Source organism: Canis lupus, chromosome 10 (assembly GCF_011100685.1).
Source record: "Canis lupus familiaris isolate Mischka breed German Shepherd chromosome 10, alternate assembly UU_Cfam_GSD_1.0, whole genome shotgun sequence".
Taxonomy (NCBI): Eukaryota; Metazoa; Chordata; class Mammalia; order Carnivora; family Canidae; genus Canis; species Canis lupus.
In genome coordinates this window covers 7,778,688-7,916,405 of record NC_049231.1, presented here as the reverse complement: position 1 = coordinate 7,916,405, position 137,718 = coordinate 7,778,688, and the positions used below count along the sequence as shown (strand labels likewise).

Here is a 137,718-nt window from a genome sequence, read left to right as displayed (position 1 = left end):
TTCTTTAAAGGGGGGGGGCAGTGTTGAGCATCAGACTTTGGCTCAGGTTGTGATCTCGGGCTCCCGGGATGGAGTCCCACATCGGGCTCCCCACATGGAGCCTGCTTCTCTCTCTGCCTCTCTCTCTGTGTCTCTCACAAATAAATTTTTTAAAGTTTTTAAAAATTTCTTTAAAAAAGTTTTTCTCCACCCTGTTCCCATCCACACACACAAACCTAACACAAAAACTAAGGCATACACGTACACACACCTTAATAACTTATCTTGATAAAGCAAAGGGCTCTGATATGTAGTTTCTATCAGCCATCTTTCTACTCCAGCAGCTAACAGGATTCCAAATATAGAACAACAGTCCAATCAATGTCTGTTGAATTAAACTGGCAACATATTCCACCCGTGTAAGAGTTATCAGAAAAAAACAATGAAGCAGAGAACTTTATATCTGCTCACTTTTCTCAATAAAAGATCATTGGACATATCACGATGTGTTTTGCTTCCAAATATGTCTTAGGAATTAAAGCCATGGTACAATTTGACAGACTCTCCAAGCAAATAGTTCATAAGAAATCAATTGCCTCTAAAAAAATTTAAAAATTAAAAAAAAGTTTTTAAATTAAAAAAATTAAAAAAAAGAAATCAATTGCCTCATATATGTGAGTCCAAGACTTAGACATAAATGTAGATGTTGGAAGTGCCATTCTCTTCTTTGTATTCTTGAAAAAATGAGTGTGTTTATTTTTTTATTTACATGGTTCTGATTTCCATTGTTTATTCAGTTCTATTAAAAAAGAGAAGTGGTATCTTACTTTACTTGTTTCAGGTCATGTAAACTGTCCCTATGGTAATTGCTGGCATAGTGCATGGGGCATGGAACTAGCTTTACAGCGATGGTCAAGAAAGCAGTGCATGAACACAACGGGCAAGTGCCTGGGTGGGCCTGGACTGGATTCCTCTCCTCCCAGGGTCTGCTGATCTGATTCTGTTCCACGTAAAATCAATCTGTGCTAAAAGTGACCTTGAGTCAAGGCTCTTTCAATTATTTTCAGATATTCTTAGTCTCTTCATATGCAATGCAACTGATTGAATTTCAACTTAAGAATCATCTTTGCCAACTGATTTCTATTGAAAATGACTCTTCTCTAATATGCCCCATAAAATGCTGGCTGCCTGCCTTGCATCTTAGCCAGGGAAAGGATTCTCTCTCTAAACTGAGTGCTCTGGGTCTACCTTCTTTGCTCTGCTGCCTGTGACCTTGAAGTAGGAGAAAAGAACTGGGGGAGCATGCAGAGCAGGAAGAGTTTTGATTGTACTCTGAGCTAAAACCAGATTTTCCTTTTGCACCTCTCATGGCCTGTGTCACACCACGGGACATTTTCTGAGTCTAGTAGCTGAAGTACAATCACCATGCGACCCATTGTCACCAGCCCAATATCAAACAAAAATACAGTGTTGGCATAATTTCCAGAAATCATGCCATGTCATCACCCCGCTGGTCTTGCAAAATGTAGAAATAAGAATTGCTTTAGTGGTTTCTATTACAGTTATCTGTGGTAACTTCTATGACAATTTGTGTGATATTCAAAACCTTTAACAACAGGTAAGCTACAGGAGCTGACCATTTAGAACTGACAACTCGCAGTCATGAACTGCATACGGGAAATTGTTTCTAGTTAGAAAAACATTTTCATTATTTTCCCAAATATCTGTGGCCCAACTAAAACTTATCCTTAGAACACTTGTGTTGACAAAAGAGTGAGACTGAGTCTGCTCCAAGGCAGGAAGCAGTGACCTACGGTGCATATGATAAAAATAGCATGAAGACCACCACCTCTTCAGACCACTACCCACAGGCCCCCGCTACATCCCTGACTGCTATTTGCAGACATCTCCGTGGGGAAGTCACCACTGCCCTCAGGAATGCCAACTAGCAGGAGTCGGCAATTTGCCACGCATCTTTGGATGACTGCCATTCCGCAGCCCTGCCCTAAGCCTCTGTTTGCAGCCATGCCACCCTGGTAGTCCATCCCTGTGGCCTTCCTTGTTCAGAGCAATTTTCTATCCTGATTTGTTGGAGGTTTTTATGGAAGAAGCAAGGGATTGTGGAGTAAGTGACTAAAAAAAAAAAAAAAAAAGTTTGAGAACTCTCTCTCTCTCTAGGGCACAAGATTTAAGTATCAAAGGATTCAGGTAAACTTAGCAGAGTAGAACTGAAACTTTACCTGTCAGTATTCAAATCGGGTCCTGCCATGGCAGTGGTAGTGGATTTGCTGTTTCAAATTATTCTGGTAAATCAAACCATGAGCACAAATTATCCAGGGAAGGGAAGTTAGTAACAACCGCTTATCATGCTCATCAAAGGCTCCAGATCCAGGACCTAAGAGAAGATTCAATTGTTTGGGTATCAGCATCAATTGGCTATGTATGACTGAGCCACACTGATCATTATTTAAGGAGGAAGCCCGGTAATTTTTCAGGCAGGTGAGGTTGCCACTCGATCTGAGCCTTTAATTCATTCGCTAATTCCACAAACATTTGCTGAGCTTCTCCATGCACAATGGTGGGATGAATAAGATAGGGTCTGGCTTAAAAGGTACGCAAAAAAATCCTACCCCTTTCACTCACGTTCTCAGGATAATTGCTCAATTCTCTCAGGTATGTTACCTATATAGATAGCTGCACCTTGTGGGTGAGTAATTAGGACCTAATAATCTTGGCAACCTCTGCCCATAGAGAATCGTGGGAACCACTCTAACCCAGAAGTCAAGAGGCTGGTGTGGAGGAGGCTGGTGTGAGTTTGTATGCAAGCTACTTATTCTCATTTGTTAAAGGTAAATATTTCCAGTGTTATACATAATGTAAAAATCATCACACACTGTGCCGTTCACATCGTAAATGTTTAGTCATAGTGAAGTTCTCAGGATATATAAATACCTGGTATTGTGAAATTAATATAGCAGAAACCCAGCTCACGCGGACCTAAATCCACAGACACAAAAAGAGTTAGAGCAGAAGGTCTCAATCATCGGAGTAGACCGGCCACCTTACTCTCTTGGTTTTATTTTGTCCTCACTACAGGCCTGTGCAGTGGATATTGTCACCATTTTGCAAATGAGGAAACTGAGGCTAAGCAAAGTTGACCTGACTTTGGGTCACACAGCAAGTAAGACAGGAGTCTAGCTTCATCTGGCTTCAATGTGAGGGCTTTTTTCTCTAAGCCATTGGCTCTCCAAGTTTGATCTCGGGAGAATGGTATCAGCATCACCTGGGAACTTGTCCAAAATGCACATTCTCGGGGATCCCTGGGTGGCTCAGCAGTTTGGCGCCTGCCTTTGGCCCAGGGCACGATCCTGGAGACCTGGGATCGAGTCCCACATCGGGGTCCCGGCATGGAGCCTGCTTCTCCCTCTGCCTATGTCTCTGCCTCTCTATCATAAATAAATCTTTTTTAAAAAGTATAAAAAATATGTACTTTAAAAAAAATGCGCATTCTCGGCCTCTCCCCAAATGTACTGAGTCAGAAAACTCCAGAAGCAGGGCCCAGCCATCTATGTTTCAACAAGCCCTCCAGGTGACGCCAGATGCATGCTCAAGTTCAAGAACCCCTGCTCTAAGCCATGCATCTCCTCTCCGGTTAAGATCCTACTCCTTATTCTGTATTTAACAAAGAGCATAGATAGAAGAAAGCCCTTGGGCTCTGGAATTGAGTTTACGCCAACTCTTCAACAATGATGAGCCAAGTAACTCAAGTAACAAGCTACCTCTTGCCCCCTTCCAGCCCATAGTATACATGGGTAAGAAAGTCAAAAGTAATGGTGGGAACCATTTTTCATTTCTTAAGCATTTCTTAAGATGCCTGAGCATCTCTCCTCATAGAAAACTAATGCTTTCTTTCTTGCTGTTGTCAAAACTGGTGGTTTCGCTCCCCACTATGCCCCCTGGTCTCAGGCAACGTGATATTCTTAGTAAGATCCTACTGTGTGCCAGACACTGCGAGAACAGTGGAGAACAGAACCAGCAAAGTCTTCCCTCAAGGAGTATACACGCTGATTTCTCCCAACATTGGACACCATTGACCTTTCCTAGAGTCCCTGAACTCCCAAGGCAAATGGACACGTTAGGGGTTCCCTGCTTCTCCTCCATCAACCCACCACCAACACCCGGCTGTATTCAGAATAGGAATGACTATATAAGTCCTAAGCAAAGATGTTACTCAGAGAGACAAGACAATTTACCCAAACTCTCCTAGACCTTAAGCAAGGGAGTGTAGCTAAACGAATGAACAAGGATCAAAAAAGCCACACAAGTCCAGTGAAGCCATTTTCCAAACAATCACTGTACCAGCAGGAATCACTGTTTCAGGACTTTGGAATTATTCTGGCCATTAGGCTGTGCACCTATGGACCTCAGTATGGGTCTGAAGAATCAGGTCTGCCAAAGCCAGGACCCACATCTTTCAGTATTTCAGTCCAGTGTTTTCTGAGCTCCATGGGTGATAGTCTGATGCTGGAGTCATCACAAATCATCAGCCACTCTGGCTAAAGGGCAAACACCCTGAATTTGCTCTTTATTGACTATATAAGAACCATATTGTCTCCCACTGAAAATAAGTACTATTTGAAGAATAAAAGGACCCTAATGCTTATTCCACCTGCTGCTAGCCAGGTCTTTAAAAGGCATTGCCTTCCCTGAATGGTTCCAGCTGGTGCTCTCCTTTGTGCTAGCTTTTATGGGCTGTAAGGACAGATACATAAGGTGTAGGTCAATTTTTTAGAGAATATAGAAGTCCCCTCAATCCGACACATGCTCGTCTTTTCTCCCCCCAACCCTGGAATTAATAGGGATAAAGTTTGCTAAAGCAGCTAATTATGTGCTTTTTAGATAATTTTAGCCTGTATACAGACTGCCTAGAAAACTAGAAATGACCTCATCTGAAAGAGGAGAACCAATATACAGGGGGGGCGGGGAAGGAGGGGAGTGATGTGTTTATAATACTTATGTTTTCCTGCCCCTTGTCTAACTCACAGGCAATTTCCAGAATAAAATCCTGACATGTTTTTTCCATCAATTGGAGATCTTGAATCAATATTATAGGCAGGGATTTTCCTTGTTTAAATTTCCCTCCCACCTCACTGTGTGCCTGCTACAAGTTTGTGTCATAAATCCCAGCATAAAATTCCCTGTTGTTTAACTTGCCCATAAATGTGGAGCAGGGAGTCATGTTATACGATTCCTGACCTGAACATAAGTTTCCTGTGGTCTAGTGGTGCCTTAAGGAGGACCTAATATGTTCACCTGCTTGTTTTCCAGGCAATAAACCCAGAACAGGTGAAATGAGGAGGAAATTTAAATAAGATCAAAAGGTAGGTTCAAAAGAATAGACAAAGCCATCTGGAATGCCTCAGTGCTGCCAATCTCAAATACAAGACCCAGTGGAATTTTAAGTGGAATTCCCAGTTTTTCTTTCTCTCTAACCTCACCTCTTCTTTGGGAGAAAGCTCCTTGTCCCAGAGGTTGGGTCAGACCCTGGCAAGTCAAAAAATATTCATTTCTTCTGAGTCCACTGCTGACAGCCTCTTTCTCCTCTGCATTCCCCCGGCCCCCAATCTTGTTGCTGCAATAAGAGTGCAGCTGTCCCAGCATTTTACCTTGCAGAATGAGCTTGGGGAGTTTGGAAGTTATTTGCTGAGAGAGGAAGGAAGAGTTTCACTTTAGATTTTAAATTACTGTTGAAAAGAATTTGCTGAACAGGAAACAACTGGGCTGGTAGGAGTACAAACTGATACAGGCTTCAATACAATCTGCCAATATGTAGCAAAATCCTTAAAATCATGAAGACTATTTGACCCAATTCTACTTCTATGAATTTATCTTAAGGAAATAATTGTAGACAAGAGGATATTCATTACAGCATAGGAAAAATTGAAAACAATCTGAATGTCCAAGTGAGATTGGGTAAGTAAATTCTGATATATGAATAATTCGGAATATTATGCATTCATTAAAATAATAATGACTGTGGCTGGGTGGCTCAGTCAGTTAAGTGTCTGCCTTCAGCTCGGGTCATGATCCCAGGGTCCTGGGATGGCAGAGAGCCTGCTTCTCCCTCTCCATCTCCTGTTCCCCGGCTTGTGCTCTTTCTCTCTCTCTCTGTCAAATAAATGAATAAAATCTTTAAAAATAAATTAATTAAATAAAATAATAATGGGAAATCAAAGATTCTGACAAGAATGTCTACTTACATTAAGTTAAAATGCACGTTACAAAATAATGTGTATAAAAAAACAAAATAATTTGTATAGTTATCTCCCTAGAATTATACATATACATATGATTTATGACATTTTTTCTATGAAATTATTTTTAACAGACCACACATACTGAAGTTCAATAAGTACACATTAAGAAATTATCATGCTAAGATGCCATCATATTTTTTCCTCCAATTATAGTGAAGTAAAATCAACAAGTATTTCTCATGAAGATTTGAGACTTTAAAGCCTCTTCCATGTTGGGCTCATTATGCTCATGCTATTTTGGGTCAACATGACATACATCCTTCTTCCATTTTGAAATGTTTTTCATTGAAAAAAAAAACAGGTTTTATTTGTGGGATTTGTTAGGAACCCTGACATAAATAAAGACACACACATCAAGGACAGCTATTTCCACATAGTGTCAGAAAATATTTCATTGTAGTGGCTTCTCTTGAATGAAAGCCAAAGCCTGAATTGGAACCGAGTGAAAAGAAAAAAAAAAGTCTTACAAGTAAGTTTCTCTAAAACAGATTTAGTATGCATTGCTATGAAAGAGCTTTACACACATTTCCATTCTAATTAAAAACATAATTGGTAACATACGTCTTTATGCTATGAATATTCTGGTAAAGGAAACTCAAAGACTAGTAATCACCTACATCTCTAAGAAGCCTAATTCTTCACTTTGAGGAGAAAAACAAGTTTTAAAACAAACAACAACAAAAGCAATCTGTGATATTATCTTTTGACATCTAATTCTCCTTTGGAGGCCATAGCTGGAAATGACAGACAAGACCCTCAGTCCCAGCTGCCCCATAACACCACTACCTTGCCAGTGATTCTGATTTTATTTTTTTAAAAAAACTATTTATTCATGAAAGACACACACAGAGAGAGAGGCAGTAACACAGGCAGAGGGAGAAGCAGGCTCCCTGCAGGGAGCCCGATGTAGGACTCGATCCCGGGAAAGGCAGATGCTCAACCGCTGAGCCCCCCAGGTGCCCCTGATTCATATTTTACATGTCTGTATGGGACCTGGACATCAGGAGTCATTCAAAGCTTCCCAGGGTCTCGAATATACAACCATCGTTTAGAAGACCTGAACCTTTATAATTATGAAAGTATTACTACATATTATTAGTGTTATTGTTATTTTCATGCAATTATTCTGGAAACTGAAATGAATGAAGTGTTATGGTTTGAAAGAGATTTATATTTATCATCTTCGTCCGACCCTTATTTTGCAGAGGCGGCCCGGTAACTTTCTTGTAACAGCCTCATTTTTTTTTTCTTATTTAGCAGATTTCCTTCATTCCTTCTCACATTTACTCAGTTCTCAACCATTTTTTTTCCATACAGGCACCAAGTTCTATGGCCACCATCTCCCTCTTTGGTGATTGGGATTTTAGGTTATAATGTGAATTAAGACAAAGGCGACCATTTGTTGAATGCTTCTGCTACACCAAGCATTACCTCACATCCCCACAACTCTACGATGTCGATATTTTTCCATTCCCTTTTACAGAGAAGGAAGCTGAGACTCAAAGGGCTTCCATAATTTGCCCAGTGTCACCCAGCCGGAAATGACAGAACCGGAATATGGACCTGGCTCCCCCCAACTTCAAATGATCAGAAAAGAAAATGATAAAGAGGAGCTCTCCCGTCGGTACACCCACAATCCGGGATCCTGATTTTCATGAACTTTGGGATCAGCTCTGAGAAGAGCCTCCTCAGATATCTCCATTTCCTTATGTGCCGCCAAGATAACAGGAAGGGGAAGAAGAGGGATTCAATGGAAAAATGAGAAAAATAAAGCTCTTGATGATACCAGGGGTAAAGGCCTCACTGAACCAATGCCACAAGCAAGCCACATGGATAAAAGTCCACGGAGAGGCACTGAGCACTCAAGGAAGAGCCCCTGCCACAACCCCCCGCAGGCCACGCTTGCACAACCTGGACTGATCTTCTTTGAACTGCACTTCAGGTCCCACTCCATCCATTCGCACACACTCCTCAATCTACTTGGAACTCCTTTACCTGGCTGACTCCTGCTCATCTTTCAAGATTTGTTCATCATTCCATCTACCTGGTCCAGCCTGATCTCCGAAGACCCATCCTCTTTCATGTATCCACAACATCCAATGACATGACGTCAAAGCCCATGAGGCCGACTTGCCTGGTCACTTTTCTTCCTGTCACCAAAATGCTAGTTCCTTGAGGTAAGGGCTGCATGTTCCGGTGCTTATCCACCCCTAGCACAGGGCAGGCACTCAGGACACAAATACATGATAAACGGGGACTCCTTCCACATTAGAAGGTGGAATAAAGCATACAAACATATTAGAACAGAGAAAATAACATCCTAATGTTCATAGCTGACATGAGAATGTCTTAGAAAAGGATATAATTTGATCTGAAAAAGAATGTTAACTAAGACTGGAGGGTGCTGTGAGGCTGGCTTCTCTCTCCCCATCCTACCTCTCTCTCCTGGAGCAATGGACTGAATGTTTATGTTCCCCCAAAATCCATGTGTTGAAATCCCATCCCCTCAATGCAATGCTATTTGGAGGTGAGGCATTAGGTCATGAGGGTGGAACCATCGTGACCAGGATTAGAGTCCTTTTAAAAGAGACCCACAAGAGGTCCCTCAACCCTTCTGCCAAATGTGGTTATAGCAAAAAGAGTTCTCTCTGAACCAGGAAGTGGATTCTCAAACACGGAATCTGCTGGCACTTGATCTTGGACTTCCCAGCTTCCAGGACTATGAGAAATAACTGTTTGGGTCTTTTTTTTTTTTTTAAGACTTATTTATTTGAGAGAGAGAGAGCACAAGCAAGGGGGGGGGGGGATTGCTGAGGGCAAAGCACACTCCCCCTGAGTGGGGAACCAGGACAAGACTCAATCCCAGGACCCTGAGATCATGACCTGAGCCCTGAGATCATGACCTGAGCCAAAGGCAGATGCTTAAGCGACTGAGCCACCCAGTAAATGTTTGTTGTTTATAAGCCACCTGGTCTAGGATAGTTACAGCAGCTCAAGCTAGCTGGTTAGGTCCTCCACATTGCCCAGGACCTAAGTTTCAGAAATGAAAATTAAAGTATCCTGCATCAAAAAAGAATACAGTATTGAGGGGCACCTAGGTGGCTCAGCCGGTTAAGCATCTGCCTTCAGCTCAGGTCCTGGTCCCGGGGTCCTGGGATTGAGTCCCCTGTGGGACTCCCCACTCAGTGGGGAGTGTGCTTCTCCCTCTGCCCCTCCCTCTTGCTGTGTTCTCTCTCTCTCTCTCAAATAAATAAATAAAATCTTTAAAAAAGAATGCAGTTTGAAGGTTCCACAGGCAACCTAGGAAGGAAAAGTAGATCAGAGAGAAATAAGTCAGGGACATGGTGAAAGTCTCCATGCTGCCAATGTGGTCATTCTGAGCAACACTTGAAACTTTCAAAACTCCCGAATTCTTAATGTAAGTGGTTTTAAGATTCTGTAGATTTAAATACAAGACGGAGTTTCACATTGGAGCTGATGTGGAGTGAGATGGAGGTAGCCCATTAGGAATAAAAGAGCAAAGTCTAACGGTTCCAACGGCTCCCGTGCCTCCCATAGAGGCCTCATCTGCAAGCAGAGCACTGCACAAAGTGCTGACTTGTGGTACTGGTGACATCAACACTTGGAAGGTGATAGAAGCAACTGGGAGCCTGCTACAATGAAACGGCACAGGAGATGGAGCTGCACTCCACAGCCCTAGGAGAACTGTTAGGTTTATGGCTTATTGTATGGGTCACATACAGTCAAATCTGGCCATTCGGATGCTTCAATGTGCTGTGATGCCCGGAGGGGGGGCCCGGCACTCATAACCAGGTCTTATTTTCTAAGTCACTATGACATCAAGATGGCCTTGGCTGCCACACAGAACACAACGGTCTAAGTCATTCTACAGGGTGGCTGCGAATGCCCCCTGGCTGAGGGTGAGGAGAGGAAGGGCACGTTCAGACACATCCTGCTATGGAGGATGGCTGTAGGAGCAGGGTGGGGCCCAGACACAGGAAAATGAGGACAGAGGCAGGGCTCCTGAAGGAGGTGGTTGGCAGGGCAGGTAGGTCAGGAATGGTTGAGGGAACTGGAGATGCTTGGCCAGAGATGACCTACCCAGGAGAAGAGTAGATGCTGAGGGAGGGGAGAGAAAGAAACCCTTCCTACTGTTTAGAAGCTGTCCCATGAAGGCAACATCGAATGTGATGTGTGGAACTACAGGGCAGAGCTAAGACAGGTGAGAGGAAAGTTGGAGGAAGCAACACAGGATTCGTATGAATCAGAAGCCTCAGGCAATGTGGCTTTCAATGGTGCCCATCCTGCCCCCGAGGGAACATTCTGGAAATGTACAACGGCTTTTTCGACCTCTAATACAGTCATAGCTGAACATTTACGTGCTCAAATGCACATTTTTATCATGCTTCCTTCCTGTTTTCTCCCCTATGTATTACACTTAAGGCAAAATATTCACTTTCTCAAATCACGCTTGTGAGTTATGCCACCTGCAGATTTCACTTTTTAATAGAAAAGAAGTTGATGTCAAATGTATGCTATGAAAATGGGGTGTTGAGGTTACTCTTGATGTCAAGCACTGCTCTGCCAGAAAGGTGACAAACCAAAGAATATGGCCAAACCTGTCCTTGCAAGCATTTTTATGGGGCTTCTTCAATATCCTTCAAAATGTTGAATTAGCTGCTGACATTTAAATATATAAAGATCTAGGGGTGCCTGGCTGGCTCAGTCAGTAGAGCATGTGACTGTTGACCTTGGAGTCAGGAAATCGAGCCCCACGTTGGGCATAGATAGTACTTCACACACACACACACACACACACACACACACACACACACACACGTATCCAGCAGCACTGAGCCACATGCATGGTGGCCCCACCAAAGCTTACTCTGGAGACGGTGAAAGGACCCCCTCTCCAAAGGGGGTGTGCCTCCCTGGTCACCACCAGGCCCTCCACCCCACCTCCTACTCCAGGTCCTGCTTTACTCACCTCCACCCACCCTGTGGGATCCAAGTGTGGCTCCAAGGAGCTCTCCTCACTCCAGCTCTCAGTAAATCAGAGCAGTTCTCATAGGGGCTGGTGTTCCCCTGTGGCAAGGACGCTACGTGGGAGGCTGTAGGGGTCAGTCCACAGCGCAGGAGCCTGAGCAAGCCATCAGGAAAGAGTCCTCAGCCTTTCAGGGTGTGGCTCTTTGGGGGAAATCTCATAAAACCTATTCTCTCTCCCTCCAGGAAAATGCACAGCCATACACACTTACAATTTTAACACATATAGGACCCTTGCATCTTATCATTCTTCTCAAAATTTAGACTCCAATTCCAATGATGTCAACCCAGCTGGCTAGACAAATCCCACTTCCTACCAACTCCATCTTGAAGATTTTTCCACGAGTGCCTGGCTAGGTTTTTTTGATGAACTCCCCATAAGGGATAATGGCATTCAGTGTGCTACCCTTGCGGACAGTCGGGCAGCTTCCAAGCTCTGGTTAAGTACCCGGTCCTTTGAATAGGGCAACTAAGTAACATCTAAAATCTACTATTCTTGGAAACTTCCTGTTTCCCAGAGGTCTCCAACCTGACCACAACCAATAAATAAAACAACTGCAAGACCAAATGGTGTCTCTCTCCAATGACTCCTTAGGCTCATAATTAAATAACAAAGACAGACATATCAACTATGTGAGGCAACAGACTTAAGGAATGAAATGTGGCAGTTCTTTTCTAGAAAACAAACGTCTTAAAGCAAGCGTCTGAACGTATTCATCTTTCATTTTTATGTTTCTTTTGCCAACAATTCCCCAACCCCATCTTACACAGCAGCACTGCCCTCAGAAGTCATGCATCAAAAAATATTTTTAAATACACATTCTTAGAAAAATCTATTTCCCCTTGGTAAGAGAGGAGGGTTAAAAATACCCAGCATCAAAAAAAAAAAAAAAAATTTACCAACAAGCCTTTAATTTGGCACTTGTCCTTCCTATGATTTAAACTCATCAAACCACAGCCGTCTCTGGATAAATTTAGAATCAGACAAAACAAAAACAAGATATATAGAAAACTACTGGGGACAATCTTTAAAGACGATAAAAAATGATATAATAATAAACGTATATAGAAACCATGCTTAAAAACCATGAAATTCCAGATATACCTACAGCAATATTAATGCAAGAACCGGGAAAAGACATAGCATAAAAGTTGAATAATATTTTCTTAAAACAAGGCAGTTTTTCACAAAGCACCTTTCATCAAGCCATCACATAACTTCAGAAAGCCCTGGATAGAAAACGGGAAATATTCCCCAAATCCAGTAAAGCTCCATTGTGCCACTGAAAATCACTGATAAAAAATGGGACATTCTGGGATGGAATTTTGGATCAAACTACTATGGCATTTATTATATCACTATTTAGAAATGGGAAACTCAAATCATGCCACTGAATGGCCTGCCTGTTTGTGAATTATGGCAAGGTTTTGAAAGAAGAGATGAACACTTTTCCTCCCGGACTCACTCACGAGAGGATGTGGTGCTCTCCCCACTTGGCACTCGGATCCGTGCCCTTCAGATGCAAATCGTGCTGCCCAGAAATGTCCCTGGCTCTCGGCAAGGCACAGAAATGCAGCTTTTACTTTCAGCTTAGCACAAGAGTGATTTTTGTACAGTGATAAGAACCCCCAGAAATGGGCCTTCATATTTTTGTTGTTGCTGACTTAAATTGCACAGGCTTTGTGTTTTCCTAAAGCCAAACTGTCATTCACCTGTATTGATAGCAGAAGTAAGGTGACATTTCAGTGAAATCACACCCCACCTCCTGCTGGATACCAACCAGTGTACACTCTGAACGGATCCCATAAAGAGAGAAGCTTGGACTGAGCAAATGAAGTGGTAGGAGATATGGGGGTGCAAGATATGGGGGCTATGGGAAGGCCCAAGACCCAAAACTATCTCTGACCCCCAGTAAGATTTTGAGAAGACAATGTTCACCTCCGTTCTGGAATTAAAAACTGGAAAACTCTCTTTGGGCCTGTAGGTTTCTATTCAACAGAGTTACGCATTTAGCCACGATCTGGTTCCCATCTGGGTGTACTGCTTCCAGGATCATGTTCTTCTATGTCGGGAAAAGCACATAAATGTCTGCAGCAAAACCACCCAAGCAGGTGGGAACCAGAAGGCACCCACCACCTGAACCCTACCGACATCTTCCTGTGTAGGCTTATCCCTCGGTTAGGACAATTTGGATAGATGTGGGTAGGCAGGAAGCCCTAGGGTACTGCAACGTATCCTCTTTGGAGCACCATTAATATCCATTTAGAATCTGCTGTCCCAAGTAGGCTTTGAAAACTCTGAACGAGCAGATTCCTCTCAAGTGAGATACCTACACCAGACCCCACATAGGTTTTGTTACCTCGGTCCCAGAACCCTCCTCCAATGTATGACCCTGCTTCAATCTACCCTCCAGTGGTGGCCTCCTCCAAAGTCCTGAGAACCTGGAAGGTCATTGTGGGAGGCCCTGCGGTACTGGGTGGGATCTTTGCATATCTAGGAATGAGGCCTTCTAGGAGTCCTCAAGAAGGAGGGAAACTCTAGAAAGGCACAGGATATAGGTATTTTGTCTTTCCTGTGAAGCAATTTTAATATGACCTCAGAGATTTTATTTAGAGTCAGAGTTAGAATATATTTCTAAATCTCACATCAAACTTGACACTTCAAGCCACCCTTTGGGTTGGTTACTACTCGGCTTTATTTTGTTAAGGGAGTCGCTTACCTTTCAGTAGAATTCACTGGTGCCTGCAATCAACTAAATATAAATCCTGGGGTGAGAATGTCCAAGAAAAATCTCTTCTGTGCCTTCCTCCTCCTCCCTTAGCTATAGGCTCACTAAAACTGAGCTTCTTTTATTATTACTATATTATTATTAGTAGTAGTAGTAGTAGTAGTAGTAGTATTTGAGAGAGAGAGAGCACAAACAGGAGGAGTGGCAGGTAAAGGGAGAGGGAGAATCAAGCTCCCCACGGAGCAGGGGGCCTGGTGTGGGACCGTGTCCCAGGACCCTGGAATCATGACCTAAGCTGAAGGCAGACACTTAACTGACTGAACCACCCAAGCACCCTAAAGCTGACCTTCTATACTGCAGCATGCTACTTTTGATATTTCTTTTGAAAAGCAGGCAAATTAAAAATTTTGAGCGCTGAGGTGCTTGAGTGGCTCCATCTGTTAAGCATCTGCCTTTGGGCCCAGGTCATGATCCTGGGGTCCTGGGATCGAGCCCCACATTGGGCTCCCTGCTCAGTGGGGAGTCTGTTTCTCCCTCTGCCTCTGCTGTTCCCCCTGGTATGCTCTCTCTCCCTGTCAAATTAATCAAATCTTAAAAAAAAAAAACATGTTTTGAGTGCCAGTGGAACTTCCTGAGACAGAATCGCAGTGGTGCCCAGAAGGCTCAGGGCCACACACACCTCCAGGTCACTACGGGCCAGGAGCTAAAAGAAGTCCTAAGACTTCATCTCTCCTCATCTTTAAAGTCTGTTACAAGCCTAAGTCATTCATCCTTAACACGCTCCTGTAATCACGTGATTTGCCACAAGCAAAAGTCCTTTCACCTGGGATCTCAAAGCACTCTGTAAATGCCTATCAATCCTTGCACCTGCCCCACAAGGTGACCGAGTATCAGCTGGCCTACTCGGTAAACAGAAAAGGTAGGCGACTGATTCTAACCACACAGCAAACTGGTAGCAGAAGTTGAGAACTCGGTCTGGGGGTTCTATTCCCAGGCTTGGACATCTAGGGCTGAAAGCCAAACCTGCATTTCAAGCACCCACGTAGTAGCTGGCACAGAATAGGTGCTCAGGTAATAATTCTTGAATGAATCAACAAGTTGGGTATCCGTATTTCCAATTGCCTGCCAAAAGTGTCTGAGTTCTGCTAACCTCCCCACTCAGGTTCACATCTCTCCTCCCAACTGGCTTCGACTCTTGGGTTCCATTCATTCATTCTCCAACCAGAGCATCCACTCTGGCAGAGGCCGTCTTCTAAGCCCTGGAGATGGAGCAGTGAATAAGACGGGCAGTGTCCTTCTTTCAAGGAATTTACGTCCAGAGAAAATGAGGTAGGTAACAATCAAGGAGAAAAAATAACTAGTAAGAAGGGTGATCCACACAGTAAATAAAAGCCAATCACCAGAACCAAAGTTGCCGCTGTAGGTGCAAGGCAAGAGCTAGATGCCAGAGCCCAGGGCACTAAGGATTTTGTAATATTCTAGCAACTTCTAGAAAGAAATTCTCATTTGCTTCCATTCCCCTACAACTGACAGCAGAAACTCTTAAATTAAAAAGAAGTCGATCATTTGCCTTCAGGGATGATGAGAAAGAGGCAAACCGGTGATATTGTGTTTTAAGGAGTCTGGGAATGGAGTGGATGATGGCAGTTTCTGTGGGGGGGGGACAAGTCTGGTCCCCACAGGCGGCCTGCACCCAAGCGTTGCCCCAGGGCATAACATGAAAAAGACTCCAGTTCCCAGCAAAAGCTAGTTACCTCATTTACTCACTTCCCCACCCATGCATTTTATACATATTGAAATATCTATTATGTGTCACGTTTCAAGCTCCTCTATGCTCTTGGTGACCCCAGTACGACCCGGGCCAGCAACAACCCATCCCTTTACTCTTTTGTTCATACAAGTTATTTTTTATTAATATTATGAAGTGATTTTCTACTCAGTAGCAACAACAAAAAAAAAAGGGAGCAAATACAGATAAGTGATTGGTAGTTGTTAAAATGAACTAATCAGTACCAACTTCAGTTTTTCATTTGCTTTAATAGATTTTTTTTTTTTTTAGGGAAGTTTCAGGTTTACAGACAAATGGAAAGTACAGAGTTCCCACATACTCACTCCCCTCCCCTGTCCCTGTACTGTTCGTCCTTCCTGGAAATGTGCCCGCCTGCTTACTTACGGGAGCTGGTAAGAGCACTGAGCGCATTAGCTTCCTGTTTTTCCGATCCTTCAAACTGTACAAAAACACTTAAAAGTTAGAAGAACTCAGGTTACAGAAAATCTAGCCTGCTTCTCTGCCTCACACTCTAGAACCAGCTATGTCCAGATAAAAATTCCATTCATGCTTCCTGGACCTACAGTGATATTATTTTAGGAGTGCACTTCAGAATCCCTCTTGGGACTCTTGATTTCATCATAAACCTCTTCTTCCCTCTCCTGAGTCTGACAGAGTGGGATTGAAGAAGAGGAGAGGAGGCCTGGCGATCAGAGCTGGCCATCCTGGCATCAGTCACAGCAATACCTTGAGGCCTGCAGTGCTGGGGAGCTCCCCTGTGGAAGTGTTTCCATTTTTCTCCAGGCACTTAAGATCACTCCAGGGCCCTTGAGCCTTGGTCTGGGGAGGCAGCTCTGTAAAGAGGAATTCCTTAGTCCCATGTTCTCTATCCTCCTCCTGCTTCTCCAGGCCACTGTAGTCCCTCCTCTGAATGTTCCCAGGACGGCTTAAATGCGGACAAACTCATCGTTCACTGTAACTGTAATGTACCCAAAGGCAGCAGAGATTTTCCTTACCACTGTAGACAGGGCGCTCACTTTCTTTCATTCCCACTGTATCGTGGTAATGCCCATGTAGAGTAGACCCCAAGGAAGAGAGTAAAAGGGAAAAAGGTGACTTTAAAGGCTGAGATGATCTTCAAATTAACACTTGCTCCCTGTAAGTGAAGCTTCACACAACAGATTCTCTCAAACCTACCTTCCTAAGACTATGATGCTCGGCTCCAAGACCTTTAAGAACATCAGAAACAACCCAGGCACCCCAAGTAATGGGTCAACTGAAAATGCTGAGGAGTTTGTTGATGAAGAAGGTAATGACCCAAACCCTGGAGGGACTAGGGCCGTGTCATAGCCAGGATGAGCTAGACCTTGGATGCTCCAACTCTTCGCAAGGTGATGACCCACATCCATGATACACGCTATTGGTCCCCATACACGTATTTAATACCTACTACCTCCAGAGTTTAAGTTCACCTTAACCAGCTAAAGATGGAAAATGAAAAGGGATCCTTTGGTCAGACAGATACGTTGATGTGCAAAGCCCCAGAAGTGAGCTGGAGAGGAGAAGTCGGCGCAGCCAATCCCAAGAAACTGAGTGGGACCCTTTTTCCCCAACACTTTGATGCCCTGCAAGCGAAATCTTCGGTCGCATACGTGTGGTTGATGTAAGAGGCAGTTATCTAAATAGGTAAGTAGGTGTCTAATAGACAGACAATTAGCTAAATAGAGGAGCTAGAGATCCTCAGGGCAGCAGTTGAGGTAAAAAGGCTCCAATAGCAGAGCAACTATGTTTTCTTCTATGTTCTCTGGGCTGAAAGCGGGGCTCTCTCCACCCCCTTCTATCCACTGAATTTAAATTACGACCATAGCTATCACTTGTTGGGTGGTAGAAACTGGATTAGGTGGTTTACCTATAGTCTCACAATTATTCCTATTTTTCTGATGAGAAAATTGAGACTCAACGAGGCTACTTCATTGGTCTCCCTCCAAAGTCTGCTGCTGCCCTCCAGGCCGTGCTTCAGTGAGCTACGAGTGGGAGCTTCTGTGTGTTCTTTCCAAGAGCAGAGGAGAATCTCCTAGGACCCCACAGGACAGTAGGTGCATGAAGCTGAGCCTGGTGCATCTGGAGCATTTTCTGCCCCAGGGGTTGGAGGAGAGGTGAATAAGCTCGTGGAACCAAGACGCATACTACAGTCCCCCAGGACAGCCCGTCACAGCAGAAACATTGCAGTGAGCTATCCCAGATCCACAAAGCTCCAGCTCCAATCCCAATATTAGATATTTTATGCAATTGGTATCACCCCTCCCTACGACAGGTGCAGAGGGAGCATTGTCCTATCGCTTTCTCTGCAAAACTTCCTTTGGCCACTGCCATTCCCTGGTGAGTAACTGGCCCCCTGTTGATTCTGTGTTCATTACATGGAAGTCCTCTTCACAGTCTCTCCTTCATAGTGGCAGTGGGGGGTGACATCTTCGTGGCTCTGGCCATATAGACGTTCTGCTGCCCCAGTTCCTACATTGGCTAGAACTTTCCACAGGGACTATAGACCCACTCCTTCTGCACACGTGCTGTGCTCTATGAGTGAGGGGTGTTGGCGTTCCAGTTGCATGTGTGTTGACAGGTGGACAGAACAAGGGATTTCACATAAATGATTCTCTAAATCCCACATTTCAGGGGCACCTGGGTGGCTCTGGTTAAGCATCCGATTCTTAATTTCGGCTCAGGTCATGATCTCAGGGTTGTGAGATGGAGCCCCGTGTCGGTTGGTCTGCTTAAGATTCTCTCTCGCCCTCTGCCCCTCCTCACACCCTAGTCACACTCACTCTCCCTCACTCTCTCTCTCTAAAAATTAATTAATTTAAAAAATTAAAAATAAAATAAAATAAATCCCACACCTCCATGTTGGCCTCCAGGCTCCAGGGTCACAGCCAGGTGGCCTGTGAACCCAAATCAGCCTTGTTCACACCTCACACCGAACTACCTGAACCTGTCTCCTGTTTCTCCCTTCATCAGGAATTCCTGTGACTCTCCCACATATGCCCTCCCATCTTCCCCACCCCTACCTGCATGGTGTGCGGTGGAGTTCAGTGTTTCTCAAACTTGGGAAACATACAGAAAAAATTGGGGGGCGGGAAGGCAGATCCATTCCCCACTTTAAGAGAAAGTGTAAAGCTGTCCCTTCCTGTGACCACTAGTTAGGAACCTAGATGCACATGTGGGCACTAAAACTAAATGACAGCGCTTGGTTCTAAGGTGATTATGACATGATCCAAAATCAGATTAAATTGGTTTTTTTTAATATTGAGACATTAAATATATTCACCATTAAAATACTGACATTAAAACATCAACATTAAAAAAAAAATCAACATTTAGGGGTTCCTGGTTGGCTCAGTCAGAAGAGCATGTGACTCTTGATCTCAGGGTTGTGAGTTAGAGCTCCACATGGGGTGTAGAGATTACTTAAATAAAAATTAAACTCAAGTAAATAAACACTAAAAATTTTTAAAAATACATATTTAAATTTCTCACTGAACTCATGGATCTCCTGGGAAGTCGTAGCGGGCAGCTTAAGAAATGTCTTTAGAGGGGCTCCTGGCTGGCTCAGTCAGTAGAGCATGTGCCTCTGATCACAGGATTGCAAGTTCAAGCCCCAGGTTGGGCGAAGAGGCTACTTAAAAATGAAATCTTTGAAAAAATATTTAGAGGTGAAGATCACGTTCTCTTTTTCGCAGGTGGGCACAAAGACCCCCACAGATTTTGAATTGGGAGTTGCTGCGTGAATGTTCAGGAAGAAGGAGGGGGCACCATTAACAGTTACCGAGAGCTTGCATTGACCAAGCCTGGGTAAGCCTGTTGTGTGCTTTATCTACTTATCTGGAGCAATCGAGACCCGGGTTAAGCCATTTGACCACGGTCACCCTATTAGCAAGCACAGGAGCCCTGGTCTCTACAGCTAATGCTACAAAGACTGGCTCTGTCTTGTGAGTGTGCACACACACACACACACACGCACACCTAATGAGACATGGCAGCAGCATCTGCTTTTGTCCTTCCCCCTTTCTGTTCTCACCTCTAGTTGCCTCTGCACTGATTCCGGACATTATACAAAAAGCCTGCTTCAGCATCACTCACAGCTCCAATGCCAGCATCGAGCGTCTGATAAGTGCTTATTAATACCGTTGGCTTGTCATGGAGGGACGAAATGCCTTAAACAGTGTGTGTGTGTGTGTATGTGTGTGTGTGTGTGCACGTGTGTGACTGTTCGTTTCAATGAAATCCTTATTGTTCTGTTCCCTGTTTTATGGTAATTGAGTACTGACTGGAGCACATCCAAGCAAATTAACTTTCTATTACTGACAGCAGAACAAGGAGACCAAAATCAGGACCATATCCCCTAAATAGGCCCTCACATGCTTTCTCCACCTCCCCCTGAGACCTGCTGCTGGTGTGCGTGAATTCTTGAGGACACAAAGCCCCCTACATGTCTGGACGGGGGTGAGCTTTTGGACAAAGATGATGAGGCCTAACGGCTGAGAGACAGCCTCTGGGGTTTGGGGCGGGTGGGCTCCGTGCCTGACCGGCTCTTTCCTCCATCCTCCTTCGCGATTTCAAACAGGCACCGAAGGACACCGGGGATCTGTCCATTGTCTCCCAGAACAATAGCCCTCGCAGCCCCCCAACCCCCCGCATCATGCAGACGCATGTGGAGAGACTTGATTGAAGAAGCATGTGTTCAGACATGATTAAACTTGCTAACTTAAAGAGGTATTAAAGGCAGGAAATAAAAAAGAGATGAGCCGTATTACTTTACCTTCGGGACCCCAGAGAGTATGTTTATACAATCACCATGAGGTAACAGCGTGGAAAGGCTCCAAAGTTTGGCATGATCGAAACCGCGAGGCTTTTTTCTTGCTTTCCGGTCTAGAATCCTCTCCTTGGGGGGCTGAGTGTTGTCTGGTGCGAAACATTTCCAGTCAGAGACCTTCTCACCTCTCTCTGGAGACAGTCCTCCTCTCTTTCATTTCAACTCACCATCTTGGCTCATGTTTTTTGGGACCAGGCTCGATACATCGTCGCTTTGGTGGTTTACACCTTTCAAATATTTGTTGTCTGTTATCATGTTCCCCGAAGTCCCCACTGGGTCCCCACTCCATGTGTTTGGCTTCTTTAATCTCTCCTCATAAATCGCTCCATTCTTCCATTCCCTTCATTCCCTTCATTGTTTTTACCACTTTTCTCTGAACTCCCCCCAATTTGTCTACATATTTCTAGTGCCAAGTGTCTACAAATAATCTGCTGGATTAAAAGCCAAATTTGGAGGGACCTCATCGATTCATCTCCTGCCCTGCATCCTTTCAAGGGGCCTTAGGTATAGTTCTAAATACCACTGACCCTTTTATCCCATTAATGCCTAATAAATATCCTCTAGAACAACATGATCATGTTGTGAGGCTGCACATCACAAGACTTCCTTAAAGGAGATGTTATTTTTCTTTGGGGTCTTTTAGTTCACAGCATCTAAACCGACATGGAGGGACCCAGTTCACAACCTGGTACGCTTTCTAATGAATGATGTTAAAGAAAAACTTGAGGCAACCTGCCACTTATGGAGGAAGGCTATTTCCCACTTGGCCATTTAGGTAAGATACACTTCCCTAGAGAAATTGTGCTGTTTGCAGTTAAAGCCTGACACCAGTCCCCAAAATACACCTAATCAAGCTTTCGAATACTTCATAAACCCCAGCATGGGCAAGAGAGGTGTGAACGAGGTCACTGGTCATACACCAGTAGTGGTTGTACAAATTGGCACAACTTATCTGTTCAGCAATCTGGCAATATGTATCCACAATCTTTACAACATACATGCCCTTCAACCAATGGGTAACCAATGAGGTTACTTCGAGGAAGCTATCCTGAAAAAAATAATTGGAAAGGGGACAGAGATGTATGTACAAAGATGTTTGTTCAAGTATTATTTATAGTCATAGAAAAACATTGGAAATAAGCAAAAATTTTCTTTAAAGAGTATTTGGGTAAATATATCTGAAAAGGGGCACAAAGATGTATACACAAGGATATTTAGCTCAGCGTCATTTATAGTAGTGGGTGAAATTGGAAATAACCTAAAAATCCAATGTGGGATGGTTGGTTAAAAACTGATGGTTCAGGGGCACCTGGTTGTTTCAGCTGATTGAGTGTCTGACTCTTGGTTTTGGCTCAGGTCATGATCTTAGGGTCGTTGAGTTCAAGCCCTGTATCGGGCTCTACACTCAGTATGGAGTCTGCTTGAGATTCTTTCCCCCCACCCTCTCTCCCTCTGCCCCTTCTGTCACTTGCACACACACACTCTCTCTCTCTCAAATAAATAGATTAAAAAAAATTTTTTTAAGTGATGATTCAGCTGCATATTTGTTCACACAGAAAGATCCCTATGGCACCCTGAGTCAACAGAGCATCTTACAAAGAAGTCATAGTGTGGTCCCATTTTTATTTAGAAAAAAATCTCTACCTTTATTTTCATATATATGGGAAAAGGTCTGGAGATAAATACCGTGAAATAGTCATAATGGTTGTCTCTGAGTGCTGGGCTTTGGTGTGATTTCACTTTTGACATTATTGTCTGATTCCCATCCCAATGAGCCTAGTTACTTGTAAGAGACATCTCTTCAGAACTAGAATCAACTTGGTAGCTGAACAGACTCTGAAGCCTGACTGTCTTTGGACAGCTCCAATGTCTTGGTTCTGGCTGTACAATCTTGGGCAAGTTACTTAACCTCTCTCTCTGCCTTAGTTTCTTCATCTGAAAAAGATATGTGGGTAATAATAGTATTCACCTTAAGAGAATGTCATGAAAATTAAGCTACTAAATATATTGCAGTGCTTATAGAATTGTGCCTAGTACCTAAGAAGAGTCCATGCTTTATTAAACTTTAGCCCTGTGGTGCCTGGATGACTCAGTTGGTTAAGTGTCCGACTCCTGATTTTGGCTCAGGTCATGATCTCAGGGTTCTAGGACCGAGCCCCACCTCAGGCTCCATACTCACCATGAAGTCTGCTTGAGAGTTCTCTCTCTACCTTTCCCTCTACCCCCCTCAACACCTTCTAAAATTAATAAATAAATATTTAAGCTCTGGCATTATTCAATAATAGCGAACATATATCAAGGACCTATTCTATGCCCAGTACTGAGCTCCGTGCTTTACATACATTCTCTCTACCCTCAGGGGCAAGTGGTTTAAACCCTGTTTTCTCTAATAGATAAGGAAACAGACTTGGAGATGTATGTGATGTGACCAAGGCCACAGAGCTCTCCACCTCTGCAAGACAGTGGGACCTCCCCCAGGCTAACAAGAGTCCAAACCTGGTTCTTTCCTCTCTTCCCCAGATGTGAGGAAGGGAGACAACTCAAAGATGGCTCCATGCTTTCTAGTTAGGGACCTGCGTAGATGGTGATACCACAGACTATGGTGAAGAAAAATAAAAGAAGCCTTTCCAAATTTTTCAAGAAAGAAGGACTCTGTCAAATTAATCTAGTTTAACCCACATTATAATTTCAAAATGTCTAAATCCAGAACTTTATCTGTCTCCTCAAAACATGCTGCCTCCAGAGTATCAAATGTACTCTTCATTTAAAACAAATGCTTCCTTCCCAACATTTTGTTGGGCTTGAACTAAAATAAAAAAAAAGTAGTAGTACCAAGAAAAGCCATACATAAAGTTAGATCCTGATTATATAGAATAGTTAATATATGTAATTCATCTGAACATGCATAGAAAACACACTGGAAAAATATTCCAATATGAATAGGTCTTTAGTATAAATATTGTAGCAATAACTTAATATCTCTGGAACACACAGGTATTTAATGTTTGTGCTTTTATTGTCAATGAAGTGGTTAGTCTATGTATCTGACTAGAATTCAGTTGATTTCACTAACAACCTATTAAAACTAAAACAATTAGAAAACCATGACACACAGTTAAAGTCGGGTTCAATCAGACTCTCAGTAAGGAAATGTCCAACGTGGAGTTAAGCAAATAGCATGCGCCTAGCTCTGAATGAGGCACTGAAACCACCTCCTAAAATTCCCAACCCCAGCTTCTTCCTCCCTCACATCCTCACACGTGTCCAACCTTCATCATCACCCTCAGTAAGCTGCTGTGTGTTAACTGAGTGTTGATAAGTTCTTCTCAGTGCCATGGTGAAAAGCTGAATCACAGCTGATGTTTCCACCCACTTTCCAGATTCTTGGCTCTAAGACAGAGAACAGTCCACTGAATTCCAGATGCCCAGATGAATGCATCATCCAACACAGGAATGATTTCCTGTTGAGAGATGATTCCTCTCATTCTGTAGATGACCTAGGAAACCAAGGATATTCCTGCATGTGGGCATTCCCTCACACCACACAGGGCTCTGGCTCTTCGGGAAGACTACCGAAAGTCCTTTGCATACTAAGAACTAAGGCTGTGGTTTACCTACCAAGCATTTTGCTGACCTGTCTCCAAAATAATGGTCTTCACCTTGATCAAAGCAAACATTGAAATTCTGAAGCAGCCCAAGAGGGTAAAAACGGAGAAACCACTAGAACTCAAATTGTTACACTCTTCTCCAAATTGTACATGCAAGTTTGGTTAAAACACATGCACTGAAAGGAATCAAAGAAATAATCAACATATGCTAGAAAAAGGATTCTCTTGAATTAAAGGAGAATCAATGTCTACAGTTAGAATGAGCTCAAGAAGTACCAGGAAAGCACGACAATGTGAATGTACTTAATGTCACAGAATTATATATGTTTAAATGGTTAAAATTATAAGTTTTGTTATGTATATTTAACCCAACTAAAAAAAAAGGTAGTAGTACCAGGAAAAGCCATACGTAAAGTTAGATCCTGATTATATAGAATAGTTAATATATGTAATTCATCTGAACATGCATAGAAAACACGTTGGAAAAATACTCCACAATATGAATAGGTCTTATCACTAGATGTTGGTATTTCTGTTAATTTTTTAATGATTTCCAAATATTTTCCAAATTTTATGACAAGTATGTATTTCTATTATAATCAGAGGGATGCTGTAAAATATATACATACTTCTTAAATATGTCCCTTCTTCATCATTGCCTGTAGCAAGACCCCTGTAATCATGTCTCATACAGACTATTTCCTTAACTCTTGACTAATGAATCAGACCCTCTCCACTTTCTCCTCCATACCACCACCAGAACGAGAAAGAGTTCTTCTGAAGTATAAAGCAGAGGACACATCCCCCATAATACCCCACCCCATTCCTGGTCCTTACCCCAAAGCCTCATCCCACCCCTGAGTCCTGAGCCTTGTCCTTCAACTTCCCACATCCCTCTTCCTTCTCTTTGGTTGAGCCCCAGGATGATTGACTTGTCAGTATCCAGGGATGAGAATGAGTTTAAGGGGTGGTTGTGGTGAGGGATGTGGGGTAATGACACCTTCATAAGTGTCTTTAGGAGGAGATTCAGGTAGACATCTACCTGAAATTGCAAAAGTTGTGTTATATATTAGTGTGAGGTAACTTGAGACAGGGGGTGATGGAGATGAAGGGAGTTGGAATCAAGCAGTGTTTGCCTACCAGCATATTGTCTTTACTCTGTTTATTCACTTGGGGTGGTATGAATTAAGATGGATGGAAATCTGGGGCATTCTATTCTCATCGAGCCACCCCTCGTTTACCCTCACTTTTTTTTCTGGTTTACCCCGATTTTAGCTTCCTGCTAACTCCTAGGTCTCTCTCATCACTTAGATCAGGCGTCATTTTCTCAAGATCCTGCCCAGACATCCTGGTCTTGACTACATGTTCTTCTGGACTCTTATAACATTTCAGCTATGCTTTGGTATAAGCACTTCCTCCGCCCCACTCTGTCCCTTTCCTTGCCCACCCTGACGCTAGACCGCAGTTCCACCAGCACAAGGAACATCTTTCATTCTGAATCCTGAGCACCAAGCATTATGGTTAAAATACATAGTGCAAGTGACAAATGTTCAGTAATTACTTTTTAATAAATAGTGAGCAGAGAAGAATTAAGGATACGGGTAATTCATCTGAAGAACATAAGAGTTTATGGAGGGCTAAGTGGCTTACTACTTTACACCCCCACAATTCTGATGAATAAGCCAGAAGAAAGGGGCTTTTCATATATAAGTTACAGTGAACTCACATGTGAATCAGTCATTGATGAATTAATGGACTAATGAATCCATCTAAGACAAGGCTCAGGACAAACTTTTAAACAAAAATGTAGGATTATTTGATCCCCTAAAACTGAAGGCAGGTAACAGACAGCAACAGTACCAGAGCCTCAGAATCTAAGAAAGACCAGGATAGGACTTGCCCGTCCCAGTTAGGCCATAGTTATTCTAAGAACAGATTGTGGGAGCATGGATGTTCCTCTCCATGGACCTCTAAATAGCCCCGTCTTCCTCATGTTCCCACTCCAGAACAGCAGCAAAGCCACTGTTATTTTTAGTCACTTGCCAAATATAATTCTAATTTATACAGCTTCCCAAAAGAAATAAGTCTTGAACAATGAGCATGTGTGGGCCAAGCACAGAAAAGCAGACAGGATGATTAGAAAGGTAAAGAACATGAGCACAGGTATGGAGGTGTGAAACTAAATTCTGTGTGTGTGCGCACGTGTGTGTACACGTGGTGCAGCAGATATCAAGAAGGCCAGGACACACTGCAAGGCAGAAAAAAAAAAAAAAAGCAGGATGTGCATAGGTAGGAACTAAGGCCAGGATAATGGTGTATGCTATGCAGGGAGCCTAAATTCTTGTCTTGACTACGACAGGAAGCTATGAAGTTTTCAGGCAGGGGAATGATACAGTCCTTTTAGCGTTTGGAAAGATCCTGGAAGTAGAAAAGGCAGTGAAGGGGAGCAAGCTGGAGTCAGATAAATGGCTGCTGCAATAGTCCAAACGTTCAATGCCCCAAAATTTACCTGCACATTCAAAGTGACACAAAAATAAGTCTGCCCCTAAAACTTAGAGATGAGAGGAAATCTTAGAGAACATAATTGTGAACAATTCATGTAGCCAATTCCAGTTCGTTCTTTCTTTATTCTTTCTTTCTTTCTTTCTTTCTTTCTTTCTTTCTTTCTTTCTTTCTTTCTTTCTTTCTTTCTTTTTCTTTTTCTTTTTCTTTCTCTCTCTCTCTCTTTCTTTCTTTTCTTTCTTTCTTTCTTCCTTTCTTTCTTCCTTTCTTTCCTTTTCTTTTCTTTTCTTTTTAAATATTTTATTTATTTATTCATGAGAGACACAAAGAGAGAGGCAGAGACACAGGCAGAGGGAGAAGCAGGATCCCTGTGGGACTCAATCCCAGGACCCTGGGATCACACCCTGAGCCTATTTAAAAGGATATAAAGAATAGAATGTCTTAGAACAGGCTAGTTCAGCTTGGCCCTGGCCATTAGGCCTGCCTGTAACCCATAAAGCCAACACCCAAAATGACGGATTCCCTAGACCTTTGCCTCATTCTTGAGCTGTGTCCTGAATCATTACAATCGGAATCCACCTTGGTCTTGGTTCTGGGGCCCTTGCCTCATTTGCTGGTTGTGGTCCTACAGTTGGTACCCAAACCTACAGTTGGTACTCAGACTCTTACCTCTAGCTGGCCATTGCCCCATTTCTTTGCTGTCTTTACAGCAAAACCTCTCCAAAGACTTTCGAGTACTAATTGTCTCCAATACCCTGCCTTCTATTCTACCTCAAATCCACCCACCACATACACCAAATTATTTTTGTTAAGATCACCAAAGACGTGCCTGTTCCTAAATATAATGATTAATATCCAATTCTCATCTTACTTGACTAATCAGAACCATCGGACACATCTTCTTGATAAACTTGTTTCACTTGGCTTCTAAGATCCACATCTTTAGGTTCTGTCCTACTTGGCTGATTGCCCCTTTTCTGTCTCCTTTGCTGGCTCCTCCTCTTCAACTTTACTTGTTACATGCTGCTGGATAGCCCAGGCTGGGTCCTTGACCTTCTCTTCTCCATCCACACAATGGTTTCTCAACTTTGGCACTATTGACATTTGGAGCCACACAACTCATTGATATTAAGGGGCTATTCTACACATTATAGGATATACAGAAGCATCTTTGACCTCTACCCACTAAATGCTAGTAGCAACCCTTCCCCCTAGTTACAACAATCAAAAATGTTTCTAGACATTGCCAAATATCTCCTGGGTAAAATGGGGAATCATCTCTGGTTGGGAACCACTTCCAGGTCTACAGGGAATGTTCCTTTAAATATTTTAGACTTTAGTGATCTCTCCTAGGCTTTAGGTTTTAAATACTATCTATATGCCAATGGCTCCCAAATTTATATATTCAGTCTAGACCTCACTCATGAACTTTTTTTTTAATTTTTATTTATTTTTTTAAATTTATTTATGATAGTCACAGAGAGAGAGAGAGAGAGGCAGAGACATAGGCAGAGGGAGAAGCAGGCTCCATGCACCGGGAGCCCGATGTGGGATTCGATCCCGGGTCTCCAGGATCGCGCCCTGGACCAAAGGCAGGCACTAAACCGCTGCGCCACCCAGGGATCCCATGAACTCTTAACTAGAATAGTCCATTTCCCAGTCAAATATTTCACTTTAATATCTAACAGATGCCCCAAACTCAAAATGCATTCCTCCCCATCTCAGTTGAAGTTAATTCCATCATTCCAGTTGCTCAGAGTAACAGTCTTGGCATCATCCTTAACTTTTTCACAGTCTGCCAAGAAATCTTACTAACTCTACCTTCAAAATACATCCAGAATTTAAGCACTTTGCTCCATCTCTACCACTTGATCCAAGTCACTACGATCTCACACCTGGTTATATCCTTGTGCCCCTACTACCTATTCTCAGCATTGCTGTCAGATGAGGCTTCTTTTTTAGGGGTAAGGGGAGGTGCAGAGGGAGGAGAGTGAGAATCTTAAGCAGGCTCCATACCCAGCTTGGAGCCCAACATGGTGCTCCATCTCATGACCCGGAGATCATGACCTGAGCCAAAATCAAGAGTTGCACACTCAACCGACTGAGCCACCCAGATAGCTCTTAATAGTTATTTATTTAAGTAAACTCTACACCCAATGTATGGCTCAAACTCATGACCCTAAGATCAAGAGTCACACGTTCCACTGACTAAGCCACCCAGGCACCCCAGATGAGCCTTTTAAAATATAAATCTGATCATTTCATTCCTGAATGAAACTCCTCCAGTGTCTATGCATCTTACTCAGAGGCAAGTCAAAGTCCTTACTAGTCTAATCCCTTTTTACCTCGCTGATCTTATAAAGCACGGCTTTCAGTTATCATCTGAGATGAGAAAGCTGAGGGGAGCAGGTTTGGAAGGTATGACCAGGAGCTCATGTTTGGATGTTCTTATATATCCAGTGGAGATGTTGTATTGCAGTTGACTCTGTAACAGTGAGGGAACTCAGAGGGATTTTGGACTGGAAGTATACTTTGGGAGTTGTTGGTATAATGTTGGGACCTGTTTAAATACAGAGACGGTATTGGAAGACATAAGCCTGGAGCAGGTCACCAAGGGAGTAAAGACAAAGAGGACCAGGGGCTGAGCCTCAGGGCACCCCAATGTTAAGTGAATGGAAAGAAAAGGAGGAACCAACCAGCAAAGGAGACTGAAGCGCAGCAATCAGTGAGGCAGAGGGAAACCAAGAGTGACTTATCCTACAAACTGTCTGAAAACAATCCATCAGTGAACTAAAGTCTGTGAATTGAAGGTTCCTCACTAAACCTAGATTCATCTTAGGGATTTCTCTAGCAAATGTACAATCTACTTGCACAGGGAAATGGAGAGCGTAATGTAAATATTTCTTTCATCACTGTACTTAATTATCCACTAATTCAAAATGTATAGTTCTTGAAGTTCATGGTCTCATCTCCATTTACCGTCCATCTGCTTTCCTATTTATGATGCTATCACAGTTTAATTAAATAAGCCGAAAGCCGAGGTGTTACATGGATAGGGCACGTGGAGGTAGAAATACCAAATCAACACAAATGACTAACATCTTAAGTGTATTGTGACATTATCTAATTATTAATCTTGTCATTTACCAAAATGAGTACCTAAAAACCAAAACCAGGGTTTCTGAACTCTAAACTTCATCGTAACAAAACCTACTAAACACAAAATGCCTAATATTTAATAATCATTCTGCTATTATTCAGACAATATATTAATTGGTCAGTTAATTTCAAGGGTGTAAGCCCAACACTTCCTTCACATCTGGCACCACTTCACTTGGCTATTTCTTCCAGTGATAGAGATGAGGATTTATCAGGTGTGTACGACATTCATGAGTTACCATAGCGAGCAAGGCACAAACAGAACCAAAATTGGAACTCAGATCACTGTCTTTGTAAAAAGAAAGGTGCCTAATGTATTTCTAGGTGGCTTCTTAGAAACACTTACTCCCCCATTAAGCAGAGGCTGCCCAATCTTTGCTTCTTTTTTTTTTTTAAAGTCTTGAATGTTGCAGATATCTTTTTACACATTTTTTAAAAATTTTTATTTATTTATGATAGTCACACAGAGAGAGAGAGAGGCACAGAGACACAGGCAGAGGGAGAAGCAGGCTCCATGCACCGGGAGCCCGATGTGGGATTCAATCCTGGGTCTCCAGGATCGCGCCCTGGGCCTAAGGCAGGCGCCAAACCGCTGCGCCACCCAGGGATCCCCCATTCTTTGCTTCTGATCAGCCTTCTAAATCAGAAGCTCAGAGCAAGTGTAGTTATAAAAAGAAAAAAAGGTCTTCAAGGTCATATTTCCTCCAAATAATAATTGAGTTCCAGAAACTAAATATCAATCAGCAATGCTTCACACATGTAAGAAGGCATATGCCTCCGTATGATTTTTGACATATACACTATTGTTCTGTGAGCTCCTTGAACATAATCATGTATCTCTATGCACTAAACTTTACCAAAAAAAAAAAAATGCTGAATTAAGTAACCATTTCAAAAACTTTCAAAACACCAGTTTTAGAACACAATGATAAACAGGGTGCCAAACCCAAGAGAAGTTTCATTCATGTTCCTTGTGGAATCAGATTCCGTAAAAATTAGATCTTTTAAAGTTCCTATAGAACAAATAGGCACATGCAGGCCTGCTTTAGCAATTAGGATGAAGTCAGATCGGGTGTCCGTTTCGAATCTGTGAATGATGCAGCCCTGGGAGGGTCTGTTTCGCTAGATGAAAAAAAAAGGTAGAATAATTGTCGTATCTCTTACCTAAGTGGTATGCAGGACTGTGAGGTGCTCAGTATCCACTAATTGAATGAATGGATGCATAGGGATGAAAACGGGGTTTATAGTGAAAATTTATGTTAAAAAAGCCCAGATGGAAAGAACTGGCTTGACACAGATCCTGAGAAAAGAGCCCTGGGAACTGAAATTCAACTCAAATGCAGATGACCTGGCATTGTTACAATACATAAAAAGTTATATATATATATATATATATATATATATATATATATACATATATATATATATATAAAGGTTTTAATATATAAAAATTTTATTGCATGGAAGCTTCCGGATCAAGGGCAGTAATTGTCCCTATACTTGGCATGAATTAGACCTCACCTGGAACAATCTGTTTTGTTCCAGGAAAGACATAACAAGAAGGACCTCAGCAATCCCAATTTTCTCCAGAGGATACCAACCCCCCGCCCCCAATTGCTTAGCACAGGGCCTTGGACCTAAAGCTGTTCAATCAATAAGTGCTGAATTACCCTGAACTGATATAGAAGCGTCTGGAAATCATACGAGAAGTGATTAAAGGAAGCTGAAAGGAGGTGGATTTTAGGTGAGCCCAGAATGCACTGTCTAGCGGAGCAGCCCTGCAATGAAATGAGATGGCCAACGACGTAGGAATCAGGGGAATGCGCATCCACCATGGATGTCACCAAAGAACTGCTTATGCTAAGTGGAAATTGGAATAGATGGCCTCCAGAAACTCTTCCAGTCTGAACCACCTGGACAGGCAGGTGTCAGGGCCGACAGAGGGTCCGTCCCTAAGAACACAGTCCAGCTAGCACTGCCCCCCACCCCCAGGTGAGCCCCTGCCTGCATCCTACCCTTCCAGAGGGCGATGCTGTTGGGCTCCAGGCTGCAACCTTCCATGTGCACAGCCATGGCCAGCCGGCCCGTGGGTCACCTAGTTGTGACAGGGTGACCTCCACCGGACCCTGGGTGGTTCCTGAAGCCCTAAACCAGCCATAGCACTTGCCTTCCCTTACCATGCTTCCCACTCGAACTGTTTCGAAAGAAGGCTGTTTTTGAAGAAATTCTTCAAGAAATAGAGATCTTTGGCTGGGAACGTTGTACCTACTTGCTCCTTACCCAAGAGCCAAGTCTACATACTTTCCAAACGATAAGATGAGAGCACCGGGGAGGGGAGGCGCAACTTCTTGCTCCCTTTCCACACACAAGCATCCTTAACACAGTGGAGTGTAACTGCCAGCATGTTCTAGAACCCGGCGGGCTGGTGATGTTTGCACGAAGCAACAGTGGCATCTAGTGGTGACACAGTTACCTACGTGCTTCCTCCGTTCATGTGCGGAAAAACTAAGAAAAACCTAATCCTACTTCCCAACCTCCCTTTGTTCTTATCCAACCAGACCTGAGAGAAGTTGGCTGGGAAATACGAAAAGTCGATAAAACAGGGAATCATGAAAATGATGTGTGCGGAGCTTACTAAATACTTAATATATCTAACCTGGCATTCATTCAACCAATGATGTACAAGCCATAATTTCTTTCTAGAATGCCAACCCACTGGTTTGGTGCTAGTCTATGTAGCATAAACCAAACATCACACATCATCTACAGTAGCCAGTTTTTGTTTGTTTAAATAGGCGAGAACTTTAAGACACCTGTGAAGTAAGATTTACTTCACTGGTTTTTATAGAGTTTTGAGGATTTTTTTCTTACAGTTGTCTCTTACTGCTTTTTAGTAATCCCGGCCTTTCAGCTCCAAGCCTAATTTAAAAGGGAAAAGACACCAGTGTGGGTTTTGGTAGTTGGGGATCTCGAAGGCATCCACAGCACCCCTCTCCAGCTACCTCCCAGCTCTGCCCCTCCTTATATCAAATTTTTTACTGGGAGGAGGGAGCTGCACAAGGGCAGGTGGGAGCACAGGCTTCTAGAAGCACTGCCACTGGGTGGTTTAGGGCGTGAGAGCTGGAGCCACACTCCCTGGCTTCAATTCTACCCCTGCCACTTTGACCTCTACCAACTCTATGGTCTTGAGAAAGTTATTTATCCTATCTACGCCCAGGTTCCTGATTGGGAATGTAAGAAAGAACACTAGCCCCTACCCTGAGGGTGGTTATGAGAATTATGTGACGTAATCCATGTATGGCCCTTGGCACAGGGCCTGGTAAACAGGAACCACTCAACCAATCATTAATTACTGGTATTTGTGTTTCTCTTCTTTCGCTATCCCACAGACCTGCAGTTCTCAACCCTTTTCAACTTAGGACCCCTCCACCTAAAATCTTTAAAATTATTTAAAGGTCCCTAAGTTTTTAAATTTACCATTTTTTTGAGTGGGAAATATCAGGGAGAGAGACAGAACATGAGAGACTCCTAACTCTGGGAAACAAACTAGGGGTGGTGGAAGGGGAGGTGGGAGGGGGTTGGGGGTGAATGGGTGACAGGCACTGAGGGGGGCACCTGATGGGATGAGCACTGGGTGTTATTCTGTATGTTGGCAAATTGAACACCAATAAAAAATAAATGTATAAAAAATAAATAATTTACCATATTTTAAAGATAGATTTATTTATTTATTTATTTATTTATTTATTTATTTATTTATTTATTTGAGACAGAGAGCACAAGGAGGATGGGGGAGGGGCAGAGGGAGAAGCAGACTCCTTGCAGAGCAGAGAGCCTGACGCAGGGCTCGAGCTCAGGACCCTGGGATCATGACCTGAGCCGAAGGCAGACACTTAACCGACTGAGCCACCCAGGTGCCCTGTGATATTTACCATTTTACACATCATTTTAATTCTTTTTAAAAAAGACAATAACAGGGGGATCCCTGGGTGGCTCAGCGGTTTAGCACCTGCCTTTAGCCCAGGGCCTGATCCTGGAGACCCGGGATCCAGTCCCACGTCGGGCTCCCTGCATGGAGCCTGCTTCTCTCTCCTCCTGTGTCTCTGCCTCTCTCTCTCTCTATGTCTATCATAAATAAATAAATAAATAAATCTTTAAAAAAAAAGACAATAACATAAATAACATTTTACAAAAAATAACTACATTCCCTGAAACAAGAATACTTGGTAAGAGAGTGGCATTGCTTTACACTTTTGTAAATCTCTTTCGTGTCAGGTTATTAAGAAGATAGTCTGTTTCTCCCATCTGCTTCTGCATTCAGTCTGTTCTAATGTCACACATCACGTAGTCTCTGAAAAATTCCTTTTACACTCATGAGAAAAGGGGAGTGGAAGAGGCAAATAATGTCTTAGTGTTATTCTGGAAAGAGTCTTGGCCTCCTGGGCTCTACAAGAGGACCTCAGGGACACACTGCGGTGCCCAGGCCACACTTGGCAGTTTGCACCTGTGGCCCATAGCTCTCCCGGAGAGCACAGTGACCCCAAGTCAGCTCACTGGCAAAACTGGGAGGATTTGCACAAAGTAGGAGGCCAATGGAACTAGACATAAAAATACACCTGCTGGTGAAAGCTCCAGGCAAACCCTTTACCCCGAGCCTACCATACGCCCTCTGGTTCAGAAACTCCAATTTGGGCCACACAGGTCAGAGTCCTGCCACTCTGCTGTGTGGATGACGCTTGTTTATGATTAATAATACCATTCCTGGAATCCATCCCTTTGTCTGATTGATGGGATATAATTGTTTTCTGTTATTGTTTTTCTTGGTTTCGTTTTTTTAAATTTGCTTTGGAAGAGAGCCAATCCAAGGAAACTAAAACATTCCCTTACAACAAAAAAAATAAAAAATAAATAAAACATTCCCTTAATGTAATTCCTTTCTCAAAAAAAAATTTCTGGTCGGGGGAGCACCTGGGTGGCTCAATTGTTTAAGCATCAGACTCTATTCTCAGCTCATGTCGTGATCTCAGGGTCATGAGATCAAACCCCGTGTGGGTTCTGTGCCCAGCCTAAAGTCTGCTTGAGATTCTCTCCCTCTCTCTCTGCCCCTTACCCTGCTTGCTCGCTCTCGCTCTCGCTCTCTTGCTGTCTCTAAAATAAACAAAATCTTTTTTAAAAACTTTTTAAATTCCAGTTAGTTAACATATGGTGCCATATGAGCTTCAGGAGCAGAATTTAGTGATTCGTCACTTACATGTAACACTCAGTGCTCCTCTCAACGTGTGCTCTCCTTAATGCCCATCACCCAGTTAGCCCATCATCCCCCCACATCTCCCCTCCAGCACCCCTCAGTTTGTTCTCTACAATTAAGAGTCTATTACAGTTTGCATCCCTGTTTGTTTTTTTAATTCTGGAAATCCAAAAGTTGTATGTGACTGAATCATTACTTATTTCTACATCATTATAGGTTGGATTGGTGGTGGTGTGGGTGACCTCAGGCAACAAGAAGGGAATAAATGGGGAGGGCTTTAGCCCCTCCACCCCAATCTCAACTAGAGCAGCTCTGATATTCCCCAGATTTGGTTTGAAGAGAGGGTTCTTTTGTGGATCTGAAAGTCCAGAAATAAACCCTAAAACACACAGGCATTGAGTGCAGGATAAATAAAGAGAAGATGGATTATTAAATAAATCATGTTTGGACCACTGGGAAACCATTCAGAAAATCGTTAAGATGGAGTCTTAGTGCACATCTTATGCAAAAGTAAATTCCAGATGGATTAAAGATTTAGGCATGGAAAGTGAAACCCACAAAAAGAAAAAAAGAGAATTTTCAAATAATTCCAAAGATATGGGAAAGGTCTTTCTAAATATCATATGAGACCCAAAAGCCATAAAAGGCTGATAAATTTGAATAGATGTTTTTAAATCTATATACATGTCAACAAATTAGCATAAAGTCAGAAGATAACCAGAAAAATGAGAATATTGCAATATTATAGACATTTTTCTTAATGCATAGAGAATTTGTATCAGTAAGAAAAAAGACCAAAAATGAGCAAAGGCTATGAACAAAGGACCTATAAATGATTAAACATATGTTAGCCTCATGCATGTTTTTATTTTTTTAAGATTCTATTTATTCATGAGAGAGAGAGGCAGAGACACAGGCAGAGGGAGAAGCAGGCTCCATGCAGGGAGCCCAATGTGGGACTCGATCCCTGGACTCCAGGATCACGCCCTAGGCTGAAGGCAGTGCTAAACTGCTGAGCCATCCGGGCTGCCCTCTTGCATGTTTTTAAATGGACAATAATACCTGTCCAATCAGAAAAGATCAAAAAGTTTGATAAGATATTGAATCATGCGAGGGTGGGAAGTATTTACATAATATCTGTGGAGAGAAACTTAGCAACATTTTTCAAAATCTAAAATACAGAGGTAGCTGAGTGAAGTAAGTCAGTCGGAGAAGGACAAACATTATATGTTCTCATTCATTTGGGGAATATAAATAATAGTGAAAGGGAATAGAAGGGAAGGGAGAAGAAATGTGTGGGAAATATCAGAAAGGGAGACAGAACGTAAAGACTGCTAACTCTGGGAAACGAACTAGGGGTGGTAGAAGGGGAGGAGGGCGGGGGGTGGGGGTGAATGGGTGACGGGCACTGGGGGTTATTCTGTATGTTGGTAAATTGAACACCAATAAAAAATAAATAAAAATAATAATAAAAATAAAAAAATAAAATACAGAGGTAAAATAATAAAAAAATAATAAAATAATAAAATAAAATAAAATAAAATAAAATAAAATAAAATAAAATAAAATAATAAAACAAAACAATACAGAGGTACTTGGGTGGCTCAGTGAGTTAAGCATCTGCCTTCGGCTCAGGTCATGATCCCGGGATCCTGGGATCTGGTCCCTGCTTCTCTCTCTTCACTCCCTCTGCTCTTGTGTGCTCTCCCTTTCTCTTACCCTCTCTAATAAATAAAATCTTTTTTAAAAATCTAAGGTGTACATTGTCGACAAGTAATCCCATATCTAAGATACTATCCTGTAGCTAAACTTGCCCATTTGCAACATAACAACATGTGTGCAAGGACATGCTCATTCCACAGGTATGGAATCGGAAGCCAAAAACTTCTCCAATAATGGACAAGAGGAGGATTTCATTGTGTACGGACCTAGGATGGGAACGAATGCAGCAGTAAAAGAAATGAGGTCTACCCGCACTGTTACGGAAGTCTCCCTGATATATTAAGTGAAAAAAGAGTCAGAAGCTTAGCATGCTATTATTCATGAAAATGTGTGTATGTAGACATGAATATGCAGAAGATACTTCTGGAAGGATCTGCATGACAGTGCTAACGGTGCTTTCCTGTAGGCAGGGAAATGGGATGGCTCACGGACGAGCTGCAGAGACAGATCTAGTTTTTGCTACACGCTTTTGGGGTACACTTTGAATTTTCACCCTGTGCAAACACTACCTTGTTTAGAGGAGACGTTTAATAAATTCCGTTGCTTAAAAAACATTGAAAACTACTGAGCTACATGATCTCTCCATCTGACATTCTGTGATTTCATTATTCCAATGCGCTTTTATTAAATAATTCCATGCTCTGCAGTTTGTTTCCCACTTGAAGAATGCACTAGAAATTCTGGTCCATGGGTCCACACACAAAGAAAATCTTCAAGCTTTTCACCATTTGTTAGGTCTGGCTGCATATACGTTTGTGGAATTTATCATGTAGCAGTTAGATACGACCTGATTTTTCCCAGACATCAGCACCTTTCTGGTCCAAATGGGGTCCCCAGAACATCAGTGACTCAAATTCTATTCTCACAGATAAATTTTGAAACAGTGTCTATAAAGTCTTTCCTTCCCCTTAACACTGGGCAAGGCTTTCTTAACATCCTCAGGGGGTGCCTCTTATGTGTTCCCAAATAGGCATGGTCCCAGCACGTGCCCCCTTGGCTCTGCTAAACACTGTAGGTCCCCATGAGGACCATGCTCACGTCCAGCCCTGCAGCTTCCCTAGGACATGCTGGAGCCTTCTCTGTGAGAAAGCTGCACAGCCACCTGATGAAGGGGGAGGGAACGTGCCTTCTGTTTCTATTATACTCTAGGAGGGGAGTTCCACAACTATGCTGTTTGGGCTCCCACAGCGTGTGTTTTGCTTACAGTCACCCTGCTATCCACAGGACTCAGCCATGAACGCAGATGGGGCTGGGACTGTAGGCAAAACTAGCCAAAGATGGTTTTCTAGTCAGAATCACCTCTCCTGGGGCATCTGGGCGGCTCAGTGGTTGAGCATCTGCCTTGGCTCAGGGCATGATCCCGGGGTCCTGGGATCGAGTCCCACATCAGGCTCCCTGCAGGGAGTTTGCTTCTCCCTCTGCCTGTGTCCCTGCCTCTCTCTCTCTCTCTCTCTCTCGAATAAGAGTCACCTCTCCCTCTGTGACAAGGAGATATAAGGCCAAAGAAGACTCAAGGACTTGGGGAAAGAACCCTCTTCATAAAATAAGAATTATGCTCCCTGACCGTGTCCCCTCTTTCCACTATTATTATGCTGAAGAGGACAAAGCCAAAAATAACAGAGAGCAGCTCTGGGGAGGCTTGAAGCACTAGACGGTTAAAAATATTAACAATTTTTCACTGATGATACAGCCACTGGCTTGCCTTTATAACCTGCAACCTTCATAGCATCCCCACCCCTGTGCCAAATGAGAATTGTTTCATAGGAATGATGGAAAACCTGCTCCAACTGGGCCAAAAGCAAACACTGGAATGTTTGCTGATGTGCTAAAAGGCTGTAGGGAGACAGATTTCAGGTATGACCTGATCACTTGATATGAAAAGGGCCTGGTTTCTGTTCCTCAGCTCTGCTGGCTCAGTGCTGCCTGTTCTCCTCCCGCCCTGGTGGTTACAAGACCATTCCCAGAAGCCACCATGGGCTCCTCCCTCCAGGTGCAAACCCATTAGAAATGAGCGAGTCAGCTGCCACAAGACTTCAAAGCAAGAGCCCAGGAACTGAGTTTCTTTACCCATGAGCTTGTCCGGAGGTCAGACACCATAGCCGGGGGGAAGGAGAATGCCGAGTGGCTTAGCTCAGGCCCTGTGCTCCCGGGGCAGCCACCTCACCAGAACTCAGATGCAAGTGGAGGGAAGGGCAGCTCGCCCAGCAAAATCAGGGTTTTGCTGCAAAGGAAGATAGTTAATTATGGGCAGCAAAAATAGCAGCGTCCGCAACAAATCTTGTGAGGTTGGAATTACTGTTCTCACCGTATACATGAGAAAATCAAAGGCCCCAGCTGTTAAGTGATTTGCACAAAACTCATAGAACTGGGAAGTGGCATGGATTGGATTTAACCTCAGTTAGGTGTGGGCTAAGGATGAGTGGGTGCTTCTCGGGTAGACTGGAGCAAGGGGGGTGCTCTAGGCAGAGGTTTGGGAAGACACAGTTGCAGGGATGCTTGGAGGGCAAGCAGCTTTCTTTTTTTTTTTTTTTTTTTTTTTGAACCATCCAGGAAAATATTTTTATACAACTTAATCCTGAAGATGCATCATGTTTGGGAATTGGTCAAGAGAAAATCTGAATCTTCAAACCATTTCAGAATGGCTTTACATAGCCCCCACCCCCACCAACACTTTGGTCCCCATCATTTATCTGGGAAACGGCCCAAAAGAGATCATTTCCCTTCTGGGGCAGTAGCACCTAGTAGTCAAACTTCCTCACTCCAAGCTGCTTATATTCGGGGGGGGGGTGGTGGTGAGGGAAGTGGGGTTAGGCTCGTGGTCCACTGTTGTAAACTGCAGCTGATCTGAAATGCCAACAACAGCAATGAGACCCTCCTGAGACAGAAGGGGCTTTGGAAGGGAAGGGCAAGCAGCTTTCAAGGAACTTCAAGTCGTTTGCAAAATTGTCAGATGGTGCAGCAAAGAGCTCAGTCTGGTGTCAGAGGGATCGGGACTCTTATTTACCAGCTAGGTGACGGTGGCCAAGGACATAATTGCTTACACCTCACATTCATCATCTGTAATACATGCTTCATGGGGTTCTTGGGAGGAATAAGCCAGAGAACATAATAAAGGGGTGGGGACAGCACCTAGCACACAGTATTGTGCTGATGATAGGTTGGAGAAGGTGATGAATGGGAAAGATGGTAGGAAAATAGGCTCAAAAAATAACCATGGGCCAATCATGCCAAGATACGGATTTTAGATTTTATCCTCCAGAAAATGGGGAATGATGGAAGGATTTTGACCAGAGGGATGGCCTTCTTAGTTTTTCATTTTAGAAGGATCACTCTGGTAGCAATATGTAATTACAGCAGTGGGGGTCTAGGGAAGACTATTAAAATACTTAGATTGACCGGTGGTTGCCGAATCTAGCTCAGTGTTGAAATTACTAGGATTTTTGTTTTAATGCAGATTTCTGGACTCCTCAGGGATGGGGAGACATCTGGGCTGAGGGATCAGCAAGTTTCCACTCAGCCCTGTTGGTCTCTTAAGGAAACTGATCCACCTTCCCAAGAATCAGCATTGCCTAAAGGAGAACTAGGATTACAGCAGGAATGCAAATATTAAGAATAGTCAACTCTCTAGTTTTACCTCCAAGATTCTTGAGACCCCAGGGGGCAGAGTGGGGCCATGGATAAGGAGTGGGGGTGCCGAAAGAGGTGAAGAGGACAGGATGGAGCATGACTTTTTGGGTCATGAGTCTGACCAGAGCTGAGCACCAGGAAAGATGTACTCAGGTTTAGGAGATGCCCCACTGGGAACCTCCTGGAAGCTGATCCAACCCAACATTTGCCCAGTCCCCTATTTGTTTGGCCACAGGTCGCCTTTGTGAAAGAGCTACTGCCTGGCTCTGTCTGCCTACTTTTAGCCTCCATCCAGAAGGGCTTCCCATCCACAGCTGTATCCCAGGGCTCTATGACTCTAGACTTTGCTGACTTCAAACTGCTTTGTGTGGGCAATAGATAATAGTCATGTCAACGGGCCAAACACTCATGGGCCACTGCATTTCCATCTTATGGATGAGCCATAATTCACCCATTTCCCTTATTCTCAGATGTTTACATTCTTTCCAAATTTCTATTAATAAATTTACTGCAGTGAAAATTTGCCCACAAAACTTTTACTGCTATCACTTCCAACTCTAAAGTATCTAATACTTTTCGAAGAAACCTGGTAATGGTTATTTTTCTCAAGTTTGAGTTCAAATCTCAAACACTACTTTCTTCTCAAAGGTTGCAATTCGAGATCATCTGATAACGTTTGATACAGTTCACCATTGAGCAACTCCAGGGTTAGGGGCACAGTCAAAAATCCACGTATAACTTCTGATTCCCCCAAAACTTAACTCTAATAGCCTGTTGACCAGAAGCTTTGCTAATAGCACAACTAACACATATTTTGTATGTTATATGCATCATATACTGTATTCTTATAATAGAGAAAAGAAAATCTTGGGGGAATCGTAAGAAAAATGTATTTACAGTACTACACTGTATTCATCAAGTGAGTCCACATAAAAGTGGACCTGCAGAGTTCAAATCTCTGTTGTTCAAGGGTCAACTATACCTGTTGATGATTTTTTAAAAAACTCTTAGCGAGCAAAGAATGAAAAGTAAGGGGGATCCCTGGGTGGCTCAGCGGTTGAGCATCTGCCTTTGGCTCAGGGCATGATCTTGGAGACCCAGGGTCGAGTCCCGCATCAGGCTCCCTGCCTGGAGCCTGCCTCTCTCTCTCTCTCTCTCTCTCTCTCTCTGTGTGTGTGTCTCATGAATAAATATTTTTTAAAAAAGAATGAAAAGTAATTTCTTTAACCTGATAAATGATACCTACCAGAAACCTCAGCAAACTTAATGGTTCCCTTAAAAGTCAGGAATGAGCTATAAATGCCATCACTGCTCTAAGGGTGGCAATTTGACAACATACAGGACCGAGAAGTGTTCATCCTTTCTGACCCCGTACCACCATCTGGATGAACATACCCCAAGGAAACACGTAAGGCTCTTGGTGAAGACAGAGGTATTAAGACGCGCCCCAAGAACTGCCTGCACACAGGAACCACCTGTTTGACAACAAGGCTCTGGTTCTGTGAATTCTGGCATGAACAGGTGATGGCACCCAAGGCACTGAAAGTGATGCTGTTGTGAGAGCACTGACTAGAAAGACAGCTTAGTCTACCTCCGTGTGTGTGTACACGTGTGCACAGACAAGAGCATACTGGAAAAGCCCATACCAGAATACTGATGATTCCTTATGCTCTCTTCTGCAAATTTTCTTAAAATACATGCTACTTGGGCAGCCCTGGTAGCTCAGCGGTTTAGCCCCACCTTCAGCCCAGGGCCTGATCCTGGAGTCCTAGGATCGAGTCCCACGTCGGGCTCCCTGCATGGAGCCTGCTTCTCCCTCTGCCTGTGTCTCTGCCTCTCTCTTTCTGTGTCTTTCATGAATAAATAAATAAAATCTTTTTAAAAATACATGCTACTTTTTCAATTAGAAAAAAACACATATTTTAAATGCTGCCTCAAAGGATGGCTGTAGGCAGCAAAGAAAGTGGCTCAAAAAGGGTAAAGGGAGACTTTATGAGGGGAGCAGACTGCAGCTGTGCACATGACCCCAACTCCCTGTTCATCCAAAATCCATAAGACCAGGGAGCTAGGCTACATTCTTACTGTTCCACTTTATTAAAACAAGGGTAAATGACTAATCTAAAAGGGGGATCCCTAGGTGCTCAGCGGCTTAGCACCTGCCTTTGGCCCTGGTCATGATCCTGGGGTCCGGGGATCGAGTCCCACGTTGGGCTCCCTGCATGGAGCCTGCTTCTCCCTCTGCCTGGGTCTCTGCCTCTCTGTGTCTCTCATGAATAAAATCTTTTTAAAAATCAAAAGGTGAATTTTACACACACGTTCTTCAAGAAACTCTCCGTTTATTCATACTCACGAACCTGCTATTCTGCAAAGTTCCTCAAAGGTCATGAGCCATCCAGTCATCAGGTCGGAGGAGATGGAGCTTATTGGGCTGGTTCCCTGGGTCATGTGACCAAGGTGGGGGTGGGGGGAGTCGAAGGGGAAGGGGAAGGCCAATGTCACAACAGTATCCCCTGCACGCGCTCAGAGAGAAAACGGCACACCAGCTACAACAATGAGAATCTTTATGCACAGGTCTGTAATCAGTACAATTCCTCGGAACAACAATAGAGATCCGGAAAAAAAGGAATACACGGTTTCAAACAGTGACAGCCCAGAGGTCAGCATTACCAACTAGGTGTAAATCATCTGGAGGCTTTTGTAAGAGAATGGAGGTGCAGGAGGTGCAGGAGGTGCAGAAGCGTCGAAGGAGTCCACTCCGTGCACAAGGCCCGACCAGGGACAGGGCTAAAAATAAAGAAACGGCCACTGGCAAGTGCTTCTGGTGCTTGCACCCAGTGTCCAGGGCATGGCGAGGATGATGAGTCCAGGCTGGTCTTCACACATGCTGCGTGCTAGCGGCTACTGCACACGTCCCCGTTTTCTAAAGTAGGCAAGGTTCCAAAATTAACCGATTCACGCTGCGATTACATGGTAGGATGCATGCACGTTATTGGTACATAGAGTGCTTCGATGGAAATCCGTCGGTTTTTAAAATCCTGACAAGGCCATGGTGCCCCCTCAAAGGGCTAGCATCCTTTCATTTCCTCATTCTTTCATTTGGGATCCATACTTACTCCAAAGCATGTGCCATCTCCTTTATCCCTCCTCCAGAAAGACCAACCCCAGGGAATGGGGCAGAGGGGACACGTGCTGCTGAGGCTAAGACACCCCGCAGACAGCAACAGCACCATCCTAAGGACGGTGGCAAGGGGCCTCCACCTCCCTCCCCACCTCCCTGAACCCAGATCCTTGGGGGAGCAGAGAGCTGACTCAAGAGAAGAAGGAACAATAGTCTATTCGAGGCGGACAACCCCCAAAGGGATGAATCTATTCTGACTCACGTGGACGGGGGAGGAGGAAAGAATAGAAGGTGGCATCATTGTTATCTGTAAAGTTTTAGCAGATGGAAGAAAATCATGTCATGTGCTTAACTTTGGAAACTCAGCAGAGGGTCCCACTCCCTGGGGGTGGAATGCAAAGCAAGCCCAACATTCCACCTACGCCCTTCCCAAGACAGAGGTGGTGGGCACGGCTGCTTTTTAAGCAGCGGCATGCTAACTTCAGATGGCACAGAATTCCAGACCGAAACCGCAATGACTTTTTAGTCATATTTTCCATCTTCAGTTCCTTTGGGGGTATAAATACCACAGAAGGGATTAAATGGCTTTTCTCACTGTATGTCATTCTTGTGTTTTCTGTTCAAGAGAGCCCACACAACTGCATTCTCCATTATAAAAATTAATACGTCTCGTAGTAAAAGCCCTCTCTAAAATTATAGCTTTGGTTTCAGGATTGGCAATCCAATTAGCTCAAATTCGCATCGACTACATCAACAATATGCCTGCAAGCGTGGCCACGGTCTTTCAGAGATGAGGATAAAGACGCTGAGTCTATGCTTCCAATGATAGTAAGAGAAGGGGACTGAGGAGTGAGACTTTGTTCGAACAAATGACAGCTGCACAAAGCATCTTTAAAATGAACTACCTTTTTGGGTCGAAAGGTTAGAGCTGGTTTTGTGAAATGCCATCTCAGGCCTCTATGACATCTGGAGAAAGGTCCTCTGAGTCTGGAGGGAGCGTAGTGAATGGCTTTCCGGGCTTGGTTTTTAGAACCTATGTAGCCAATGCATCTGTGCACAAAGAGCATTCAATCCGCCTATTGCGCCGGGGGACACGTGACTTAAGTCACGCTGAACAACCAGGAGTATTTACCTTGAGTGTCTGAAGTGCTGCTTCACCTCCGTTGTGACTCAGAGCTCCCATCTGCATAGTGGAAAGAACAGGTGCTGTCTCTGACCCGCTGGGACCGGGGGAGAGGTGGGTAAGAGAGAGCTAGAAAGCACTAACGCCTTCTCCAAAGAAAGGCAGTGTTCAAGTAACAAAGTACTCCACAAAGTACTCCAATCAAAGAAGCACAAAATTCAAGTAACAGAGTGGCAGGTGCTGTGTTCTGGCTTTTGAGCAGCAGAGGCCTCACCGCATCTGCCGTGAAGAGCTGGTGGGTAAATGAGCCGCGTGGACCAGCTCCGTGGAGAGGCCACCAAGTCATCCTACCACGGAGGACCATGACTCTTCTGAAGAGGAGAGAATGAACCTTGGGAAAAGCTTAGTGGAATCAGCAAGCTGCTCAGGGCGATTGTTTAATGCATATCCAGTGTGTGTTCTCTGCATAAGATCTTCAAGTTGGTGGGCCAACCTAAATTTCAACAGATAGAGGTTTTCTTCATTTTGCAGGTAGAAATACAAAGAAAGGCTATCTACATTTTTCTCTTGCACTTCAGCATAAGAATTAAAAAAAAAAAAAATCTTGAAACTGGCTGAAGGGAACTATTAAAAGACAAACTCACACACACAAACATTCCCCCAGTGGGGCAGGAAGAGGAAAACTGGGAAGTTTTTTGTTTTTGCAACTAAGACACTTACTTCCTTTTCACAGTTTCTGTTCTAGCAAGCTAGTGTGTGCATGCTTGAGGATCGGTTAACACCCAGAGAACCAGAAGGTTTGGGGGAGCGGTGTCCCAGGGACCGCGAAGGTTCTCAGAATGGGAAGGAGGAAGAGGAGGGGTCGATAGCCTAGAGACACGGTTGTCTAAACAACTCACAATGAAAAATTGGGAAAACTTCACACTTTAAAACTACGGTATTTATTCTGGCCACAAGAATTTGCTGGATCAGTTATGGGTGGGCGGGGAAAACACACCCCGTTCTGGCTCCCCTTAGGAAAGGCCCATTTCCCATGTTTACAGATTGGTGTTCATCTCTGAACCGATCTACTCGTTTCCATTGGACAGCTACGACTGTCTCGGAGCCATTCAGCCGGAACCCCTCCACCACCAGGAGAAGGTGCATCTACGTGGAGCTTGAGGCCCGTCACCGTTTCTTAGTGCTGCTGTTGCCGCCACCAGACTTGCTGAAGCTCCTGCTCATGTGGGGAAAGTGCACGGTTGGGGTTCTTTCCGTAGGACCATATAACCCCAAATTCCTGGCAGTGGCTGACTTGCGCAGTGGTTTGACGCTGGGGAAAGGGCTAAAGAGGGGCGCTTTCGGGTGGCCGCCCTGGGGGGGTCTGCTTGCGGCTTTGTGCTCACCAGGGGCATCGGGCTCTGGGAAGTGCTGCGGGCAGGGCGGGCGTGCCTTGGGCTCGGGGTCTGCAGCAGCATCCCTCTGCTTCAGCTCCAAGGCCTCTAACTTCACCTGGACCGCAGACACGTCGGCGTCGGCCTCCCCAAAGGCTGGCTCCGGAGACTGTCCTTCGATCGTCCTCCCGGCGCTGCCTTCAGAGCAGCCGCCGTCTCCTCCTCCAGCTGTGGCTGCACAACTGGACGGACCCTCTGCTGCCCCCGGGCCGCTCGTCTTGCCACCCTCGCTCTGCTCCTCTATCAGCCCGACGGTGTCCCCGCAGCCCAGCTGACTCTTGGTCCTCGTCATGTTCTTTTTGTGGACTCGGATGTGGGTCCTCCAGGGCGAATTGAGCTTTGTCTTGAGGTCTTCATAGGGGACAGGAGACGTCTTGCCTCCCGTGTGACCGGGGATGTGGATGACCGCGTTCTTGGCCGGCCTGTTGGACATTTTCATCTTCTTTCCTAGAAGAAGGTGGTTGATAACTGGAGAGTTGTTTACCTGAGACGGGAGAATGCTGGTCACTGGCCCTTTGTCTGGAAGAAATGGTGAAAGGTTGTGTGAAACGCACCGCAGAGGACCCGGCCGTCGGGGCGCAGGAGTCACGCGGGGCTTGGCCCCCCCAAGCCCACCCAGGTCTTGCCCCAGTTTGGACAGAGTCACGTGACTGAAGGCAACAAACACTGAATTCAATTGTGGAGCCTGGACTACCTAAGTCCCTCCTCTTCAAAGAGGAGGACAAAGAGGCCAAGGATACGGAAGGGGCAGGCTCACTGAAGTACGGACACCCTACTGTTCCTTAGCACGAGTTTTGGTCTCCGAGAAACCACCTCAGAGGTCTTGTTTCTAGAAATGCTTAGAAGGCTTTTTTAAAAATAAGTCAAACTCCATGACCATATGGATTATCAGCTGTTAGCTTCGGAGAGGTAGGAAAAGAACACCCGGTGCATTATGGAGTGAGAGACAGCAGGATGGGAGAAGTGAGAAGAAGGTGGTAAAAACGCAGTGAAATCACTGCTCCCTGGCACCTGGTCCTAAGAGGGGAAAAGCGCTCCGCGTCCTCAATGGACTTTGAAGGCTCAAGCACACATGGCCCCAGAGATGACAGCGGCGGGCAGACGGCCCCACCAGCTCTGTGTGAACGAGCTTCCTCCAGACGTCCGCGTCACCCGGATGAACTCCCTTCTACAGCTTCTCGACTGCTGTCACCTACCTCTGGTCACACTCCAATCCTTGTTGAAAATATTGGCAAGTGTCCCCTCTTCACCCCGTATCTTACTAGTCCCCCCCCAGTTACTTTACTGTTTCTCTGACTGACCCAACTCCATCCTAAACCTCGGCACTCGGACCTACTTTTCCTGAATAATCTTTAACTCTCCTATCCTTCTCTTTGACTCTTCTAGCTCTCAGGCTCTCAATATCGCTACCTGTGGTACTAAATCAAAGAGACTTTGGTTCTTCGATCTTTCAAACTTCCCACACGTAAGCCCTCGTCTATCTCTGGGTCACCGACGCTCCTACCAAGCTACATGCGTGGCTGGCCACGGGGACTCCTGTCTCAGCAATAACCACACATTCTCAACATCCCTACGCCTTTAGACATAGCAAAATCCCACAACAAATCGTGTTATCTTTCCCCAAAGGGGGGGGTGGTGGAAATCACACAGACATGTGAACAGAAAGCTCTCCAGATTCATTAACTCCTATTTCGTTGGGTCCTCAAAGCCACTGAACAATCGTCTTCTTTCCTTCTTCCATCCAATAACTTGCTCAAATCTGTATTATTGTTTCCCCTCTCCCACCTTAGTCCCTTAACTTACTCCCAAGCAAACCACTTTTCCTCCAATAGCTCCATAAAAACAGAAGCTATCAGGTTCAAAAGGCCCGGACTGGGACACTTGGGTGGCTCAGCGGTTGAGCATCTGCCTTCGGCCCAGGGCATGATCCTGCAGTCCTGGGATCAAGTCCCACATCGGGCTCCTTGCATGGAGCCTGTTTCTCTGTCTGCCTGTGTGTGTGTGTGTGTGTGTCTCTCATGAATAAATAAATAAAATCTTTAAAAAAAAAAAAAAAAGAAAAAAGGCCAGGACTTCCTGTCCTCCCTACCCTGGGAAGCTGGTCCCTCAACCGCCATCCTCACCACCTTCCTTTACTTCTCAGAAGCTGAGGTCAAGTGCAACCTCTCCCACCAGCACTGCTAATCCTATCATCTACCATCACCTCTAAAAGCTTGCTGCTCAAAGTGTGATCCCCACCCAGCAGCACTGGCATCACCTGGGAGCTTGCTGGAAATGCATAATCTCAGCCCCACCCCAAACCTGCTGACACAGATTCTTCATTTTAACAGATCCCCCAAGTGATTTACATGTGCACTGAAGTTCAGAAGCAATGCTTTAGAACTTTGCCATTGAGCAAGCAATCTCTCCCTAAAAAGAACCAAATAAACTGTGATCTAGACAAGAGTCAGGAAACTTTTCCTATAAAGGACCTGACTGGGGGACGCCTGGGTGGCTCAGAGGTTGAACATCTGCCTTCAGCTCACAGCGTGGACCCCGGGGTCCCGAGTTCCACATCGGGGTCCCTGCATGGAGCCTGCTTCTCCCTCTCCCTATGTCTCTGCCTCTCTCTCTGTGTCTCTCATGAATAAATAAATTTTAAAAATCTTTAAAGTAAAAATAAGTAAATAAAAAAATAAAATACCTGACTATAAATATTTTAGATATTGTAGTGCAAAAGCAGTCAGACAATATGTAAATAAATGGGCATGCCTGGATTCCAATAAAACTTTCTTTACAAAAACAGGCAGCTAGAAGGATTTGGCCTGTGGCACACAGTTTGCTGACCCCTGACTAGAGCACAAGGTATTGAGCTCATTTAATACCCACTGGCAATACCCCTGTTCACCATCCCACCCACAGATGTGTATGATGCAGCTAAAAAAAGGGACTATGCAAAGAATCAGAACACAGGGGTCTAGCCCTGGCCTAGCCACCCACCACAGCCACATGACCCTGCTAATAAGCCTTCCTGAGTCACCATTTCCTCATCTTTTAAAAGGATATAAAAAAAAAATCCATCCTTACCCTCCTTACAGATTTGCTTTAAGGACAAAATGAGGATACATAGGAGCCAACACTTTGAGTGCTATAGTTGTTTCTTTTGTGTTTTCCTTTTTAGTGATTCAGGTTGAAGTACGAATCTTTGGAAGTTGCCAACTCCTCCCTTCTAAGTGGAAGGTAAGTTCAGTTTTTGTGCAAGATCAGTCACATGCTCACAAGCCTCTTAAAAACAGGTCAACTTTCATATTTTGATTAATACCGGGCAGGCATCATTTGCATTAGGATTTCACTTAGCACAAGCCAAACCACTCCCCAAATCAGCATGTATTAAATAATAAAAGCAGACTGTTCACTGGGATTTTCGGAATTTAAAGAGAAAAAGAAAAAGGTGGTTTGACAGTCCTTGGAAAAGAGCATTTCCAACTGTGTTGCAATTACGCTCTTCTCAGCAGACCCCCAAGACGCTTCTAAACCATCAGCGAGGCAGGAATGGGTTTTTCCTTCTTCTCTGACCACAACTATCAGTTGTATTACTACCTACATGACTGGTGGACAGCTTACTTGACTGGCACACAGATGAATATGTGCAGGAGGTAATAGCTCCAAAAATGTCTCAAGTCCAAGGACTGCATGGCTTTTGCAACATTTTAATCATCTGCCAACCCCTCTCCACAAGCACACATAATGAAAATGTGTTTAATACCATCGATTGCCTGGTTCTTGGTACCTGAAAGGAACCCATGGTCTTTTTCTTCTGTAGAGCCTGATAAAATAGAAAATGAGATGCTAAAGACGCTATGAGCTCATGCCAGCTGTGTCTGTGGATGCTGAGCTACAGAGAGCTGCGATTCTGAGGCTATCCTAGGAATACGCATTCTTTTTTTCACAAGGTGACAGAGTTAAAACTGTTTCAAAAAATCACATTACCTAGAAAAAAAAAAAATCACATTACCTGCCCTGATATACACCTGATGCACCTGCTGCTGCTGCTTCTTCTTAATCCGAGAATACTGCCGCTTTAGTGCGTTGATATCCGTGGTCATGCGTTCCATCATCATGCTGTTAAAAGCTGCGTGGTATTCACTTCGGCAGGAATTGATTGCTCCTGGACTCAGCTCCGCGATGTTATTAGCCCGTAGGCTCTGCTCTTCATTCGGTTCTGCACTCAAGGGGAGAGACATAAGGACACAGTGTCATGGAGGAGAAAGGCACTAAATGAGAACTGATGACACCAGGCCCTGTGGTAGTATCTTAATTTCCTTGGAATTCTAACCACAAAAAAAAAAAAAAAAAAAAAAAAAAGCTACAATTTGTCTTGTACATGTTTTTCTTCGGCCCTGAAAAAAATTTCTGCATTTTCTTACTAGCCTAACTGTGGGTCTGAAATGAGCTAGGTGGGTTCCCTGTTTGATTTTGTTACCACTTTGTTCATTATAGACACCGAAGATCAACTCTTTCCACATAAAAGTCCCTGCCACTTTCTAAAATTCCCTTAGGAAAACAGAACTCCAAAAGTCTAAAGTCAGTTTAGAGGTTTGCATATAACGGCATGAGGATTTTAGTCTGTGATTAAAAGTGAGTTTTTCTTAAGTTAAAAATAGCAACACATTCTATAAAATTATCAGAACTTGGGATCCCTGCATCTCTAACAATGAATTTTTTTTTCATCCAACAAACATTTCCCACGTCTACTACATGTGTTTTTGTCTGCTGTAGTTTCTGCTTCTGACACCTACAGCTAGGAGATTCGTCCCTTAAATAAAATCGAGCTTACATCTAAGAACCAGAAATAAGCCACTGTGTGAGAGCATACACACATACTGCACAGGCTTTTCTAGCACAGTGTATAATAGTGGCCTGGGAACAAGCTTTTTAAAAATGTTTAATGGGGGATTTTAACTATCCTAACATCTACTAAAAGTGTTATTCAGATAAAGCCTAAACATCAGATAAATTTACTTCCTTTTCTACTGAACACCTTTTTCAAGGAGAAAAAAATTTCAAACGTGACCTGCTAATCTTTATTTACTCTAAACTGACAAAAAAGACTAGCTCTAAAACTTAGGAAAAAGTGATCCTATCATCCTGAAGCACGTTACTACACAGACAGAAAACAGAAGGAAAAAAAGGAGGGGGCATATACCTAGACTCCAGAAATGCAGGCGGAAAAATTTTAGAGTTAAAATATGTATTGATTTCATGGCTACACACCAAAAGCTGAAATTCTGGCAACAAAGAGAAGGGGTGGAGGGCATTACAAAATCAACAGGACTCTTGCTGAGTTTAGATCTTTTAAGTCATTTAAAAAGATGAGAGGAGAGTACATAGCAAGGACATACACACAAAACCACGTTTGAACCAAAACCATTTAAACAAGCTGAGGTTTGAGGAAAAGACTACCAAAAACTACTCACAACTGAGCGGGGGTGGGGAGGGGTGGGGGAGGGAAACAGCCAAACAAGCAAAAATAAACCTTCTAAACATAACAAAACTGAGAAGATAGCCCCACGACTCTGAGAAGGTGGTATGAACTTAGTGGAGGGCAGAGAGAACAAAGAAGGACCTGATATCTTCTGTCCTTGTCCTCTTTCACCAAGGAGAATGGTCTTCAAACTAGAAGAAGCAAAGCAGATGTCCTAGAGGAGGAACCGCCACCCCAGATAGGAAAGAACATAGTGGGAGAACCATGAACTGCTTCAAAAGAGTTCATTACATCGATGGTGCCCAGACCACAGGAAGTCCATTCTCCACAAGAAAAGAACAAATGTAGCATAGCATCCAGTTCAAAGCACACACCTTAAGAAGGACACTACCAAACGACAAGGCATTAAAAGGTGAATATACAGGATATTCAAAGTTCTGGAAGTCACATCTTTTGAAAAATCCTCAACTTGGACCACAGAGAAGGATTTGGGGGGACATGATGGCTGTTCTCAAAGATGGGAAGAGACTTCCAATAGAAGAGGGAGTAGATTTGTTCTACTTTGTTCAAATGGACCACTAAAAGAACTGGTAGGTGGAGATTATCTCTTCACAACTAGAAACCATGGGCTACGCAGAAGGACCCAGCCGAATGTCTTATGAGATAATGAGTTTTTAATCACTCAAATACAAGTCAAGGCTATCATAATATTTCAGAGGACATTTCCATAGTGGAAAAGAAGCAAGTCCATATCAATTCAACTCCAACAGAATGTAGGAAGCATCCACTGCATGCCAGGTTCTGAGCTAAAGAACTGAACATACAAAATGGAATCAGATAAACTGGGGCAAAAGATAGCAGAATGAAAAAGAAATACGTATGATGTATGCAGCACCTAACAGAGAGATCCTACTAAATGATAAAGGAGGGGCACCTGGGTGGCTCAGTTGGTTAAGTGACTGACTTTTGATTTCGGCTCAGGTCATGATCTCAGGGTCATGAGATCAAGCCCCACCTTGGGCTCCACATTCAGCAAGGAGTCTGCTTGGTTTTCTCTCTCCTTCTGCCCCCATATGCGTGCACTTTCTATCTCTCTCTCAATAATAAATTAAATAAATTGTTTTTTAAAAAAGGGTGCCTGGGTGACTCAGTCAGTTAGGCATCTGCCTTCAGCTCAGGTCATGATCCCAATGTCCGGGATCAAGGCCCACATCAGGCTCCCTGCTCAGTGAGGAACCTACTTCTCCCTCTCCTCCTTGCTTGTGCTCTCTCGGTCGCTATCTCCATATCTCTCTCTCTCTCTCTCTCTCTCTCTCTCTCTCTCAAATAAATAAATAAAATCTTTTCTAAAAATAATGAATTTAATTAAGTTTTTTAAAAAGCTAAAGTAACAGAGAAGACACTTTTAATAAAGACGTTTAATACCGGTAATCAGGTCGGGAAATAATAGGCATTTATGGGACAAAATAATAACACCTTTGCCAGAGTGAATCAATGCACAGAGATCACCTAAATAGAAAGCCACCTCTTTACCTTTAACTTGCTTTTGGTACTTCTGCAGTTCAGGTGCCAGGAGCCCACTGAAAGGTCCAAGACACCCCACTGCATTAGCGACAGTGTCTTCATCGTCTGGGTCATTCTCCTCATCACTGTCTCTGACCCTACCATGTCGTCTTGGAAAACATAAAAGAAGAAAAGGAAATATTCAAAGAAAATAGTAGTGGTTTTTAAACACATAAATGATAGTCACATGGTTTAAATGACATAAACTTACTTTTTACGTATAACTGTAAACATAACATATATAGAAAGCCTCTCTCCTATCCCTGTCCAACTTCTGCCCTTGACCCATCTAATTCCCAAAGCTGACCACTGTTACTAATTTCTGATGTGTTCTTCAATTTCTTTATGCATAGGTAAGCAAATATAACTATACAGTCTTATTTTTCTTTTATTGGATAAATAGTAGCATACTGTATACACTCTTCTGCGCTGCGCATCTATTTACCTAAAAATCTCCACATTCACACAGAGAGCTGCTTCATCCTGTTTTTATCGCTGTGCTACACTGTATGCATATAACCCATGTTGGAAACCAGGCTGCTAATGATGTACACCTGAGTGGTTTCCACTCATCTGCTATTATAAGCAATGCTGCAATAAATAACCTTATAGATACTGTGTTTTGCAAGTGTACAAATATATTTGTGGGATAAGCCATAAAGGTAAAATGCTGGGTCAAAGGATATATGGACTAGTAATCTGAGGAAATACTGCCAAATTGCCTGCCACAAATATTGTAATAATTAACCTCCAACCAGCAACGTGCAAGAGTGTTTCCCTCTAACTTCATCAACAGAGTGCATGTCAACCTTTTGAACTTTTATCAATCTGACAGATAAAAAAAAAGTCTCATCTAGTTTTAAGCTACATTTCTCTTGAAATAAGTGATGCTGCCTCTTATGTAAACTATCCATTGCCATTCTTTCATCATTTTTTCAGTTGGGTGGCCATTTTCTTACTGATTTCTAGGAACTTTATGTATGAGAGATTATCAATTACAAATATTTTTTCACGAATATTTTTGTGCCTGCTTGTGGAGGTTTTGTTTTGTTCTGTTCTTAGTCATGCAGAAAATTATTTTTTAAAGTACTTAACTTTTTCCGTAGTGTTTTTGAGTCAGTTATTAAGGCCTTCCCGGTTCCAAAGAACTAAAAATATTCTTCTACATTTTCTTCTGCTAATTTTATTATTTCTTTTTTTTCCACTTAAATACATTTTTCACTATTGATTTGATATTTTGGTACTTCTGCAGTTCAGGTCCCTGGAGCCCAGAACTTGATAAGTTTTCAAACACTAAATTCCTATATATACATATAGGTATATGTGTGTGTGTGTGTGTGTGTGTGTGTGTGTGTATATACACAAATATATATATATATTATATATACCAATATATATAAAATGTTTATATATTTACATATATTAAATATATATGTATTTGTCAACTTCCATCTTTACATTTTAAAGTAGCTCGTCTGTCTCTTCATGCACCTGTCCTACACTATTTTAATTATTAAAATGTTTAGTATTTGGTATTTTTAAATAAGTTGTAGGGTTCCTAAATATTCCTTCAGTTTATGTCCCAATCTGCTTTGGAAAGAACAGTTTTAAAAATCTCTATCTTGAATCTTAATCAAAATTTGGGGGAAAAGAGACATTCAGATTTTAAGTGCCAAAATACTTCGACTATATAGATCTGGGGCTTAACAAATATGAAGTTACAATAACACATTAAAATACTAAGTCTTCTATCATGAAAACAAGAAAGGGGGCGAGGAGGAAAGACCTTACCCAGAAACTGAGGTGGGTTTAACTGTGGCTGGGAATGGTGTAATGTTGTAGGTGTATTTTTCCCTCAACTCTGCCAATTGTGGGAAAGGGAATGGAGCCATAGAATAAACAGTCTGAAAAACAAAAGCAAAAATTCCAAGTCTGAAATGGTGGCTTTAAGCAGCTTTTATCAATCCTGAAAAAACATTAAAGTTTTATGATTTGGATTTGAAGAGGTAGATTCTGCTCCTCACACAGCAGGTGGAGATTCTACTTCAATACCTGCTTTAGACAAAGACAAAAGAATATTGATAAACACAATGCTGAGTCCTCAAATCAATCCAGCTGTGCTGGGCATTCCAGGTGGTGAACATGGGTGGCAGGTGGGGGCAGTCTGACTTCCACCCAGCCCAAGTGACAGGTGGGTTAATTCAGAAATTCACAGTTCCTATTACTTGTTTTGTTTTGTTTTTGTTTTTGTTTTTGTTTTTGTTTTTGTTTTGTAAGCTGGGCATGGAGCCCAATACAGGGCCTGAACTCACAACCCCAAGATCAAGACCTGAGCTGGGATCAAGAGTCAGATGCCTTGATCTGAGATCTAACCATCTGAGCCACTCAGGCGCCCCCTCCCTATTACTTCTTTAACAAAGTACGCATCCATGATCTTCATATGTAGGGCTTATTTGTTTCAAAGCTTTGATGATTTTTATAGACATTTAATGTCAGCCTCTGGACAAAATTAAGTCTAGTGGATGATCTTATGATCACCTGCATGCTTTCTCCAAAGATACCACCTTTTCAAATGTCTGTGAATGAGTTCTAGGTGAAAATTGTTAGCTGTTATTTTTAAAGAAAAAAAAAGTGACAGGGTGTAAAGCATAGGCTGTTAAAAATCTATAAATAAAAATGGGAAAAGCACCTGTGCTTCCTCCAGAATTTCAAAATTATATATCACTTATCAGCAGGAGGAAAGTAATTCAGTGCGTTCTCTTAATTTTACTAACATGTAACTGCTCCGAACATACATCTTCAATGCTTCAACTACTCATTCACCAGAAAATGTATATTAATCAGACTTTATTTCATGTCTCCCAGGAAGCCATTAACCTAAAACTAACAATGTTATAGGTCAACTATACCGTGATAATTTTAAAAAAGAAACCCCTACCATTTGGATCAAGCTTAAAAGAGGAAATTAGTAATGCTAGGAATTGCAAAATTCCTTATAAATGAAGTAAGACGTCTCACTGAAGACAATTAGTAGGATAGCCAGCTAAAGAGTCATTTGTGTTTTATTTTTGCCAGTTTTTATAAAAAGTTACCAAAATATTTCCTTGTCCAGCCTCATGAAGGGTGTGAAGGAATGGGAAGAACATCCTGCGCCTACTTCATCCCATCCTGCCCCAGAGTAATTGGTCCCAGCTCTGCAAGCTCCTTCAAGCTTCCACTCAGCTTCAGACACCTGACCGAAAAGAAAACTGGCCCCATTGGTGCTTTTTTGGTCTTTCTTCCTTTATCCTTTACTTTCAGTTAGTCCTTCAAAGAAGAAATCAGTGCTCCTGAAACCAATGTGTTTATACTACTTTTTCACATATATTCACTCACTTATTCGAAGGTCTTACATCTGAAGGCAAGTTAATGCCAAAGATGTGCATCACACATCACCGCAGTCCTCAGAGCACCTGAGAAGCTCTACTCTAGGTTTCCAACTTCATAAATCAGAGATTTACAACAGATTCCCAGAAAGGTACATTATGAATCACCTGACAGCACTAATTCATCAAACACTATCCTTCTTTTGGACAAGCATCCACATCCTTGTCATTTCCACGCCATCACTGGTGGAAAAAAGTAAAAACGGTCCAAGGGTGCCTGAGTGGCTCAGTCAGTGGAGTGTCCAACTCTTGGTTTCAGCTAGGTCAGGACCTCAGGGGTCCTGGGATCGAGCCCCGTGCCAGGCTCTGTGCTCAGCAAGCAGTTTGCTTGGGATTCTCTCTCTCCCTCTCCCTCTGCCCCTCCCCACCACCACATACCCTCTCTCTCTCAAATAAATAAATAAATACATCTTTAAATTAAAAAAAAAAAAAAAGGTGAGTAGTCCAAGGGCAGATCCTACATCATGGCACAGGAGCGCTCTCCCCCCACCCCCACCCAGGTAACAATCATTACTGACGAGCACTTCAGGGTAGGTTTCCCCAGCACCTACAAACCCTTCTAATAGCAGCACCCCAGTTTTCTATTGCCCTCAAGGAAGTCATGAGAGACTGTCAAACGTCTTACTGAAATCTCTATACATGATTTCACCCGCAACCTCCCAAACTCTTCCAGACCATTTCAATTTTTTTAAAGCAGCCACTGCTAATTTAAAAAAAAAGAGGGGGGGGATGTGATTTACAGAAGGAAAAAACCCAGCAGATTATTTTGTGTGTGGCACAGAACTGAAAGAACTGGGGAAGACCACCAGGAAGACAGACTCCTTCCACGTCTTCAGGCTCAAAGATGAAGACCTTACGTGCAGCCCACATTTTTCATCTGGAGCCATTTCACGTTTGCTGACAGATTTATGGCCCACCATAATTGGATCCCAGCCACTGAATTAATTTTTTTTTTTAAAGTGAATACAGGAAAGAGAGTGCCTTGAAATGACATTCACCATTTCTCTCCATAACATTCTATGATGCCAAGGAAAACCGGCAAGTCAATTTACGATCCAAACTACCAACGTACGCTTAGACAGACATTTATATTTAGGTACTGCTGGGAAAAAAAAAATTCCATTTCTCTTTTCATTAGTGACACGCTTTACAAAAAAAAACATAAGCTGAACAAAATTAGGCTTAGTTCATCTCCACCCAGATGTTTCCCTCAGTAGAAGAAAAGCCACTGAAATGGCATCTAATCAATCAAACCGCAGCCTGCGTTTTCCCCTCTAGGATTCTCTTACAGCAGGGAAACAAGGTGGTTCTCTTTTCTCCTAATACCCAAGACTGGAAATGTCTATAGGACAAAGATGGTGTGTGTCAACATCTCTCATTTGTTCTGGCAACGTTTAAGTGAAATAAAATGTTGCTTTATTTTTCTGAAGGGGATTTCAGCTTTGAGAGAGGCATGTTTTGAGTAAGGTAGACGCTGTGTATGGGGCGGTAGGGGAGTAGCGGACTGGCTCCCAGTCCTGGGTCTGCTCCTAGACAATCGAAGAAACGCCACACACTCACCCTCTGTCAAGTGATAGAATTGGGTTGATCTTTAAGCTTCTTTTATTTTTTTAAAAAGATCTTATTTATTTATTTGAGAGAGAGAGAGAGAACGAGCAGGGGAGGGGCAGAGGGAGAGGGAGAAGCAGACTCCCCACTGAGCAGGGAGCCCGAGGCAGGGCTCAACCTAGGACCCTGACATCATGACCTGAGCCTCAGGCAGACACCTTACCTGAGCCCCCCCAGGTGCCCCTTTAAGCTTCTTTTAAGCCAGTGTTTCCCTAAGTGTTGTTTAAAAAACCACCTGCATCTGAACCACCCCTGGGCTAAATGTCTGCATTCTACCACACTCCTGGGAGGTTTCCTCAGGTTTGAAAACCACTGCCTTGAGTTCTCCTATTCTATGAGTCCGTGTATTCACTGAGCAAAGGTGTGTTCTTCATAGCACTCTAGGTGTTATGAGGATGCTGAGTAGAATGAGGCCCCTGTCATTAGGGAACTTACCACTTCATTAGACAATTAAGATTAACATACTTGAAAAAATACCAAATAATGTAAAACTGTCTACAATTAGCATTGTGTCGGTTGTTGAAACTCTGGATCGCAGAAGGAACACAGAGGAGGCCTCGCTGAGGGCTGAGACGAAGGAGGTTGCGGGGGGGATGGGGGAGGGAAGGGACAGCCCATGGGTGACCCATGCTGGAGGTTCCAGCTGTGTGGTGGTGGGGAACATCTTGGAGAGGTGACACACAGGGCGGCCAGAATGTATCTCCAATGCAACCTGTCTCCATACGAACCCATCTCCCTCCCCGCCGTGAACTCAGCTCTCCTTCCTAAGCCAGAGACTTGTCGGTTGCCTTTGTCTCCCCATTTCTTTCTCCTTTCTTCTTCCCCCGTATCTATTCCCATGCCCACGTCCTATTGATTTCACCTTCTAAATATCGTCTCTGTTCCAACCTTTCTACCCTTCACGGCCTCTCCCGGGCTCCTGCTGTCAGACTTGCCCCCTTCACAGAGCTGCCCCTGCCTGTATCTGACAGCAGCCACAACTCAGATCATCTTCCCTCTCTTCTTAGGACCATTCGGGTCTTCTTTTCCCCTTTCCACAGGCTCCACAGCCTCCACAGCCTCCCTAGAATTCCAGCAAGCACGATTTCCCAACCACTAACCTGAAAGGTCAAGTACGATCCTTACCATGGGTTGTGGTCTTCCCCACCCACCCCAGATACCAAGCTCCTTGTAGGTTCCTTCACACACCCCAAAGTTTTCCACTGCTGGGCCTTTGCTCATGGACTCCCTCAACCACGAACCCCTTCCTGCTCTGCACCACTGCCTCCAACATACACAATCTCACATGTGCATGTATCCACACACATCACACACACCCACACAGAGCCCGACCAATGCCACCCTTAAAGGTAAAACCAGATGTTATTTTCCTCAAGGAAGCCTTCTGACAGATAGAAATGCTCAAGAATATTTGGAGAAGTTAATATAAGGCTTAGAAAACTAGGATGAAGCATTTTAGTTAGTGCAGTTATTAACAAGGAAGCACTGAAGGCGTGCCGAGGAACAAGGAGATGACCCACCCAGTGTGGACCATCACTCTGACAGCAAAATGCCGATCACATTAGCCCAGAGGGAATCTAGAAGGAGGGCCACCATCTGTGAGTGTCATTTAATTCAGCAAACATTTATTGAAAAAGAGAAATAGGGAACTAATTGCAGACTCCCAACAAGTGTTTGCTTAATAAAGTAATAAATTTATTGAGCAGCTCTAGCAAAAGGCAAAGTGCTAAGTATGTATGAGCAAAGCACAGTCCCTGTCCTCAAGGAGCTTAAAAATATCACTATGGAAATAAGATGGTCTTCAGTCAAGTAGAATGTGATGAAGGCTCACGAGAGATGTACAAAGACAATGCCCCGGTGATTCAGAGAAATGGGAGATGACTTTAGTTGAGACTCTCAGATTATGTTCCACAAAGATGACATCTGAACTGGAACTTTCCAGGAGGTGGCAGGCTGTAAACATGTGAAGGAAGAAGGAAAAGACTGAGCAAAGGGGACACAGGTGTGGAGGGGGCACAGGTGTGAAGGGGGCACTGGTGTGGAGGAGGCACAGGGACAGAAGGGGCACAGGTGCAGCGGAGGCACAGGTGCAGAGGGGGGCACTGGTGTGGAGGAGGCACAGGGACAGAAGGGGCACAGGTGCAGCAGAGGCACAGGTGCGGAGGAGGCATAGGTGCAGAGAAGGCATATGCCTAGGGATTTCTGGGAGCCCTGAAGACAGCTTGAGTTGACTAGAATTAAGTCAAGGGTACAAAAGGAAGCAACCATGGCTGAAAAGATAGGTTAGCACCAGACAGTCAAGAGCACTGGATGCTAAACTGAGGAATCCATGCTTTGTTTTGTAGACAGTGGGTAGCCATTGAAGTTTCGTGAGGGAGGGAGAAGAGTCAATACCTAGACCCTGAGTCCTGCCTTGGGCATATGAATCTGCCAGTTCTGCGGGATGTAAAGGATCTCATACGTGGAATATGCCAAGCATGGACATCGCTCACAGAGCCATGTTCAATTAAAGATACTTCCCTCCGAACCCTTCCTCCTCTCAGACAGGAAAGAAGGAAGAAGAGATGAGAATGTAAAGAAAAGTTAAAAATTACAAATGTTCAGGGAAGTTCTATCAGGTGGTCAGCATTCTCAGTAAGTCAGGCAGCTGTCTGCTAAAAAATAAGGGATTCTGAGAAGGAGCTGGAGGCTCCAGGAAATGAGCAAAGGACTAGAGGGTCCCGGCTTCTCAAGCCCTATGTCAGGGTCTGAGTTCTCATTTTCCAATCTGTTGACTGGACCCAAGCATGACCTCATGCATGGAACCCAATATAAGGGTAAAAGCTGAAACTGGCAAAAGGGGAGAGAAATCACACAGAAAGACATATGGCCCAAAGCCAACCTTAGACAAGACCTACAGCTAGTTGGTGGGCAAGAGGAGCAACCAGGAAGGGAAGCAGTAGTGAGAAGCATCAGAGGGAAATAAGGGTAAAATCATATTACAGAACCTCATGGGAGAAAGAATGTTTACAAATTTGCTATCTTTCCTATACTCACTATCAATTTTAATGCCTCTGTGAATATGAAATTGAGATACAATAACCAGCCAGAAAATGACAAAACCCTTCAAGTCTTTCATATTGAAACTTATGATTAATACACAATAACATGAGTAGGAAATATGGGTAAAACAAATAAACCAAATGCTGATTGAAATAACTTCCTTTAATCCTCAATAATTTCTCCCTCAAAATAATGATGTTACCTCACAAATATCCCTTGACAAAGGTTAAAAATCAAATTCAGTGGTGCCTGAGTGGCTCAGTTGGTTGAAGGTCCAACTCTGGATTTCAGCTCAAGTTCTATCTCAGGGTCCTGGGATGAAGACCTGAGTCGGGCTCCCTGCTCAGCGGGGAATCTACTTGAGGATTCTCACCCTCTGTCCCTCCTCTGCCTCCTCATTCATTCTCTCTCCTCTTTCTCTCTCTCAAATAAATAAATCTTTTTTTTTTTCAAATAAATAAATCTTAAAAAAAAATCAGATTCAGAAGAAGTACCTGGTAACATGGGGTGGGGGGTGGGGAGTTTGGAGGTTGGACTTTAAAGCAACACAGCTTGAATGGAAGCATAACAAACATCCATTACCCATTTATTTTTTCTTTCCTCCTGTGATATAGTGAGATTCTGATCAAATTATACATAGGTTCTTGGTCAAGTGAAAAACTAAATCTGAGAGCTGGCCAAACATACTTCCCTGGGTTCCCTGAAGTGAGGCCAAGCTGCCCACTAACCTGCATGAGTTCATGGCTTTCCAGAAGGTCATTCTCTAGCATCTCCTGGGTAAGGCGCCCCATGGTGCTGTAGAATTCATCTGCTGTCTCACAGCATTCTATCTGCCTAGACAAAGAAAGGACAGAAGAAAATGTTTACAACCTCCATGCTGTTTATCAGGTATAGACCGCAGGGGCAACAGATGTGTTGCCTCTTGCCATCCTATCGATTGAGTTAGCAATCAACAAAAATCACAATCCTAGGACTTGCCCATGGCTTTGTCATAGTTTGCATGTCCTGGCTTACAATTCTCTCTCTACTATTCCCAAATAAACCCATCTTGCTAACTTTTTTTTTTTTAAACCACAATCCTGGTACACAGTCTGGAAAAAAAAAAAAAAAAACACCAAAGTCAACTTAGAGGTACTTATTACAGGATGTGTTCTCGTCTTTCCCATCTGCCCCCCAGCTTCATAGCTCCACCTGCAGCATCTTTATTATTTTCATGTGACACAGTCTACACATCAGAATGCCCACCACTGATCAGAACTAATAACCACAAAATTGGGTACTGAAGAACAATTACCCCCTGTAGGGAATCTGGGGCTCTTAATCTGCAAATGGTGATCTTATTGGTAGACTGGGACCAAATCACAGGAGAAGTGAAAGATGAAAAATACAAGAACAAGAACTTTTCTGCATATTTCATCATCCACAGGATGTTTTCACAGGCAGAAAATTTTCAGTTCTTCTCGGGGCACTGCAGCCAGCTGGAGATAACGCCCTGCTTCTTGCATTTGGTTCTGCATGTAAATAAAGAATCTGTCACCTGGCAACCTATAAGGCAGGTTAGACTTTCATCCTTCTTCTAGAGGGGGGAAAAAGGGGAATAATCTAAAGCAAAGAGGACCGTGGGCAGCTCTTTCTGCCCACAGGTCCTGCCCCTGTGTTTTAATAAAACGTTTTTTGCACGGAAAAATGAAAAAAGAGAAGAGAAGAGAAGAGAAGAGAAGAGAAGAGAAGAGAAGAGAAGAGAAGAAAGAAAGAAAGAAAGAAAGAAAGAAAGAAAGAAAGAAAGAAAGAAAGAAAAGCGCTGTGTATTGGTTTTACCTATTACAACAGTCTTTGTAAAGTGGGATAATTGTATTTGCCTCCCCAACCATAAGACCAACATTTTGACATACACTAATGTTGGGGAATTTCCAAAGGGCCATCCAAAACAAATACGATGATGGAAAAACTTCAGGTTCTGGAGTGCTCTTCAGTCCCAGTGCCATTAAATGAAATAGACTGCTGAAGTGTTATTACAAAATTACGGAGTAGCACGCGGGCATAATTGAAAAAGTGGTTAAGTTTACCCTGGAGGGCGAGGAGGGGAAATAATGCTTCAGAGGAGTTCTGAAAAATATTCTCCGGGTTGACAAGGAAGAAAAAGCTTTCCAAAGACATGGATGCAGGAGACGGCAGGCCCTTCCCAGGCCCTGCAAGGAGCTCCACACAACCAAAGCTGCCCAGGAGGCCTGCATGGCCAAGGGCAACAGCGAGCACTGAGGGTGCTGAGCTGCAGACAGATGCCAACGGGTCCTGTGCCACCTGAGCCTCTTCCGGGCAAGAGTCACCGAAAGGCACTTAACAAGGAGCGTGGGAACAGATGTGCCCTCGGCAAGGCTGGCCAGGGGTAGCGTGGGGAGCGCAGGGTATGATGGGGAGACCAGGGAAGAAATACTGCATGAGACCAGGATGAGGAACAAGGGAGCAAGCCAAAGGCCAGCACCAGAGAGGAACGGAAACCTAAGAGACGCCAGTGAAGCTGAGCTGAGAGTCCACGGCTCACGTACTCCCAAAGCACCCTGGGTGAGTGAGAAGAAGAAATGCCAGGTTGCAGGAGTTAAGGGTGAACGGAGAGGTCCCATGGAGCTGTGGTTTATGATTTTTCCAGTGGAAAGTTTGTGGGGAAGCATACAGGCACTGGAGTCCCAAAGTTCAGGATTAAGTCCCAGCTCTGCAACTAATGAGCTATGTGACCATGAACTAGTTAATTAACTCTCCTGGGGGAGCTTTCTCACTTGAAAAGGCAGGGAGAATAATCCTACCTACTTCCCAGGCTTATGCAGAGACCTGAATGAGACCATGTGTTTAAGCTGCCTGACATAATGACGGCACTGTAGGCACCTGCCTTTCGCTTAACAAGTGGCATGCCCCCAAAATGTACAAGTACACTGAGCAAGGACTCGGAAACATTTAAAATCCTACCAAGTGTGACTCCTATATCCCCTGAACTTCATAAATACATACTTAGTACCAGGAGATTCACATTATTAAAAGTGCAGATTCTAGGGGCGCCTGGCTGGCTCAGACTGTAGAGCACGTGGCTCTGAATCTCGGGATTGTGAGTTCAAGCCTCATGTTAGTTGTGGAGATTACTTAAAAATCTTAAATTAAAAAAAAAAAAAGGGACGCCTGGGTGGCTCAGCAGTTGAGCATCTGCCTTCAGCTCAGGGTGTGATCCTGGGATCTGTATCCAGCTCCCTTTGAGGAGCCTGCTTCTCCCTCTGCCTCTGTCTGTGCCTCTTTCTGTGTGTCTCTCATGAATAAATAACTAAATCTTTTTTGAAAAATAAAAATAAATAAAATTAAAAGTACAGATTCCAGAGCTAGGATTCCTGGGTTCAAAATCAGGCCCCTCCACATACTTACTGAGTGACATTGGGCAATTCACTTAACTTCTCTGTGGCTCAGTTCCCACATCTGTAAAATGGGGATGAGAACAGTACCGACATAACATGATGCCGGATAAGGACTAAATGAATTAGTTTCACATCTCGAGTGCTGAGAGCTACGCTGGTTCACAGTGCGGAATCTCGGAAAAGACCAGACGGATAAATCCTGATCCTACACATACTGGATAGGTGGGAGTAAAACCAGAATCTCTTCTGTTCCTCCTGCCCCGTAACTAAGCACTAACACAAAGGTGACTATAACTAACTCAGCCCACAGTAAAGTGCTACACTTAAATCCCATGAACTAGTTATACCGGTAACTGGACTCTCCCACCCAGAGAAACTATCAAAGTTCAAAGAGCGTCAGGCATAGAATAGGTTGGAAATACAGGGCTGCAGAAAGATATAGATATTGGGGAGAAATGAAAAGATAAGTAAACGGTGCACCAAATCCCCAGCGGACTCACTTATTTGCCCAGCTGAAAAGCAGTGTACCATAAAACAAAAGCAAAGGAGACAGCTATGTGATGTTTAAAAACACTTATACACAATAATGATCTTTCTAAATCCCTAAATCGAGAGTTGGTGGATCTTGGAAAAAAAAAAAAAAAGTATGAAATGTGGCAAATCTCCCAGGAAACAACTTATCATAAATAAAAAGGCTACTTAAAAGGTTTTTGAAACAAAACACTGGCAGAGATTTATTGGTTTTCTGACATGTTGTCTATGAGTACCCACTCAAGTCATTTATAGCTCTAGGAAAGAAACGTTAAAAACTTCTCTGCGTCTCAACTCTAACAATTTCATCCTAATATTCCTTCCATTACCCAGAACGTAGAATTTTAACATAACAGTCATAATAAATTAGAGATGGGTGAAAATACGCTCCTTTTCACAGTCCTGCTACCAGTAACAAACGTAAGGAACATCTATACGGTAATACGTTTGGGGGTAACAGATTTCATCACAGAATTAATTCTTGGTGAAAGGAAAGAAGTTCCATGTGTTCTTTTTTTTTTTTTTTTTTTTTTAAGTAGGCTCCACATCCAAAGAGGGGCTTGAACTCACGACCCTGACCTCAAAAGTCGCAGGTTCCAGGGACTGAGCCAGTCGGGTGCCCCCTATGTGTTCTGCTATTGACTATGTACTAAGTACCACAGAGATACCTTATACATATTATCTCATTTCATTTTATCATGACCCTGAAGAGTAGAACTAAATAAATACTAAGGATTCAGAAATCATCCGAATTGTGAATGTTAACCAACAAACCCAACTACCCCTCTCCCAATCTTCCTCTTCTAAGTTTCTCTCCCTGCCCCTCTTCCCAATTAGAGTCCAGGGAGAGGCTGCAAAGAGTAAACCAGCCAGGACACTAGCACGGGGGAGGAGATCTACAGCCATGGAAAAGCCGGCCCCCTTCCCCAACAGAGATTCTATTGCCCCCTCCCCCAGCCATCAAGAATCAGCCAACTGAGATTTCAGGAAGCTAGAGCAATTCAACAAAGTTCCCAACTTTCTCTTTTGCTCATGCTTAAATATAGATGCTTTCCACATTAGAGCACAACATGGCTTAAGGCCCCCCATACCTCAAAACAGAAAAAAATGGGGAAATCACTTACTCTCCCAATTTTGCCCAGATGGCCAGCGACACTCTTAAGATGATTTCCGAACCTTCAAAAAAGACTGAATCCCAGATCTTTAAGACTGTATGGTTAGGGAGGCAGGTGGCAAAGAGAGTCAGAAACCACTGCATCGTGAAGACGTTCGTAAGTGGGGGCTCGTATCCACCTGAAATAAAACAAACACTCTGTGCTTTGCAATATATAAAAATACCCTTGGGATCCCTGGGTGGCGCAGCGGTTTGGCGCCTGCCTTTGGCCCAGGGCGCGATCTTGGAGACCCAGGATCAAATCCCACGTCGGGCTCTCAGTGCATGGAGCCTGCTTCTCCCTCTGCCTATGTTTCTGCCTCTCTTTCTCTCTCTCTCTCTCTCTCTCTCTCTCTCTCTGTGACTATCATAAGTAAATAAAAATTTAAAAAAATCATTTAAAAAAAAATACCCTTGTTCAATTTTCCATGTCCACCAAATACACTTCCTGACTTATTTCTTTATATCTTTAAAGTCTGGTTCTTCCCCCTACCCCCCACCCCTTTGCTCCTTCCTCTTTTTGGAAGGACAAAGGTATGTTTGATAAGATCTCAATAAGATGACCTTCACAAATTCTTTATGGTTATTTCAGGAATTTTTTTGAAGATTCTATTTATTTGACACACAGAGAGACAAAGAGAGCACAAGCAGCAGACATGGCAGAGAGAGAGGGAGAAGCAGGCTCCATTCCAGGAGTCCCTGGGATCATGACCTGACCCAAAAGCAGACGCTTAACTGACTGAGCCACCCAGGTGCCCTGATATTTCAGAAATCTTATCCTAGAACTTAATTAGGCTCTACCTATTGTGGAGTATTGAAAATTAAGGAGAATGTTCTCACCAAAAAAGGGAGAAAAAGAAAGGATTTTAGCCTCTTAAAAGCAGAATTCAATTTTCAAAACCTCGGAAAGCCTACTTCATTCAAATGCCGCTGATAAAAACATTGCTCATTAAGAGATTACTTGTCTGCTTCTTAAATTATGCACAGCTCTCAGACCACAGTGGAATTAAACTAGACATCAGTAACAGAAAGAGAGCTGGAAAATCCCAAAGTATGTGGAGACTAAGCAACATGAAATTTTAAAATATTTTGAAATAAACTATATATACAGCTCACACTGAGGTTTCCGAATTCACGGTAAACACGGAGCTCTCTCCTTCTTCCTATGATGGCATTAAGTATGTATTCTATGAAACATAAAAATGGAGATATTTAAACTGATCCTTCCTCCAAGTTTGTCAGGCTATGCATTTACCCATGGATAAGCAAAAAGAGATCTATTATTCTCCTGCACTCGTTCTCTCTTCTTACCCGAGAACAAAGGAGCATCTTTGCTCAGAGACTTAGAATCTGTGGGCAGTGCTGATAGGCAAGTGCAGGACGTTTGGAGGAAAACATGGAGCCCAGGAAAGGATGTCTGACATGGGACAGGCAAGGCAGTCTATCTGGAAGCATTATGAAATCCACGCAGGTGCATAATTATACTCTGCAGCCAAATTACATGAGATTATTCAAATGGCTCAGAAGGAAATGCTGAGAGACTCCCAGGTGTCACTAGAATTTCCAGTGTACCATAATCACAGATTAGGTCCTCAAATCCTTTCATATTTTCCCAGATTGAAATGCATGGGTGGGGAGCTGGCAACCGTTTTACAAGAAACACAACAAACTTCTAATTATTCTTCCTGGGAAGTGCAGACAGTGGGTATAATCACAGCCGCTAGCTCGGCGCTTCGGCAAGCTGGGTGATGCCCAGCAGACAGCAGCGACTCAGAGCTGCTTGCAGAGCAGAGTCTCCAACCCCAACCTCAACCCAGTGCCTTCCCTCAGCATTCAGATTCTACCTGGGGGTCCCGGGAAGCCCTTCTCCAGAAAGAGCTGGCCCATTCACTGAAATACCCTTATGATGGATAGATAAAAGAAGCATTAAACATTTCAATCCAAAAAGACTTGATTTAGCGCCTAAAACTTAATGAAAATACATGTTCCTCTCTACGTAGCCTCCATGGTTCAGGTAAAACTACAGTCTGTGAAACTGTACTGGAATTCAGTTTTTAAAAACTCCTATGGATGGATGCCAGCATAGAGCAGTTTAACTAGATGGTAAGGCATGGACACCAGTGTTCTTCTAGAGGCAATATATCATTTTAGGTGTTGATCTGATACTAGTAAAGTATTAGGTTCTTGACTGACTTGGCCATTTGACCATGGCCCTATGATTTTTTTCAGCTGTTTCTGTTCTCTACCAATCTATTTCATTGTACCAAACGCTCACTAACAGAAATACCTGAAAACAAGTATTTCTGCTCAAGGTTTAGGCTCAGATGTACAGTGGAATCAAGGAAGTAAAATATTTTCAAAGGTATAATGGCACTGAGTCATCACTACCTCCACTTTCCTTGTTTGCAGTTCTCTGAAGAGTATCCAGGTGCTGAGATAATTCAGGGAGCTTCAGTCTCAAGAGATCTCTGAAGACCGCCATATCCACAGACAAAGCCCGGAGATTATTAACAAAATAGCTTTCAGGAAGTACCTTATCAATAAGGTAAATCATGATCTGAAGAAAAAGATAAAAAATAAGATTGCTTCCTAAAGACTGGGATCCCAACATGCTCTAAATAGAAGGGACATATTCAAAAATGCAGTTAGCCAAGCACACCATCCTTCAAAACATGTCAATATCAAATGTTCTGGATTTTCAAGGCTCATCTCCAGGCTGGGCAAGGAGCGAGTGGCATAATTATTAAAGTATTATTAAAGTAACTCAGACCCACAGGCCACTGCTTTCGAAAGTTTCTAGATAAGCCACTAGACCTGAGTTCACCCCATAAGTAGCTGTGCTTGCACAACCCTCAGCCTTACTCAGAAGTCATGGAGCACATGCTCCACCAGCGGCCAGCAGGAATCTCAATACTAGCTCCCTGATGTGAGCACAGTTTCACAACCTTTATATGAAAACCAAGAGCTGAACCATCATAAAACACCCCCAACTAAAGCCAGTCTAAAGATTCACTTAGCCTCAACCTGGTTATTAAAACTAAGAGTGGCTTTGGGTCCACTTTCCTCTCCCAGGAGAATACAACAAGGCTTTGTTTGAACAAATGGTACTTTGAAAATCTGGCTTTCTTTCATAAGATGGTCTCATAAATTCTTCAAATTACTATTTTCACTCTTACTTTTCTATTTGTGTTACCTTTGCAAAGATGTCAAGAACCACTAGAATGATCCAGCAAAACACAAGAGTTCTATATGTCAATCTCTGACCCTTTCCCTGTCAGCCTGTATACCCTGCTATGCTGTCCTCCCTAGAAGGCCACTCACTCCCCAGAGCACAGGGAACAAAATTAAGAATCAAGTCAGAGCCAGCCCCATAGGGTAGTCTCATAGTTTAATTTTCAATCTAACACAAAACTCTATACTCTAAGAAAATTATCTCCCAGACCAGACAAAGGCCCATTTCTCCCTCATCCCTGGCTTGCAATTTCTACTTTTTTAGGGTCAGAGTTTTGACTAAGTTGATAAGGGTTGTGCCATACTCTTGAGAAGGTCCCTCTGAGACCTTTAATACAAGAGCGGGCAGGTGGAGCTTAGCAATGAAGGGAGTATAGAATATTCCATCTGTGGAGGGAAGAAGGACCTAGAGAGATTGATGCCAGTTGATGGGGAGTGCAGATCTCCAGCAGAGCAGGGTGCCCTAGTGGGGACCTTGTACTTTATGAGTAAGGAGAAGAGGGATTTACAGGATGACACAGGCACAATTTAAAGGTAATAGTCTATTATTGCACTTTTTATCTAAGGATTTAATACTGAGAGAGATACTTAAGCTTCTCTGAAGAAATCATGATCTCCCAAAATTACACAAATTTTCAATTATCATAGTAATTCTTGTGACACAATGAAATTCTCTGTCCAAAGGCATCGCAAAGTCTGACAGGACATCAGAGACAGCTGGGTGGAATGTTAGGTATGTAACTCCACCCACTAATATATTTCAAAAGCCCCACATTAGATCTTAAAAAAAAAAAAAAAAAAAAAAAAAAGGATAAATAATGGCAATAGAGCAAAAACAGTCTCTTCAATAAATGGTGCTGGAACAAATGGATATCCACATGGCAAAAAATAAATCTAGACACAAACCTTATACCTTTCACAACAAATTGACTCAAAATCGATGGCAGACCTAAATGCAAAATGCAAAACTATAAATCTCTTAGGAGGTAGCATAGCCCAGAGCCCTTGGGTATGGTGATGATGACCTTTCAGGTACAACAGCAAGGACACGATCCATGAAAGAAATCATTGGCAAGCTAGATTTCTTTAAAATTAAAAACTTTGGTTTTGGGAAAGACAATGTCAAGAGAATAAGAGGACAAGCCACAGCCTGGGAGAAAATATTTGCGAAAGACATATCTGATTAAAGACTGTTATCCAAAATATACAAAGAACTCTTAAGACTCAAAATAATGACTAAAAATGAACCAAAAACTTTAAGAGATGCCTTGCCAAAGATGTATTCAGTGGCAAATAAGCATATGAAAAGATGCTTCACATCATCCATCATCAAAGCAACCCAAATTCAAACGAGGTAACACCGCACACCTATTAGAACCGTCAAAATCTGGAATGCTCACAGCACCAAATGCTGACAAGGATGTGGGGCAATAGGAATTCTTATACATTGCTGGAAGGAATGCAAAACTGGATAGTCACTTTGGAAGACAGATTGGCGGCTTCTTACAAAACTAAATATACTCTTATCATACGATCCGGCAATCACACCCATTGGTATTTACCCAAAGGAGCTGAAAACTCATGTCCACACAAAAACCTGCACACAGATGCTTACAGCAGCTATATTCATATTTGCCAAAACTTGGAAGCAACAGAGATGTCCTTCAACAGGTGAATGGATAAACAAACTATGAACATGCAGACAATGGAACATTATTCAGCACTAAAAATAAATGAACCACCAAGCCATGAAAAGACATGAAGGAAGCTAAATGCATCTTATTAAGTGAAAGAAACCAATCTGAAAAGGCTACATATTGTATGATTCCAACTATATGACATTCTGGAAAAGGCAAGACTGTAGAGACAGTAAAAATATCAGTGGTTGCCAGGGGTAAGGGCAGGGAAGAGGAATAAGCAGAGCACAGGGGATTATTAGGGCAGTGAACACACTCTCTATGAATATTATAATGATGAATACATGGCATTAAACATTTGTCTAACCCACAGAACGTACAACACTAAGGGTGAATCGTAAACTATGCACTTTAGGTGATTACAACATGTCGATATAGGTTCATGGGCTGTAACAAATGTACCTCTGGTGGGGGATGTGTGGGGGCAGGGGGCATACGGAAAATCTCTGTATGTTCCTCTCAATTTTGCTATGAACCTCAAACTGCTCTAAAAAATTATGTATTTTTTAAAAAGTAAATAATGAAGGAGCTTCAAAGTTTTACGTAGTTAAAAAGTTACCAAGACAAAAACAGTAAGTGCTGAAAAGCATGCAAAATGGTTTACCTACTTCTCAAATAAACTATATATTTGCCTAATAATTAAAATTTGCAGAGGACAAAATAGCTGCTGAAAAACACTGATGTCCAATATTTTCCTTTGCCTCTGAAGTGACTCTTCATGAATCCAATCTTCCTCTGCATATTCAATGTCTAACCACAAGATTCTGAAATGATGATGATGTCATTTCATTTCATGGAGATAATTTTCTTAGAGGCAGAAATATAAATATTCAGTTCCTCAGCTTTATCTCATCCATATTTTGTGTGTGCAGTTTTAGTTTCTCAAGGAGTTTCTTTTATGATTTGATTGGCATGTATATCCCTTCGCCCAGACCTTTCTACTTCACCTCCTAGCCTGAATTATTTATTCCAACTCTTCAACAGAAGAGTTCTCATTTTATAGTCACAGAAATTACATCTGAAAAGAAAAAATCAACTAAAGCTGATAGACTGAGTAAATAAAAGGCTTAATAAAAAATGTTTTAAACTTATATATTTGATTTATCACTGGCTCTCCACTCCCCCACTTATTTGATGAACAAGTAGTCTCAGAGCTTTTTCCTTAAATACAGGGACAGAAAAAGTGAAAGGGTGAATACAGATTGAGATTAGGTCAGACTGGGTTTATAGTTAATTCCACCATGATGCATATACAACTAGGAAGAACATTTGTTTGTTTTTCCATAGGACATTAGTCAGTGACTGGGAATATCACTAAGGTATTGACCATAATCAAACACAAAACTGGGGTTGGGGAGGCTCTTGAATACAAAGACTAAGTATCCATCCCATCCATCACAAAGCATTGCAATCAATAGCAGTTTGAGGGTTCAGATAAGAATTAGCAATCCCATATTGCCCCAAGCTAATAAGGGAATAGCCATCCTGTGCATGTGTAATGCTTCATTTCTCATAAAGATTATTTCCGGTGACTAACAGACTCATATTCCAATTTATAAGCTTAAATTGCTTGTGAACCATCTCAAAATGTTTCTAGAATTTTTTTTACTAATAATAGTTGCAGGCATTGAAGGTTAAAAGATAATAAAAGATAATAAAGATAATAAAATTTGCTTCCATAACCTATCTCCATGCAAATACCTTCCATCATATATACTCACTCTCAGCCTAACCTCCTCCATAGCTTGCCCCATAGATGAAATGGTAAAGGAACCCAATAAGAAGATCCAACCAACCAGAATTACACATAACTTGTGTAGTAGGCAATTTCTAACATGACACCCCATGACCTCTGCCTCTTAGTAGTCATATCCTTATACAAGCCCTTCCCCTTGAATAAGAGCTGGACCTAGTGACTGGCTTCTAATGAATAGAATATGGCAAAAATGACAGAATACAACATCTGCAACTTAATCTCTCCTACCTTGCTCATTCCCTTTTACTCTCTTTCTCACTCTGAGGGATGCCAGTCACCTTGTTGTGAGATGGAGACATGGCAAAGGACTAAAAAAGGTCTCCAGCCAACAGGCAGCCAGGAACATAGGCCCTCAATCCAGCCGCTTGTGAGGGATTAAATGTTACCAACAACCACATGGACTTGGAAGTGAATGCTGTCCCCAACTGAGCCTTCAGATGAGGCTGCAGACACAGCCAACAGTTTGGATGCCACAACAATAGGACTTTGAGCCAGCTAAGTCACACCCAGATTCCTGACTCAAAGAAACTGTGAGGTAAATCATGTTTGCTACTTTAAGCAGCTAAATCGTGACACAGCTATGAAGAATAATTAATATGATTAGTATTCAGCTTGCTTTAAAAATGTGTTTTACAAGTGGGACAAAAAACATAATCATTCTTCTCACAACTGGCAGCTACATGAGTTGGTCACTTGACCTGGCTTTAATATGGAAGAAATGGTGATTATGGGTCATTACAAAAGTGTAGAAAACACCCTGGAAGGAGGTGGGACATCAGGGACGAGGAATTATAGTTCCAATACTTCACTCTCAGAAGAATTTCAATTGCCCTCTCCAGAGCCTCATACTCACTTTCAGTGCATCCCCTTCATTGCCTTCCACTACTTCCAGAATTAGAGCAGCCAAGATGTTAAAGCCTTGGCAGTACCCAACATTCTTGTTCCACCGGGCGTAGGCCAACAGGACCCGTTTTAACACAACCCTGTCCTGCTCAGCCTCCTGGCCACAGTAAGAACTGCAGCCCGTGCGGTGAAGATCCTGAAGAAGGCAAACAAAAGTTTTTAAAATGGTTCTTCATATTCTCTCCAAAAAAAAAATACCTTTAGTTATAACTTTGCCTCAGCATTAAATAGAATCAGATTATCAACCTGAATTGTAGTTTTTGAAAATGTTTATGGGGGCAGACCCGGTGGCACAGCAGTTTATCACCGCCTGCAGCATGGGGTGTGATCCTGGAGACCCGGGATCGAGTCCCACATCGGGCTTCCTGCATGGAGCCTGCTTCTCCCTCCGCCTGTGTCTCTGCCTCTCTCTTCGCTCTCTCTGAATGAATGAATAAATAAATCTTTAAAAACAAAAAATAAAAAATAAATAAAAATAAATAAAAATAGGGATCCCTGGGTGGCGCAGCGGTTTGGCGCCTGCCTTTGGCCCAGGGCGCGATCCCGGAGACCCGGGATCGAATCCCACATCGGGCTCCCGGTGCATGGAGCCTGCTTCTCCCTCTGCCTGTGTCTCTGCCTCTCTCTCTCTCTCTCTGTGACTATCATAAATAAATAAATAAAAATTTAAAAAAAAAAAGAAAAAAAAAAAGAAAAATAAATAAATAAATAAATAAATAAAAATAAAAATGTTTATGAGCCAAAGCAATTTTTTAAATTTTCTTTTTCTAATGTTTTCTATTTTGCTAAGATACATTCCCTCCCCCCCCCCAGTTTTATTGAGATGTAGTTAACTAAAGGACATTTTCAAGAGGAATTTCGGACAGGCAAATTTTCTAACTTTATAATTTTGGGCAGCCCCAGTGGCACAGTGGTTTAGCGCCACCTGCAGCCCAGGGCGTGATCCTGGAGACCTGGGATCGAGTCCCACGTCAGGCTCCAGCATGGAGCCTGCTTCTCCCTCTGCCTGTGTCTGCCTCTCTCTCTCTCTCTCTCTCTCTCTTTCTCTGTCTCTCATGAATAAATAAAAATCTTAAAAGAAAAAAAAAGTTTTGTCCTACCTTTATAATTTTCTGCCAAAATTTAAAATGTTTCCAGAATTAATACCAAAGGGACACAGTATTAACAAAAATTACATTATAATTCCATACAAATTGACAGTTTCTTTTAATACTATGTCTCAGATAAAACAAAAGTCATTTCAACACATGACTACATTTCAACACATTTCAACACATGACTTCAACACATGATAGACGCTAACATTACTCCTTTCTCTGAAACACAATATAATATTTAGCTATCAAAACTCAAAATAATATGAAGGAGCAAAACTAAAATAGCAAAAAATGCAATCTGTACTACAGAGAGACAGAAAAATCATTCTGTTCAAGACAGAAGAATCTATCCAAACTGTTTTAAAATTTGTATAAAAAATACAGAAACATTTGTTGTGCTTTAATATTTAATTAGGGCAATACATGTAATTTAATAACTAAGCAGAGACTACAATTTTCAGGAGCTAATGTCATTTTACTGACACAGCATTCACTTCAATGAGGAAAATGAAAGATCCTCTTAATAACATGATTGTTATAAAATGTATATTACCTTAACTCACAATTTAAACAGAAAATATTTCAAACATGGACTACTTCATCACTGAGAAACACTCCTGAAATTCCAAATAAACAGTTGAAATATGGATAGTGCACAAGCCTTTAAAACATACAAAATAAATTTCCTAATTGTTTTTAACATGTGTCTGAAACAGACCAAGTTAGATCACAAAGTAGCTCCTTTCCATTAGTACTCCTCATAAAAAAAAAGTATCCTCAAATCTGTCAAAACCTTAGCCAAACTCTGGTGGCCAAAATTTATAGGAGACAATGTTCCTTTTAAAACCCCAGCTTAGGGATCCCTGGGTGGCGCAGCGGTTTGGCGCCTGCCTTTGGCCCAGGGCGTGATCCTGGATACCTGGGATCGAATCCCACGTCGGGCTCCCGGTGCATGGAGCCTGCTTCTCCCTCTGCCTATGTCTCTGCCTCTCTCTCTCTCTCTCTCTCTGTGACTATCATAAATAAATAAAAAAATTTAAAAAAAAAAAGCTTAGCCTTACGTTGTAATAAACTCATATAAAATCAAAAGCCAATCTTAAAAAAAAAAAAAAAGTGGGCACCTGAGTGGATCACCCAGTTAAGTGACTGACTCTTCGTGTCAGCTCCAGTCGTGACCTCAGAGTCATGGGATCGAGCCCTGAATCGAGCTAAGCACAGAGCCCACTTGGGACTCACTCTCCCTCTCCCTCTTCCCTTCTTCCCTGCTCTCTCTTCTTCTCCCTCAAATAAATAAACAAATCTTTAAAAAAATCAAATCAAATCAATTAAAACCCATGTGCTGGAAACTTATGTAAGAGAACAATAGTGGGACTGAATTGAATCAGCAACCTTGGCTGTTGGCAACAGGCCCTAATCAATTGTAATAATCCCAGTAGGCAAACCACAGCTGCCTCCACAGCTGGCTTGAACCCCTGACCATCTGGTTTTAAGTAGATTCATCAGTCAATCTATCTTCATAAATTGGCAGTTAAGAAATTATCAGAGACCCCAACAAGAACCCAATTATTCTAATATGATATATACTTAACTTTAAATTTCCCAATCTGTAACGTTTATGTAAAAATCTAGCTAAGGGCAGCCCCGGTGGCGCAGCGGTTTAGCGCCGCCTGCAGCCCAGGGTGTGATCCTGGAGATCCGGGATCGAGTCCCACATCAGGCTCCCTGCATGGTGCCTGCTTCTCCCTCTGCCTGTGTCTCTGCCTCTCTCTCTCTAGCTGTGTCTCTATGAGTAAATAAATAAAATCTTTAAAAAATATATTATTGAAAAAAAAAAAATCTAGCTAAGAGGGCAGCCCAGGTGGCGCAGCGGTTTAGCGCCGCATGCAGCCCAGGGCGTGATCCTGGAGACCCGGGATCGAGTCCCACGTCGGGCTCCCTGCATGGAGCCTGCTTCTCCCCCTAACTGTGTCTCTGCCTCTCTCTCTCTAGCTGTGTCTCTATGAATAAATAAATAAAATCTTTTAAAACAAAATCTAGCTAAGAGCAATGACCCATGCTAAAGAAAAAGAAATTTCAATCTCCTATCAAGTGAACAGGAGAAGATGAGTAGAAACATTTTCTTCTTACTGCCAACATATAAATTTATGAAAACAAGACATAGTCAAAGTTCCCATTAAGAGGCTGTTAACTAACAGAATAAGAAAGCAGGAAATATATGGACATTCAGACCATAAGCTTTGATCCTCTGTCCAGGGAACATCTGGCTCTTAGAAACCTCCTTCTAAGTCAGGACAACAGGCCAAACTCAGGGGCCTTACCTTGACTATTTGAATTCCCATTGAGTCATCATCAGGATTACTCCTTTCATTGAAAGTGAAGCGCATGGTTTTGTCCCAGTCAATAGCTATACTGTGCAAATAATGATCTGCCAAGGTCAACCAAACCTGAAATATTAATAAAAAATACCAAAGTAAAATATATAGTTTCACTTTTATTAAAAAATAATTATTGCATCTGATGAAAAATGAGAGCTGATCCTAGACCAAATATAGCCCACTATTCATTTCAACTTTCATTGACATGTTTGCTAATTGCACCACTTAAGGCCTTTCATTTATTCTTTCCATTAACATTTGTTGAGCTTCTACTATGCACCAAGCAATGATCCAGCCATTAGAAATCCTGTTAAGAAAACAAAAAAAATCTTCAACTCTTATTTGAGTTCACTGATTAGCTATATCATCTTCTGAGCTTGCTATAGTTGACTTTGAATTCTCTCCGTACTTGTACAAGAGCTACCTGGTCATTCATGGAGAATGGGTCTTCTTTCACCACGGAGTGGCCTGTGCCTTTAAATCATCCCTCAATCTCTCTCTCACAACACACAGGTGGGGCCCCATAATGACTAACTTTTTTTAAAAGAGTCACTGGGCATTTTTATTCTGTTGATTACTTTATCCTGAAAAGCTGTTTCTGTAAGATTTTTCATGTATATTTTGAAGAACTGCCAATGTTCAAACACAAGGGGCATGAAGACTAGGTTCATAAATGAATATACCAAGGAAGCACGTCAAGTTTTAGCATCTGAACATACTTCAGCAGGATTAACACTGATCAATATCTCCAGCCAGAATTTTATCCCAAGCATCAGAATCATATACCTTATATTCATAACAGGAATCCATGTCAACTCAGCCTTCAGAATAAATTGAGAATCTGATCCCTTTTCTCCATCTCCATCACTGCAACCCTGATCCACATCTTGCCTGAATTATCTCAAGTCTCCCATTGATCTCTCTGCTTCTGCCCTTGTCCCTCCTATTATTAAGCCGGAGAGGTCCATTTAAAATATAAGTGTTATCATGTTACTCCCCAGCTCAAAACTTACCAATGCTTCTCTCTCTTCCTATCTCAGACTGGGTAAAGGTCCTACTATGGCCCATAAGGTCTCCATGATCTGTCATCCCCCTCTCTCCATCACATTTACCTCTACTACTCTCTCTCCAATAGCTTTCCCCTGTGTTCACTGAGCCACCCTGACCTCTTGCTTTTGCTTGCATACCCCTGAGATGCCCTTACCTGAGGGTGTTTCCTCTGTTTGAGGTGCTCTTCCCCCAGGTAGCTGCCTCCTCCGGGCTCACTTCCACATCTAGGCCCTATTCAAATGTCACCTTGCTATTTAAAATTCCACCTCCTTACCTCCATTCCTCCACTCTGCTCTCATTTCTTTCTCTGCTTTATTTTTATGCATGGCACTTATCACCATCTCACATACTTTATATTGAATTCATTGTAAGCTCCATGAGGACAAAAACTTTGGTTTTATCCTCCCATTCCTGTATCCTCAGTACCTGGAACAGTACCTTGGCACAGAATACATAATCAATAAATGCTTATTAAATGAATAAATAATGAAAAGAGACGCTTTTGAATTACTAAATCTAGAATATTCTTTTGGACATTTCAGACATTTTAAAGAGGAACAGAATGCTGATCTTTTGTATTTTAGCCCTAGGAATCCTTCTCACCTTTCTCCTCCATTCCTTTGGTATGCCTGTTGATAGCCTGGCAACTGCCTTGAGAGCATCATACCACTAGGAACACAGAAGAAACATTGGCAAAGTTAGAATATTGACCTGGATAAGCACTTTCAAACCTTTTTCCCATTTCGACATCCAGAGAGTATGATAAAACTTGTACAGCACACGGAGGTAAACAGAGCTTCTTTCAGCCAGGCTCCAAGTCCTACGCACTCCCCACCTTAGGTACTCTTAACACACCTATGACCCATGTGCACACACAAGGGTTGGGGAGCTAGTTCAGAAACAAAAACATGTATTATGGATTCAAAATCATAGATATTCGGTTCTTATAATTTTTTCACAACTTGCACCATTAATAGAAAGTACAAAATTTTTCATTGCAGATATAAACCCAGGCCACTTGCAGGCTCATAATTTATCTGTAATTTTAAAAACTGACTCACCTAACATGTATCAAAGTACATGCTAATTTTCCTACTTTGAGGACGTATCTCAGTGTATCTTGTATATATACCCCCAAATGAGAGTATTTTCAAAACCAAAAATAAAGTTACCTGCTGAAAACCATTTTGACCTAAAGATGGCTCAAGAGTGAACTTCAACTTTGTGTCAACTCCTAGAAGAAAAATACATAACTGTTATTTTGGAAAAAAATAACAAGTTAGATCAAAAATAAAAATAAAAATTAACCTGATTCTACTGAGTCATAAAATTTTTAAAACATATTTTTATTAAATTTTAGTCCATTTTGTTAAATAGATTCTTTAAATAGAAAAATAGCCTATGGCCATTAGGATGGTGGCTTCCACAGTTGTCTGAAATAGTGTTAAAAAAAAAAATGACACCACAGGTTTGGAGTCACTCAGATCCCCACTCCACTTTGGTTCCTAGTGTCAAATTATTTAATTTGTCTCAGTCTCAAAAAAAATTTTTTTTGAGAGAAAGAGAACACATTCATGCATGTGTACATGGGAGGTGGGGGCAGAAAGAGAGGGAGAGAGAAAGAATCTTTTAAGATTTTATTTATTTATTCATGAGAAATAGAAATAGAAAGAGAGAGAGAGGGAGAGAGACGTAGAGACCCCGGCAGAGGAAGAAGCAGGCTCATGCAGGAAGCCCGACGTGGGACTCGATCCCAGGTCTCCAGGATCATGCCCTGGGCCAAAGGCGCCACTAAACCACTGAGCCACCCAGGCTGTCCCATGAGAAAGAATCTTAAGCAGGCTCCACACCTAGAGCAGTGTCCAGGCAGGGCCAGATCTCAGGACTGTGAGATCAAGACCTGAGCCGAAACCAAGAGTTGGTCTCTTAATTGACCGAGCCACCCAGGTGCCCCTCAATTCATCTTTAAAGTGTGGGTAATAATATCTTTCTCAGTAGATTGTTATTTATGAAACTTAGGAAGAGAGATATCTCCTTACAGAATTTGTTTTCTAAGACATGTGCATGGACTAAGTCTACGAAAGAAACTTCTGTGAAATGTTAAAAGTTATCAAAACAACATCACCACCTTCTCACTTGTGGAATAATCCACCTCAACAATCTTATTTGGAGATTTTCATGTATCTTAAAATTCTGTCATGATACACTTGCTCATTGGTGATAAAAACATTTGGTATTTTTAATCATAGACTACAAGCTAAAAATATAACTGATCTCTAATTCCAAGTTATCTATGACTTTAAATAAACTTCTTTGATTCCAATCCCAAATGTATGGGAGAAGAAAATAAATAGAATATATCAAGACAATGTGTTTATAATATACAAAGACTATATGCTATATTCATATTGAGCTTTTATTCAGAATTCCATGTTAGAAGTATGTGCTGTTGTTCTTGAAGTGAAATTAATGACAGTTTTTATTCCCATGTAAGTTTTATTTAGAATAATATAATCAAATCTGAAAAACTTATGTTTTTTCCTACAATTTCAAAATCAATTAAATCATATTTCAAGTCACTTTTTTTTCTTTCCCAATTCACTTTTAAAAAAAACTTATTACTTAAAAGTTCAAAGATCAAGATATACCAAACATTAATAGCATTCAGTTTTACAATTTATGATTGTCATTCATGACAATAGTTTTGCTTCTAAGATGTTGATTGCAGATTAGGCATACTGAAAGCCTCCCCACAACCTCCACTACTTAGGAGTTGGTATGGAGATAGAAACGATCTTCAGAATTTAAAATTACAATAATAAAGTAGATTTGTCCATATATATATATATATAGAGAGAGAGAGAGAGAGAGGGAGAGAGTGTGTGTGTGTGTGTGTGTGTGTGTGAATGTGTCAAGCTGGAAAGAGATGTATATGATTTGCCCAAGCCCACCACAGTACGCAGAATCCCTTCTTGGGAGTCCCGGGAGAGTACTGTGAATACAAGATTTCTAAAGTCAAGCTGTGGTACAGAACCCCAGGCATCCAATCAATGCCCTGATAGGTCTTTTCAAAGCTTCAGGCCACTAGCTTATTCTGCCTAAATAGATAAGATCTCCTTCTCCAAGGGTGTATCAAGTACCCCCGCAAATTCTCATCTGTCTGAGATGGTTTCAATGAAGTCCTGCTTCAGTGCACAGCAATGACACAAGGACCACAAGAGTGCCTCCAGCTGGAGCCAAGGATTCAGGGCACCAGGAGAAACACGCCTCGCTCTCCGGTTGCTGTCCAGATGCCCGGTGCTGAACGGAGGAGCAGATAGTCATGACTTCTGCTCTGTTGGAACAAGGGCAAGAGAACAAGTCCCGCGCTGACTTATTTCAACCGAAATAAGCTAAAAAGCTTATTAAAGCTTTTTTATTAAAGCTTAAGCTAAAAGCTCCGAACTCCCTGTATGTATGATCAAATACGCTCCCTCTGTTTTTTTTTTTTTTTTTTAAGAACACCTGCTGGGCATCAGGTGCTGAAAACCGACTGGGGTTAGTCTAAACCACAACTATTTTCTCATGATCTAAAATGAGTCACAGGATTTAACTGGAATTGATCATTCACCACCTGCACGCGCTCACTGAAATCAGGTCATTTTCTCCCCTTTTCTTCTAAACTGAGTAAGGGAGGGGGAGAAGGTTTATGTTTCATCTGATAGCCAAGGGCTGTTCCGGATTCAGAAACACAAAACACTTTTAACGTAGGAAGGAGTTTCCTTTTTTCTTTTTTTTTTTTTTCTTAAGGGTAAAGGAAAAATACTACAGTCTCTGCAATCAGACACTTCCTTGCGGAGAAGAAAAAACAAAACAAAGAAACCACCAGGCAGTCACGCGTTCCACCCTTTGGGGTTGCGCGCCTCGTCAGGTTCTCCCCAGCAGCCTGGGGATGAGCCGGTCCCCGATGGCGCAGGGAGGCAGGGGTCGGGGGTGGGGGGGCAGGCCTGGAACCCCCTGCGGGTGTCACCCTGGGGACCGGCGAGCGCTGAGCACCGGGGAGAAAACAGCCGGCTCCCTCTGCGGCCACGCCGTTGCCAGAAAGCTCTGTGCCCATCAGACCCCAGGGAGGGATGCCGGGCGGTGCAGCAGGCGCGGAGCTGCGCAGCCTAGAGGAGCCGGGACGCGGAAACCCCGCCGAGCAGCATAAAGGGCCCGGCCTAGCACGCACCGCGCGCCCCGGGCTCCGGCTACAAGAGAGGGGGTCTCCACTTGCAGGAGGGTTTCCTACCCACCCCCACGCGGGCCCGCGGACCAGACGCTCCGGGCGCTCCCGCCGCGCACACCCTCAGGGAAATGCACCCGGTGCTCCCTTCGCGGCCGCTGCCTTCCCCTCCAGCCCCGAGCATCCAACCGGCGCCTCCCTCCTCCTCCCACGCGGCTTCCTGCGAGCCCGGAGCACAGCCGGCTGCGCGGCCTCGGGTGGCCCGGGGAGCCGCCGCCGCCCCCCAACCCCGGCCGGGCGAGCAGGGCCGAGCGCAGCCCCAGCCGGGGCCGGGGCCGGGGCCGGAGCCCGAGCGCGCACAGGCCGCGGGGTCGGGACCGGGAGCAGCGGGGCCTCCCGGCCTTGGGAGGTCGCTGCCCGCGCGCAGGCCTCGGTCCGCGCTCTTCCCTCCCAGGCCGACCCCGCCCGCCGGCGCGGAGCCCCGGTAGCCCGCACCCGGGAGGGGATGGAGAGGTGGGGGGGGGCGGGATGGAGGCGGGGTGGAGAGGGGGTGGAGGATGGAGAGGAGGTGGAGGGGCTGGAGAGGGAGTGCACGGGGGTGGACGGGGCGTGGAGGGGTAGGGGGGTGCGGCGCCGGGGCGCCCCGCCACTCTCCAGCGCCCCGTCGGCAGCCCCGTGTCCTCACCCGGCTCCAGGGTGCAGAGCAGCCGGGGCGCGGTCCGGGAAATGCAGCTGCGCTTTTTGAGCACATTGCTGAGGATGGTGCCCACGCCGCCGCCGCCCTGCCGCTTCAGGCATCTCCCTCCGCGCCTCAGGGAGCCGCTCAGCTTGTCCTGCCGCATCCGGGAGCGCCCCGGGCTCGGGCGCGGCCGCGGGCCGCCTGGGGTCCCGCCGGCCTCGGCGAGTCGGCTCCGGCGAGGGGCGCGCGGGGCGCGGGGGGCGCGGGGAGCCGCGGGCGCCGCCGGAGGAGCGGAGCGCGGGGCGGCGGGCGGGCATCTGCAGTGCGGAGCCCGCGCGGCTGGGGCGGGGAAGGGGGCGGGGGCGGAGGCGGCGCGCCCGCCCCCAAGCCCCGCATCACTGCGCGCGGGCGGGGCGGCCTGGCGCCGCGGGGTTCCGAGCGCAGCCGGCTGAGCACCTGCGCCCCGGGCCGCCAGCAGCGGCGGCAGCAGCAGCAGGGGGCAGGTCCCTGTGCCTTCCCAGACCTGGGCCGGGCTGCGGGGGGCGCACAGCAACCCGGAGGGGCAAGTGCCCACCTCGCCCAGCAGCGCGGAGAGGGCAGGTGCGGCCCGAGGCGGGAGGCCGGCGCTCGGGGAAGCGCGAGCTTCACCCTCTCCGTGCCCGGCCCCTTCCTGGCGGCCCAGAGAGGCGTGGAAGGCATGGAAAACAAAAATACTGGTTGTTTCCCTTGGAAGGATAGGCTTCAACAAAAGAATCTATACAGGTGTTCACATATAAAAAGTGTTCTTTGTTTTTTTAAGGGCTTCCTAAAAAATAGAAAAATAAAAATTAAAAAAAAGGGGCGGGGGGGCTTGCTAGTCTCTCCAGCCGGAGACGTCGGTAGTGTAGAACTATTCACTATCATTAACTGTTCAAAACCGAACAACAAACAAAAAGTCATTCTTAAGCTAGGATATTAACTAATGGAATATGAATCATTAAAAAATGGACGAGGAAATAAGGAAGGAAGGGATATGGAAGGGAATACAGAGACATGTGTATTTGCTATGTTTGGAAAAGGAACACTACATGGGTAAGTGTTTACTGATACAAAAAGTATTTACATGAGAAGGAACCGTGTGGAAGAAAGAGACATGGAAAACTGAGGTTTTCTGGATGTTCCTTGTATACGGTTTGGACTCTGGAATAACATATTTTTAAAAAAATGAAAATGAGTGGAAATAAATGAACCTAACTGAAAAGCATGTTGATGGCACAAGAATACAGAAAAAAAAAAACTTGTAAGTTGCTTTAGAATACAGTATTATGACTGTACATCCATGGTGGTATATATTCCAAGGGCAAATAAAACTGCAAAGACACCTTAACTGTCAACAAGTAGCATTACTGTAATCTGTGATATTGATGCTGTTTTTTAATTCCTACGTACACTACAGAATAAAGGAAATAATTATGTTAATGTCAAAAGGAACCAAAATCTTTTCAGGGTGACAAAATATTTTTTAAGATTTTATTTATTTATTCATGAGAGACACAGAGAGAGAGAGTCAGAGACACAGGCAGAGGGAGAAGCAGGCACAGGGAGAAGCAGGCTCCATGCTGGGAGCCTGATGTGGGACTTGATCCCAGGACTCCAGGATCACGCCCTGGGCGGAAGGCAGGTGCTAAACTACTGAGCCACCCAGGGATCCCCAGAGTGACAAAATATAAGTATACAAAGAAATTAAGGTTTTTTTAAATCCTACAATATTTTTTAAATCCTACAATATTATATTTAAATTGGAAATATCAGTATAAACTCATCTCTTTTTTTATTTCAAAAATACATACACAGTTGATCCTTGAACAAGGAACAATGAGAGAGTTAGAGGTGCAAATCTTCTCCCTTCCCCTCCCATAGGAGAAAATCTGCAAATAAATTTTGACCTTCCAAAAACCTTACTAACAGCTTGCTATTCACCAGAACCCTTACCAATAACATAAACAGTCAATTACTGCATATTTGGATGGGGCACCTGGCTGGCTCAGTTGGGAGAGCATATGACTCTTGATCTCAGGGTTGTGAGTTCAAGCCCCATATTGTATGTGGATATTACTTAAAATTTTTTTAAAAAATCTTAAAAACCACATATTTGGCATGGTCTGTGTATTACATATGTATTCTTAGAATAAAGTAAGTTAGAGAAAAAAATCTTAAGCAAATCATACAGAAGAGAAAATGCATTTACAGTACTTCTCCAAAAAAATCTGCTTATAAAAGAAGCCATGCAGTCCATGTAGTTCAAACCCATGTTGTTCAAGGGTCAACCATATATCCACTAAGTAGGTTTAGAACTAAGGACAACTCAGCAGCAGTGAATACCCGCAGTGCCCAGGTTGTGGTCTCTAAAAAAGCATCCCCCACTAAAAAGAACCAGGGCTCCTTTGAAGTGTGACTGATTCTAGGTCTGAGCCAGCAAAAAGTACAAGATGAGCCTGAACCATTTTGATGAGCTAAGGAAGTGCTCCAAGACTAATGGGGTCATGTCAAAAGGACCTAAGAGCCACATGAATAGGCCACTGTTGGTCAAAGACGGAAATTTTTGAGCATCAAAAACAATGGCTGCTATTGATCGAAAGGTTTTGAGTATTTTTAAAAAGCATTCCTAATGATACTCTGAAAGAGCTGGAAAAGAAGTCATTCTTACGACTCTGGCATACTTATTGGGAATCAGTACATCCTGGGCCTTGTGAAGTAGCCCCAGAATTTGAGGACGATGTCAGAAATAATACAACTCTACGCATGAAGTATACATTTTATGTGTAAGAATCAGTTAAAATGAGATTGTTAATCTGTGAAAGTAAACCCGGCTCAGACGCAACATACAAGCTACTCAGGTATGCCAGCCCCACCAGAGGGAAAGTGCTTTGAAAAGGCAAGACCCTGCCTCATCCCTTGAGAAGATGAAGTCATTGTTTCACTCGGTCATGATTAACTGTTTGGTTTAGATTTCCCAACATTTTATACCCAGCTCGGGTACAAAAATGTATCCTTCATCAGCCTGATGATTTCATAGTTTCAGTACTTGTTCATTTCTTTAGCTTTCTCTTAATTTTAACAAGATGTCCATTGACTATTCCAGCCTGTTACTGCTGAGAACAATAACACAAAGAGAACTGATGTTTGGCTCTGGCCAATTTTTTAGAGGGCACCACAGGCCCCTGGGGGTGAAGATGGTGATTAACGGCCAGTGTCAAAGGAAGAGACCTGGAAGGAGACGGAAAATCCAAGAAAACAAGCTGGTATCTGCATGCACAATCTCGTCTTCCAGAGCTCTCATCTGCTCAAACCTTAGAGGGTTTTGTGTTCTCTTTCAACAAGAGAAGCTATTCACACTCCGTTTCCAGCACTGGGCCAGCAGGAAAGACTGCCTCAGCAGCCAAGAGGAGGAGCAATGAACTCTGCTCTAAGATACTGCCTCTGAAGTAGAAAGGACATGGAGCTCCCACAGCTGGTGGACATGTGCCACTCAGACCATCATCCCCCCTCCCTTTGGCTCAGACTCCATGCTCACCAAGCAAACAGTGAGTGTCATCTGACTTCCCCATAGATTTTGCTGCAAAGGAGAAAATGTACTGACCTGTTAGCACTGCAGTCAATACTCCTGAATTCACTCAACTCTCAGTGAGCTGAAAAAAAATCAAACTTCTGGACTGCCAAAACTGAATCTAGACCCTAGATTGCCAAGCCACCTAGATCTGTCATGGCTGACCAAAAGCCCTCTCCTTGAAGCTCTTCTTCAGTTGCAATACTTTTTTTTTGCTATCAGTCACAGGGGCTTGTTGATAAAAATTCCATTTCATCTCAGATTTATTCGAAGGAAAAACTGACTCTTAAAAAAAAAAAAAAAAAGTTTCTGGGCACCTGAGTGGCTCAGTCAGTTAAGTGTCTGACTCTTGATCTCCAGCCTAGGTCTTGATCTCTACTTGAAAGGAAGAAAGAAAAGAAAGGAGAAAAGAAAAGAAGAGAAGAGAAGAGAAGAGAAGAGAAGAGAAGAGAAGAGAAGAGAAGAGAAGAGAAGAGAAGAGAAGAGAAAAGAAAAGAAAAGAAAAGAAAAGTTAAGTTTCCTTAAAAACTTCCCATTCTAGGGATCCCTGGGTGGCGCAGCAGTTTGGTGCCTGCCTTTGGCCCAGGGCGCGATCCTGGAGACCCGGGATAGAATCCGACATCAGGCTTCCGGTGCATGGAGCCTGCTTCTCCCTCTGCCTGTGTCTCTGCCTCTGCCTCTCTCTCTCTCTGTGACTATCATAAATAAATTAAAAAATTTAAAAAAAAATAAAAACTTCCCATTCTAAAGTACATGGAAATTGAAAACAGAAAAAAAAGGGGGGGGGGCTTGAAAGGTTCTACTATTATACCAATAAATAGCAAGGGAATTAAATAACATAATTCTGTTTACATTGGCGAGGAAAGCCAAGATTGCCAACTTTTATAGCAAACAGATAATTAAACAAGCACTAAAATACAATGGTCCAAACGCAGTCATGGCACAAGCCTAGTATTACACTTATTATGACTCATAGTTTCTTATTCATGTCTGGAATATTGTTTTCTAGAAGCAAGAGATGTCACCTGAAGTCAACTTGCAGTGGAAACAATGCCAGCATAGACTTTGCTTGAAGCTCTCAGGTGGTAATATTTCCAGCCAAGGCCAACTGCACATGCCTCTTTTCTAATCGAGTGATCTTTATGAAACATATAAAATCAGTGAATTCACATTTGGGCACATCGTATCTTGGCACAGTCTGGAGAAATTACAATTTAAGCTGAATTTGGGGAAAGGAAGGCTCACACTGGCTGAGAATCTTACTTGGATTGCCAAAGGAACAGCCTGCATGCCTCACACGGTCGGATCCCCGTGGGACATCCCCAGAGATGGAAGTTCCCAGGCTGACCCAAGAAGTAGGAGTCGTTTGGCTACCTCTACACCTCAGGCCTATGAGCTGGGAGTGAGGCTTCCTTGAGAGCAAACTATTCCTTTAATGGGAGAAGGACGAAAAGGTCAGAAGGAACAAAAAGCCCCACTTCGGGAATAAAAGCTCTGTCCCAAGGGGCTTCCAGACAGAAATCAGGTCTGTGACTTCTGTGGTTTCCTAACACTGCTATTTTTGTTTAACAGTAAAATCTTAAAATAAAAAGGGGCTACGTGCTTATCTTCAGGGACTGAACAGAACAAGGAGTGACAATTACCAAGAGAAAAAGCCCTGGGAGCCTGCTTTGAGGAGAGAGAAGAACCACAGGGAGCTGGCTTGCTCAGGGGGGAAATGGCCCTGGAACTCATCCTGAATGCTGGCAGGTGTTCAGGAGCGTACAAGTCTCTGAGGGTCAGTAGAGATCTTACCAGAGAGCAGGTCTAGTGTGTCTCCCACTGCGCAGACCTGGGGGTGGGGGTATATCTTTGCAACCCCGCTAATGAGAAAGGTAAGGGTCTGGTGGCCTCAAGCCACTCTTCTCTCCCCACAACTTTTGGAGGCCTGTGAGCAAATCCTGAATAGTAAAAATAACATCTCCCCTAAAGGGACAGTAACTGTGGCCAGAGCTCTAGGAAGCTGATACTCTGCTCAGACTTACCTAAAAGTACGGCCTTAATAAGTAGTTCCCGCTGCCCATTATCCAGGACGAGAAGCCCACACACTATGAGCTCATGGTGATGGGCTTAATAATCATTTTCCCCTCGTGAAAGAGGCACAGAGGCAGGGCAGCAGGAAGATACTGAGGGGGAAGAAAAACCTGACAATTATCTGACACGTCACCTTACATACTGGGAACATTTTATTTTCTCTTTTGTATGATTTTCTCCCTTTAGTCATAAAAACTGATTTCTCTATTTAAATACAGGCATCCTGGGGCGCCTGGGGGGCTCAGTCAGTTAGGCATCTGCCTTCAGCTCAGGTCATGATCCCAGGGTCCTGGGATTGAGCCCCACATCAGGCTCCCTGCTCAATGGAGAGTCTGCTTCTCCCTCTGCCTCTGTCCCTCCTCCTGCTCATGCTTTCTCTGTCTCTCTGTCTCTCTCTCTCTCTCAAATAAATATGAATAAATAAATACAGGCATCCTTGAAGACCATTGGGGTAGCTTTTGTATTTTGTTTACTTTAGACAAAGGATTCCACCAAACACAAAACAGAAAGCTTCTAAATCCCAATACCAAGTCAACTCAGCACTGCCTCCTACCCCATGAGAGTCCCTGTCGATGCTTTCCCAGGACCATTCCTTTTAATTGGATATTTTCAAGAACAAAACCACTCCTAACATTTCCCCCCGTCCTGAACACATTCAAATATCTTGAATGAAGTATTTTCAGAATAACCAGTTTTATCTACAGATCAGAAATTTTTAAATTAAAAACTGATATAATAATTTAATTCACAAGGAGAGTGGAAGTCCCATTTCAGGTTACCAGACTGGAAATGTACTTAAAATCCTACAGCCAGGCAGGTCCACATAACCTCAGATACACAGCTAACCCCAAGTTTTAGAAATCCTCCTATTATTCCTCTTGGCCTATTATTTTCTGTGAAGTGATTTCTTGCCTCAAAATAATTGATACTTACTTAATACTACTTAAGGTAGGTTTACTTCACCATATAAAGACCTTATATTTCTTTTGTTCATTTATTTTTTTAAAGATTTTATTTATTCATTTATGAGAGAGACACAGAGAGAGGCAGAGACACGGGCAGAGGGAGAAGCAGGCTCCATGCAGGGAGCCTGATGCGGGACTCGATCCCAGGACTCCGGGATTATGCTCTGGGCCGAAGGCGGTGCTAAACCGCTGAGCCACCCAGGCTGCCCTCTTTTGTTCATTTATTCACTCATGAAATAAACATTTATTTGTCAACTGCTTTTGGAAAGGCATTGTGCTATGGTCTGTGGGAAATAAAAGTATGAATTTAGTACATTCCCTAACCTCAAGGAACTTACAGTTTACTGAAGGAGAGACAAAGTGAGTAGGCATGGAGTCTGCTTGGGATTCTCTCTCTCCCTCTGCCCCTCCCCTGCATTCTCTCTCTCTCTCTCTCTCTCTCATAAAATATTCTGTATTTATTTAAGATTTTATTTATTTGACACAGAGAGCCCAAGCAGGGGAAGTGGCAGGCAGAGGGAGAGGGAGAAGCAGGCTCCCCACTGAGTAGGGAGCCCAACGTGGGAGGACCCCCGGGGATCATGACCTGAGCCGAAGGCAGATGCTTAACCGACTGAGCCACCCAGGTGCCCCACTCTGTGAGTATTTAAACTACTATGTGAGTACTTGGAGGGATAGCATGATCTTTACCTCTTCCAGGACTTTATTTCATTGAGCTATTACGTTTCAAGAAGCCAAGGACAAAGTTCATCTCTGCTCTTACAATTGTGGTATTTGGCTCTCTGTCTCTCCATCAAGGTGGACACAAAGACTTAGACCATTACTTTAGAAGATGAAATCATTGTTCAACCTAGTCATGACTAACTACTTAGCTTAGCCTTCCCAACCTTTAGTGCCAAACCAGCCTAAGATTCCTTTGGCCCAGTCAAGGGATATGAAAGGAGAGGGTTTCTGCTACCTCTTGATGCAAATTAATGTAGCTTAGAAATATATGTTCATAGAGAAGGGAAGGGTCATGACTTTCAAAAGAATGCACTAAATTTTGATGGCGAGAAGAGAGAAGTAGCAGAAGGAGAGATGAGAATGGCATTAAGTTTGGCTTGGCTGGCCTGGGAGCCTCAGATCACTCAGAGAGAAGCAGCAGAAAGCGCAGACTAGGGATTTACCCCAAAGATACAGATGCAATGAAACGCCAGGACACCTGCACCCCGATGTTTATAGCAGCAATGTCCACAATAGCCAAACTGTGGAAGGAGCCTCGGCGTCCATCGAAAGATGATGGATAAAGAAGATGTGGTTTATGTATACAATGGAATATTCCTCAGCCATTAGAAACGACAAATACCCACCATTTGCTTCAATGTGGAGGGACCTGGAGGGTATTATGTTGAGTGAAATAAGTCAATCGGAGAAGGACAAACATTATATGGTCTCATTCATTTGGGGAATATAAAAATTAGTGAAAGGGAATAAAGGGGAAAGGAGAGAAAATGAGTAGGAAAAATCAGAGAGGGTGACAAAACATGAGAGACTCCTAACTCTGGGAAAAGAACTAGGAGTGGTGGGAGGGGTGGTGGGTGGGAGGTGGGGGTGACTGGGTGACGGGCACTGAGGGGGGCATTTGGCGGATGAGCACTGCATGTTATGCTATATGTTGTAAAATTGAACTCCAATAAAAAAATTAATAAATTTTTTTAAAAAGACATGGAAAAAAATTCTAATGCCCAGACTCACTAGCTCAATGTCCTTGGGCAAGTTTCTTAATTCCTGGGTTTCAGTTTCCTCACCCTTATGATCAATGATACTTATTTGTATCCTTGTGAAAATGAAATGGCATAACAAGTCAAGAATCCAGAAATTTAAGAAAAAAAATATTCTTTTGGCTTCAATCCTAAGAATACTTTTAAAATATATTATACTGGGGCAGCCCCGGTGGCCCAGCGGTTTAGCGCCGCCTGCAGCCCATGGTGTGATCCTGGAGACCTGGGATCGAGTCCCACATCGGGCTCCCTGTGAGGAACCTGCTTCTCCCTCTGTGTCTCTGCCTCTCTCTCTCGCTCTATATCTCTCGTGAGTAAATAAAATAAAATAAAATAAATAAATAAAATAAAATATATTATACTTTCTTGACCTAAAAAGAATATTCTGAACAAACTGAATTTTTATGTATTTATTAAGAATCTTACATTATCAGGCAACTGGGTGGCTCTGCCTTCACCTCAGGTCATGATCCCAGGGTCCTAGGATAGATCCCCACATCACCTTGGGCTCCCTGCTCAGAGGGCTCCTGGCTCAGCAGGGAGCCTGCTTCTCCCTCTTCCTCTGCCCCTCCCCACTGCTCATTTTCTCCCTCTTTCTCTCTCTCAAATAAATAAATAAAATCATTATTTTTTAAAATCTTACATTATCTTTAGATCATTATTATATAAGAGTCCAAGACAGTATTAGAAAGAAATTGAAAATCATATTAGGAATCACATTAAAAGGAATTGCATATCCCCTGAATTACACGGATGACAGATACTTAGGAGTAAGAAGAATTTTGTGGTATATCAATCAACACAGTCTTCAGTGTAGCATATCTGGTGATTTACATTCACTTTTACCTCTATCTTCATAAAGATTTAGGAATCTACCAGTGTATCCTTGGAAATGGTCATATGTGTTCTAGCTTTTGAAAGTCAACCTAATGTTTTGGTAGTACAGAAAGCCTCTTAACGAAGCAGACAGCTCTTAATAAATAAATTTTCTCTGTGTTCCTTCTCTGGAAGCAATACAAATGTGGCCTGTTATACTCATGTACTTGATAGAGCAGTGTGCTGGCACCTTTAATTACAATTGTCTTTAGTCCCAGCGTGCCGCACAGTGTCACTTGGCAGTATGTCAGTCTAGCCTAATGCCAGAATCAATCAGATATACCAGCCCCTACAGAGGAAATAGATTAGGTCTAAAAAAAGAAAACTTACCTCTGGTCTTTCTAAATTTTAAACCTTCCTTATACTTGAAAACTAAGTACCACAATGTACATTAGAAAAATTCTAGGGGGGATCCCTGGGTGGCGCAGCGGTTTAGCGCCTGCCTTTGGCCCGGGGCACGATCCTGGAGACCCAGGATCGAATCCCACGTCGGGCTCCCAGTGCATGGAGCCTGCTTCTCCCTCTGCCTATGTCTCTGCCTCTCTCTCTCTCTCTATCATAAATAAATTTTAAAAATTAAAAAAAAAAGAAAAATTCTAGGGAAATAAATAGATAGATATATAGAAAGAAAAGAAAAGAAAGAAAAGAAAAGAAAAAAGAAAGAAAGAAAAAGAAAGAAAGAAAGAAAGAAAGAAAGAAAGAAAGAAAGAAAGAAAGAAAGAAAGAAAGAAAGAAAGAAAGGAAGGAAGGAAAAAGGAAAAATTCTAGGGACACCTGGGTGGCTCAGCGGTTGGGTGTCTGCCTTTGACTTAGGGTGTGGTCCCGGGGTCCGGGATCGAGTCCTACATCAGCCTCCTGCAGAGACCCTGCTTCTCCCTCTGCCTCTCTCTCCCTGTCTCTCATGAATAAATACATTTTTAAAAAATAAAATAAAAATTCTAAATAAATTTCCAGCACAGGGCCTGATACACCAGAGCCATTCAGTAAATGTTGTGGGGTTTTTTTTAATTGCCTCTATGACACACAAGAACTGTCAGATTGTAATCCTGGATTAAACTTTTAAAAATGGTACCTGCATGAGGACCTGAATAGACATTTTTTCAAAGAAGGCATGGCCTTCTTTGATGGCCAGATGGCCATCAGATGGCCAGCAGACACATGAAAAGATGCTCTATATCACTCATCATCAGGGAAATGCAAATCAAAACCACAGTGAAATACCACCACACACCTGTCAGAATGGCTAAAATCAAAATGACAAGAAATCACAAGCGCTGGCAGGAATGTGGAGAAAAGGGAATCCTCATGCACTTTTGATAGGAATGTAAATTGGTGGAGCCATTGTGGAAAACACTATGGAGTTTCCTTTAAAAATCAAAACTAGAAATACCATACAATCCAGTAATTCTACTACTAGGAATTTACCCAAAGAAAACAAAAACACTAATTCAAAAAGATATAGGCACCTCTATGTTTACTCCACCATTATTTATAATAGCCAAGATATGGAAATAATTTAAGTGCCATTGGTAGACGAATTAAGAAGATGTGGCATAAATACACACTGGTCTATTACACAGGCATAAAAAAGTATGAGATCTTGCCATTTGTGACAACATGGATGGACCTAGAGGGTATTACACCAAATGAGATAAGCCAGGCAGAGAAAGACAAACACCATATGATTTCACTCATACGTAGAATCTAAAACTCAAAATAAATGAACAAACAAAAAAGCAAAACAGCCATAGAGAACTGATGCTTGCCAGAGGGAAGGGGGTAGGGGGTATGGACAAAATGGATGAAGGAGAGTGAAAGATACACTTTTCCAGTCATGGAAATAAAAGACTCAGCATAGGGCATATAGTCAATGATATTGTAATAGCATTATATGGTGATAGATTATGTATCGAGAAGTTGAATCACTATGTTGTACATCTGAAACTGATATAACATTGTGTGCCAACTATACTCAAATAAAAATTTTTAATGATAAAACAAAAAAATAAAAATGGTACCTGCATATTGTGGTAATCACTTCACAATACATACAAATATCAAATCATTATGTTGCACACCTAAAACTAATACATTGTTATATGTCAATTATTTCTCAATAAAAATATTTTTTTACAAATGGTACCTCCCTAAACACCTATATGCCATGTGACACACTTCTCTCACCCCCACGGCTGATTCATCTATGCCTCTGAATTATTTATAGGCAGATCTTTTCCTCTCAATAGATCATATACTCCTTTGAGCAAAGGGACTAAGTCTTATTCATTGTTGTATCTCTCCCCTCCCCTGCCTACAGCTAGCATGGAACTCGGTACACATTTGACACTCGGTACATGAATGTTAAAAATAAATAACATCATAAATTCATCATGTTAAGAAGAGAGCCATACCTTCCCACTCATTGAAAAAAGAGCTTTTTATTCAATTACAAGAGAAATAAGCAGATGTGTTTATAAACAGTTATCTTGACTGACATTTATACAATGTACCAAAAAATCCACAAACACTATTCTTAGTCTCCCTGACAAGTTTCCAAAATATGTGACGCTCAAATGTCACAAATTTGCTCTACTTATTAGGTGAAAGATGCTCTTGAAATGCTAGGTAGAATGGCAGTCAGCATAATAGGATAGCTAAAAAGCAGAGACTCTAAAACCAGATGCCTGGATTTGAAACCCAGCTCTATCACTCAGTACCTACGTAACGTGGGTAAATTGTCTGTTTCCTCATCCACAAAATGGAACAATTAAAGTACGTACTTCACAGGAGTTATTCTAATGAGCCAATGATACAGGTAAAGCACTTACTATACCATCTGGCCCATGGTAAGTACAGCCTATTATGTCATTAATATATAGTACAATTGGAGCACCTGGGTGGCTCAGTCGGTTGAGCCTCAGACTCTTGATTTTGGCTTAGGTCACAATCTCTGGGTGGTATGATCAAGCCTCACATTGGGCTTCCTGCTCAAGGGGAATCTACTTCTTTCCTTCTTCCTCTCTCTCTGCCCTTCCACCTGTTCATGCACACGTGCTTGCTCGCTCTAAAATAAATAAATAAATATTTAAATATGAATATAAATATATAGTATAAGAGGCACTTAGACTATCTTTTTTTAAAGATTTTATTTATTTATCTATTTGAGAGAGAGAGAGAGAGCAGGAGGAGGAGGAGAGGAAGAGGGACAAGTAGATTCTGTGCTGAGCGTGGAGCCTGACTGGGGGGCTCAGTCCCACCACCCTGAGACCACAACTTGAGCCAAAATCAAGACTCACTTACTCAATTGAATAAGCCACCCAGGCGCCCTTAGACTATCTTTTAAAGGAAAGACATTTTAAACTAATACATCAATATTGTTATAGATTACAAATGATGCCACCAGGTCACCCTAGCTTCTTTGCTCTTTAATTATGTTACCACACATTTTGGAATATAGATTTTTAGTGCAAAACTAGTCTAGGAAGCCCATAAAAAGGAACATTCATTTAAATTGATAAATTGCTCACATTTTTCATCATCCTGATTTTTTTAACGTATTGAGAATTCACTTCAATGCAGACAAGCTAATCCTTCCCTGCTCTTCATAAATTAATAAAGCCCGAGCATTAATTACCCAGCAGCCACTTGCTTTGCAAGATCACTACAAGCAGAAAATCAATCTTTCACAGCACAGTTTAAGTAAGCAATTTTCTTCCCAATCTTTCCATTCTACCAATATTATAATTTTTTAAATAATGCATACAAGCTTCTAAAATTTGGTTCAATCATTTTATTTTACAGGGTTTCCCAAATGGAGGCCATTATTTATTAAAATTTTCTGGTCTTTCAGTAAATTTTGATTTGCAATATAAGTAAATTTTATGGTGTAGCCCACATTCTTACATGTATTAACATTAATTCCTTGAGTTGAGGGTAAGGAAAGACACCCTAGAAGGAGAAATAGTTTGTCCAAAAAAAAAAAAAAAAAACCACATCATTTTTATAAGCCTGTCAGTTTCCCAGGACTATATTTTCTAAGGCAGATGCACAAAGAAAGAAGCAAGGATAAAAGGAGAACAACTAGTAACAACCACCACGATGTACCAATTGTCTTATATGAGTCAGCACTAAGCTAAGTGCCTTAATTAACTCATTTTAACCCAAGAAGGTAGATAATATCTCCCAAGAAATGAGGAGAAAGGAAGTGTATGCATATATTATAAGGGTAATTTTTTGCTAAGCATAGGAAACAAATGCCTGAAACAAAAATACAATCCAATACAGTTAATTCTGGGTGGTGGGAATATTTTCTACTTTTCTGACTTTTTTTATTCCCTAAGAAGGAACCAAGAAGGAAAGAAAAATGGAACAAACAAACCAAGAGAGGAAATAACTTTTTAATCATATAAATAATAAACAGTGGAGCTGGGATTTAAACCCAGGTCTGTTTCTCTCTAAAGCCATTAAAACATAACCAGATATTTTTTATCAGAGCAGGATCAAAAACATTTTGGAAGTTCTGAAAGACTTTTTTTTAAGATTTTATTTATTTATTCATGAGAGACACAAAGAGACAGAGACAGAGACATAAGCAGAGGGAGAAGCAGGCTCCCTGCAGGAAGCCGGATGTGGGACTGGATCCAGGGACCCCAGGATCACGCCCTGAGCCACCCAGGCATCCCAGCTCTGAAAGACTTGCTCACAGCCCCATTTATATTACCAAAAGGTGAATAAAATATGCATCATTTCCCCAAACTCCCCATATTCTATTAACCTACTAAAACAAAGTATTGGAGGTAACAAAGGAGCTTTTCAACAAGGCCAGCTTAGCCCAGCTAGTGAAGAGAGAGAAAAAAAAAAAAAAATCCCATGATGCCAGAGCAAACGAGGGAAGTTCTTAGGCTAGGATTACAGAAAACCAGCTGTATCTTTTATGACAACGTGATGGGTCATGCAGGAGTTAATTAGTGCCCTCAGAGAGTAGGCTTGGTGGAGACCCCATGGGGCATGCCTTTCTGCATCAACTCACCCCATAACTCATCCAAGGAAAATCTGGGCCACCTTGAAGTTCCCCCAAGAAGCTGCAGATATGATTTATCTCTAAAAATAACTTGCCAAATGTGAAACAGGAAACAGGAAGCTGGCTTAATTAGCTGAGAAAGCAACAAACCAAAGACCCTCTCCATAGAGAGCAAATGGTAAATGATGCGGACTCAGGGTATAATCAGTCTTGAATGATGCTCTGGCCATTGTTGCGTTCCATCATGTGCAAGGAGCAGCTGTTGTAATTACTACATCTCAGAGTTAGGATACCATTTGAGATGATTCAAACCAAATTGCCCAGACTTTTAAAAACGTGTTTGAAAACTCTTGCACAATATCACACACGGTAGCAAAATCTCATTAACTACTTACTGATGCTGAAGCTTTGAAGCAGTGAGTCAACACTTCAGATGCTGCCTTGCCATATGTCCAACATTTGCATTACAAAATTTGATGTATAACTCGATTCAAAATGTCAAAGAGAAGTGTTTAGGATGCTCCCACCAGCCCACCTGACCTCATCCAGGTGAGTTGGAGCCACACAGAGGGATGCTATTGGCAGCAAAATTCCTCTATGACTGGCTCTTCCGGGGGCGGGGGGGGGGGGGGGGGGGTGTTAGATTAGGCCAGTGATGTGAATTCACCTTCCACCTCCTAGAACCTTCTGGCTTCCTTACAGTAAGGAAAGTTGAGCTCTAAAATAGATTACTAGGGCCTGACAGAAATGACTGTCAGAAATTTTCAGGGGACGAAGTCCAAAGAACACTTAAGAACAATATTGTCTCAGACTTAATTCAAGAGCCAGCCATTTCTTGGGTCCTTTCATGTGTGTTGTAGCTTTCTTCTGCATTAGCCTGGAACCTTCAGGTAAGTGTATTACTCACAACCAGCCTCATGCCAGTGGTACTTTGGGGAATGAGAAAGGAGGAACAGGTTGAGAGGAAAGTGAAGGAATGAGGAGAAAAGATACACTGTAGGGGCGGGAGCACATAGCAATGGAGAAGTCAGGTCGCTGAATCGGAATAGATGTGAAACACACTGCTGTACCTGCCCAGATCCGCCAACAAGTGCTGTTGGGAGCAGGGGCTATATTTTGCTATTAGTTGTCTCTAGTCCAGGAGATCACTGTTCTTTTTTCTCCAAGGCTTTGCAATCATGGAAGATGTGGGGATGGGAAGCAGCAGGAATGAAGGGTAAGGAAGGGGTGCTTCACAGCTGAACAGGTCATGGGAGAGCTGTTGCCAGAGAATCCTCCTTTCTTTCATGAGAATAGCTGGGAAAAGCAGAAGGTAAAGATGTGGAGGGAAGGAGAAAGTACAGGAGGAAGAGGGAGGGGAAGACATTCTATTAGGAGATCCCATAGAAGCAAGTGGTATAGTATAGTAGTAAGCTTTCAGACTGGACCTGTAGCATTACTGATCCGAAACCACAAACAAGTGGGTGGGTATGAATCACAGATGCAGAGGGAAGCCGCAGAAGCAATTTTAAGTGATGAAAAACAAGTCATAAGATCAAAGCTAGGGAGGCTGGAATGGAACAGAAAGGAGATGGATGGAGAAAGATGGTTTGGGATGAAGGCTATAAAGAATTCAGGGTAGGGGGCATCTGGGTGGCTCAGCATCAAGCATCAAACTTGATTTCAGCTCAGGTTGTGGTCTCGGGATCCTGAGATCAAGCCCAGTTGGCTCCACGCTCAGCACAAAGTCCGCTTGGGATTCCCTCTTCTTTTCCCCTACCCTTTACCCCCTGTACTCACTCAGGCGTGCTTGCTCTCTCTCTCTCTCTCTCTCTCTAAAATAAGTAAATAAATAAAATCTTTTTTAAAAAGATTAAAAGAGAATTCAAGGTATGAAAGGTGTACTTTTGATGTAGTGCTGTATGAATAGCACAAGAACAGACTTGCTGTGTTTATCAAGTCAGAGCTACTTTGGAGCACCATTATTCACAATAGCCCCGGGGCAAGAACAAGCCAAGTGTCCATCGACAGATGAATGAATAAACAAAATGTGGCATATACATGCAGTGGAACATTATTCAGCCTTTAAAAGGAAGGAAAGGGATCCCTGGGTGGCACAGCGGTTTAGCGCCTGCCTTTGGCTCAGGGCGTGATCCTGGAGACCCGAGATCAAATCCAACGTCAGGCACCCTACATGGAGCCTGCTTCTCCCTCTGCCTATGTCTCTGCCTCTCTCTCTCTGTCTCTGTGACTATCACAAATAAATAAAATTTAAAAAGAAAGAAATAAAAGGAAGGAAATTCTGACAAATGCTACGACATGGATGAACCTTGACAACATTATATTAAGTGAAATAAGCCAGTTCACAAAAAGACAAATACTGAATGCTGGTTGACATGGGCTGGGGAGAGGGAGAAATGGGAAGTTGTTGCTTAGTGGTCATGGTTTTGCAAGATGAAAAGAGATCTGGAGACAGATGGTGGTGATGGTTGTACAATATAAAGGTAACTTAATACCACTGACCTAAACCCTTAAAAGCAATTAAGATGGTAAAGCTTACGTTATGTGTATTTTACCACAGTAAAAAAAATGAGAGATGCCCTTTAAAAAAAAAAACCAGAGAGTTGCAGATCAGCACTTGGTGTCAGGCAGTTTTGAATATGTGTCCCTTACAGCAGCATCTTCCAAGATACAGGTCATCTTTGGCAAACATTTTCCAGCATCTACCATATATAAGCAGTGCGCTAGATACTGGAAACATCAAGTCCAATGTGAGACACAGACCAAGAAATAACGTGTGGTAATTCCATGTGGCCAGGATGACCCTGAAAAGAGTGAGCACCTAATTCAGACTATGTAGTCAAAAGTACTCTGCAGGAGAGCTGATGGGTCCGCTGGACCCTAAAAACAGAAGTTGCCAAATAGAGAAAAGAGTAGCAGGCATGAGAGGGAGTTGTGGCTGGAGAGACTACGGTGAGTTTTAAGCACTGCCTTGTAACTTGTCCTGCCTGGAGCTCAGAATGGGAAGTGATTTGAAGAAGAGGAAGGGAGAGAGCCAAACAGCATCCACACACCAACGATGAACATTATTTTTCTGGATGGTGATAAACCAATTGAAGAAAGGATGCTTTAGCTTCTGATCCATTAGTAATTTTGCAGGGAATAAAATGCCATGGATGGCATATTAGGACAAGCACACAATAGGAGGGGAGAGGAGATACAGCACCAACTACCCATGGGCCCACAAGCATCTTTGTGTGTGTGTTTGTGCATTAAAACATACATAACAGGGACACCTGGATGGCTTGGTGGTTGAGCGTCTGTCTTCAGCTCAGGTCGTGGTCCTGGGGTCCCGGGATCGAGTCCCACATCGGGCTCCCTGCATGGAGCCTGCTTCTCCCTCTGCCTATGTCTCTGCCTCTCTCTGTGTCTCTCATTAATAAATAAATACATTAAAAAAATACATACCAGATTTACCATATTAACCATTTTAAGTCTACAGTTCTCACACTGTTGTACAACCATCTCCAGAACTCTTTTTATCTTCCCAAACTAAAACTCTATACCCATTAAATAATATCTCCCTATTCCCAGTCCCTGGCAACCACCATTCTACTTATGTCTCTATAATTCTGATTATTCTAGGTACCTCATGGCAGTGGAATCATATAGGATTTGCCTTTTTGTGATTGCATTATTTCATTTAGCATAACGTCCTCAAGGTTCACCCATGTTGTGACCTGTGTCAGAAAGGCTGAATTATGTTTCATAATGTGGTATGTATATGGCACATTTTGTTTATCTGTTCTTCCATTAATGGCCACATGAGTTGCTTCCACCTTTTGGCTATTATGAATAATGTTGCTATGAACATGGGTGTATAAATGACCCAGCTTTCAATTCTTTGGGGTATATACCCAGAAGTGAAATAGCTGGATCATATGATAATTCTATTTTTAATTTTTTAAGGAGCTGTCATACTGTTTTCCACAGCAGCAACACCATTTTACTTTCTCACCAAAGGTGTGCAAGGGTTTCGATTTTTTCCACATTCTTGCCAATACTTGTTTTTTTTTTTTAAGATTTTATTTATTCATGAGAGAGAGAGAGAGAGAGGCAGAGACACAGGCAGAGACAGAAGCAGGCTCCCTGCAGGGAGCCTGACGTAAGACTCGATCCCAGGTCTCTAGGATGCTACCCCGGGCCGAAGGCGGCGCTAAGCCGCTAAGCCACCCAAGCTGCCCCAATGCTTGTTATTTTCTATTGTTGTTGTTGTTATAGGAGCCTTCCTAATAGGTGTAAGATGGTTGTAAGCATCTTGTTTAGCCCCCTCTGAGCCTTCAATTTCATCATTTGTAAAATAAGTACATTGGATTAAATGATCCCCAAGGATCTCAAATTTCATCAGTCTATGAATCGAGGGGAGAATTGAGTTGACTTCCTGGGAAAAACTCAGGTCATTTAATTACTCTGAGACTCACATTCCCTAACTATATTCACAGCAGTGACACACACTCTGGTTGTGGTTTCAAGTAAAACACAGACCGAAATTCAAGTGCAGGGAGCATGTACTTAATAGGAAGGTTTAAGAGAGCCACCCAGCCACCTACAGAGAAGGTGTAGATACAGCTGGATACTGAAGTTGATTGGTCCACAATCAACAGCCCTACTCCCCCCACACACACACAGGTGGGGTTGATTGTTAGCAATGACTGTACTAGAGAGATGCCTTCTACTCATCCTTCAACATTCACTTATAGATAGAACTTATAGATAGAATTGCAACTAGATTAAAAAAAAATGGCCAGGGTGGGATGGCAGAGAGAAAAGGTCATTACTCTCAAGAAATGTGATGTTTTCTGGTGTAGGGTGAATGCCCCCCACTCCCAAATACAGCAAGTAAAACTTTGAAACCAGAAACATATTTTCTCAAGGAGACACCTTGAGGAAGAGTCACCAGTAAGGCCCCTGGAAGAACACTGTGCTTACAAACAGGTAAACAAAGGCAAACTGGATAATCTACGAAAAAAAAAACACAGAAATATCAAAAACAGGATCCAGGACTCCTGAACACATAGCCCAATAGAGTTCTCAAAGTGAGCTCCTCCTCTAAAAGGGATGATTATTATTATCACATCTTTCCAAGAACAGCAAAAAAAAAAAAAAAAAAAAAAAAAAAAAGAATATGGATGTATACAGACTGTTAGGTCCATAAAAGTCCAGGTCTTTTTTGTAGGACTGCCAAAGCATTGAGGCCCTTGGTGAGGGAATCAGACATGAGAGCCTCTTTAATGTTCTATTAAAAGTCATTATCTAACACCTGAAAACCCGTAAGGGTCAAAGATTGAGTACCTTAAACTTTCTGTGGCTGATCTTGGGAGAATTAGGGCAGAAAAAAATTCAACAAAGGCCACCAACACAGGCCGAAAGGGATCTGCCCCCCAAAGAGTCACAATGTATGGAGAAAACAAAGAATTGACTTTTGTGTCTTTTTTCCAATCGTTTTTAATTATATCACATGCTAATTCTGGAAACTGTGTGAACTGACAAATCAGAAAACTGCTGGATATGAGAAAGACGTGCAGGAAGGGTGGGGAGAGGAGTGGGCCCAGCCCCAGGTCAGGGAAAGGAGCAAGCCTCCCCTCTACTGGCCAGCCTGCATGGTGGCAGCGAGATCTGCCAATGAGACTTGTGCTGCTGGAGGATCCAGACACACAAAAACCAAAGCGCTCATCTACAAGTTTCATACATATCAGAAACCTTATGGGAGGGATCACAGGCCAAATAGCAAACTCTGATGTTGCCTTAGTGGAACCCCTTTTTGCAAATGGTGTTGAGAAGGTAATGCTAAATGAGACCAAAAAACAGCTCTGTCTAGAGGTGCCTGGGTGGCTCAGTCGGCCGACTCTTGGTTTGGGCTCAGGTCACGATCTCAGGGTAGAGACACTCAGCGAGGAGTCTTCTTGAGAGCCCCTCCCTCTCCCTCTGCCCCTCCCCCTGCTTGCACTCTTTCTCTCTCAAATAAAATAAATAACTAAAATCTTAAAAAAAAAAATCTGGTCTAAAGGCTAGGCATGGGCTATGATGTGCATTCATTAATTCATTAATTCATTAGAAGCTATTCTTTCCCAACATAGATATCAAAATATATTTCTGGGGCACCTGGGTGGCTTCTTCAGCTCCGTGTCTGTCTTCAACTCAGATCATGATGCCAGGGTCCTAGGATCGAGCCCTGCAACTATGGGCTCTCTGTTCAACTGGCAATCTGCCTCTCTTTCTCCCTCTGCCCCTCTTCCCGCTCCTACTCTTGCTCTCTCTCACACATACAAATAAAATAAATAAAATTTTAAAAATATATGTATGTTTATATACATATATATTTCTACAGAGTCTGTTGCTAACACCCACCTATTCATGCCCTTACCAGGAAAAAAAAAATGATGTTGCATTACTATTTAATGTTATATAATCCGGGAGGCCTGGGTAGCTCAGCAGTTTGGTGTCTGTCTTCAGTCCAAGTCCTGACCCTGGAGACCCCGGATCGAGTCCTGCATCAGGCCCCCTGCATGGTGCCTGCTTCTCCCTCTCTCTCTCTGTATCTCTCATGCATAAATGAATAAAATCTTTTTAAAAAAAGTTATATAATCCACCAAAAGTTAAAATCATACCCAAAACACCAAAAAGCAGATGAGGGAAAAACTCTGACATCCGGAGAAGGGGGATAGAGTCAGATGCATATTTAGAATTGGGTAAGTAAACTTTTATAATGCTGTTAAGGAGATAAAGACAATATAGCTGAATTATCTGTATTTGCTATTGTCCTGCCATCTGATACATGAGTTTTCAAACACTTTTTCAGACCTTCTATCTAACTAGATTGATAGAACCTAATTTTTCTCTACTCCTTCCTCACACAGAGCTAAGACTGCATTAACATCATCAATTAATATACATGTACTTGCCAAACAGCCAAACTCTCAAATAGCTTTCAATCTAGCTAGGAAGACAGTTCACATACTCTAATGTCCTGTGTTCAATAACAGTGACACTGATTAATTCTGAGGTCCTCTGTAGCTCCAAAATTCTAATGTGTCGTAATTTCACAAGATTTCTGCACATTGACTAGCTAAAAAGTTCCAATCTCGGCCATCCTGATACTGCTCCTTCCTAATCAGTGCCTTTCCCATTTATCAAAGTGACAACTCCAAATGTGCGCTGTTGTCCACAATCTCCGAGCCTCCTCTGTCTCTCTTCCATCACCAAGTCACCTGCCTCACATGTGTACAGTAACTCTGATCCAATATTTCAATGTATCCACACCCCCCTAGCTATCCATCCAGCCTTCCAACAGACCTTCAGTCAACTCCGCCGTAATGCCAAGCATTGAACAGATGCTGAGGATAAAAAGGTGAATGAAATAGCCTCTCCCCCAGGAGACCTATGTCTAATGATAGGGGAAAGGAAATAAATAAATGTATAAAGAAACAAATTACCACCATAAAATATAGATACAGATATATGTCTATGTTATTGGTGTTTAATAGAACGAAGGATAAGGAATAGTGGGGTTAAGAGGAGGAAAAGGTTAATCAATAATAACCAATGAGGGCACGGAAAAGGCTCTATACAAGGAAGTCAGGACAAGTCTAGTTCGCAACCTATCTCATTACATCACTTTGGAAAGAATTATAACACCAGGGGCACCTGGGTGGCTCTGGTTGAGTGTCTGTTTTTGGCTCAGGTCATGATCCTGGGGTCCTGGGATCGAGTCCCGCATCAGGATCCACACAGGGAGCCTGCTTCTCCCTCTGCCTATGTCTCTGCCTCTCTCTGTGTGTCTCTCATGAATAAATAATCTTTAAAAAAAAAGAAAAAAGAGTGTAACACCCTTGTTACATACCTTGGTATACTCCCAAGTGTAATGTGGCTTCTGTCTCCACCATTCAACTGAAATAGAAACACCTCTCTGACATTTTAAAAAGGCAAAATCCAATGCCCTTTCCAATCACCTTCCTATTTGATTTCTTTGTATTAATTATATGTACAGCCACATGTGCTTGATAATAGTTCTTGAGAACTGTTCTGTAGAAGCTAGAACTGCATGTCCTTGAAACTCTGTCCTCCAACAGGGCTGTCCACACCACTCTCCTCTGTGGGCTCTTCTGCATCCCGGGTCCTGCGCTCTGGCCATGCCACACTCCTCCCCAGCGGCCCCACATGGTGCCCCTCTGGCATCTCAGCTGTAAGCCCATACCAATGCCTCCCACCCCTTGCCCAAACCCAAAGTCCCCAGATTCCTCCTGTTCCCATACCATCCTCCCAGTCCTAAATATCTCACCGCCTCTTCCCCATTCCCAGCGCGCTCCTTCCCGGGGCCCACCAGTGCTACTGCTCTAGTGCGCCGGTCTCCCCCACACTCCTCATGTCCACTCACCCTCTCCAAGCCTGTCCTCCTTGCTCATGCCAAAGTGACCCTTGACACAAAAATCCAATCACATCACTCTTGGCCTCTGCAGTGTTGCTACAGGACACAATGTAAACTCCAGCCTCCAGTTTTAATCCAGTAACACTAGAGTATGAAAAGTACATCCCAAATACTTGATGCTCTCACAGCCCCTGCACCATCATCTCAGCCTGAAATGTCTCCCCAGCCCTCCTGTGAGTCCACTGGGCACATGTCTCTCATTTTTCTAATCTGAGTTCTTTGAGATGTTTCAAGGAGGATGTTGGTGGTTCTCATCTTTGCTCCTATTGCAGACAGGCAGTTGCCTACTAATAGGTTAAATATTCCCAATTAAGTTAATCAAAAAACAAGCATAATACTTTAAAATCAGATAGGACATGTGTCCGAAAAACATGTTTATATATTCTCTTACCAGCTGAAACACATAAAAGAGGAGCCATCTTCTTGCATCTTATTGGAAACGAGAAAGCGCTCCTCTCCCAAAAAGCTTTAAAGTTTACAAAACTTTAATGATGACTATTTGATATCTCCTCCTCCAATAACCCCATCCCATTGGGATTTTTTCAAACTTTGTTTGTTTATTTATTTGAGGGGGGGGCATGAGTGAGGGAGGGGAAGAGAGAGAGGGAGAAGCAAGCTCAACCCCAGGATCACTCCCTGAGCCCAGGGGCATGACCTGAGCTGAAGGCAGCCCTTAATCGACTGAGCCACCCAGGTGCACCCCCATCAGTTTCTTTTAAAATATAAGGATCCTTAGCAACCTTCACAGTTGCCTTAAAAAAGGCAAGTATCCAAACGCTGATGGAAAAGGTGGCCTCTAAACCTTCCCACAGTCATGGAAATAATAGTAAATAATATAGTCAACACTATTCTAACAATCTTACATACTTTAACTCACTTAATTCTCATAATGACCCTCTAAAGTAGGTATTATCACCATCCCCTATTTCCTGATGAGAAAACTGAAGCACAGGGGGGTTAAGAAACTCGCATGAGATTGCACATCTAGTCAGAGGCAGAACTTGGATTCAAGCCCCCACCACACAGAAGTTCCCCCTTATCTGTGGTCTCACTTTCCATCATCCACTGTCAGCCGTGGTCCAGAAGCAAATAATGTTCCTGACACATCATATCCCGACTTCATTTCATCCTACAGACATCGTATCATCTCTTTTCACAGGAAGGGTGAGTACAACACAATCAGATATATTGGGAGAGAAAGAGATAGACCACACTCACATAACTTTTATTATAGTATATTGTTATAACTGTTCAATTTTATTACTATTGTTGTTAATCTCTTACTGTGCCTAATTCATAAATTAAACTTTATCCTAGCATGAATGTATAGGAAAAAATATAGTATAAAAAATATAGTATACAGAGGGTTCAGTACTATCCACAGTTTCAGGCATCTACTGCTTGTGGATAAGGGAGGTCTGCTGTACAGAGAACACAAATTTAACGGTGCTCTCAAGAAAGTTTAAAAGAGGGAGCCTGGGTGGCTCAGTGGTTGAGCATCCGCCTTTGGCTCAGATAGTGATCCCTGGGATGGAGTCCTGCATTGGGCTCCTGGCAGGAAGCCTGTTTTTCCCTCTGCCTGTGTCTCTCATGAATAAATAAATAAAACCTTAAAAAAAAAAAAAAAAGAAAGAGAAAGAAAGGAAGTTTAAAAGAGAAGAACACCCCCTGCTGGCTGTATATATATCTTTCTTTTGTCCTAACCGATAACAAAAACACCAACTGGGGAAGCCCTGAGTCACCAACCAGCTGAGTGAGTTTTAGCAAAACTCTCAACTCCCCAACACCTCATCTAACTCAACCATAAGGTTGGGAGTAGGCAGAATTAAAGTTTAAGTTCTTTTCTGGCTCTAAATGATTCTGAGATTCAGATTTCTTTTTTTTTAAAAGCCCGTTCTCTTTGTAAAAGCTCAGAAGAAACATCTACTGTTTTTTCAAAGCCACCAGAATCTCTTGAAAGTCAGAGGTTCAAAAGCTATTACTGTTCCAAATATTATACAAACTTGCAGTATGTGTAAGAATAAGCAAATTAGGACAAAACAGAAAAAATAATCCTTAGCTGCAAGACATTAAAGAGTTTAAAGAAAATGAGAGGCTGTGCTAAAAATACTATAAGCAGTTATAATCCTGTTTCTTTCATCTTGTCAAATTCTTACTAAGTTACTTCAAGGCAGATCAAGCTGCTAATTATATATCAAAACATATCTAAATCTGTTATCAATATTAACAACATTGTGCTAAAATTCACAATTCCACCACAAAGTTCCAAATGTAAGGCAAATTGACCTTAATTTATTTTATTTTTTTAAATCTACCTTAATTTAAATGCTAACTTCCTTCAATGTCTCAGTAAAACTAGGGGAAAAAACACAATAATTTCTTTTCAGCTATCAAAACAAATGAGCTCATCAAAAAAATGTGCAGGGCAGCCCGGGTGGCTCAGCCATTTAGTGCTGCCTTCAGCCCAGGGCGTGATCCTGGAGACCTGGGATCGGGGATCGTGTCCGCATGGGGCCTGCTTCTCCCTCTGCCTGTGTCTCTGCCTGTCTCAATAATGAATAAATAAAGTCTTTAAAAAAAAAAAAAAAAAGAATGTGCACATCTGGGTTAAGAAGAAAGACCGAAAAAAAAAAAAAAAAAAAAAAAAAAAAAAAGAAGAAAGACCGGAAAAAATCGCACATAATTTTGATCCCCACCAAAACCACATTAAAAATACAGTATAGGGATTTCTATCATAACAGGGAAAAAAAGAACAGAGACAACAACAGAATTTTGAAGCTGAAAAGACATAGGACAAGTAGAAATTGACTTAGCAGAGCCTATGAAGCCAAATCCCAGTTGACAGGACAAAGCTTTATGACACCACATATTCCACAAAACACTCAAGGATAGGCGGCCAGCTCCTGAGGAAGCTTAATAAGGAGAGTGTGGAGGAAGCTGTTGAGAAACAATTGCATCCCTAGATCCTCTCCTCTACTTCAGGAGGTTGGGCAATTACTCCTCTCTCATCCCTACAAAGGTTTGAAGGTTTCATTTCTGAAGAGGGTTCAAACAGGGAATCACTGGAGAGCCAGCTGAGGGTGAGTGCCTTACCTAAAACAGAGGGATTCAGTGACCACCTACAGGCTGACTGCTGAATGCAGGGACCCCAGCTCTTACCCCACAGACCTTCCCTGTCCAAACAGGAGCTCTTCCCTGAGGAATCTGAGCAGCCCCAAAAGAAAGACCTGAACATATGCACCTGGGGGCCATCCAGGTGACTCCTCAATGAAGCTCAAAATCAGTAAGCCTTACTCAACACCTCAGAGTTCAAGTCCACTACTTTAGACTCCCACACTTAATTATGAGCAGACAGCCAAGGACTGCCACAAATCTGAGAAAAGACTCTAAATATAATAACAGGTATTTTTTAAGATTTTATTTATTTATTCATGAAAGAGAACAGAGAGGGGGGGTGGCAGAGACACAGGCAGAGGGAGAAGCAGGCTCCCTGCAGGGAGCCTGATGTGGGACTCGATCCCGGGTCTCCAAGATCATGCCCTGGGTGGAAGGCAGGTGCTAAACCACTGAGCCACCTGGGCTACCCCAATAATAGTTTTTTTTATTTCAAGTTTTGATATCTATTATTTACAATTTCTATTTGGCCTTTAAAGTATAATAAATAACCATAATAACAGTTTTGAAAGGTTCTTTATTCCTTGTTTTCTATTTGTCTTAGTGTCTATCATTAATATCTTTGGGGTTTTTTAAGATTTTATTTATTCATGAGAGACACACAGAGAGAGGCAGAGGGAGAAGCAGGCTCCCTCTGGGGAGCCTGATGTGGGACTCGATCCTGGACCCCAGGATCACACCCTGAGCCAAAGGCAGGCACTCAACCACTGAGCAACCCAGGTGTCCCTCATTAATATCTTTGAAACAATGAGAAAATATATGAATCTGTGAAACAAGAGTAGGATACAGAAAATGAGCATTCAAGTAATGACCCCCCAAAAAGAGGTCTCAGTAACAGGACTGAAAAATAAAGTTGAGATAGTCTCCAAGACAGTAAAGTGAAAAACCAACACAAAAACAAGGAGTGCTTGAGTGGTGCAGTTGGTTAAGTGTCCAACTCTTGGTTTGGCTCAGGTCATGATCTCAGGGTCGTGAAATGGAGCCCCCCCGCATCGGGCTTCACACTGAGTTCGGAGTCTGCTTAAGATTTTTGCTCCCGGGGATCCCTGGGCGGCTCAGCAGTTTGGCGCCTGCCTTTGGCCCAGGGCGCCATCCTGGAGTCCCGGGATCAAGTCCTGCGTCGGGCTCCCGGCATGAAGCCTGCTTCTCCCTCTGCCTGTGTCTCTGCCTCTCTCTCTCTCTCTCTTTCTCTCTCTCTCTCTGTCTCTTTCTATGTCTATCATGAATAAATAAAAAATAAAATCTTAAAAAAAAAAAGGATTTTCGCTCCCTCTCCCTCTGACCCTTGCACTAGTGCATGTGTGCACTCTCTCTCTCTCTCTCCCCCCTCTCAAAATAATAAATCTTTAAGAAAAAAACAAAAGAAAAAAAACACCAAAAATAGAGAGATGGAAAATAAAAAAAACAAAAAATATTACAAAACTAGTCCAGAAGTTCCAACAGCCAAAAAATAGAATTCCAGAAAGAGGAAAAAAAGAAAAGGAGAGAGGAAAAGCACCAAAGAAATATTCACATAAATTTTCCAGAAGTGAAGGATGTAAGTTGCCTGACCGAGTCTATCTAGGCCCAGCACAGTGGGTGAAAACAGACCCACACCAAGCAACATAATCATGAACATGATGATTTCAGAACACCAAGAACCAAGAGAAGATCCCACAAGCTTTCAAAAAGGAAAGGAAAAAAAGAAGAAAAAAATCCAGGACAAAGGATGAGGAATCAGAAAGGCTTCAGACTTCTCCAGAGCAAAAATGGAAGCGAGAAGTCAACAGAGCAGGTACAAATTGTCAAAGTGAAGATCTAATAAAGACATTTGCATTCCTGCACAATTTCCAAAATTCTACCTCACAAGCACTCTTGCTCAAGGGCATATGGGCACAGCTATAGAAAGAATAATCAGGAAAGAAGAAAACATGGGACAAGAGAACAAAAGATCCAACACTGGAGAGGGCCAAAGAGACAGAAGGGAAATCCCAAGCTAACAGACCGAGCACCGCTAGTCCAGACCATAGCACTGTGGCTCAAGTGACAGTTGTGTTGATGGAGGTCAACACAAGATCCTTCCTGCTACTGGGCAATCTTTCTAACTCGAGGACAGAATGCCTAGGAGAGCAGTTGTTTATCTCACAATGTGTTGACAAAGTGCTCACTCTCTCCTCCCTTCCCTCCATGCTCACAAAAGTGTTCTGCTTTGACCTACTTCTGAGAGCAAGAGCAAGGCCATCGTCAAAAATAAAAAGCAGGCCACTCCCCCAACTTTGCGGATCACTCAGCAAGAGATACCACAGGACTTATTTATAGCCTAGCCCCCTAGATCCCCCAGAAGGGGGTCCTGTGCATTCTCAGGGGAACCTAACACCAGACTGTGACCCAGAGACTGGTTTATCTTTGGGGAGCTTTTATCTAACAGAGGCAACATTAATTACCCTTTCCCTGTACAACTAGGCTTGAGCTTGCTACTCAGTTTCTGAAAACTTTACATTGTTGAGGAAAGAATGCAGAGGATAGAAAAACTATAAAGTAAGGAAATGATCAACACAAATGTGGGGAAGAAAGGAAATTTCACAGGGAGGAGCACTCGGGCTTCTAATGTGCTAGTAATTATTACTAAGTCTTGGTTAGGTAGGTATCCACTTACATAGAACTTTATTTTTTTAATATATTTCTAATACATATATGATGTTACATTCTATATAAAATATATTTTAAGTAAACTCCTGTTTACATCAGTGAAATTGTTTTAATATCTTGAAACACCGAAGGAACTCTAAAAATAGTCTTTAAAATTCTCTGCCTATAAATGGGATAAGTTATGTGAAATGGGCAAATTCTATATAATGTACCAAAGCTGATGCAAGAAGAAATAGAAAATGTAAATAAGTTTATAAGTATTTTTTTAGGTTGAATCTGTAAGTTAAAATCTCCCGGGATCCCTGGGTGGCGCAGCGGTTTAGCGCCTGCCTTTGGCCCAGGGCGCGATCCTGGAGACCCGGGATCGAATCCCACGTCGGGCTCCCGGTGCATGGAGCCTGCTTCTCCCTCTGCCTGTGTCTCTGCCTCTCCCTCTGCCTGTGTCTCTACCTCTCTCTCTCTCTGTGTGACTATCATAAATAAATTTTTAAAAATTTAAAAAAAATTTAAAAATTAAAAATAAAAAAAATAAAAAATAAATAAAATCTCCCTACAGGGGCAGCTGGGTGGCTCGGTGGTTGAACATCTCCCTCTGGCTCAGGTCATGATCCTGTGGTCCTGGGATGGAGTCCCTCATCGGGCTCCCCACAGAGAGCCTGCTTCTCCCTCTGCCTGTGTCTCTGCCTCTCTCTCTGTGTCTCTCATGAATAAGTAAATAAAATCTTTAATTAACTAATTAAAATATTTTTTTAATTTTTATTTATTTATTTATGATAGTCACACAGAGAGAGAGAGAGAGAGAGGCAGAGACATAGGCAGAGGGAGAAGCAGGCTCCATGCACCGGGAGCCCGACGTGGGATTCGATCCCGGGTCTCCAGGATCGCGCCCTGGGCCACCGCTACGCCACCCAGGGATCCCTAATTAATTAAAATAAAATCTCCCTACAAAGAAGGCTTCAGACCCAAATATTTTACCAGCAAATAATATCAAACATGAAAGAAATAATTCCAGTTTCATATAACCTCTTCCAAAGTACAGAAAAAGTGACCATACTCTGGAACTTCTTTTTTTACCATACTTCAGTATGGTACTGGCACAAAAAAAGACACACAGATCTAGAAAACCCAGAAATTAACCCACCTGTCTATGGTCAACTCATCTTCAACAAAGCAGGAAAAAATATCCAATGGAAAAGAGACAAGTCTCTTCAACAAATGGTGTTGGGAAAACTGGACAGCCACATGCAGAAGATGAAACTGGACTACTTTCTTACATCATACACAAAAATAAATTCAAGATGGATAAAAGACCTAAATATGAGAGAGGAAGCCATCAAAATCCTAGAGGAGAACACAGGCAGCAACCTCTTTGACCTCAAGCACAGCAACTTCTTACTGGACATGTCTCTCGAGGGAAGGGAAACAAAAGCAAAAATGAACTATTGGGACTTCATCAAGATAAAAAGCTTCTGCACAGCAAAGAAGACAATGGACAAAACTAAAAGGTCACTGAGAGGCATCTGGGTGGTTCAGTGGTTGAGCATCTGACTTTGGCTCAGGTAATGATCCTGGGGTCCTGGGATTAAGTCCCATACTGGGCTTCCCACAGGGAGCCTGCTTCTCCCTTTGCCTGTGTCTCTGCCTTTCTCTGTGTGTCTCTCGTGAATAAATAAATAAAATCTATTAAAAATATAAAAAAATAAAAGGCCAGTGACAGAATGGGAGAAGATATTTGCAAATGACATATCGAATAAAGGGCCAGTATCTAGAATCCATAAAGAACTCATCAAAATCAACACCCCAAAAATAAATAATCCAGTTAAGAAATGGGCAGAAGACATGAACAGACATTTCTCCAAAGAAGACGTACAAATGGCTAACAGACACATGAAAAAATGTTCCACATCACTCATGATCAGGGAAACACAAATCAAAACCACAATGAGATACCACCTCACACCTGTCAGAATGGCTAAAATCAACAACTCAGGAAACAGTAGATATTGGTGAAGATGTGGAGAAAGGGGAACGAACCCTCTTGCATTGTTAGTAGGAATGCAAACTGGTGCAGTCACTCTGGAAAACAATGTGGAGGTTCCTCAAGAAGTTAAAAATAGAGCTACCCTATGACCCAGCAATTGCACTACTAGGTACTTATCCAAAGGATACAAAGGTACTGACTCACAGGGGGCACATGCACCCCAATGTTTATATGTTTACAGACGCACTATCAACAATAGCCAAATTATGGAAAGAACTCAAACTTCCACCAACTGATGAATGGATAAAGAGGATGTGAGATATATAGATATGGATAATGAAATATTACTTGGACAGCAAGAAGAATGAAATCCTGTCATTTGCAACAACACGTCTGGAACTAGAAGCTATAATGTTAAGCAAAATAAGTCAGTCAGAGAGAGATAAATATATGATTTCATTCATATATTTAAGAAACAAAACAGACGAACATAGGAGAAGAGAAGGAAAAATAAGATAAAAAGAGAGGGCGGCAAACCAAGAGACTCTTAACTATAAAGAACAATGAGAGTTGCTGGAAGGGAGGCGGGGAGGGGATGGGCTAAATGGGTGATGGCATTAAGGAGGGCACTTGGTGGGATGAGCACTAGGTGTTATACCTAAGTGATCAATCACTAAGTTCTACTCCTGAAACCAATACTATACTCTATGTTAACTAACTTGACTTTAAAGTTTTAAAAAACTGTAAAATATTATTTAAATAATTTTTAAGGGATCCCTGGGTGGCGCAGCGGTTTGGCGCCTGCCTTTGGCCCAGGGCGCGATCCTGGAGACCCGGGATCGAATCCCACGTCGGGCTCCCAGTGCATGGAGCCTGCTTCTCCCTCTGCCTGTGTCTCTGCCTCTCTCTCTCTCTGTGACTATCATGAATAAATAAATAAAATCTTTAAAAAAAAAAAAATAAATAAATAAATAAATAAATAAATAAATAAATAAATAATTTTTAAAATACTATTTTTATGGATTGAAAGACCCAACATTTTAAAGATGTCATTCTCCTCAAAGAGCCAAGAAGAACCAAAATAATCTTGAAGAATGAGGTGTAAGAACCTACACTATCACATAGTAAGAGTTATTATAAAATGCAATAATTTCTCACTGTTGAAGCAAAATGAACTGTTTTGTTGTTTTATTTGTCTATTCTTGAACCAATACAACAGAGACACTGCCTGTGTCTCTGCCTTTCTCTGTGTTCTATTGGTTCAAGAATAGACAAATAAAACAACAAAACAGTTTTTGCTTTTGTTTCCCTTCCCTCAAGAGCCCCAAAACAGATCCACACACATACAGACACCTAATTTTATGCAAAAATATCACCTCAGAACAGTGATTAAAGGGATGGTCTCTTCAATAAACAGGGCTGAGTCAATCAGACATCCATATGGACAAAAATGAAATTTGACTCCTATTTCATATCGCACAAGCAAAATGAATCCATTCTAGGTGGATCTAGATATAGAGATCAAAACAAAATAATATAAAAAAAAAAAACAAAAAACAAAAAAACAAAATAATAAAGCTTCTAGAAAATAATACAGGAGAGTATCTTCATGAGTTTGATATTAAAAAAAGATTTCTTAAGCAAATTGAAAAGGCACCAGCCATAAAGGCAGGACTGGCTACATAATTTGTGGAACCCCTTGCTCTGCAATAGCAAAGCATTAAACCAGGTGTGGGTCCCTATTGACCATAGGGCCCTGTGTGACTACACAGGTCACATGCCCATGAAGCCAGCCCCTCAAAACGCTAAAAGACTAATAAATTGTACTTTTTAGAAACTAAGAACTCTTGGGGCACCTGGGTGGCTCAGTCAATTATGTGCCGACTCTTGTTTTCAGCTCAGGTCATGATCTCAGGGTCATGAGATCGAGCCAGGTGTTGGACTTCACACTGGGCATGGATTCTGCTTGAGATTGTCTCTCTCCCTCTCCCTCTGCCCCTCCCCAATGTGTGTGTGCTCTCGCTCGCTCTCTCTCTCCCTCTAAAAAATAAATAAAAATGAAAAACTAAGAACCTTTAGTCATGAGGTGACTATAGTTAACAATACTGTGTTGATGGTTGAAGTTGCTAAGAAAATAGATTATAAAAGTTCTCATCACAAGAAAAAAAATTCTGTAACTGTACGGTGATGGATCTCAACTAGACTTAACTGTGGTCATCATTTCACCATATACGCAAATATTGAACCACTATGTTGTATACCTGTAACAAGTATCATGCCATATATCATTTCTACCTCAACAACAATTAAAAAAAAAAAAAAACCCAAGACCTCTCATTCATTAAATGACACTCTTAAGAGAGTGAAAATGCCAGCCAAAAAGGTGGAAGAAGGTATTTGCAATGCACGTATCCGACTAAACCTCACATATAGGACACTTTAGAAACTCCTGCAGAGCTATAAGAAAAAGTAGACAATCCTTTTCTTCAGAGATAAATAGCTAATAAACATATGAAGAGGTGCTGAACCGCATTAGTAATCAGAAAGATGAAAACAAAAATCCACAGCAAATAAACACTCACTAGAATAGTTAAAATTTAAAAGACTGGCAGCACCAGTACCAGTTTGTTTTATTTCCTACAGTACTTATCACTTTACCACCTCCTTACACACATAAATACTTATTCTTAGTGAGCAGGTGACCCAGCTGAATTACAGAACTTTCTGGAACTATGGAGAAAGAGATCTGTTCTTTCAGGTAAGATTGCTTAATTGGAGCTGCTATATTGCCCATTTTGGTGTTAGTGCAGAGGAAAGCACAGATAAGAGATGAAATCATAGCCTTAAAGATGCTATTTGAGCAGTGGTATCTGATTTAGTTGCACCTGAAGCCACATCCCTGGCGTCCTAATTATGTAAGCCAATCAATTTCCCTTTTCACTTAAATCATTTTGTGTTTCTGTACTCATGACTGAAAGATTTTTAACTATTACAATGTTGTAACAAAACAAAATGGTAGACTGAAAAGCAGTGCATCAATCCTTCGAACTTATGTTTACAGATAACTTACGGCAATGGCATATGAGGTTACATGAAAAAGACAAGATACAGAAATGTTATATAGTACATTGATTTTGGAAAAACTTTGTGTAAAAAATGACTTGTGGGGCACCTGGGTAGCTCAGTCAGTGAAAGTGCCCAACTTTTGATTTTAGCTCAGGTCATGATCTCAGGATCCTGGGATCAAGTCCTATATCAGGCTCCCTGCTCAGCAGGAAGTCTACTTGTCTCCCTCTCCTCCCTCCCATTCATGCTCCTTCTCTCTCTCTCTCTCAAAATAAAATAAATAAATCTTTTTTAAAAAACACACTTAGGGGCACCTGGGTGGCTTGGTAATTGAGCGTCTGTCTGTGGCTCAGGGTGTGATCCTGGGGTCCCGGGATCAAGTCCTACATCAGGCTCCCCACCGGGAGCCTTGCTTCTCCCTCTGCCTATGTCTCTGCCTCTCTGTGTCTCTCATGAAAAAATAAATAATAAATAAATAATGAATTTAAAAACACACTTGAATAAATATTCAGAATTATAAAAAGATTGTCTTTCGAAAATGATTTTTCCTCTTTTTATAACTTTGCATTTTCGAAAGTTTCCATAAGCAGTGTATTATATTTTTAACACCTTTTATTGAGATACAATTCACACACCATAAAATTCACCCTTTTAAATTGTACATTTAGCAATATCTAGTATGCCCACAAAATTGTGTAACCATCACCACTACCTAATTACAGAACATTTTCATCACCCCAATGAAAAAAACCTATAGTATTAGTAGTCACTCCACATTCTCTCTACCTGAGCCCCTGACAACCACTAATCAACTTTCTATTTCTATGGATTTACCTCTTCTGGACATCTCAAATAGAAGCACACAACACGTGGACTTCTGCGTCTTGCTTCTTTCACTTAGTATAATGTTTTCAAGAATCATCCATGTTTTAACATGAATCAGTACTGCATTCCTGTTCATGACTGAATGTTATTCCACTATATGGATATGCCACTTCTGTTAATCCATTCATCCATTGATAGACATGTGAGTTGTTTCCATTTTGGGGCTATTTTGAATAATGCCACTATGAGCATTCATGTACAAGTTTTTGTGGGGACATACATCTTCAGTTTTCTAGGAGTGGAATGGCTGGTTGAGTGCATTTACTTTGTTTTTGTTGCATTTACTTTTATAATTTGTTTAAAAAACACAGAGAACTATTTCCTAGTGGAATATGTTGAATGTCAGTGCCACCAAACTCAGAGCCACACTGATTCCTTCTCCTGCCACAGAGAACAAGTTACTATTTTAGAGAAGACAACCGTAGGAAAAGAACAAGGACCACTCACTATTTGACAAGTACCCGTGTCTGCCAGGCATTTATAATAGATAGCAAGCTTTAATCACATTATTATCAAGATGCCAGAGTACACACATCAGTCAAATGAGACTATAAGCTATTTAAAATTCCTGTACTCATTGACAAGGCTAAAATAAAGACAATATTTCTATGAATGTTTACATTTTTCCCACCCTTTTTTCTTACCATATTTTCTCAATGACAGCTCGATTTTACCACTTGATTTATAATATCATTTCACAAACTCAACCAGCATAACTTAAATATTTACTACATTGATGCAGAAAATTATAAAATTAGGAAATGCTGATAATTAAGAGAGCCTCCCTCTGCCTTCAGTGTTTTCAGTTAAATCATAAGATAAACAAACCACTTAAAAATCTTAACATCAGAATCAAACTCCTGGCCAAATATTCATCTTATTCTTCTCATTGTCTTGAAGCCTTGAGGTGGATTTTCCTGCACACCTCCATGTTCCCTTTTTTTTTTTTTTTTTCACCTCCATGTTCCTAATGAATAGTGACAGCTGCTACCATTCTATCGTTAATTTTATTATTAATACTAAATTGGTTGTACCGTGCTTGCTTCGGCAGCACATATACTAAATTGGTTGTACCATGGTTACCGTCTGATACACAGTTAAATATAGGGAGAAAAATATACTCTTCTACAAGGCAAATAGTGATCCTGTTCTTCTTATTCCCAACTCTGTTTTAAAATAAAAAAGATTGTAAAGACACCTTGGGTGGCTCAGTGGTTGAGTCTGCCTTCAGCTCCAGGGCATGGTCCTGGGGTTCCTGCAGGGAGCCCGCTTCTCCCTCTGCCTGTGTCTCTGCCTCTCTGTGTCTCTCATGAATAAATAAATAAAATCTTTTTTAAATAAATAAATAAATAAATAAATAAATAAATAAATAAATAAATAAATATAAAAGGATTCTATGTAAGACTTAGTGTAGGAAACCATAAAATCCAGGCAGTTACATCATATGTGTTCAAAATAAAAATGATCTAGTCATTTTGGTTCATAATCCATACTTATTTATGAAATCATTATATCCCCTTTGGTTTATCAACAGGAAATGACCTATTTTAATCAAAGATTAAAATTGTTTTCTATTATAACATGTTATAGAAGGGGGAATATCACTTAGGAAAAGAATTGTCAGCACTGGATCCATATATAGAGGGGAAAATAGGGGTTATCTGAACTTTTGTATGTTAAATACAAAGAACTCAACATGCATGTTGTATTTAAATGCATCACTGCCAATCACCACTAAAATGAAAGCTTAGTTATTGAATGTAAAATAGTGAAATCTAAATTCCTTAGAATTCTAATCAAATGTATCTATTAGTTGACTTTCAGGAAAGAGGCAAAATGTGCAATTATGGGAATAAGACATTTAGTCACAAAACATCTAACCCCTGGAGAAATAACAATTTAGTCAAATTTCGAACAATGTCTACATCATAATATAATATCATAAGAATGATAATTTTGATCCACTATCCTTTCTTAATTCAACAAAATACTTTCTGTTCCATTTAGTTGAGCCTTATTACCAAAGTGATAATTGAATTCCCAAGGTTAAGAGGCATTAACCCCATACTCTGAAATACAAAACTGTCTAGACTTAAAGAGACAAACTCTAAAATATATAGGAAAGCTGCATTCACAAATTCACAAATTGAATTAGGTGCTTGTGAACATGTTTTTCTTAAAAGACACAAATGCCAGTCCTTTTCTCAGTCAAATAAATCCAAACTTTAAATAATTATCAGCCCCTGTTAATTAATTACCAACCCATGACCCTGTGCCAGCCAGACATTCTGCTCTGTCTCCTTACACTGATTCCTCCCCCCTCTACTTTCCCACACATCCAAACTCCATGCATTTACCGCTTTGTGCTTTTCACTTCTGGTACAAACAATAATAATGGGTAGTTGAAAACACAGTTGAAAAGAGAAAAATCACGGTATTTCAAAATAAAAATGGGAAAATAACAGCATTTTTACTTGTAAATCAATCAGAATCCATGGAAAAATATCAAATATAACACATGCCAACTTATTGTAGATAGCTAAACATACATAAATGTACATCTATGTGTATGTATACCTATGTCTGTATTCCCCTTTTCTAGCTATTTCAGACAAGTACCTGGCTCTGGGGAAAACCCTATTCAAAACCAGTCTCTTTAAGGACACCCCAGCTTTCTGTATGGACTATTGTATCATTATGATAATTAAGCAACATTCTTTTTTTTTTTTTTTTTAATTAAGCAACATTCTGCTTAATATATATATTAGGTTGAAATCTTCTTTAGTAAACAGCAAGAATAATAATTTGAGGATTGTAAGCAAAGATATAATAAAACAGGAGGAAGAAAATGTGGTATTTACTTTTGAAAATAAACATAAGAATCAATGTAAGCCATTGATTTTATTATCTGAAACTAACCAAGCCCTGAACATTGTATTTTATAAAAACAAACATCTTAATTTGGAATTTTTTTAAAAACTGCAAAAGATATCACTTTATATATAAAATGTGACAGCGTAAAGAAACAAAGTAAGGCAACTTTCACATGCACCTAAAAAGTTCTTACAGGCATTTTATTGAAACATCATTGGTGCCTCTATTTGCCATACCTGAACATACTGTTTTGCCATGCTGCATGTTAATAAAGAATACAAAACAAAAATAAGGAAATGTTAGCAGAATAAAACATAAAACTATCACATGGAGAACTTAAAAATTAAGTCACAAGTCTTTATATCTAGAATTTAACATGGGTCAGTGATTTAACATTTTCAACTCAAGTAACAAACCACACAGCCCTTAGCTGTGAATGGATGACCCATGAGATGGATTTAGTTTGTTAAAACATTTTGTCCCTCTTAGATTTCAAAGCAAGTTGAACGATCCTGTTACAAAAGTGTCCTTTTAAGTCAATTTTTAATCCACTTATTAGAGTGACACCAAATAAGAGGACAAAGATAGTTGCCTTTCAGGTTGTGCCTATTTGATGCAATTCTAAAAATAAAGATTTTAGTCATTCTTTAGCATCAGGTAAAAATAACCACTGTCAAAATGCAGTACCACTTCAAATCCAGGATGAAAAAAACAAATTTTGTAACATCAGACATGTACCATACATTGTAACCAAAAAAAAAAAAAAAGGAAACTGGGTTGTTCCTGGTTCTTAGTTCCCACGCTATAAGCTTCTATTTAAAACTTTGCAATATATTCAAGTCTGACTACTGGCTCAGCTCCACTAACATTTCAGACACATGCAGCAAAAGGGCTGCCCCGAAGCCCAGTACTTACTTCTCTTCTGTGACACAGCCTGCAAGCACGCAGTCACAATATCGCAGTTTCTCTGTACTTTGTGCAGCAGCCTGTCTTTTTGCTTCAGCTGCCGAAGTAGCTTTGCCGACTGAATGCCAATTCTGTGCTTTAGCTCTTGAAGGATTATCTTCAGTTCATTAGTGTCTATCAGCAAAGAAAAATAAGAAAATAAATACCCAGAGAGGAATACAAATACCAATATAATACTAATCATGGGATACACATCTAGAACACCCATTTAAACCAGGTAATTCTGGGTTCTCACTCAGGAGTACCTATACGAATTCAGCCAAGATATTTTGTTCAAATAAGTCACTCATCTATTTCCTGCCTGTGAAACAAATACTGTAAGATAAATTTTATCCGTGAGGCCACTTGCAACATGTAAGCAAAGACTCTTGTAATATTTAGCTCTGGTTACAAATTTACCTTTGGTTGCATGAAAATTGGCATTTGTATTTTTTTTTAATTTATGATAGTCACAGAGAGAGAGAGAGAGAGAGAGAGAGAGAGAGGCAGAGATATAGGCAGAGGGAGAAGCAGGCTCCATGCACCGGGAGCCCGACGTGGGATTCGATCCCGGGTCTCCAGGATCGTGCCCTGGGCCAAAGGCAGGCGCCAAACCACTGCACCACCCAGGGATCCCTGGCATTTGTATTTTGTATGATTAACGTGCTCAGATGGCAAGCTTACAAGAAAAGAATCCTTTTGAGTCTGTCCCATCAATGACAAACCTAACAGCTGATGGCAAATGTTTTCAAAAGCACTCACCTTTGTAAATGATCAGTTAAAAGTAAATAATATAACCACATTTTCTGATGTAGATGAATATACCAATATTGATTTTGTTTTAAATATATAGTCTTCCAATAGCTTGACTATTAGGTACAGTAGTCATTTTAGAAACTCAGCAAATTTTCAGATATGATAGAAAATACATTCCTTTAAACAGATAAGTGAAGGATAATTCTACAATCATAAAATTAATATTTCTAACAGCTGTTTTTCTACAAACAAAAAAAGATTCAGGAATCAAAAGTATGGACAATCTCTATATAAGTAATCATTACAATCTGGGAGTTCTGTTTGTCACACTTGGTTTGTGTTTTCTGATTTTAAGATTTTATTTATTTATTTGAAAGAGAGAGACAGAGACAGAGGGCCCAAGTGGGGGTAGGGGCAGGAGGAGAAGGAGAAGCAGGCTCCTCACAGAACTGGGAGGCTCTATCCCAGGACTCTGGGAACATGACCTGAGCCAAATGCAGAGGCTTAACCGACTGAGCCACCCAGGAACCCATTTGTCACATGATATTACCATTAGTCACTAGAGTGTGACCTGCCAGTCAGGGAAGAAGCTTCCACTCAATTTAGCATTGACTAGGCCCTCATTAGAGATCTTGTGTAGGATTTGGATCCATTCATTTTTAAACAGATTTGGAGAAATTAGCAAGGATCCATAAGAGAACAAAAGAAGTGTTCAAAAGTAAAAAAAATTTTTAAAAAGTTCCAGAGAGTCAAAGAAAATGAACTTTGGGGCTCTGCATAACAGAAATGAAAGGAGGGTCCTTTGACAGAGTCATATTTGACCACATCATGGAAAATGCATTTGACCTCGAGAAGAATTCCCTTTGGACACCTGGGTGGCTCAGTCAGTTAAGCATCTGCCTTAGACTTAGGTAATGACTCCAGGGTCCTGGAATGGAGCCTTGTAGTGGGGAGTCTGCTTCTCCCTCTGCCCCTCCCCCTCTGCTCAAGCTCACTCTCTCATGTTCTCTCTCTCAAATAAGTAAATAAAATCTTAAAAAAAAAAAAAAACTCACTTTGGATCAACCAACTACCTTTGTGATCTTAGGCAAGGCAATGTTCTGAGTCTCAAATTCTGCTTAGCCTATGAGTTTATGCTGAGAAACAAATGTGAATGGTCTGTATTAACATCAATATAAGGGATCCCTGGGTGGCGCAGTGGTTTGGCGCCTGCCTTTGGCCCAGGGCGGGATCCTGGAGACCCAGGATCGAATCCCACATCAGGCTCCCGGTGCATGGAGCCTGCTTCTCTCTCTGCCTGTGTCTCTGCCCCTCTCTCTCTCTCTCTCTCTATCATAAATAAATAAAAATTTAAAAAAAAATCAATATAAGTAGCACTAAAATAAGAATAAGGGATAATAGTAATGTAGAAGAGAACAGAGACCAGTTATTCCACTTACCTTGAGTTAAAACATGGTGATATATAATGGGGAGCAAGAGCGCATTTAGGTTAAATGATCATGTTTGTGCCCTAAGGACAATTAAGTATGGAAACAAGCTATAAGAGGAGATCAGAGGGCTCTTCTTTCCTAGATTCCTTCCATAGAACCTCTGTTCTTTCTTTGAATGTTCAAAATTTTTCCTTTCAGAAAGAAAAAAGGGCAGGAATATCATCATCTTGCATTTACATTACAGATTTCTTCCAACAAACAGTCCTTTTTAGTGACCCTTAAGGTACCTACAGCTCTGTGATTCTCTGAATTATATGTATTGTCCAATATGGGAAAAATCATCATAGCTGAGTTTAAAAATGTCTTCTACAGCAATATCTACTGGTATATAAGCATCTCAAAGACAGAAGTAAGGTTTCCTTTATTTTTATGTGCCCCACTGAATCAGCCACTCTTCCTGTTAAATGAGGTTAAATAAATGAGCAGAAGTGAGATCATCAACTGACAAGCAGTGGACAACCTCCCCTCTGAGGCATTCTGGCATATATGATAATAACAAAAATAGTATCTAATGTTTGTTGAGCATTTTATACACATTAACTTAAGTAATTATCTCCACAGTCCTCTCTCAGGTTAGGTGTTATTACTATCTGCATCCATAAGCGAGGAAAATGAGACACAGAAAGGTTAAAAAGCTTGCCTGAGGGACACCTGGGGGGCTCAGCAGTTGAGCATCTGCCTTCGGCTCAGGTCATGATCCCTGGGTCCTGGGTTTGAGTCCCGCATCGGGCTCCCTGCAGGGAGTCTGCTTCTCCCTCTGTCTGTGTCTCTGTCTCTGCCTCTCTCTGTCTCTCTCTCTCTCTCATGAATAAATAAAGTCTTAAAAAAATAAAAAAAAGCTTGCCCAAGGTCCCAGAGCTAGTAATGAACACTGGCAGGATACCAACTCCTGCCTTCTGACCTCAAAGTCCACTTCCTTTAGGAAAACACTGAGAAGAGAGCCAAGATTTCCTGAGAAACCATTTTTGATGCCTCCTGTAAATGAAGGACCTATCCATGCTAAACATCTAAATAGGTGCTACGGCAAAATTCCGAATAGAGAGAAGAGTGAATTAACACACGAGTTATCTGCAGTATATGAGATTCTTACTAAGCATTATGTTAGGAGGGACGTTTTTGACCCTGAAAAAAAGTCAAGTAATTTAATAAACCATAAAATTATTTATGCAGACAGCTGTTTCCAGGTGCTTCTACCAGCTTCTTTATTCTTAGTATTCTAATGATGTTCATTAAAAAAAAAAAAAAAAAAAGCGAGGGGTGTCTGTCTGTAAGAGTACTAGCATATGGCACTTCCGTTCATCCTAACAGGGTTGATTTAAAGGAAAGAAAGGTTAGCAGGCAGTAGCCATGCAACAAGGCAGACCTGGAAAGAATAGACTCTTACAGGTCTTAGGAATTAATAGAGTGGTTACTGGCTTGAAATCCTCTTGTAAAGCTGTACTGTTACCTCTTCTTTACGCTGTAGCTTGCCAAATTTCCTCCTCCAAAAGGAAATTACCAATCCCCAAAATGTGCTCAGTAATGAAAAGTGAACAGCTTTGTAAAAACAGAAAGCCAAATCATAATTCTTCAAAATTGACTTTGTTGGATTCTGAAAGAATTATTGCCCTATGTAACTCCTGGCATAAACAGGCACCCCGAGAACAGCCAAATAACTGTATTAAATGAAATGGCACTATTCCAGTCAAAGTCCCAGGCAGGGGGAGGAAGGTGGAAGTCATTTGTAACAATCATCTGGGGGGGGGGGGGGGGGGGGGCTTTTTTTTTTTTTTTTTTTTTTTTTTGCTAGGAAGCCAAAAGAGGAAGTTGAAAGCTGTTTACACAGATTTGGGAAGGCAGACAGATTTATTCCTTTTCTGATGTGTGTGTTTTCCTCCCCGCTGACACCAGCTAGACTGATTACAATGAGGAGATGGGAGGCCATAGGACAGTGATAGGACAGTGTTCTCTCCTTCCTCCCTCTCCTGGTAATTTAGCAGGAGGACAATAATTCAAGAAATGTTATGGTGACTTAGCGTCTGTTTCCACATCCCACTTCATTTGGTAAATTGAAGTCTTGATACACCTATAAAAAAAGACAACTGCAATTACTGTGTTAGTGCCTGAAAAGCAAACTATTATGACCGGTTGAGGGAGGGGAAAAAAAATTCATTAGAACGTGAGCATCAGAGTCTGATAACAAAAAAAAACACCACATTAGCCTCTCCCCGCCCAAAACAAGGCCATTTTCGGATGGACCCTTGCAACTGCAGGTAGCAGTAGTCGCACACAGTAGGGCCCTCCGCTAATCCTCCACCGAGGGGGTTAAAAAAAAAATCCACCTCGTGAGCTTTCTGAAACCAGACAGGCTGGCAGAAATGGAATTCATGCGCTCTGCTTAGAAACTGCATTATCGAATTATTCCGCCCCGCTGGTGCAGCACTATCCTAGCGCCCTGGCCCGCGAGGGCGGATTAGGGGAAGAAGGGGGTGGGGGGGAATCAGGCGCAGGAGTCGCCTCTCTTCTCCCGGCGCCCTCTAGGCGACTTGGGTAACCGAATCAGAAACTCCAAAGCTGTCCTACAGCTGTGCAGGTGAAATCAGAAGGTGGGCTGCGTCTCCCTTTGGGCCTCCACAAACACCTGGCGGGGTAAGGGGTGCGGAGCCGCCGCCGCCGCCAACTGCGGTTCCCCTTCAGCGCTCTGGAGGGCAGGCAGGTGGGGGTACAGTGAGGACGAGGTGTGGTCACCAATCGGTGACACTGTGGGCACTCGCAGCAGGTCAAAGGAGACTCAGCCCCAAACCTGAGATCTGAGCGCTTGGCGGCCCCCGGCAGGTGTGCCCAGGTGAGCGGTGGCCCCCGCAGTGTGCCCGGGTGAGCGGCGGCCCCCGTAGGTGTGCCCGGGTGAGCGGCGGGGTCCAGTAGGTGTGCCCGGGTGAGCGGCGGCCCCGGCAGGTGTGCCCGGGTGAGAGGTGGCTTCTGTAGGTGTGCCCAGGTGAGCGACGGCCCCCACAGGTGTGCCCGGGTGAGCGGCGGCCCCCGCAGGTGTGCCCGAGTGAGCGGCGGGGTCCAGTAGGTGTGCCCGGGTGAGTGGCGGCCCCGGCAGGTATGCCCGGGTGAGCGGCGGCTTCTGTAGGTGTGGCCAGGCGAGCGGCGGCCTCCGCAGGTGTGCCCGGGTGAGCGGCGGCCCCGGCAGGGGTGCCCAGGTGAGCGACGGCCCCCACAGGTGTGCCCGGGTGAGCCGCGGCCCCCGCAGGTGTGCCCAGGTGGGCGACGGGGTCCGGCAGGCGTGCCCAGGTGAGCGGCCCAGGGTGAGCCCCCTCCCCCTCCCCGGGGCTCACCTTTCCGCCGCAGGTACTGCAGCTGGTGCCGCTGGCTCGGCCGCTCCTGCAGCTCCTGCAGCACCCGGGAGTCGCCGGCGCCGCCGCGGCCGCCCAGGAACACGTCGGAGCCCGAAGCCTCGGTGGAGCTGTCGAGGCTGTCGCGGCGCGGCGGGCGCCCCCCCGGCCCGCGGCCCCCGCCCGCCGCCTCCTCGTCGTCGGCGCAGCGGTACAGCTCGGTGAGCAGCCCGCTCACCAGGGACGCCAGCCCGCCCGGCCCCGGCTTCCGCGCCCCGCTCCTCCGCCGCCCCCGCCCCCGCCCCCAAGCCCGCGCCCCGGGCGCCCCGGGCGCCCCGCGAGCCCCCAGGCCGCTGCGCCGCGCCCTGCCCGCCCGCCCCGGGCTCCCCGCGCCCCCGCCCGGCCCCGCGCGCGGGAACCCGCTCCATGCCCGCCCGGCCCCGCGGCCCCGCGCCCGCCGCTCCTCCCGCCCAGTTCCGGGAGCATGCGCTGCCCTCCCCGGCCCCCCCCCGGCACCCTGCGGCGCCCGCAGCGCCGCCGACGGCCACGCCCCCGCCTACCGGGGCGCCGGGGCACCTGCGGCACCTGCGGCACCTGCGGCAGCGCCGGGCCAGCGCGTCGCGGCGGAGGACGTGGCCAGAGCGCGGCCCGACGAGGCCCCGGGGGGAGGGCGCCCGGGCCGCGCCGCCTTCCCAACGCCCCGGGCGACTCTAGCGCCCGCTCAGCCCCCGCCACGCCCGCGGGGAGCCCTCGACGCCCCGCAGGAGGCGCAGGAGGCCGCCGCCTGGAGGCCCCCCCCCACCCCACACCCCAACCTCCCACCTCACCCCACCTCACCCCCCACCCCCCCCCACCTTCCCCACTTCTCCACCCCCACACCACACCTCACCTCTCCACCTCCCCCACCTCACCTCCCCACCCCCACTCCTCACCTCCCCACACCCACCTCACTCCCCCTCCCCCTCTCCCCCCTCCCCTCCCCACTCCCCATCCCCCCTTCCCACCCCCCACCTCCCCAACCCCCATCTCCCCCTCCCTCCTCCCACCCCTCACCTCACTTCCCCCTCCCATCCCCACCTCACTGCCCCACCTCCTCCCCACCCCCACCTCACTCCCCCTCTCCCCCTCCCCACCCCTCCACCCTCCCACCTCACCTCCCCACCTCCCCATCCCCCTTCCCACCCCCCACCTCCCCATCCCCCCTTCCCACCCCCAACCCCACTTCCCCACCCCCACTTCCTCCGCACCTCACTTCCCCACCCCCCACCTCCTCCCCACCCCACCCCCCACCCGATCTGGGCTCCTTTTAAGGTGCTCTTAGCCTCTGACCATAACCTTTCCGAAGACTTGGCATATATACACTTGAGACTTTTTTTTTTAAGATTTTGTTTATTTATTCATGAGACAGGGAGAGAGAGAGGCAGAGGCAGAGGCAGAGGGAGAAGCGGGCTCCCTGCGGGGAGCCCCATGCAGACTGGATCCCGGATCCCAGGACTCCGGGTTCACAGCCTCAGCCCTGGCAGAGGCTCAACCGCTGAGCCCCAGGCGGCCCGGCATATACTTGAGCCTTAATAAAGCTGTGAACTTTTATCCTTCAGTGAAAAATAAAGTGCTAGATTAAGATCACCTAATTCCCAGGCACAAGACCTAACAGAGATGAGGGTTTTAGTAAATGTCCTTGAAATGGCCAAACCAATAAGCTGACATGCCTGATTCTGGCAGTAAAATCAAAGGTTCCCGTGCTATCCTGAGATGTATCCTACAGGAGGTCTCAAGGGAAGAACTCTGAGAGGCCCCTCCACTGCATATTTTGTGAATTAAATAACAATTTTCCATTTTTTAGTGCTTTTTGTACACCAGATACTGTTCTTCATCCCCCTGTACAAATTATCCCACTTAATTCTCACTTCTACCCTATAAAGCAGGTAAATAGTATTTTTTTTATTGAGGTATAATTGACATATCATTGTTTTGGGTGTGCAACGTAACACTTTGATATTTATTTCCAAATGATCACCTGGATAAGTCTAACATTCTTTACTACACATAGTAGCAAAGGTAAGCGCTATTTTATCCTCACTTTTCAGATGAGATACCTGAGGCACAGAGAGGCTAAATAACTGCCCATTACAAAGAATAAAGTGAATTTTTCTTAAAGTGTCTGGCTTTCATTATGGATGACTACATATTCCATTATGGGTGAATATGTATTTGTCTATCTCCTAGTGCCATTAAATATTTGCCATATTTCTAAAAGGAACCACAATGCACCTAGTGAACAATGGTAGTGCTTTGTGTGTGTTCAGCACACTTTTTACTTTTCAAGGCACTTTCATAATGGAGCCTGACCCGACAGGTAGAAACCTGAGGTCTTTTGGCATCACCACCACAATACTTGTAAACAGAGTGAGAACAATAGGACCCTTCTTGAAACTGGAGTTAATTTTAAGAAAAGCAAAATGTTAATAACTTTTTCCTTAGGTATCCAGAATTTGAAATTATACTAGAAATACTATTTTATGGTTTTGTAAACTGTATTAACTCCTACTATATCCATTTAATTTTAAAATGTACAAAATAGAAAAAATAAATTTTTTTTTTTTTTTTTTAACCATTGTTCCCAACATTGAATAGAGTCTCAGGAGCCTTCTTTCATATGCCAAACTTTGCAGCAAACAGCACTTTCATAAAGGGAAAAAGTGAAATTGGATCTCTTTTCTTGTTTGACTTCATGGCCCTTTATCTCCATCCAGTAAGAGATGTGATTACTAATCTTCAGCACCTCATGTTGGGTACCTCTATCAGGACCTATGGACAAAGAAATTCAAAAGTAAGCTGAAGGGGATGGTGAAAAAGACCAGTAAACACAATCTGTCATTGACAGTCAACATTTTTAAATTAATCAGAACTTCAAAATTATCTTTCATTTCCTACCAGTACCAAATCACACAAGACAAAATTGACAAAGTAAAAGATAACAAGGAAAGCAGATTCAAGATCCTTGCATTTGTTGGAATGATCATCTCCCAGATATGCACATGATTCTTAGTCACCAGGGTCAAGTCTCCACTTAAATGTCATCTTCTCAGTTGGTCTAACCACCCTATTTTTTTTTCTTTTTTCAAAGATTTTACTTATTCATAAGAGACACACAGAGAGAGGCAGAGACACAAGGAGAGGGAGAAGCAGGCTCCCTGCAGGGAGCCCGATGCTGGACTCATCCAGGGTCTTCAAGATCATGCCTTGGGCTGAAGGCGGCACTAAACCGCTGAGCCACCGGGGCCGTCCAAACCACCCCACTTTAAACTGTGGTTCCCTATCCTCCCTAATTCCCCTTCCTTGTTCTCTTTTTTCCATAATACACTCCACTTTCCAATATACTACACCATCTCCCGATTTATTATGCCTTCTGTCAGTGAAATGTAGGCTCGGTAAGGCAGGAATTTTTGTCGGTTTTGTTCACTGGTGTATGCCCCTAAAACTAGACAAAAGAACAACCAACTCTCTGCTTTCCTAAGAAAAGAGAGTCTCATTAAAAGAATCTTAGAAGTGGTGTTAGCAAAGAGCAGCCCATTTTTGGACTTTACATTACTGCTGCTTGGTGACTGGAAGGCCCCAAGCAAGTTCCCTGAAGCTCTGAACCATTAGTTGGATATAAGAGAGAACTATTGGTCTCACAGAATATGATTTCAATCTGAGAGTGACTAAAGGTAATAGCTAAAATTAAATTTACCATGGTTAATTATGCTACTGATAATAATCAGTATTTTAACTTATTTGGAACCTTAGTTTTAATGTTTAAATAATCATACTAATTATTTCATACCAGATACAAGTTCTAGTGCTGCATTATAAGGAGCCAAGGCGCATCATCTCTAAGTTGAGTACAATTCACTAAAATCTACAGAATGCAATTTATGTGAATTTAGTGCACAAGCTACAGGCTCTTAACATTTAAATTATTTCCAAACAGGTATCAAGGTCTTGTCAATAACCTTCAGATACCCATCATTTAAAATTACATAACAAAAAATAAAATGAATTAAGGCTTGTAAAAACAACAACAACAAAAAAACCTACCTTAACAAGACTCTCAACATTTTTGATCATCTGATAGTTTTTTTCAGCATGTTCAGACACACAAACACTGAACTGCTCTGATGAAAGCTTTGATTATGCTTGGAATGGCTGATTTCTAAAATCTAGCATTCAATCTTTCATTCTAATCCTTCAGGGATTACTCATTCTTAAGCATAAGAGAAATTCAAAAGGTCATTGCTGGGTTTCAGTTTCTGCTCATAGAAGCTCATGCTTGCTCTTTATTTTTGCTGATTACAATTTATTTATATGCTTGGACAACAATAAAATCTCTATTCTCATCTTAATAACTATACATGAAGACGACTCTTTTTTTATAATAAATTTATTTTTATTGATGTCCAATTTGCCAACATACAGAATAACACCCAGTGCTCATCCCGTTAAGTGCCCCCCTCAGTGCCCGTCACCCAATCACTCCCACCCCCCGCCCTCCTCCCCTTCCACCACCCCTAGTTCGTTTCCCAGAGTTAGGAGTCTGTATGTTCTGTCTCCCTTTCTGATATTTCCCACACATTTCTTCTCCCTTCCCTTCTATTCCCTTTCACTATTATTTATATTCCCCAAATGAATGAGAACATTAATGTTTGTCCTTCTCCGATTGACTTTTCAATGCAGAAAGTTGGGATGCTGGGCAAAAAAAGGGATGTTAGTACTTTCAAAAACCATCAAGCCTTAGACCTTAGGAAATACATAGCAATAACATAGTAGGCAGTCCATAAATAAAGGCTATTAATGATAAATGATATTTAAGTCATAAAATTTGAGTGCTTAGAGGAATTTTGGACATCTAACCTGACTACTGCTTAATTAATTGTTGTTACACTAGATTTCCAAGTAACAGAATATAACCTTTTCTTTGCAATAGTGAAAAAAACTGTGATTGCTCAATGCCTATCCGCTGGGAGCCAGACTTCTGCTAGCCCACCTGTACTCACGTGACATTCTTTGTGAGGTGCCTACCGTGCCAGCATTTTGGTAGCCGCTGGCAAAGGGTGGCTAACCTAAACTAAGCTAATTTGTCTAACCTGTTGTTTAGTGCCCCTTCCATGGTGAATGCTTTCTGGTGAGCATAAAGAAGTCACACAATGATCTTCACGCTTTGTGCCTATTCTTGTACGTCCATCCTTTCGCCTCTACCTCAGACCTCCCTATCTCCAGTCTTCTAGTTGTTTTCCTTCTATGCTCATGAGGGCCAGCCAAGGCCATTCACCACTACCAATGAATGCATTTTTATGCTAACCTCAGACCACTTCCCTTACCTCACAACTGGATGGTCAGGTACATCAACCAAAGCCTTGTCCATTAGGATGGTTCTCTTACCACTGTCGTTCAAGGCCAGCCCTGAGTGGGGCTGTAATGCGATCCACCATCCATTTCCACCTTCCACCAATAAACCAAGCTGTTCTGTCCGTAAACCAAGCTCGGCCTTTCTCCTCCTCCTTTGGCTGGTTATACCCCAGGTGTGAACTGGGAGGGGGTACTCCGGTAACCATGATGAGTGATAGGGGAGTCTGTGCTACCTATGCATGCACTTGTTCATGCCCTCTGATCTCGCTCATGCTTGGTTCCAGATGTAACAGTTCATCTCACGTAAAATTACTGTTGATTCTGACCAACTTTGACTTGGTAGGTCCAAGGGGACCCCACTCATGATGGACAATACAGGAAGCACGGTCATTTGGTGTCTCATGATCACGAGTTCCATCTCTATCAGGGCTCATATTCAGGAATATATATAATTCCTGCTGTAGATAACATTACTCCAAAATCCCAGGGGTCCTCATTGTTAACTTTGCTACTGGGACTTGTTCCACATTGCATTTTTTTCTCATCACTGACACCTGAATATCATAGGTCTGCCAGAGTGTATGGCCCAGGCAAAAGGGTTACTTGTGTCATAGGCTGGACCTGCCACCAGGACAGACTTCAGGATGTAAACCCTGTAGTTGTACAAAGCCTCACTCTCAGAAGGTCCCCACTCTCGGCTTATGCTTTTGTGGTCACCATCTTGAAATTATTAACAATTTTATCTTTGAACTTGTGTTTTGACAATAAAGTCCAATGGGACATGTGCACGAGCAGAAGAGATAAACCAGGACAAGGAGTACAGAATGCAGCAGCTGTGCCCCAAGCAACTGTCACATGCTCAAGCCTCAGGATAGTCCACGGAGTCTCAGGGCCCCAAGGAAGTCAGAAAAAGACCAGAGCCCAGACTGGGCTATTGCAGAAAGAACACTGGAGAAGCAGCAGTAGTGGCAACAGGAATCAGAAGGGAAAGGGGCTCTACACAAGGCCAGTGCAGGGACCTGTTGTGGGGGGCCCCATCTGCTCCCCAAATCCCAACTTTGTGATATTTGTACAAGTCTTTGAGGGCTAGGATCAGAAGTGCTGGCTTTCAAGGCAATACACTTCATCAGTAAATTAATACAAAATAAAAGCACACATGAGAACATTGAAATAAACCAAATCAGAGAATTCTCTGAGTTATTAGAATTTAGAATACTCCAAAGAGTTTAGAAAACTTATGCAACATGGCAAATCAAATATCCACAAGCCTATAAATAGAAAATAACCCCCATTTTCATGTGAAACTCCAGACAACCAATTTTTTTTTCAGACAACCAATTATTAATGATGAAAACAATTTAAAATTAATTTTCCTTGTAACTGAAGATGCAGTGATAGAATGGACAGGCACTTTGAATTACTATAAATTAAAGCGTGAAGCCACTTGAGATTTCTTGTGCAAGTTACAGGAAATGTCAAAAGAAACATCACAATATAATACTAGTGACAACTCTGCAATTGCAAAATTACAGTAACTTAAGATTTACATTTAAAATTAAATTAAGGGGATCCCTGGGTGGCGCAGCGGTTTAGCGCCTGCCTTTGGCCCAGGGCGCCATCCTGGAGACCCGGGATCGAGTCCCGCATCGGGCTCCCGGTGCATGGAGCCTGCTTCTCCCTCTGCCTATGTCTCTGCCTCTCTCTCTCTCAAAAATTAAAAAAAATAAATAAATAAAAATAAATTGATATCTAAGTAAAACTGATCTATAGGAAGATTTACATGTATTTATTTTATTTTTATTTTTATTTTTATTTTTAAGTAGGTTCCACACCCAGCATGGAGCCCAGTGCGGGGCTTGAACTCATGATCTTGAGATCAAGGCTTGAGCTAAGGATCAAGACTGAGCCACTCGGGCACCCCAAGATTTACATGTTTTCGGAAAAGTTATTCCACAAGAATCATCAGTTCCACCACGTGCTAACATTTCTATTTGGAAATAATCTATCAAAAATTGATCCTTTTGTTATACATCCCATAAAGTACTTACTAGTTCCAGTAATAGGATCTTTCCAGAAGAAAGATCTTCCTTGGGGATCCCTGGGTGGCTCAGCGGTTTAGTGCCGCCTTCAGCCCAGGGTGTGATCCTGGAGACCTGGAATCAAGTCCTGCATTGGGCTCCCTGCATGGAGCCTGCTTCTCCCTCTGCCTGTGTCTCTGCCTCTCTCTCTTTCTCTCATGAATAAATAAGACCAAAAAAAAAAAAAACTTTAAAAATAAAAAAAGTAAAAAATAAAAAAAGAAAGATCCCCCTTAAAAATTAACAAATTTGGATCCTCCACTGTGGGGATCAGGTGTCATTGAAGGCCTGGAGCCCCCTCTCCCCTCCCATAGGAAGTCTGAGTGGCTTCATGGACACCGCATGTGGGTGTAGGCTGTTTTTTAAATAACCAAAGTAGCTCAAAAGTTAGCAACCATCTTACAAGCTTGAGGTAAAGGTAACTGTGACTTTAAGCATAGGATCCTGTTGGGGCTGCTGGAAGCCTGGAGGCATCTCACATTGCCATTCTTGGGAAGGTTTGGTTTCCCTGTTATCTCAGAGGAGCACTGACCTCTGCATGTTAGTGCGCTCCACAAGTCAGATTAAATCCCAGGCCCCTCAAATGTTGTGAGTGTTGCTGGTGGTCATTACCAAGATCAGAAACCGGGTATCCCATTGTTGACAGAGCACAAGTGTAGGGCAGTCACTCTGTGATAGAGAGTCTGTGCCCTAGCCTGGGGGAGGGAGAGCCAGCTGCTTGCCAGCACTCAGCAGAGGGTGAGCTCCTGGCTGACTGGGTGGCAGAGGCCTCTGACCCAGAGGACCTGCAGCTGCCAGTCACCTGACTCCTCTTAGAGGACTCAGGATGGGAGAGTAATTGGGCTCATTTCAGACTTTCCTCTTCTCCATCTTTACCCTGTGAATAAACACCTGGGGACAAACCATCAAAAAAAGTTATAATTAGTATGCATTATATCAAATGAAAATGAAGTTGCTAAAAGTATACATCTTGATGGTCTAAGAAATGAATTTGCAGGAAAGCGAGTCAAAAATATATATGTATTAGCAATCAAAATACCACATTAATAAAGTATCAATGCTAATTAGATATATAACACCAAAAATACTAGTTGCAATTTGTAAGATAGACTGTTACCTACGTATCACTATCATCTCCATTGCATTTAGTCAGTAATACAATGTTTTAATTAATTTATTTTTTATTTTTTAATTAAAATATTTTTTAACAGGATTTATACTTTAGTATCTTTAGTGATACTTTTCCCCCCACATTTTTATTTTACACTAGACCCCACAGATCCCGGAGCTAGCCCTGTCTGCTCTAGTGTGCTTTCCTGCTCCAGACCCCACTCAAAGCTGGCAGCCTTTCATGCTCAGTACACAGGCTGCGGCTGTATTCCCAGGGCAAATGAGTTGCACACAGAACACAAAAATGTCAAATAAACACTGTGCTTCCTTCTTGTAATAAGAAAAGCAAGGTGCAACAATTTGTTTTTACTTTGGAGGCAATGACCTGGTAAAACTCCTGGGCCCGTACCATCCTTTACTGAAGTGCCAAGTCCCCGAATGTTCATAGGCCTACCTCCCATTCTCCAGAGCATGTATCATATAAAGGTTGCAGTATGTTAGCTGCCTGTGTTCATCCTGCCTGATGAGCATGTCACCAATGCAATGGATGGATAAGGAATTCAGCAGGTGCCCAGATCGTCTAAACCTGTTTAGACTATGACATCTCTAAGAGGGGTTTTAAAAATCCCTGACCTGTTGGGGTGCCTGGGTGGCTCAGTTGGTTGAGTGTCTCCCTTCTGCGCAGGTTGTGATCCCAGGGTCCTGGGATCAAGCCCCATCCTGGGCTCCTGGCTTGGCAGGGAGCCTGCTTATCCCTCTGCTGTTGCCCTTGCTTGTGAGCTCTCTCTCTCTCAAGTAAATAAATAAATAAATCTGAAAACAAAACAAAACAAACAAACAAAAACCCCACTATAACCTGTTCATTCCTTCATCTGTGTCATTTATTATTGCCTGAGTTTTCCCTGGTGATGGGTCACATTTCCTATTTGATATCCTGGGTATTCCTGTGAATTTCATACTGTTGAGCAGCTAGATGCTGTAGTTTTTCTTTGAAGAGAGTGGGTCCTTGTTCTCACAGGCAAGTTTCTTGCAGATGAGCTTGACATTCTGAGACTTGTATTTAAATTTTGTCCTTGCAGGGGCGCCTGGGTGCCTCAGTTGGTTAAGTGTCTGACTCTTGATTTTAGCTCAGATCATAATCTCCGGGGCAGAGATCAAGACCTCCATCGGGCTCTGTGCTCAGTGGAGGGGTCTCCTTCAGATTCTTTGTCCCTCTGCCCCTCCACCTCCCTCTAAAATAATAATAATCTTTAAAAAAATGAATAAACTTTGTCATTGTAGGTAGATGATACTTTTCAGTCAGGGTAATTTAGCCCTACTACTAAGGTCTGACCTTTTTGGGTTCTCTACTGAGTACCCCTGCTGATCAAGGAAGACTCTCTCCTGGCTAGTTAGATTTCATATATCTCCTCTGAGAATTCTTACATCTCTTTGGTTATTCATTCCTTACCGTATGTATGATGCTTACACCCTCTATGCTCATCTCAGTGTCCAACAAAATCTCAAAAGGGTATCTGTGCAGATTTATGGGGCTTTTCCTTCTCTTTGGAACCTGCCTCACAACTTCCAGGTACCTCAGCCTCCCCCGAACTTAATCTCTGTCCCCTTAATTCCCTGTCCCCACATAGGACCCTCTTTCTGGCTCCTGGGTTAAGAATGTGTCTACTGGCCAAAGTGGCAACAATTAGTGCCTTTTTACACATGGATCATAGTCCTGCACTGACTGTTGTCTTTTGTGTGAAACATATTTTGTCCTGTTTTCTGGTTGTTTATAGCAATAAGGTTAGTCTGGCCCTAATACTCCACCACGGTCAGAGATGAAGGTCTTAAGATTATTAAATATTTAAGTGAAAGATATTTTTA

The 137,718-nt window shown here is 42.8% G+C and overlaps 1 protein-coding gene across 8 annotated transcripts; it reads right to left on the bottom strand.

Moving 5' to 3' along the window:
• Positions 1-43,116: 43,116 nt before the first annotated feature.
• On the bottom strand, positions 43,117-122,195 carry TBC1D30 (TBC1 domain family member 30). Of its 8 annotated transcripts, none has more exons than XM_038549918.1 (13): positions 121,687-122,195; positions 79,709-79,770; positions 79,140-79,205; positions 77,430-77,555; positions 73,965-74,150; positions 68,816-68,984; positions 66,399-66,567; positions 62,077-62,182; positions 55,065-55,177; positions 53,244-53,383; positions 50,241-50,447; positions 49,992-50,051; positions 43,117-46,765 (listed from the first exon to the last, which is right to left on the bottom strand). In XM_038549918.1, exons 1-13 carry the CDS (start codon positions 121,943-121,945, stop codon positions 45,981-45,983), a joined length of 2,448 nt encoding a protein of 815 aa, XP_038405846.1. In that variant the 5' UTR covers positions 121,946-122,195; the 3' UTR covers positions 43,117-45,980. The 8 variants fall into 8 exon arrangements, with proteins under 8 accessions (XP_038405846.1, XP_038405848.1, XP_038405849.1 ...); XM_038549920.1 differs by having other exon boundaries at positions 43,117-46,693; XM_038549921.1 differs by lacking the exon at positions 121,687-122,195 and adding an exon at positions 83,426-83,609.
• Positions 122,196-137,718: the final 15,523 nt, after the last annotated feature.

Coding starts and splice junctions, on each gene's coding strand:
- TBC1D30 (XM_038549918.1), bottom strand. CDS start 121,945: ATGGGTGTTCTAGATGTGTATCCCATGATTAGTATTATATTGGTATTT. Junction 77,556..79,139: donor CAAAGGAATGGAGGAGAAAG/GTGAGAAGGATT, acceptor TTAATATTTCAG/GTTTGGTTGACCTTGGCAGA. Junction 50,448..53,243: donor GTACCAAAAGCAAGTTAAAG/GTAAAGAGGTGG, acceptor CCTTGAGTGCAG/AACCGAATGAAGAGCAGAGC.